Below are 121,896 nucleotides of genomic sequence, written 5' to 3'. Positions count from 1 at the left end.
AATTTTTTTTTTTTCTGACCTCACAAAACTTCGGCAGTTTCTGAGCTCTATTTTCTCTTTAAAGTGAGGCTTAGATTTTTGTTGTTTTTTTGGGGGGGGTTGTTTTGTTTTGAAAGATTTATTTTATATGAGTACACTGTAGCTGCCTCAGACACACCAGAAGAGGGCATTGGATCCCATTAAAGATGGTTGTGAGCCACCATGTGGTTGCTGGGAACTGAATTCAGGACCTCTGGAAGAGCAGTCAGTGCTCATAATCACTGAGCCATGTCTCCAGCCCCCTGGTTTTTGTTGTTATTGCTTTGTTTTACTGCTTTTAGGTATGTGGTTTGGGATTTTTATCATAGATGTTCTTTTTTTTTTAAGATTTATTTATTATTATATATAAGTACACTGTAGCTGTCTTCAGACACTCCAGAAGAGGGCGTCAGATCTCATTACAGATGGTTGTGAGCCACGATGTGGTTGCTGGGATTTGAACTCAGGACCTTCGGAAGAGCAGTCAGTGCTCTTACCCGCTGAGCCACCTCGCCAGCCCATCATAGATGTTCTTAAGTGAAAGTTTGATTAAAAGTCATCTTCAGCCAGGAGTAGTGGCGCGTGCCTTTAATCCTAGCACTCAGGAGGCAGAGGCAGGTAGATCTCTATGAGTTCGAGGCCAACCTGGTCTACAAGGCAGTACCAAGATGAGAAACTGTCTCTAAAACACAAAGCAAAACAAACCAAAGAGTTTCATCTTCATCCTAAAGAAGCCTACCTGGATCTTGTAATAAGGAGTGGGGGCGTGGAGAGACGGCTGGTAGTGAAGAGCACCGGCTGTGCTCCCAGAGGACTAGGGTTCCTTTGCTATCACTCACATCATGGCGGTCACAACTGTCAACTCCAGTGCTGGGGGATGCAGTGCCCCCTTCTGACCTCTGTGTGGGCACTGCATACACATGGTGTAAAATACTTTTTTTTTCTTTTCTTTTCTTTCTTTTTTTTTTTGGTTTTTCAAGACAGGGTTTCTCTGTGTAGCCCTGGCTGTTCTGGAACTCACTCTGTAGACCAGGCTGGCCTCGAACTCAGAAATCCACCTGTCTCTGCCTCTCAAATGCCGGGATTAAAGGTGTGTGCCACCATCGACCAGCGTGTAAATACTTCTATGTAGGTACCCATACATACAGAAAACAAACTTTAAAACAATAAAACAATCTTTTTTTTTAATTGTTTAATTCCACTCAGAGCAAATATATTTTAGTATGGTTTTGAGGTAACTATTAATGAAATCAAGGTTAGGGTAAATTTGTATATGTGGTTACTGCTTGCTTCTTGGGTCTGACAGTAGTTTTAGATTGTGCTCTTTTTCTGTAATACTTCGTAGCCAGCATTAGATAGTAAATGAGTTTGGTAAGATGTACTTTCGCCCGAGGTTGTGAAACTCATGGCATAATACGTTTCAATCAGCAGCACACATCTGTGAAGGACTTTGTCATCTGCTTGGAGCAGGTAAAACCAAAGTAGCTAAAGATCACACTGATATCACTAAGTATGTTGCATAACCAACCAGTTTCTACTTCTCTTTGGTCTTACAAGTCAGAAAGTCTGTTTGGGGGTAAAAATAAAAGCAACCCACAAGCTACTTGCCCAGAAAGGACATTTGAATTATTCGACTTAATGTAAACTCTCATAATGTAAACTGCCTTTAATTCTTTTGAACTCAGGGCTTCTTCCTACAAGGTTAGGGAAACTCTTTATGAGTGACCTACATATCTAACCCCTTTTAAAGAAACTGAGTCCTGGTAAATTGCCCAGGCTGGTCTTGAATTCAAGATCTTCCTGCCTCACTTTTCTGTATCCAGAACTATAGGAGTACGATACCATTACAATTACCATTTTAAATGTTATTTAGTCCGGGGCCTCAGTATTTTTTTTTTTTTCGGGACAGGGTTTCTCTGATTAGCCCTGATTGTCCTGGAACTCACTCTGTGGACCAGGCTGGCCTCGAACTCAAAAATTCGCCTGCCTCTGCCTCCTGAGAGCTGGGACTAAAGGCGTGCGCCACCACGCCCGGCTTGGAGCCTCAGTATTAACTAAATACTTGTTATTATAGAAGTTGCCTAGCTCAGTGTAAACTAAGGGCTTCCCTAGGACATTGGACTCCATTGTCAACACTGGGATAGGAGAGGGATGGATTCCCGATCCATGTGTGGTGGATGTACTTCGGAGTGACTATGCTACCAACAGGCTAACGTCAAAATTAATCTTAATCCTCCAGTTGAAAAGAAGAGCTTCCTCCTTAACGTCATCAGACATTTTAACCTTGACCCAGCATCTTCACTCCAGCCCTGGCTGACCTGACTAGGCCGCCTTCGAACTTAGAACACTTCTGCCTCGACCTCCTGATTGCCGCCATGTCCCGCCCATGACACTTTGACAAACACACGTAATTGAACACCTCTTTTTAAAATTCTCTTGCACTCTACAGCTGGCATAGCATCGGCTGGGCCACCAGCGGTAGCCGAGGACATCGGTCGTCTCAGGTAATCCTCAGAGAATCCCGGAAGAGGAGCCGGGTCTCTCCTGTCCCACCCAATCGATTCTAAAAATCCGCACCACCCCTGGGACTGTCAGCAAGGTGACGTTCTCCACGCCGGGTATTTTCGCAGTGGTGACACAGGCTACTTCCGGCGGGCGGCGGGAGTCCGTGACGTGGCAGGCGAGTCCGTGCACGGTCCTCCGGGCCCGGACACGGGACTGTCAGGTGCCCTCGGGGCAGCTCCCCGGGGACAGAGAGCACGGCCGCAGCCTCCAGCCGGAACCGGAAGTGCCACGTGTCCCCACTGTGCCTGCGCGGCCGGCGGCTCCGCCCAGGGCCTCCCTCCTCTCCGGGTTCGGCTGCTGCCTCCGAGCCCGGCGTTCCCAGCCCAGCCGGCCTGACTCCGGAGCCTCTCCGCGCCCTGGCCAGGTCGTGGCCGCCGGCGGGCAGAAGACACGGACACGCCATGCCTCTACTTTGACGTGCCACCCCGCGTGTTCCGCTTCTCCGGCCTCCAGGTCCCTGCCCTCGGTTTTCCTGTTGGAGCTCTTAGGCTGGGCGCTGCGGTCGACCCCGACGGCTCCGTCTTACCCTGAGATCCCCGGGCGCCATGGCCCAGCCCCGGATCCCCGCTGCCCGCGGTGCCGCAGCTAGCCTCCAGGCCCAGAACGGAGCCGCCTCAGCCTCGGGGTCTCCCTACACCAACGGTGAGTGCCGCACGGGGGCGGGGAGGGCGGCACAGCTCGGGCCAGGGACAAGTCCCAGCCAGGTCTACCGCGGGGAGTGGCGGATGACGGCCTGGACCCGGGAGCCGCGGTGGACATGCACCTGCAGATCCACGCTGGTGGGACAGTTTCATGTGTATTTATAGGTTCAGCCTGCAAACAGTAAGCACCTGCAGTATGCAACGTCTGAGATAAACAAGAGGTGAACAAGAATCGTAGACGAAATCAGTTCCCAGAACTGCCTTATGGAGGTCATAGTGTCTGGGTGTCATCACGCAATGCGCCACCTCAGTCCTGTGTCCTGGAGGGCAGGGTTCATCTCGGGTCCGCAGGCTCGAAGTGCAGGGGGGTGGCGGGTCAGTGCTTATTAATACTAATTTGCAGAGATGAATGAATGACTCCGTCTTTGACAGATCCCTTTAGGACTTGCTCATCTCTGCAGGGATCTTTCTTCAAGGATCTTCTTCCTACGACAGTCCTTGGGCCTCCTGTTTAGTTTTTCAGTTGTGGAAGAACCAAATAGATGGATGGCTAGGGCTTCGTTTCTAGGGCCCTCCTCTTCATTTAGAATGTAAGTTAGTCACAACTCTCTGAACCCTAGAGAGAGTACATCTGGCACTATAATTTATCATTTGGCGGGAGAATATCTTATAATTGGATATCTCTTCTAGGATTCCTGACGCCTTCCTACAGCGTGATTTGCTAAGCTTATTTTAATTGATATAATAAAGACTCATTTTCTGCCTACTTACAAATTAGCCTACAAATCTTTGCTTTATGGGAAGAAGACAGGGAGAATAATACTAAAGTACTTACTGTGCCCATTTAAAGTTGTAGAAAATAGCCAGTGACTAAAATTGCTGGTTACAATGTATTTAGAGAAGACTACTGTTTTCTTTACAAAGAATGTTCTTTGTAAGACTTAAAAATGTGGGTAGGCAGCTATGTGGGCAGGGCAAGAGAAGCTGAGAATCACTGACAGGTTTTCAACTTGAATTGTTTCTTGAGTTTATAGTAAGAGATTATGTAAACTACATTTTCTTCTGTGACATTGACATTTGCTGAGAAGATGCAATCATCCACTTTAAGGTGAAAACAACTGAAGATGTCGCCTGTGTGGGTTTTGCTTACGAATTGCACTTAAATCACAAAGTAAATGTGCCAGTAAGCTTACATGCAAGTAGAGCTGTGAGGACTTTGAAATGTTTTTGCAGGAATTGAATCAGTATGTTAGGCTCTGTTGGAGATATTCCATTGCTATTTATTTATTTATTTATTTATTGACACTGTCTCGCTCTTATCTCCAGTTGGCTTGAAACTTGTGGCAATTCTCCTGTCTCAGCTGCTCTAGTGCTTGCATTGCAGAGCTGGAATTTCCATAGCCCACTTACTTTGTTAATTTGGTCAAAGCCAAACATGCACCTGTTGCACATCTATGTTCTGACCTTGGGCATAAGAGTGCACTCCTGTCTGGGTTGCTTAGAGCTATTTGGGAATCCAGATATGGAATTGTGGTTCAGGATGGTAGCAGCTGTAAAAACTCCAATAAAAGGAGTAGAGATAAGACTGTAAGAATAAAGAGCTCGAGTTGACACTTTTGCTGTTCTTGGTTGTTAGGGTGATTTATTTTATTTTATTTTATTTTTACTTTTGAGGTTATCATATAACTGCATAATCTATGCCTTCCCCTTTCTCCTCGGTGTTTTATAATAACCTTCTTTAATTATTTTTGTTTTATTGAAGCAGGGTTTCTCTGTGTAGCAGCCTTGGCTGTCCCTGTAGACCAGGCTGGCCTGGAACTCAGATATTCACCTGCCTCTGCCTCCCAAGTGGTGAGATTAAAGGTGTGTGCCACTACTGCTTGGCTGTAATAACCATTTTAAAAGTTTTTTTGTGGTTTTGTTTTGAATTAAGGTCTTACTTTATAGCCCTGGCTGGCCTGAAACTTCCTATGAGATTCACCTGCCTCTGCTTTCCAAATGCTGGCATTAGAGACTTGTGCCATCAGAAGAAGCTCACCTCAATTTCTTCTAGTAGCTTTTCGTGTGTGTGTGTGTGTGTGTGTGTGTGTGTGTGTGTGTTGAGTGTGACAGGCTCTCACTATGAAGCCATTGGGGTTGGCCTGGAACTCACTGTGTAGGCCAAGCTGGCCTCAGATGCTCAGAGTTTCCTCCCTCTATCTGCTGAGAACTGGGATTGAAGGCGTACCCAGCCTATAGTGCCCATTTTTGAAGTGTGTTTTTAGTGGAAGTCTTGTCAGTCAGTGGCTGATTTCCTGTGTTAAGTGGTTGTTTGTTCATCTTTAATTCTGAGAATAGGGTTGTGGCTCTGAAGGTGAAATGGAGAACAGTTACATGCTGCAATCTATGCTTGCTAAACTCATGCAAGTCAGTAATTGCTGCTTACACATTCTGTTTGGGTTTTGTTCTGTTTGAGACAGGGTTTCTCTGTAGCCCTAGCTGTCCCCTGGAACTGGCTTTGTATACCAGGCTAGCCTTGAACTCAGAGCACGCCTGGTAGTTACATTTGAAAAAGTCTTAAGATGGTGGTTTAATGTACATGTATAAGTTAACATGTTATAGTAGTTATATCTTAAGATATCCTTTAGATTTAACCAAAACACAGCAAGAATGGCTATTTTTATTTTCTGTAAATTGCTTTTTTTTGCTGTAATTCTGACACTAAACCGTTTTGCTCTGTGATAGGTTATTATGTTGTATTATAATCTGTATTATTTAGAAATGTTTTTAATAGTGATTTGTTTATACATATTTCCATTGCAAAAATTGATAGTGAAGCCTCAAGACAACCATCTCATCCTGACTGCCATGGTCAGGATAAAGGAGATAAGGGCTCTATCACTGTGTACATCCTTTGCTGGCTGTTTGAACCAACTTGCCAAGACAGTTAGAGACTGAAGCTTTGTTACATGATTTCTTTGTAATATTTATGTAATAGTTACCTTTTACATATAGAACTAAAGCTGAGAGAGATAGTATCCTTTCCCTTCCCCCTGATAGACTCTTAATTTTATGAAATAATGTCTGACATCCCTCGGCCTGTAAGCCCTGTAACTTAGAGCCCCCCACAGTGTCTAGCACATTGAAGAGTCACTAATTTGGGGGTTGAAGAGATGAATCAGTGGTTAAGAGCACCTGCTGCTGTTGCAGAGGACCAGAGTTCAAATCTCAGCACCCACATAGTAGCTCCCAACCATTTCTATCTTCAGTTCCAGGGTAGGGAACCCATCACTCTCTTCTGGCCTCTGTGAGCACCAGGTAGGCCTGTAGTGCAATATGTATGCACACAAAAAATACCTATACTTTTTTTTAAATCGTAGTTTTGTTGAACAAAAGTTTTAGAATTAGGTGTTTTGCTGTTCATTTCAATGAATAGGTATTGATTTATTCATAGTAAGATTAGAGCGCATTTTCAACTTATAGTTCAATTTATTTATTTTAAATCTTGTGTGTGTGTGCACACTGTGTGTGCTGTGTATGTGTGTATGGTGGGGGTGCCTACATAAGCCAAAGGTGCTGGATCCTGTAGAACTCGAGTTGAGGTGGTTGTGAACCATCTGACATGGGCTCTGGGGATTCAAGTTGGGTCCCCTGAAAGAGCAATCAATACCTGCTCTTAACTTCTGAGCCATTTTTCTAGCCCACATTTTCAACTTAAAAAGTATTTGTGTATGTTCATACATTCATGTTTCTGTGTGTGTGATATACATATCTATACACACACACACACACATATATATATATGTATACACACATATATATACACGCATATATATGTATGTATGTGTGTATATACATATATATACATACATATATATATATGTGTATATATATACATACACATATATATATGTGTGTGTATATATATATATATATATATATATATACACATATATATATATGCCACAAATGTGAAGGTGCCCTCAGAAAGTAAAAGGGGGCATTAGATCCCCTGGAGCTGGAGTTACAGGCAGTTGGCAGTTGTGAGCCACTTGATACGGGTGCTTGCCACTGAATTTGGGTCATCTGGAAGAGCAGCAAGTTCTCTTAATGGCTTTCGTCATGAAACAGGCTGTGACTAAAGGAGATGTCTTGTCTCTTCCACTGGTTATTGTGGCTGAGCTCCATTGTTTTCAGAATGGGCAGTAACTCGGCTTCCAAAGTCATCTCTGTACCTCTATAAGCACTTATCACATTGCAGGCCAGAGATAACACTCAGAGTAAAGCACATCTTTAGCATGTACAAGACTTTAGGGGGCTGGCGAGATGGCTTAGTGGTTGAATCCCAGCAACCACATGGTGGCTCACAACCATCCGTAATGAGATCTGACGCCCTCTTCTGGAGTGTCTGAAGATAGCTACAGTGTACTTACATATAATAAATAAATAAATCTTTAAAAAAAAAAAAAGACTTTAGGTTCAGTGCCCTGCACTGCAGAAGCCACAAGAGTGTAACACTGTTGCCTGTAGTAACTATTGAACTGCTTCTTCTGTGTCTGCTGATAGAGGGAGGGCTCTGGAGAGACATAGTAACAGGACCTAGTGCTCACTGTTCTGTTGCAGTGCTCTCAGGCACTAGCCAGTGGCACTGGGAATATCATCCAATAACTTACCTACTCTTCTCCTGATCCCAGGACCCAGATCCTTGAACTAGTGTGAGAATCGGGGATCAGGGCCTTGTAATTGCTTCCTTTATAACTACAACAAATAGTTGCTGACAATTTTTAAGACTGCTTCTTGCTTTATTTCCCTGTTTTTTTTCTCTCTGATCTGAGTTTTAAGTAAGGGGTAACTATCTAGTTTTCTTCCTTTCTCTCTCTCTCTCTCTCTCTCTCTCTCTCTCTCTCTTTCTTGCTTTCTTTCTTTCTTTCTTCTTTCATTAGTATTCTGCTCCTATTCCAGCATGGACTTTCCTATTATCGTTATTCTCTGTCAGTCTCATAGTCCTCTCTTTCCTCTGTGTGTATGCATCTAACAGGCGCTTATGCTTGGGAGGCAAACACTCCACCACTGAGCCAGATCTTGAACTGTTCATCAATGTCCTGTAGATCCCGAGGTTGCTCCGACCCTAAGGTTGATTTGCTTTCCTCCTTTTGTTACTGTTTTGTTTTGTGGTGCCTCAGCACCTGAGCTCACCATGCTAGCTAGGCAAATCACCTCATTGCTGAGCTACAGCCTCAACCCACACCTCCACCCCTGCTCTGTGTGTGTGTGTGTGTGTGTGTGTGAGACTGTGTCTGTGTGTGCGCTCATCATCAGAGGCCAGAAGAGGGTGTCTAATTCCCTGGAGCTGGAGTTACATGGAGTTGTGTCACATGATGTGGGTGCTGGGAGCTGAACTCCAGTCATCTGAGAGAGCAGGGTTTCTCTGTATAGCCCTGGCTGTCCTGACTAAAGGAGATGTCTTGTCTCTTCCACTGGTTATTGTGGCTGAGCTCCATTGTTTTCAGAATGGGCAGTAACTCACCAGCCCTTTCTTGTTCTTTTCTTTTCTTTTTTTTTTAAAGATTTATTTATTTATTATATGTAAGTACATTGTAGCTGTCTTCAGACACTCCAGAAGAGGGAATCAGATCTCGTTACGGATGGTTGTGAGCCACCATGTGGTTGCTGGGATTTGAACTCTGGACCTTCGGAAGAGCAGTCGGGTGCTCTTACCCACTGAGCCATCTCACTAGCCCTGTTCTTTTCAAAAGAGGGTCTCATATGCCCTAGCTGGTCTTGAATTCATTATGTAGAAGAGGCTGGCCTTGAACTCCTTGATCCTCTGCCTCTAACCACCAAGAGCTGGGATGCACGTATTTTTACTTTATTAACCAGGTAGTAATCTGTGGCTCTACTGAGGACAGTATGGGGAACATGTGAAAACAGGCTTGTAACTCAAAACACCTTGATGGCAGAGGCAGGAGGATTTCACCAAGTCCAAGAAAGGCCAGCCTGTTCTAGATAAGAGTGGTATAGGCCAATCATAGCTATGCAGTAAAAATCTGTTCTAAAGCCAGGCGTGATGGTGCACTCCTTTAATCCCAGCACTCGGGAGGCAAAGGCAGATAGATTTCTGAGTTCGAGGCCAGCCTGGTCTACAGAGTGAGATGGCTCAGTGGATAAGAGCACCCGACTGCTCTTCTAAAGGTCCAGAGTTCAAATCCCAGCAACCACATGGTGGCTCACAACCATCCATAACGAGATCTGACTCCCTCTTCTGGAGTGTCTGAAGACAGCTACAGTGTACTTACATATAATAAGTAAATAAATAAATCTTTAAAAAAAAAAAAGAACATGAAAGAAAAACACCCAAATCCGGTGGGGCCAGAGAGAGGGCTCAGTAGTTAAACGTACTTTTGCTCTGATAAGAGAGGATCCAAGTTCTATTCCCAGCACTCATATCAAGCAGCTCACAACCACCTGTAACTCAAGAGGATCCAACACCTCTGTGGGCACCTGCATTCCATACACATACAGATAACATATACATAATTAAAAGTAATAAGAAATCTTTAAAAAACAAAAACTGGAAAAAAAAGTATTTTTGGTTTGATTTAGTTTTTGAGACAATGTCTCATTATGTAACTCTGGCTGTCTTAGAACTTACTATGTAGATCAGGCTAGCCTCCAGTTCAGAGATACACCTGCCTCTGCCCCCCTAGCACTGGATAAAAGGTGGGCATTACCATGTCTAGTATTTATTTAGGGTTTTTAATGCAGTCTTACTGGCAGAATGAGGAGATGGGCAATAAGGGGAAACAAATGACTTTAAGAAATAGCTGCCCCCCCCAGTTGCTTTAAGATAATGGAATGCAGAAACAATGAGCAAGGAATAATTGTCCAGTAATTGGTGTGAAGGGAATGTTGTGTGGATGGAATGTTACTGCAGGTGTTTCTAAGCACCTGTGAGGTCGGTGGGGCTGGAGGGGCACTGCTTCCTGGAGGACACTTACTGTTGGACTAGGAAGAGGTCAGGAATAAAGGAACAATCAGTGTCGCTTCTCTCTGCTTTCCCTCACACAACAGAGAACCCTCTTGTGACCACGCTGGGGTGTGAGCACATGCAGTTCTCCAATGGTCACAGCTACAACTCAGCCTATCCTATTCAGTTGTGACCCCATCCATCCAGAAATACACCAGATTCTTCAGGTCATGTAAGGATTCTGTCCCATAAGTTGCCGGTACCAAGTCAAGGTTTCTGACTTGTGCTTCTGATTGGCTATATCAGTGAATCCCATGACCCTCCTGCTTGGATGCAGAAATTTGGTAGATAGCTCACAGAACTTGAGGAAACATTTATAATGAACATTATAAAGTTTATATGAGCAGCCAGATTCATAAGAGTAAGCAAGTGTGGGGAAGGGCAACCCCTCTTAGACCACTCTCTTCAGCAACCTGGAAGGGCAACCCCTCTGTGTCTTCAGCAACCTTGAAGGTCATCATGTATACAGGATGGGATGGTTTGGTTTGGTTTGGTTTTCCGAGACAGGGTTTCTCTGTGTAGTCTTGGCTGTCCTGGAACTCACTTTGTAAACCAGGCTGGTCTCGAACTCAGAAATCCACCTGCCTCTGCCTCCCAAGTGCTGGGATTAAAGGCGTGCGCCACCACGCCCGGCCCAGGATGGGATAGTTTTATGTCAGTGACCAGGTGTGTAGTATGGGGGTCCCCACACCTTTTTTTGAGACAGGGTCTCTGCCACCCAGACTGGCCTCATACTCTGGTCATAAAGATCTTTCTGCCTCCATCTTTAGAATTCCGAGATTATGGGCATGAGCTACCACACCTGGCATTGGCCTGCAGACTTAAAGAAAACAATAATTCTTCCTTCCTTTCTTTTTCTTCTTTTTAATATTTATTTATTTGTTTGTTTATTATGGATGTGAGTCTACTGTTACTCTCTTCAGACACACCAGAAGAGGACATCAGATCCCATTACAGATGGTTGTGAGCCACCATGTGTTTGCTGGGATTTGAACTCAGGATCTCTGGAAGAGCAGTCAGTGCTCTTAACTGCTGAGCCATCTCTCCAGACCCTCTTTTCTCTTCTTCTCTTCTCTTCTCTTCTCTTCTCTTCTCTTCTCTTCTCTTCTCTTCTCTTCTCTTCTCTTCTCTTCTCTTCTCTTTCCTTCCTTCCTTCCTTCCTTCCTTCCTTCCTTCCTTCCTTCCTTCCTTCCATCCTTCCTTTGGTGTGTATAATGTGTTGGGTGACATGTACAGGTGCTATGGTGCACAGATGTGGGGGTCAGAGGATATCTTTGGTGAGTTGGCTCTCTTCTAAGCTTGCATGGCAAATGCTTTTACCCAATGAGCCATCTCAGTACCCAAATTTCAGAATATTACTACTTCCAAAGACAAGGCAAACCCTTTAGCAGTCACTATAGTACCCCAACCATGAATCAGCCTTTGGGTATGGGTTTTCTTATTCTGACATTGTATATAGGTTAATTATACAATGCATGTATAATTAGAGCCTCCTGTGTCTGGCTTTTCTCTGTGTGTGGGGGGGGGTGGGCAGAGGTAGTGGTGGTGGTGGTGTTGGGACGTGAGCTCCGTGCCTTATACATAGTAGACAGATGCTGTGCTCCAGTCCCAACATACAGTAATACTTTTAAGGCTTATAGCATTTATAACCTGTTAGCAGCACTTATTTTTATGACTAAATCATATCCCATTGTATAGATAGATATATCCTACTGGGTTGTCCTTCGTCTGTTAATGGGGTGATTGTCCCCATTTTGGAGCTATTAGTCACTGTTCTATTGCTGTAAAGAGACACCACAACCAAGGCAACTCTTTAAAAGGGAAGCATTTGATTGGGGGCTTGCTTAGTTTCAGAGGCTTAGTCATTTTCATGGTAAGACACATGGTGACACACATGGCACTGGAACAGTATCTGAGAGCTACATCCTGATCTTCAGGCCACAGGAAGAGAGAAAGCTGGGCTGGCATGGGTTTTTGAAATCTCAAAGTCCATCCCCAGGGACACCCTTCCTCCAACAAGACCACACCTACTCTAACAAGGCCACACCTCTTAATCCTTCTAAGATAGTGCCACTCCCTAATTACTAAGCATTCAGATATATGAACCTATGGGGACATTCTTATTCAAACTACCATATTCCACTCCCTGCCCCCATAAGTTTATAGCCATATTATAATGCAAAATGCATTAGTACAACTTCAGAAGTCCCTATGTGCTCTGCTTCAGGAGTTTTAAAAGTCCAGAGTTTAGCCAGGGTACATGTCTTTAATCCCAGCTCTGGGGAGACAGAGGCAGGTGAATCTCTGTGTTCTAGGACAACCAGGGCTTCACAGAGAAACCCTGTCTTGACCCCCCCCCCAAAGGCCAAAGTTCAAAGTCTCTTCTGAGATCCGTGGGATTCTCTATAAAATCAAAAGAAAAAAAGCAGATTACATACTTCCAACATACAGTGACACATTACCATTCCAAAAGGGAGGAAAGGAAGTGTTAGTGTAATTTTAAAGGTGATAGGTTTTTTTATTCCAAATAGCTTCCAAATAAATGAGACAAAGACTATAAGACTTATTTACTCAAGCCTTACAGCACAATAGCTGAACAGTATTAATGTATTTTAATCCTCTAAACTAATCTGGCTACTTCCCAGCCAGAGTCCCTGAGATTCTTGCATCTTAGCATTGGTCTAGCTCTCTCTGCTCCAGGTGTGTTCTCATAATGTCTCCTTGACCCTTTGTTCATGGAGAATCCTCCCTCCCCCACCCCCACACCCCTCCCCTGGCTGGGATCAGAAGTCCAGTCCTATTCTCTGCTCAGACTTTGGCTGATCGGCTTTTATTGACATGTCAGAGAATAAATGTTTATACAACATTGAGTCAAGAGATATTTAGAATAAGCATTAAAATGTCATGTCTGGATTGCAGCCAGATACAGGGGCATAGAAATCAGCATTTGTATAATACAAGCATAATCTCTACACAGTGTACAATAACATAGTGAGGAAATATGGGACAAAGCAAGACTAAAACCAGCAGGGAAAACTTGAAAATCTGCATCTCTATGTCTGATATCAAAATGCTCTTCAGATCTCTTACTCTATTCAGCTTTGTTCAGCACACTTCTCTCACTTGGGCTGGTTCCACATCGGATCTTCAGTTCTCCTTGGCAAGTATTAAACAAATCTAGCACCCCCATTTTCTTGGAGTCTGCAGTGAAATCCAGGTTTCATCTTCACAGTCTCATGCAGTGGTCTCTCTAGGCCTCCATGCACAGGGACACTCCTGATACACTCCAGGCCTCAGTGACTTTCTTTAGCCATGGAGGGAGATTCCACAACCCCTTTCTTGTATCCTTGACTCTAAAGCCAGAACCATGTGACCAAAGCTGCCCAAGTTTAGCTGCTTGATGGTGCTTGGCCCTCTCTTGAATTATATCTGCACCAGTTTTCATTTGTAGGTTATTTCCTCCACTGCTTAAGCTTTTCTTTAAATTCATAAAATCACCAATTGGAAGCGAGGTCACCACTCCCTTTATTCCATCCAGCCTCTGGCTTTTCTTTAAACTGTTCATCTCCTGGAGCATTGAACTCCGCTCCATGACACTTCATGGAGCTCCTTGTCTCCTCACACTGAATGAAGAGTTTGTATTTCTTTTTTTTTTTCCATTTTTTATTAGGTATTTTTTTAGGCTCATTTACATTTCCAATGCTATATCAAAAGTCCCCCATACCCACCCCCCCACTCCCCTACCCACCCACTCCCCCTTTTTGGCCCTGGCGTTCCCCTGTACTGGGGCATATAAAGTTTGCAAGTCCAATGGGCCTCTCTTTCCAGTGATGGCCGACTAGGCCATCTTTTGATACATAAGCAGCTTGAGTCAAGAGCTCCGGGGTACTGGTTAGTTCATAATGTTGTTCCACCTATAGGGTTGCAGATCCCTTTAGTTCCTTGGGTGCTTTCGAGTTTGTATTTCTTCTTGCCTTGCCTGCTCCTTTTCACTCTATAGATCAGGGAGATGTATAGAAAAAGGACAAAAAGCAGCCACATTCTTTGTCAGAATATCACAAGAATGGTCTCCGGGATTAAAAGCATCAGTCCTCTGAGTGCTATTTACTACTATTCTTCCTCTCTGAAATTTCTTGAACCAGACCCCCACAGTCCTTCATGCTCCTGTTAGGATGACCCATTAAGCCCTACTTAATGTATCCAACTGCTTTCTAATTTAAATCCCAAAGTCTTCCAGATTCCTCCAACAAACAGCATGGTAGTATTGCTGTCACAGCAATACCCCAATCTCTGATACCAACCTCTGTCTTAGTCATTGTTCTATTGTTCTGAAGAGACACCATGACCAAGGAAGCGTTTAATTAGGGACTCTGCTACAGTCTTAGATGCTTAGCCCATTATTATAATGTGAGGGAGCATGGCAGTACCACAGATATAAGTAATGCTGCTCTGTGTAAAGTGACGGCAGTTTAAGGGATGGCAAGACCGTATGATAACTTTGAAGGTGTAGACAGCAGGAATGGTGGCTGCATGAGTTAGTATTCCCACAAGCATGCTGACCTGTTACTGCACCTCTTTTACTGTTTTAGTTTCATTTCTCATTCTCCAGTGGCTATTATGTTGAATAAATGTCTGATTTTAGATTTATTTTTATTTATATGTATATACGTGTCTCTGTGAGTCTGTGTGTATGTGTATCTTTTTTTTTTTAAAGACAGGTTCCTCTATTGAATAGCCCTGGCTGACCCAGAACTTGCTTTGTAGACCAGACTGATCTCCATTACACAGAGATCCACCTGCCTCTGCCTCCCAAGTGCTGGGATTAAAGCAGTGGCTCTCAACCTTCCTAATACCTTCCTCAACCATAAAATTATTTTCATTGCTACTTCATGACTAATTTTGCTACTGTCATGAGTAGTTTTGTAAATATCTTTGTTTTCCTATAGACTTAGTCCATAAATGTGAAAGGGTCCTTGACTTTCAAAGGGGTCATGACCCCCTGCTTGAGATGCCAGATGAAAGTATTGTTATATTGTTTGCAAGGCTAATTTTTCTCCTGTCTCTTCTGAAGGTCCTGTCCACAATACACTGATGTCTCCACAAGTGTCATCGAGTCAAGGCTATGATTCGCAACCTCCAGGATCCTACCCTCGTCCAATGCCAGCAAAGACTTTGAATCCATTCTCTGCACAGTCGAACTACGGTGGTTCTCAGGGATCTGGGCAGACTCTTAATAGTCCACTTGTGACTTCCGGTCCAGTACTACCTTCACTTCATAGTGGTCCTGTTCCCCGAATGCCACTACCTACTTCTCAGAACCCAGCTGCTACACCAATGCCTTCTGGTAGCTTTCTTCCTGGAGCCAACCCACCCCCACCTTTGAATTGGCAATATAACTATCCATCCACAGGACCGCAGACTAACCATTTTCCTCATGTAGCTCCACCAACTCTACCTGGGAATCCAAATTTAACAGCGGATCATCAATATGTTTCTTCTGGAGACCCTGCACTTCAAACCAGCTTCAAAAAGCCAGGTACTCATGAAGGGATGTTTGAAAATGTTGAAATGGAAAGCTAGCTTCTTTACATTTGGACTCAATATTTACAGCCTTAAGCCTCATAGAAAACAATTTAAAAAAATCAATCAGTCTTTAAATAAGTTCCTTCTCACCCCTTAGGCGTAATAGGTTGCTTCCATTCCTGAGCCGTTACTGCTCTTGCTTTGTAGGCATTCTGTTTTTCTTCCTTTGTAAGGAGACAAGATCTTGTTAGTTGCCTATGATGAATCGCGACTCCTGGACTCAAGCAATCCTCTATCTCAGCCTCCCAAACATCTGGTTCTCCAAGCTGTTTTTCTTTCAGTCCCTAAGATTCCAGGAACTTATATTTTTGTGCAGTCACTTTCATAGGACTGAAAGATGACATGCTGGTGGCACATGCCTTCTTAAATCCCAGTACTTGGGGTATACACACATGCAAAAAGGGTTTGGTGGTGTCCTAGAAAATAACTAATAAAAGTTACTCCTAGTAATTAATGGAAATTAATTTCAAATGGTTGCCGTGGCCTGACATAGTCACAGTGAGAATAGAAAGGACTTGGGGTTTAGCAGTTGTTCTCAGATTAGTTTGTCACTTTTGTTCCTTTCTGTCTTTTCTTTGGGGAGACAGTTGTTCCGGAGTGTGGGTCATTCTTGCCCTTGAGTTTACTAAGCAGCTAAAGATGACATTGAACTCAGCAGCTGCCTTTACCTCCTCAGTGATTGCAGGCGTGCACTACCAAACCCAGGGAGATGGGAGGTGCCAAGTCACAGATATGTGTCCTGCAGTCGCTAGGACCGTCAGCCAGTCTGGAGAACTGCCCACCCTACTCCCATAAAAATTACTTTTAGCAGCTAACAAGCTACATGCTTGATGGAAAATATCTGATTATAGTTAAGGGAATATGAATAAAAGAAGATAACATTTGGAAATTGTTACTGGTTCATTTTCTCAGAGTATGTACTGAGAATAAACCTGAAAACTTGAGGTTGACAGGCGGCTCAGTGGGCAGACATGCTGATCCAAGCTTGATGAGCTGAGTGTAATTGCAAGAACAGTCAGCAGTAGAAAAGTTAACTCCAGAAAGTTGTCTCTGACCTCCATGCAGGTGCAACATGCGGCCCTGTGCCCCCTCACATTATACATACACATGCACACAATAATAAAGAACGTGTTCTGGGAGGGTGGCACATGGCGGTAACCCCAGCACAGGGGAAACAAGGCAAGAGGACTGAGGCTTGCCGGCGCTACACAGTGAGGAAGAGTGCATATTGCTTTTGTAAAGGACCTGAGTTAGTTCCCAGCACTCAGGTGGGGCTGCTCTGGAGGATCTGATGGCCTCTTTTGGACTCCACAAGCGTAACACCCAAGTGTCAAACATACATTTAAAAAAAGAAAAACCTAAAAAAAAACATCTCCACAAAAACTAAAAGGGACACATTAGCCAGGGCCCATGTGACACCAGTTTTCTACCAAACTATTACATACATTTTGTTATTTAATCATCACTGCAGAACAGAATTGGATATGATGAGACATGTCTATAAGCCCTCTTTTGGGAAGCTGAGGCAGGAAGATAATGAATTTCAGATTAGACTAGGCTCTGTAAGTGACAGGTTTTGTCTTAAAGAAATTTCATAGCAACTTCTTCCCAGCTGAGCAGTGTGAAGCTTGAGTAACTTGCTCAATGTACAAAAGCATTGTTTGGGAGAGCACACTCTGTGGAAGCTATTTCAGGGACTGGGGAGACGGCTCAGCTGTGAGAGTGCTTGCTGTGCAGTCCTGAGGACAGGGTGTAGATCTCAGTGCTCATGCAACAAGCCTAGCAATCTGGGATTTCTGCAACTACAGCTCTGCCGGACCCAGTGCCCTCTTCACGCATTGGGCCCTTGAACAAATGTGTACATACACAAACACAAGTAGTAATAAAAATAAATCTAGAAGAAAATGAAAAACAATTTCATCTACTTCCTCAGTTGCTCAGAAGGCTTAGGCAGGAAGATTACAAGTCTAGGATTTGGGGGGCAGGGCAAGCATCACCCTAGGAAACATCTCAAGAAAACAGTCAGCCACAGCACTCAGGAGGCAAAGGGAGGTGGATCTCTGTCAATTGAAGATTAGCTTGATCTATACAGTGAGTTCTAGGCCAGCCAAGACTACAAAGTGAGATCCTGTCTCAAAAATAAATATATAAATGTAAAGGACACATGATCAATAACCTAAAATTTCCTTGGCCTAACAGAAGCTCTAAGATAGAACACTTTGACTCCAGCATAGATGTGGTTATAAAAACATAAAAAAAAGTCCTTAAACTTTGAACATTCCCATGTAAAAGAAGGGGTTGGGAATGTAGGTAGGGTAGCATAAGCCTTAATCCCAGCACGTGTAGGCAGAAGCAGGAGAATCCTAGTTCAAGGCTAGCCTGCTAAGATTGTATCTCTAAAGAGAGAAAGAAAGAGAATGTGGGCAAGCTATGTAAAATAAAGTATGAATATGAAACTAAAATGTATGGTTCCCAAACAATCCCAGCTTTCATTTCTGTGTCCTCTACTTGTACATGAGAGCCTGAAACTAAAACTCTACTATCAAGCTGGGTGTGGCAGCTCATACTTGTAATACTGGTAATTTGGAGATAAGCCAGGAGATTGCCCTGAGTTTTAAGCCAACCTAGGGTACAGAATGAGGTCCTGTCTCAAACACGCACACACACGTGCGTGTGTGCACTGAAGAGATGGCTCAATGGATTGAGAAGCACTGTCTACCAATGCTAGTAACTTAAGTTCTATCTCCAGTAATATACACAGAAAATAACTGTCATTAATTTTTTTAAATGGCTAGAAGTGGTGTTGAACCCTTTTAATACCAGAGGCAGGCTAATCTCTGAGTTTGAAGCTAGCTTTGCCTATACAGTGACCTTCAGCCCAGCCTGAGTTACTCAGTTACTGAGACCCCATCTCTAAATACAAACACACAAATAAAAAGGAAGGGAAAGGGACTTGGGTTGTCAGGCCTGTTGTCAAGCGCCTTTACTGACTGAGCCATCTCACTGGCCCACGTTTCCAGAGGACAAAGCAAACTGGACTAGAGTGATTGCTCGGCGGTCAGGGGCGCTTACTGCTTCTCCATCCAGAGAACTGAGTTTGCTTTCCAGCACCCTTGGCAGATGGTTCACACCACTGGGAGCTCTAGCTCTAAAGATCTAGTGCCCTCTTTTGAATTCTGTAGACACACACACACACTTGTCTCACACACATGAATCTAAGTTAAAAACATAAAAATAAATGTAAAAGAAACCATACACAGGAAAGCCTGTATTTAAGTTACACCTGTTTCCAGTCCTCACATTCTATGTTCTGGTTTTTTCTGCCTTTCTTCGCCCACACTTGAGTTAGCTTTAGGGAGCTGAAAAGGCCAAGTGCAGAACTCTTGACACTTGGTTTATAAACAGGTGCTGATAAGCTTTACTTGCTGGCATATGCCAGGCTCCGGGACCAGGCCCCAGCAGCGAAGAAGCAGGCCTTCCTCAGCCTCTGTTATGACCTGGGCTGGTGGTGCACACTTTTGACTTCATTTAATTAATTATTCTCTATATATGATGAGTACACTGTAGCTGTCTTCAGGCACACCAGAAGAGGGCATCGGATCCCATTACGGATGGCTGTGAGCCACCATGTGGTTGCAGGGATTTGAACTCAGGACCTCTGGAAGAGCAGTCAGTGCTCTTAACCACTAAGCCAACTCTCCAGCCAGTGGTGCACACTTTTAATTCTAGTACTTCTGAGGCAGAGGCAGGTGCATCTCTTGAGAATTCTAGCACAGCCAGCCTGTTTAAAATTTTTTTCTAAAATCTCTTTTATGAAATATAACATATTCTTAATTCAGAAATGTTCTAAAAGATTTGAAAAGCAACTCTAAGCTAACTTGTGGGTTGTTTGGGTTTTTTGTTGTTGTTGTTTGTTTTGTTTTGGTTTGGTTTTGGTCTTTTGGTTTTTCGAGATAGGGTTTCTCTGTGTAGCCCTGGCTGTCCTGGAACTCACTCTGTAGACCAGGCTGGACTTGAACTCAGAAATTCACCTGTCTCTGCCTCTCAAGTCCTGGGATTAAAGGTGCAAACCACTACTACCTGCACTACCACAGCTTTAAGTACAAGTTGGTTTTTGTTCTGACTTATGTTTTGTTAAACATTAAGTCATTGAAACTTTGTGGTTAGACATATTTTGGTGTCAAACATTCTTTTTATTGCTGAGTTGGGAGTGCACCTTGCCCTGTGCTCCTTTGAATTGTGGGATTGCCATAGATGTGTGCGTGTTTTCTTGCTAAGGGAGGTGCAGGCAGCAGTCTTATCTTTACTTGCCCAGTGCTATACTGAGTAATCCTGGCTAAGACCAACAGTGTTCATTAATAACAAAGCGTTCCCATTGGCTGTGGAGAATTTAACAGTATTAAGATGACTTTTTCAAATTTTTCATATTTGACTACATTTGTTCCTTTGGTTTTATAAAATATAGGTGTACTATAAGTAAAATGAATTAAATGTGTCAGTAATAAGTATAAAAACAATGAGGTTTTTGTTTTGTTTTGGGTTTGCTTTTGGTTTTGAAGTCTTGGAACCAGATGTGGGGATGATCCATGCCTAACAACCCCAGCACGGGAGGCTCTGCAGATGCTCATTAGCCAGAGCATTGGTTGCCTTTACAGAGGCCCTAGGCTGGCTCATGAGACACATCAGGTAGCTCACAACCATCATTCCAGCACCAAGAGATTTGATGCCCTTTCTAGTCTCTGGGCACTGCATGTATGTGCTTCACAAACATACATGCAGGCAAAACACCCATACATATAAAATAAAATAAATCTTTAAAAAAAAGACAAGCCAGTCATTAGGAGGCTGAGGTAGAAGGATCCTGAGTTCAAAATTAATAGTTAGACTTTGTCTCAAGAGACTGGAGAAAGAAGGCTGAGAGTAGAGCTGAGCTGGCAGTGTTGGCCCATCTAAAGCTCTGGGTCTGTACCTCCAGTTCCCCAGAACCGTAAACCAGGCGTGACAGCTTGCACTCAGGAGGTAGTGGCAAGAGGATCAGCCTTCAGGGTCATTGTCAGCCAGTTACATGAGTATATCTGTGCTGTAAGAGGCCCTGTTTCAGACAGACAGACAGGCAGGCAGGCAGACAGACTAAAGAACTGGAGTGATGACTCCATGGCTAAGAGTGTGCTGCTTTTACAAAGGACCTGAGTTCAAGTCCCAGCACCCACGTAGTTCTCAAAACTGCTATAGCTCTAGCTTCAGGGGATCCAATGTCTCCTGGTCTCTACCATTGCCACATACGTATGGTGAACATACATGCACTCATAGGCACACACACATTCACATAAATAAGTAAATCTTAAAAGTTAGATTGTGGGGCTGGTGAGATGGCTCAGTGGGTAAGAGCACCCGACTGCTTTTCCGAAGGTCCGAAGTTCAAATCCCAGCAACCACATGGTGGCTCACAACCACCCGTAATGAGATCTGACTCCCTCTTCTGGAGTGTCTGAAGACAGCTACAGTGTACTTACATATAATAAATAAATAAATCTAAAAAAAAAAAAAAAAAAAAAGTTAGATTGTTCACCCCTGGCAATGGGCAAAGAGACACCTTGTTTGTGGTGTTGATCTTATATCAGTCAGGGGCAGAGCAGATGGCAGTCCTTTGTTCATCCTAGCTTGATGCCTGGCTTGGTGGCCAAAGCTGTTTCATGCCTAGGGCACATTAAAAAAATTTTTTTTAGATTGTTGTGCATGAGTGTTTTGCCTGCATCTATGTAAGTGCACTATATGCATGCCTTGTGCCATGCCAAAAGTCAGAAGAAAGCATTGCATTCCTGAAACGGAAGTTATAGACGGTTGTAAAACCTAGCATGTGTTCTGGAAACCAAACACCATCATCTGCAAGATTCTATTTGTTCAGTGTGTGAGTGAGCAAGTTCCATGGTGCACAAGAGAAGGTCAGAGGAACCAATAGATGTCGGGCAGAGTGAGTGTGGATTTATTAGAGGGAAGTGAGGGGGGACTCCCACCAAGAGAGGAATGCCCTCATCTCTCTCTCTCTCTCTCTCTCTCTCTCTCTCTCTCTCTCTCTCTCTCTCCCTCCCTCCCTCCCTCCCTCCCTCCCTCCCTCCCTCCCTCCCCTTGAGGCAGGGTTTCTCTGTGTAGCCCTGGCTGTTCTGGAATTCACTCTGTAGACCAGGCTGGCCTCGAACTGAGAAATCCACTTGCTTCTGCCTCCCAAGTGCTGGGATTAAAGGTGTGTGCCACCCCTGCCCGGCCTATAATCTCATTTTAACAGGTCCTACCAGGCAAAACAAAACAAATAAAATAAAACTTGGAGAATTAGTCTAATACTTTATTTTTAGAAAGTAAATAAAATGAATAAAATGTGTGAGACATGGTCGCACACACTGGTAATCCCAGTGTGTGGAGACTGAGGCAAAAGGATTCCATCATGTTTGAGGCCATTTTGTACTATATCGTGAGATCCTGTATTTTTTTTTTAATGCAAATTTAAATTGACAAATTTTATTCATTTTAATTTATTCTTATTATTTCTTATGGCCTCTTAAATTTTTTATGATCAGTTAATGAAAAAGATAATCAGAATATTCTGTTACCCTAGAAGTGATTTGGTGCTAATATGTGTATGTACGTTCTATGGGAATGAGGTCTTAGTATGTAGCCCAGGCAGGCTTCTAGCTTGCTGACTGGTCCTCTTGTCTCAGCGCCCTGGATGCTGAGATTATGGGTGGCTGGTTTATTTTTATTGCTTTAAGAACTGACAAATATGAAGAAAGACTTAGAAAATGTAGACTCTGCACATAGAGTCACAAAGTCAAGAAGTTAATATATTTCTATTAGTTTATTGATGGCTATTTTTATTAAAATGTTGATTTAGAGTCTACTTGGTTTTAGTAAAGATTGTTTGGAACCTTTGTCTTCAGTTCTTACGTGACGAGAAAAACCCATGTTTCCATAGGTTCTGCACTTCCCTTACAGAACCCACCTCTGCCCCCCACTTTTCAGCCAGGAGCTCCTCCTGGGCCCCCTCCAGCTGGAGGCCCACCTCCCAGCCGGGGCCCCGCGCCCCAGAAAACACCTCCTCGGGCTGCACCCCCACCTTCATTTAACTCAGCTGTCAATCAGGAAGGTAAGTGAATGAAAGGCAAAGCCGCGGCTCAGAGTCTCAGCTTAGGGCAGAAAGTGAGAGCGCGGTCTGCATCCATACCTCAGAATTATGTTACTAGAATACCTTAGTGTAAGAATAGAATAGTTTAGGATCCTTCTTCAGTCTGTAGGGGAAAAAAGATTCCTTCCAAGGCCCATGTTTCTTTTCCACAAAGACAGAGCTCCGTCTGAGTGAACTGAGAGATTGGTGTGTTTGGTGGCACACACCCACCTGTAACCCCAGTGACTAAGAGGCTGAGGTAGAGGCTAGCACGGGGTGCATGATGGCATCCCATCTCAGAAAGCAAACATCCAAAGGCTTGCATTTATATGTAAGTACACTGTAGCTGTCTTCAGACACCCCAGAAGAGGGCACCAGATCTCATTACAGATGGTTGTGAGCCACCATGTGGTTGCTGGGATTTGAACTCAGGATCTTCAGAAGAGCAGTCAGTGCTCTTAACCACTGATCCATCTTTCCAGCCTTTGCACTTTAGTTTTTATTTATTTTATTTGTTTTTGTTTGTTGTTTTACAATGCTGAGCAGCAAACCCAGGATCTTGTGTATGTTAGGCCTTTAAACACACACACACACACCCCTACCTTCTATCTTTCCCTGTGTTTGTACATGTGTACTCGCATGTATGCCTGCACCTCATGCATGTCTGGGGCCCAGTAGGCCAGAAGCCCTTCGAGTTCTTTACAGCTGAAGTTATAGGCAGATTTGAGCTGCTAAGTGGGTGCTGGGAATTGAGCCCAGGGCTTGAATTGAGGCACTTGGATACTTTTCTGTAATAGTTTCCTGTTTTACATTCCTAATAGCAGTGTGGAAGAGTTCTGCTTTCCCACATCTTTGTCAGCATTCGCTTGTTGAGAGTTTGCTGTTTGCATGCATCCTTCTCTTTTGAGATGGGTTCTCATGTAGCCCTTGCGAGCTTCACTGTGTAGCCGAGGATGACCTTAAACTCTTGATCTTCCTGTCTCCACCTCTCAAGTGCTAGGACTTTAGCTCTGTTCACTAGACTTTTATTACAGTCGTGTGTGTGTGTGTGTGTGTGTGTGTGTGTGTGTGTATGTGTGTGTGTGAAGTACAACTTGAAGGAGCTGGTTCCTTCCGTCCAATAGTGAACTCAGTTCATCGGTCAGGCTTGAACTGAACCCTCAGACCCTGGAAAGATTTACTTTCATTACTTCTCATATGTGTCTATGTGTGGGTATGTGCACATGTGTACAGTGCCCTTGGACACAAGAAAAGAGTACCAGATTCTCCCCTGGAGTTGGAGTCACAGGCATTTGTGACAAGGTTCTAGGGACCCAATTTAAGTCCTCGAGAAGTGCTCTTAACCACTGAGTGGTCTCTCTAACTAGAGTTTTTGTTGTTTTTGTATTGGTTTTGTTTTTGAGATAGGGTTTTACAATGTACCCTTGGCTGTCCTGGAACTCACTATGTAAACCAGGCTGGCCTCGAACTCACAGAGGTCAGCCTGCTTCTGCCTTTCCAGTGCTAGGATTAAAGGCGTGTGCCACAGTACCTTGTGACATTTGACGTTTTTGATAGGCTGCGATTTAAATTTTTTTCAAAGGTTATCTAAATTTTTAGATAGTAGTTCATTTCTTGAAGAAACTATAGCATTCATTCTTATTTCAGTCTTGTTGATGAATTTCCTTTTAGGTATTACGTCAAATGCCAATAATGGATCTACGGCGGCTCATAATACTTATGATGAGATTGAAGGAGGTGGCTTCTTGGGTGAGATGCTATGAGCGTTTCTCTCCTCTCATTATAGAAGCAATGCGTGTTCATCGTAGGGCACTAGGAGAAGGAAGTTTATGCTATGCGCATGTGAGCACTGTCGATAGGAGAAGGAAGGTTATGCTATGCGCATGTGAGCACTGTCGATAGGAGAAGGAAGGTTATGCTATGCGCATGTGAGCACTGTCGATAGGAGAAGGAAGGTTATGCTATGCGCATGTGAGCACTGTCGATAGGAGAAGGAAGGTTATGCTATGCGCATGTGAGTGCTGTCGATAGTCTTCCTTCCAGACAGCCAGGCTTTATGTGCTGCACTTTAATCTGTTCTACAGATTTCAGTTCATGGACCTAAGTCCTAAGTGTAAGTTAGGGTGTATTCAGAAGTTTTTTAAATGAAAATTTAGTCTAAATATAAATTTATTATATACTATAGAGGTAAAGTAATCATGCTAAACTTGTCTGTATGTTTTTGTCTGTAGTCCACATGAACTAGATTGAGGTCTGCTTTTAACTAACGATTGTTTCTTTTTAAGTTGGTAAATGGAACTATAATTCAAAAGTTGAAGTTTTAATTCTCATAGTTTAATGGATCTTTACCGTGATTTTAAGTGTCTGGAATATAAACTAGAACTTAAAGCTTCCCTTGTTTCTAGCAACACCACAGCTTGTTAATCAGAACCCCAAAACAAGCCGAAGTGTGGGCTCTGCATACCCCTCCCTGCCACCAGGCTACCAGAACAGCGCACCACCTGTGGCTGGGATGCCACCACCCTCCCTCAGTTACCCAAGTGGCCCCCAGGCCTTTACTCAGGTAAACTATTTTTTTTTTAATATATTCTTTACCTTTTCGCTCAAGATATAAGCACGGAGAAAGTTTTCAAAGGTATTTTGATTATTTTATAACCATTTAGGATAATAATGAATATTTCATAATGCTTCTGTGCCTGCGTATTTCTCTAGACCCTAGCCCAGCCCTACATACAGACAGAAGTTACTCACTTTGAACCTGTCTGTAGACTCCCTTAGGTGCTAATCATTTAACTGCAAGCATGAGTGGATTAAGTCTGCATCCAGAGGGACTAAGAGTTGTCAATCTTCTTCAAGAAAGGAACATGCTTCCTTCCACACCACTGCAGCCTCCAGTCCCAAATCTGCTTGAAGACATCCAGAAACTCAACTGTAACCCAGAGTAAGACTTCAAATGCTGTTTTTATAAACATGGCAGTGTCCATGTTCTTAGATTGTCTGGTGTGCTTTTTAGGTGTTGTGGATAAGCGGCCCAGGTAGACTGTATGACATAAGACTCTGTTATTGCTTACCTGGAACTTGCATCTCTAAATTAAGAAATGGAGTTGGCTGTCCCTTACAGAGTGCAGCCCTGCCACTTCCTCATCTGCCCATTTTCTGAGTTGCCCTGTGTTCTTAACGCCCTTCCCTAACACTTTGCATTTCCTTACTGTTCTCTGAAGCTTTCTCCCAGCCATGAGACTCCCTGTTCACCCTGTGTCACCTCTAAGCCAGCCAATAGCATGGCAGCTTGTATATGAGTTGCAGCTTGCCTTGCCTGACCTGGTGTTCTCTGTTGACTGGAACTTAAAGAGAAAAGGGGGAGGGAGGAAGAGAGTGGGTTTATGTCCCTTGAATTGCTTGTTGCTTTTATTAGCTCTAATAAGACTTATATTTATGATCATCAGTGTAGTTATATTCCAGAAAACAGGGATTAGGTTTGTTTGTTTTGAGAGAGGGTTCTGTGTGTAGCCTTGCTGTCCTGAAACTCTGTAGACTCGGCTGGCCTCGAACTCACAGAGATCTGACTGCCTCTGCCCCCCAAGTGCAGGGATTAAAGACATGTACCACCAACACCCTGTCTGGCTTCAGACTTTATTTGCCTTGACTTAGTCTCCCAGATTTGAAGACATTATACACTGTATTCCATAAATAATTTAAATGTATGTTGTAAAGACTTAAAAACTGTACAACTTGTAATTTTGAAATAATATTTTTAAAAGCTTTAGTAAGACTGCTCTTCAACAAACTTTGACTTGGTGTGGTGGTCTAAGTGCCTCTGTAGTCCTAGCTGTTTGGTAGAGTTGTAGGAGAACCACTTGACCCAGAAGTTCAAGACCAGTCTAGGTAGCATAGCAAAACCTATCTAAAAAAAAATAAATATGTTAAGTAATTAATTGATTGTAAAAGGTATTTGTTTGAGGATTGAGTCATCACCTGCTAATATCAAGGTAAGATTAATTATTAGTCCAGGCTATTGTACCAGGATGAACCTATTCTTTTTGTTTCTTTGTTTTTTGAGGTTTCTCTGTGTAACGTCCCTGGAACTCAAAGAGATCTGCCTGCCTCTGGCCTCTGCCCTCTGCCCTCTGGCCTCTGGCCTCTGCCCTCTGCCCTCTGGCCTCTGGGTGCTGGGATTAAAGGTGTGAGGCACTGCTGCCCAGCCTATGGTTAGTTTCTTGAGACCTAGTCTCACTGTGGTAGATGCTGGATTCATAGTTATGTGTGGTCACGCATGGCAATTTAAATATTTTAATAAAACATTTAAAAAAGGTCTATATTCATTTGTAATCTGATCTAATCCCAAGAGTATTGAGATAGGCACGGTTTATCTTTTTTCTGAAGCCGTGAGCGCAGCGGCAGCTGACATACGCTGTTCTGTCTTACAGGTTGTTCCGATGCACGCTGACGAGTGTCCCTCAGACTCAGGCCTTACTGAATAAAGCCAAGCTTCCTCTGGGGCTGCTGCTCCACCCCTTCAAGGACCTAGTGGTATGCTTCTTTGTGTGTGTGTTTTTGTTTTTTGAGACAGGGTTTCTCTGTAACAGCCCTGACTGTCTTGAAGCCTTCTTTGTAGGCCAGGCTGGCCTGGAACTCACTGACATCCAGCTGCCTCTGCCTCCCGTGTCCTGGGATTAATGAGACGAAAGGTGTGTGCCACCACAGCCAGCCCAGTGGTATGCTTCTTTAGAGTAGATGTGAAAATTATCTAAGTGGTGAAGTATTTTTGCAACAATGTAAGAATGAATATAAAGTCTGATATATGACAGGGTTCTTTTCCTTTTTTAATTTCTAATTTAATCAACATTTTTATTACAAGTTAAAACAAGGAAAGTGAAATATTACTGAGAAATCCAAGGGATGCTATGTACGTAGGCAGAACTGAAAAGATGGATGCAGGTACACACTTGCGATTCCAACACTTGGGACTGACCGACATGGGTGGATTTTGAGTATTTATCTAAGTTGTAAATTACCATTAAAATAGTTTCTCCTAGCTTCCTGACTCTGCTGCTCCTGGAGTAAAGTCAGCTGCTCTAAGAAGTTGCTGCCCACACATTTATAAATAAAATAAAATAAAGTAAAATAAAATAATTGTTCCATAATCTAAACAAATGAAGATCACTTATGTCCTAAATCTCCAGAACCTAAACATGTGATCACATGCCCTTGAGTATTAGTGTGGTCAGACTTTATTGTTTGATTGGTTGGTTTCAGTTGTGATATTGGGGATTATAATGAGGGTCTCATGCATGCTAGACCGGTGCTGCACACCTGAGTTAGACTACCGAACTCCTTTATTGACTTCCATTTATTTGCTTGAAGATGCTGTTTTGCCATGTAATAGCCCTGGCTGGCCTGCTGCTTGTTATATAGCTCAGACTGGCCTTGAACTGTTAAGAATCCTCCTGCCTCAGCCTTCAAAGTGCTAGAATTACAGGTATGGGCAACAGTTCTCAGCTTCCCTTATTGAAGTATTTTAATATGAAGAGTGAAATTTTTATTTTTTCTTTTCATTTTCTTTTAAAGATTTATTTATTGTTAGGTATGTGAGTACATTGTCACTGTCTTTAGACACTCCAGAAGAGGACTTCGAATCCCAATATAAATGGTTGTGACCTACCCTGTAGGTGCTGGGAATTGAACTCAGGACCTCCAGAAGAGCAGTCAGTGTTCTTAACCGCTGAGCCATCTCTCCAACTCTATTTTTTATTTTTCTATTGTTTCCTTTTGTATGCTGTAGCTATATGAGTTCAAATGCATGCAGATGGAGGTAAGAACAGCTTTTGAGAGTCAGTTCCCACCTTCCAACCTTACTGAGACAGGGTCACTCTTGGTTCTGCTATGCTCTGAACTCTGGGCTAGCTGGCCTAAGAATTTCCTGGTGATTCTCCTGTGTTTCCCTCTTACAGCGCCCCTACCCCCCCCCCCCCCCCGCCCATAGGATTGGTGAGGTAATAGATGCTGCCACACCATCCTGTTTTTGACATGGGCTTTGGGAATCAAACACAGGCTGTCAGGCTTTTACTGCAAAGTGCTTTGATCTACTGAGACAGATCCCTGACCCAGAACTGTTAATATAGATGATAACCCTTGAAGACTTTTTAAAAATGGTTTTTCAGACAGGATTTCTCAGTGTAGACCTGGCTATCCTAAAATTCACATTGCCTACCAGGCACAGAAAGTTCTGCCTCCTCCCAAGTACTGGGATTAAAGGTGTGGGCCACCACCACCCAGCTAGTTAAGTAGACCTCTTAAAGTTTAATTCTGTAAGAGTTTCATTTTTCATTGTTTTAGAATGTACTTTCTTTCCTTGGAACTGAGACAGGAGGATTATGTGAGTTAAGGAGTTGGGAACTAGACTGGGCAACATGATGAGACCTGTATAATAAAAAGAGAGTGCTGTCCCTGAAAATGCCTTGTACCATGTACCCCCTTGATTCTGCAGTGAGAATGTTTAATGAAAAGAGGAGTAGTTTTCTAATAGATACATTTTCTTGTGGATACTACCCACTTGTGGTGTTGGGAAATTAGTTCTTGCTCTGTAGCCCAGGCTGGCCTCAGACTTATTGCTGCCCTCCTGCATCTTGCTCTAGCATAGAGACCCTATGTGTGAGCCTCAGTGCCCACACTTTTTGTACTAGGATTTACTCCGAAGGTAAAGGAAGAGATGGATTAACTCCTTAGCTCCATTTTTTTGGTTTGTTTTTTCCAGCAGTTGCCCGTGGTCACCTCCAGCACAATTGTGAGATGCCGTTCATGCAGGACTTACATTAACCCTTTCGTCAACTTCCTTGATCAAAGAAGGTGGAAATGTAACTTATGTTATCGAGTCAATGATGGTACGATTCTTTAAAATGTTTAACATTTGAAGCAAAAAACCATATTTTTGTTTGGGTGGTACACACTTTTAATCCCAGCACTGAGGGTTGGGGAGCAGGGGGAGTGGGGAAGGGATAGAGGATTTTTGGAGGGAAAACTAGGAAGGATGATAACATTTGAAATGTAAATAAAGAAAATACCTAATAAAAAGCCATCTAGGGGGGCTGGAGAGATGGCTCAGCGGTTAAGAGCACTGACTGCTCTTCCGAAGGTCCGGAGTTCAAATCCCAGCAACCACATGGTGGCTCACAACCATCTGTAATGAGATCTGGCACCCTCTTCTGGAGTGTCTGAAGACAGCTACAGTGTACTTAAAGCATACAATAAATAAATAAATAAATCTTAAAAAAAAAAGCCATCTAGGTGCCTATATATATATATGTGTGTGTGTGTATGTATGTATGTATGTATGTATGTATGTATGTACTCATAAGGTAGAGGCATGTAGATCTCTGAGAGGCTGGCCTGGTCTACATAGAGAGACCCTGTCTTGAAAAAGCCTGTAATCCTAGTAGCCACTAACAAGTCTGATAGTAATGATGAAAGCCTATTTAAAAAAAAAAAAAAAAGCCCTTTTATTTATTTGGTATACAGATAACCAGGTATTTAGGTCAGATAGATAACACTAACTTTTTTTTTACACCTTTATACTTAGAAATACATATATACTTTGGGGGCAGGAATTGATAATTATATTTTCGAGATGATCTTTTACATTTATTATATTGAACATATAAATGGGATAGTTCACAGTATGGTTTAAGATTTTTGTTTTGAGGCCGGGTATGGTGGTGCACGCCTTTAATCCCAGCACTCGGGAGGCAGAGGCAGGCGGATTTCTGAGTTCGAGGCCAGCCTGGTCTACAGAGTGAGTTCCAGGACAGTCAGGGCTATACAGAGAAACCCTGTTTTGAAAAAACAAAAACAAAAAAAACAAACAAACAAAAAAAGATTTTTGTTTTGTTTTATTTTGAGCTAGTCTCAAGTGCACTTAAGGATGCCCTGAACTTCTGGGACCTCTTTCTTCTACCTACTGAGTGCTGGTGTTCTAGGTGTATGCTGCTGGTCCTAGTTTATGAGATGCTGGAGGTTGAGCCCAGGACTTCCTCCGTGTTAGGACAGCACTCTGCCAGCTGAACTATCTCCAGCCAGAAATTTTTTTTTTTTTTTTTTTTTTTGTTTTTCGAGACAGGGTTTCTCTGTATAGCCCTGGTTGTCCTGGAACTCACTTTGTAGACCAGGCTGGCCTCGAACTCAGAGATCCACCTGCCTCTGCCTCCCGAGTGCTGGGATTAAAGGCGTGCGCCACCACGCCCGACCAGAAATACTTTTATTTTGAAATTATTTTGTGTGATTTTTTTTTCCTCCTAGGATAAAAGAAAATAGGTATAGAGTAATGGCTGCTTTTTGTCACTCACTGCTGTTGAACAGACTAGGACGGTACTCGATTAGTTGAATACAGTGTGATCAGTAACTGAAGAGGTGCTCTCTCTCAGTAACTACTTTATAATTTATATTTTAAGATATCATATAACCAACAGCTCTCTGTTTGAATTCTTAGCACTTGGGAGGCAGAGACAGAAGGTCTTCCTGAGTATTTTACAGAGAATTCAAAGCCAACCTGGGCTGCCTCCATAAGACCTTGACTCAAAAAGGCAGAGAGAAGGGAAATTTTTAAATGTCTTTCTGGAAAAAATCAGGAAAAAAAAGTCGTGTTAAGTTCCCCTTTAAAATCTGAAGTGTATGTGCTGCAATGCACAAGTGGAGTTGTGATAAAGGTTGTAGCCTCCTGCATATCCTGTGGAGCTACTGAATGAACTATAGTTTCAGCCTTTGAGTACATAACCATTTTAGGTTGGTTGTGGTGGTTGTGGTTTGCTATTTTCTTTATCGTGTGTGTGCGCGCGTGTGTGTGTGTGTGTGTGTGTGTGTGTTGTGAGGTAGGGCATGTATGCCACAATATGCACATGGAGGTAAGAGGACAACTTGGTAGGAATCAGTTCTCTCCATCCAGTGTGGGTGCCAGGGATCAAACACAGGTTAAGCATGACAGGAAGTACACTTACCTGTTGAGCCATTTGCTGGACCTTTGTTTGATCTTTGAGACAAAGACTACCACTGTACTCCAGGTTGGCCTGGTATTTGTTGCTCTCTAGCTTAGTCTGGCATCTAACTTGGTGGTGATCCCCTGGCCCAGTCTTTGACGTGGTGCAATTACAGGCATGCACCACCTCATGGATTTGTTTGTTTGGAATTTTTTGACTCCCCCAGCCTAAGGATTTTAATCTTTAAACAATTACTGGGAAACTAGGTTCAATGACAGCTAATCCCTAATATACTCTGAGCATAGTGAATTACAGGTTCAATTCACTGAGGCACTTGGTGTTGTACAAAAGCAATTGGTGCTAATAAAGCTTGTTGCTGATCCCTCATGGCTTTACCTTGAAACAGTTGCACCTTGACTGTCTGGGAGCAGCCTTCTGGGTCAAAGGTCAACTTCTGTACAGTTGGGAGATTTCTGAAAAACAACTGGCATTTGTTGAGTTTTTAATCATCTTTTCAAGCTTATTTGGAAATGAGCCGTAAGGATTTAGCCAGGACACTGGGTGCTGGGAACGTCACAGTGATTGCAGTTGTCTGCAAAGCCTCTTGCTGCCGTATATTATAGGAGGAGTTTAAATAGAACCCTTTTAAAAATTCAATTTGTTCCTTTATTTTTAACCAGGTTTAAATTAATTACAACACCTAAATTAATAAAAATCAAAATGTAAGTTATTGAATTAATCCTTTTTTTAATCATTTTTTGTTTTGCACCAGTTCCTGAAGAATTCATGTACAACCCTTTAACCAGAGTTTATGGAGAACCTCACAAAAGACCTGAAGTCCAGAATGCTACTATTGAGTTTATGGCTCCTTCAGAATACATGGTAAGCTCCCTTTTTTTTTCTTTCTAGAGCAGGGTGTGTTGGTTGTTTTGTTTGTTTGTTTGTTTTTGATGTACTATGTAGCTGTGGTTTTTCTGGTAGTTGCTGGTTAGCTAAGGCTAGCTTCAAAGTTCCTATAAATCTGTTTTAGACTTCCAAGTAATATGATTACTATTGCAAGCCATACCCCAAGCCATCACACTGCGATTTAAAATTATATAATATCTTTTAACAAAGTTCTCTTTCTTAGCTGAGAAAGTATTTGTTCACAAAGTAGAAGTGCTTGCTATGCAAGCCTGATGACCTGAGCCCCTTCCCAGAACCCACACAAAGCTGCATTGGGAGCACCTGGTCCTGGTACCGGCACACGCACACAGCATACACATATGTCATGCACACACACACGTGCAGTTAGGTTACAGTGTTCAGAGCGTAAAGTTGCATGGGAAGGTCTACTTCAGTGTCTCATCTATAGCAAGAAACTTGCAGCATGATATTGGGATCATATTTATATCTCAGTTAAATCAGACTTCTGTGTTTTATAAATAATGCTATGTAATCTCAGCATTCAGGAGGTAGAGGCAGGAGGATTAGTTCAAGCCTGAATTACACTGTAGTTAGGCCAGTGTGGACTGTATAAAATCGTCTTCAAAAACAAACAAAAAATGGGCTGAAGATATGTTAGGGGTTAAGAGCTTTGGGGCTGGAAGGATGACTCAGGAGTTCAAGAGCACTGGCTGCTCTTCCAGAGGATGCAGGTTCAATTCCAGCGTCCACAAGGCAGCTCACAACTCCCTGTAACTCTATTTCCTGGGGGTCTGACACCCTTATACATTCACACATGCAGGCAAAACACTAATATACATAAAATAAAAATAAAGAAGTCATTAACAAAGAGGGTAGGGTTAAGAGCTCTGACTGCTCTTGCAGAAGACCTAAGTTCAGTTCCCAGCACTCATGTGGCAGCTCACAATGTCCTATAACTGTGGTTTCAGGGGATCTGAGGCCCTATTCTGGCTTCTTTGTGCACTACATACAAGCAGTGCATGTATGTACATGCAGACACTCACAAATATACATAAAGTTAAAAAAAAAAAAAGCCCAGGTCTCTTGAGTTAGATACTCTTTTACTGAGCCTTAATTGCATTTAAGCAAAAAGGAATATGAAAATGATGCTAACACGTAACACCAGCTTGACTTGTCTAATGAGCATATTTCTTTCTTCTTCTGTGTGTGTGTGTGTGTGCGCGAGCGCGCGCGCACGTGTGTGTGCATGTAAGCCAAAGATCAGCCCCTGTATCATGTCTTCTTCTGTGTGTGTGTGTGTGTGTGTGCGCATGTAAACCCCTGTATCATTTCAGCCCCTGTATCATGCCTCGGGTGCTATCCATCATATTAGTAGCTTTTTGTTTGAATAAGGTCTCACTATGTAGTTCTGACCTGTCCTGGAACACTTGAGACCAGACTGGCCTTGAACTCATAGAGATCTACTTGCCTCTGCCTCCTGAAAGAAGCTAGGATTTAATGCATGTATCACTAAGCCACCCACCTTGGTTTTTTTGAGACAGGATCTCTCATTGACCTGGGAGTCACTGATTAGGCTAGGCTCACTGCTTAGAGAGCCCAAGGGTTCCTCCTTTCTCTGCTTCCTTAGCCCTGGCTACAAACTCATGCCCAACCCAGACTTTTCACATGGGTTCTGGAGATTAAATTTGGATCCTCACACTTCTCTGGCAGCACTTCAAGTGAGATATATATATGTGTGTGTATGTGTATGTATAGGTATAGGTATAGATAGTTGTTTTGTTTTGTTTTAACCTGTATGTGAGATTTAGTCTCTTTTACTATGTAATTTATAAGGGGTCAATCTTTTTAATTGAGTCACTGAAGTTATTAGTAATAGTTCTCTGTCAAATTAAAGTTAAAGAACCCAAGCATCTGCTGGGTGTGGTGTTACACAACTACACAACTTTAATCCCAGCACTCGGGAGGCAGAGGCAGGTGGATTTCTGAGTTCGAGGCCAGCCTGGTCTACAAATTGAGTTCCAGGACAGCCAGGGCTACACAGAGAAACCCTGACTCGAAAAACCAAAAAAAAAGAGAAACGCATTAAAGTAGAGGAGGAGGAGAAGAAGCGAAAAAGAAGAAATATGCTTAGTAGACAAACCATACATAAATGTATATGTTATCAAATAATTATGAAGTAAACCAGTTGTGTTAGTACTATCTGGATCAAGGCTGTAACATCAGTTGCTACAGAGCTAGCTCGGGGGTTAAAAGCACTGGTCGACTTCCAGAGGATCTAGATTTGATTCTCAGCACCCACATGAGAGCTGACGACCATCTTGTAACTCCAGTTCTAGGGACTCCAGCATCCCCTTCTGCCTTCCAGGTTGTGTGCACATGGTACACAACAAAACACCCTGCACATTAGAGCATTGCCAACACTGCCAGCAGCCCGTGATAGCATGTGTTCTTTCCTGCCTAGAGAAGTCTCTTCTGAGCTATGCCAGACACTTGTCTTTCAGTTTGAAACGGATAGTATCTTCAGATGAGCAGTTTGTGTTTCCAGAGGTATGTAGGTGTGTTCTAAAGGCTGCTTTCATAGGTTAGCTTAGGTCTTACTGAGCCCCTGTGTAAGTGGGAAGTGCATCTGTGTTCAGGGAAGTGCTTCCATCTGCTGCCTCCACTTTATAATCTGTATGTAGTAATTTTGTTGTATGTGACCCCATCATGTAAATACAAATTTAATACTGTTGGATATATTTAATTGAACTCTTTTTCCTTCTAGTTACGACCACCACAACCTCCAGTGTACCTCTTTGTATTTGATGTATCTCACAACGCAATAGAAACTGGATACTTGAATTCAGTTTGCCAGAGTTTGTTAGACAATCTGGATCTGTAAGTGTCTTAACTCAGCTTAATTTGAAACAACTAGTGTCTTCAAATGAACACTTAGGTTTTTGGGAGTTTGTTTGTTGAGACAGGGTTTCTCTGTGTGGCCCTGGGTAACTGAGAACTCTACTCTGTATAGTAGGCTGGCCTCAAACTCAGAGATCTACCCACCTCTATCTTCCAAGTGCTGGGCTTAAAGGTGTAGGAAACCCAGTGGTTTTGTTAAAGGTCCTTACATAATTATGTTCTGAAGGATCACGTAAATGGGTTAGCATAGGCCTTCCCTGACCCTGTGTAAATGTGAAGAGGACCCTGTGTAAATGTGTGAGGAGCCTTGGTGCTGTCACCTTCAGCAGGCTGCTGGGCTGCTCCGTGGAATCCTCCTTCCCACCCCTTTCCACTTGACTCCTTTCTTCTTTTTTGTTTTTTGTTTTTTTGTTTCTTGCTTTTTTGAAACAGTGTTTAAGCTGGGTGTGGTGGCGCAAGCCTTTAATCCCAGCATCTGGGATTTTAAAAAGTTCAAGTAGTATTCATGTATTCCATTTGTTGTCATAGTTGTGTCTCTTAAGAGAGCTATGTTTTAAATGTTATATGCACAGGATATATATAATGTATAAAAATTAGTGTGACCTTTCAGTATAAGAAAGGATAGACTGGATTTCCCCATAAACCGAGTATCTTCCTCACATTGGCCAAGGGCATTCTTGCTCCTCTGTGTGTGTATATCTCACAATCTAAGCTATATATGGGAACCAAGGATGAAATAGGCTGGAAGCTTGTTCCTTTCCACTAAGAAATCTTGTTCTGTATGTTGGGTCCTTTAAAAGATTCTTTTGATCCTCTTTGTTCTTAAAGGCATTAAATAATAGAACAGGTTTGTGTAATTGTTTTAAATAGAGGTAGTAGCTAAATTTACATTGTATTTAATTTTCTTTCTTTCTTTCTTTTTTAATGAGTGTTTTGCCTGCATGTGTGTATGTGCACCACATGTGTGCCTGGTGGCAGAGAAGGTCAGAAGAGAGCATTCAGTCCTCTAGAGCTGGGATTACAGACAGTTGTAAGCTATCATGTGGGTTCTGGGAATCGAACTGGGTCCTATGCAAGAGCAGCCAGTGTTCTTAACCACTGAGCTATCTCGCCAGCCCTACAATGCAGTTTAAAATGCTATATCACAATTTTTTTTTGAAGCATCCTTTTTCCTGTGATGTTGGAGACTGAGCCCAGAGCCTTATACCTGTCTGCCAGGTTCTCTACCACTGAGCTAAATTCCCAGCCTCAAGCATTCTTTATAAAATAACTTGAATTTGGGCCCATTTTTGTACATATTTTCAAGGTTTTTAAAAAAACTCACATATACTAAAGAAAATTTCCACCTTTATTATAGAAGTAGCTGATTTTAAACAGCTGCAGTTTTGCTACTTTTTATTGGTTATTTGCTTTCACTTGAAGAGAGTGTTTTCATAGCAGGTAACCCTTGGCTGCTGTAAGCACCTGTGTATGCTGGGCCACTCTCGATACTATTACAGTGGTGCTTACGTGTGACACCGAGAGAGAGAGAGAGAGAGAGAGAGAGAGAGAGAGAGAGAGTGTGTGTGTGTGTGTGTGTGTGTGTGTGTGTGAACAATGATTAAAACTTTTTTGTGAATTTGTTTCTAGGCTTCCTGGCAACACTAGGACAAAAATCGGTTTCATAACATTTGATAGCACTATCCATTTCTACAGTCTTCAGGAAGGTCTCTCCCAGCCTCAGATGCTAATAGTTTCAGATATTGACGGTATGTGTTATACTCAAACTCACTCAACTTCCTGGAGAATTGTCCCTTTCAGAAATGTTTCCTGAGGTCTTTGATGTGTCAGGAATGTGTGACATGACTCTAGTATAATAAAGAGAAATCATTTGTTTTGTTTTGTTTTTTTCAGAGCTAAACCCGCTGAATAGCCCAGGCTGGCCTTAAACTTGTGTGTACCACAGGGCCAGGCTGAGAAGTCCTGAGTAGAAAGTTATTAGACTGTTGGGGTTATGAGAGTCTTTAAGTCTAGTCTCATTTTATCAGGGACCAGAAGGCTGACGGAGGAGAAATGATTGCTGAGCAAGGAAATAAAGTCAGCTTGATGTTAGAGCTTGGGGGAGATGTGGCTGTGTCTTCCCCTTGGAAGTACCTGAGGGCTGTGGGTGTCACTGTGTGGGAGAGCTCCTGCCTGTGCCACATAGATAGCAAAGGACATTTATCACTGACGTGCGATGAAAGGTAGACGATGAAGCTCAAAAGCAGACCCTGGGAAACAGTCAGTGATGTATTGGGTCAAGGCTATTCAGCGAGGGAAAGCTGACGTGAAAAAGCCTGAGCTTGGGCTGTTTGAAGAACATGAAGTAAAGCAAATATGGTAGCACATGCTTGCAATCCCGTGCGGGAAGGAGACAGGCGACTCAGCACAGCCTAAGGCCGACCTCATCTCCACTGCGAGTGCCAGGGCAGCCAGCGGTAAATAGTGAGCTCCTGCCACAAAAAACAAAAAGCAAAAAAAGAAAGTAAATTTAAGAGTTAAAAATATGCTAGGCAATGGTGACACGCACCTTTAACTCCACCACCGGGGAGACAGAGGCAGGAGGATCTCTGATGACTTCCTACAAGTAACACGCCAAACACAGGCAGTTAGAGGGAAAAGCAAAACCACGCCATTGGTTTTCATCAATACTGAAAGCTCTTGCACTAAGTAAAGCAGACCTCCTGACCGGAACCCGACACCGGAACCCACAGAAGCAGATGGAGAACACGGTCTCCTACAAGCTGGGTTCTGAACTCCAGATGCATGCTTGCCTCTCCCCTGTTGCACACAGACAAACATATAAATAACCTATCTGACAGGCTGGAGAGGCTCAGTAATGAATGCTTGTCAGACATTCATGGATCCCCAACACACATAAAACCATGCATGGTAGCTGTGGTGGCCAGTGATAGTACCTGTAAATCCTAGCACGTACTCAGAAGCTGATACAGCAGGATCACTGAGTTCAAGGCCAGCCCCGCTTGCAAGTTCCAGGCCAGCGGGGCCTACATAGTAAAGCCCTGTTTTTTATTTTTTATTTAGTTTCTTTGTTTGTTTGGTTCTTTGAGTTTTGTTTTTAAAGGCAGAAGGATCAAAGTTGAGGTTCATCCTCAGCACAGCAACAGTTCAGCCTGGAATATGTGAGACCCTGTCTCACCAACACAAGTAAACCTTTAGTGGGTATGGTAGCATATACCTGTAATATATGCCTTTGGGAGCTAGTGTAGAAAGTTGAAGTACATAGTAAAGCCCTGTCTTAAAGGGCTAGGTGGCTAGGGTCTCATTAAGTAATAGAATGCACCCTTCATATATGCAGGGCCCTGGGCTTAGTCCCTAAAACTGCAAAAGAAAAACAAAATACCAGTTTATCAGGGAATAGTCTATGTAGAGAGGAAAACAGCCCATAGTGTGGGGAAAATGCTTGTAATTATGTATCTGATAATGAAGTTTTTAAAAGGTGTATTCATTTTATTTATATGACTACACTGTAGCTCTCTTCAGACACACCAGAAGAGGGCATTGGATCCCATTACAGATGGTTGTGGTTGCTGGGAATTGAATTCAGGACCTCTGAAAGTGCTCTTAACTTCTGACCCATCTCTCTAGCCTCTGATAATAAGTTGTTTTTATTTATTTATTTATTTATTTAATCCATGAATGTGTCTCTGTGTCTGCTAATGTCAGACCAAAAGTGCCGGGTCACTGGATCCCCTAAAACTGGAGTTACAGTAGGCAGTTGTAAGCTCTTGACATGGGTGCTAGGATTTGAATTAGCACCTTCTGGAAGAACAAATGTTCTTAACCTACTGGGATGTAACTCCAACACTAATAATAAATTTAATATGGAGAATAAATTCAAAATATATTTTTCTTAGGAATTAAATCCCTTTTCTCTGATGAAATCAAACTAGGAAGAGGCATTATAAGGAATTTACATGTTCATCCTCTCACTTATCAAAAAGTAAGGAATTTTATGAAGGTCCTAAAAATTAATAAAACATTTTTGTTTTCAGACAAGATCTCATGCACACTAGGTTGGCCTTGAGCAGGAGTTATTCTTTTCCTTTTAACAGTGTTTTGTAAGCTGGACATTGTAGTATATACTTGTGTTCTCAGCAGTCGGGAGACAGAAGCAGAACAATGATCCAGGCCAGTTTGGGCTACCTAGTAAGACCCTGTCTCAGAACCAAATGAGGGGCTAAGGAGCTAGCTCTGTCAGTAAAGTGCTTGCCTTGCAAGCCTAGGGACCTGTTCCCACCTCCAGAATCCACATAAATTCACATAAAAAACATCAGAAGTGGTGGTATACTTGGAATCACAGGTTTGAAAGGCAGAGTCAGGCATTCTAGCCTAATTGGTCAGTTCCAAGCCAATGAAAGATCTTGTTTCAAAGAAAGTGAATGGTATTTCTGAAGATGCTACTCTAAACTATCTTTTACCCCCACCCCCAGCCCCATGCACTGGCATACACAGCATGTGGGCATTAAAAAATTAAACAAACAAACAACAATAAAAAACACTACCTAACAAGAAAATGAAAGCGTGGCTATTCTAAGAGGCTCCCCTGAAGTGATGGCGTGCCTTCTAGTTCCCCTGCTTCTGCAGGACCATAGGGGCACTGCTGTGCAGTTTCCTTTTGGAAGAAGCCTTGCCTGCGTGACAAAAATATTAGTAAATTATTACTTCAGATAAAAACAAAGCATCACTGTATGATCTGATAAGTGCCTTCAGAGTTATGCCAGAAAGTAGAATTGGATGCCCTGGAACTGGAATTACAGATAACTGTGAGCCACGTGGGTGCTGGCAACTGAAGCTGGGTCCTCTAGGAGAACAGCTAGTGATCTTAACTGTTGACCCAGCTCTCCAATTCCACAGCTGTCTTTGTCATACTCAGAATGTATCTTTGGCCAGGCATAATAACCACACAGCTTTAATCTTAGCACTTGGGAGGCAGAAGCAGGTGGATCTCTGTGAGTTTTAGGGTAGACTGGTCTACTTTAAGAGTTTCAGAGTCCCAGCACTTGGGAGGCAGAGGCAGGTGGACTTCTGAGTTCGAGGCCAGCCTGGTCTACAAAGTGAGCTCCAGGACAGCCAGGGCTACACAGAGAAACCCTGTCTCGAAAAAAACAACAACAAAAAAAGAGTTTAAGAGCTACACAGTAAAATCCTGTCTTAAAAAAAAAATCAAGAGAGGGGCTGGCGAGATGGCTCAGCGGGTAAGAGCACTGACTGCTCTTCCGAAGATCCTGAGATTAAATCCCAGCAACCACATGGTGACTCATAACCACCCATAATATGATCTGACGCCCCCTTCGGGTGCATCTGAAGACAGCTACAGTGTACTTATGTATAATAATAAATAAATCTTTGGGCCTGAACAAGCAGGGACTGAGCAAGTGGAGTTGACCAAAGCAAGCAAAGGTCCTAAAAATTGAATTCCCAACAACTACATGAATGCTCACAACCATCTATCTGTGCAGTGTACTCATATACATAAAATAAAATAAATCTTAAAAAAAAAACCAAGGGGCTGGAGAGATGGCTCAGCAGTTAAGAGCACCGACTGCATTTCCGAAGGTCCTGAGTTCAATTCCCAGCAACCACATGGTGGCTCACAACCATCTGTAATGAGATTTGATGCCCTCTTCTGGTGTGTGTCTGAAGACAGCTACAGTGTACTTAGACATAATAATAAATAAATCTTTAAAAAAAAATCAAGAGGAAAGATAAATAATAAAATGAATGCTTCTTTACTCTTTCAGATGTTTTTATCCCTATGCCAGAGAACTTACTAGTAAACTTAAATGAAAGTAAAGAGGTAAGGCGCGCTTTCCTGCCTGCCATGTTTAACTGTAACACTGAATGCATATTTCTGAACTAAACTTTAAGTTTTGCTTTTCTTTGATGTTTTTAGGCTATGTAGCACTTTATATCTACTCTTAGTTTACGTTCATTAGCTGGACAGTTCTTGAGGTCAGCCTTGTACTGGTTGTTTTTACTCTAAGGCAGCAGGTTATCTGTGGTGGAGCTAAAGTCGAGTCTCTTCCCAAGGGAAGAGCCCCTGGAGGAGGCCTGGCCTGCAGGCCAGGCCGTGTGGGGAGAGGGGGGGTTGCTGAAAGAACGCTGCTGGTCACTGCGGAAGCACATAGCCAGGCTGCTCTCAGTGCTTTTGCTTTTCTGATTCACAGAGTGTCATTGGGTCAGTTCAGAAGAAACTCTTATTACCTGCCTGGAAATTGCCATGACATAATACAGTGAGAGGTGAACAGAATGTGTCTGAAGGGGGGATGTTGTCTACCCTGTACCTGCATATATGCCGTAGGGTAACATTTAACTAGCAAGTCTGTGCTCTCCACTGTTGTCAGTGGAGACTGTGCTGTAGCACAACGTATTTTTCCCCATTAATTCTCTTATCTGTACAACCTAACTTATATAGGCAGTTGGTTTTGACTTTGTTTTTCTTTTGTAGTAATACTACTAGTTGGCATCGTTACTGGATATCTTAGATTTTGCAACAGGAAAAAGTTAAACTCACTTTGGAACTTAAAAGAATAAAGTTTGTAAAGGTGATAGAGAAAGCCATGCTTCATGGCATTAAAATAGATAATTTTCTAAATTGTGATGGTTCTTTTGCATACATTCTGGACTTACAGTCTTGCTAGACTATTGCATGTGCAAGAACTGTAAGGCCCCAGTGTTGATGTCTTGCTTGCCAATTTATAATGTTTATTTAAAATGGCTTTCTTGTCATTGACCAACTTCATTGTTTATTGTACTGTCCATAGATTCTCAGACCATCATCATGATTCAATGTCCTGTCTATTATATTAAATAATGATATATTATGAAAAAATTTTCATTGTAACATTCTTGAGTCTTCTTGCTTATTTCACAAGCTTGTTCAAGATTTACTGAAAACGCTGCCACAAATGTTTACGAAGACGCTGGAGACCCAGAGTGCCTTGGGTCCTGCACTTCAGGCTGCATTCAAGCTGATATCACCAACTGGTGGTCGAATGTCTGTCTTCCAAACACAACTCCCAACGCTTGGTGTAGGAGCTCTGAAACCACGAGAGGAACCCAACCAAAGGTCATCTGCTAAGGTTAGACCACCAGGAGCATGGCCTGGGCTGGCTGGAGCTGTCCCTTTAACCAGAGAACTTGTTTCCATTTGATTTGTTTTTTCAGCTGTGAGGAGGAGGAGTAATGAGTAAAGGGTTTCACTTGTATTTCCACATAACTGTCCTATTATTTTTTATACCTGCCTGGCACATCTGTGCTTTATCATCTTTAGTGCTTTAGGCTGTTAGAAATCCAACCTGGCTTTGATGAGAGAGTCTGGAAGACTAAGAGAATTTACTAAGGAGCAAAGTGGAACCAAAATGACCATTTCTAATGGGCGTGGTGGTGCACACCTTTAATCCTGATACTCGGGAGGCAGAGGCAATTGGATTTCTATGAGTTTGAGGCCAGCCTGGTCTACAGAGTGAATTATTCTAGGACAGCCAGGTATACACAGAAAAAAACCTGTTTCAAAACACCAAATAAAAATAAAAAAGAAAGAAAATGGTCATAATTTGATAGACTAACAGCCTAGTAGCCAGGGGTTGCCTCTGCGCTCCTTTTGTGTAAGAGGGTTAGGAGTTTGCATTTCCTAAAAGAGAAGAGAAGAGTAGGTCCACCATATAACATAGTTTCCATGCCATTGTGCCATGCCAGACAGCTTAAGTTCTAATGCCTATAAGCTAGGGAGGGTGCACGTGAGTAACGGATGCCTTAGCGCCTGTTCCTCTGTAGATGAAGAGACAACCACACGCCACGCAGGCATCATTAGCGTGTCCTCATCAGGTGGAGAATGTATTAGGCTAAAGTGTAAATAATAGTTACCTTTGTCTTTTCATGTAATTATTATGACAAAATTAATAATAGTTATTATAAGTAATAGAGGTTTTTCTTTTTTCATTTATTTCTTCTTAATAGTAAACAGAATAGGGGCTGGTGAGATGGCTCAGTGGGTAAGAGCACCCGACTGCTCTTCCGAAGGTCCAGAGTTCAAATCCCAGCAACCACATGGTGGCTCACAACCATCCGTAACAAGATCTGACTCCCTCTTCTGGTGTGTCTGAAGACAGCTACAGTGTACTTACATATAATAATAATAAATAAATCTTTAAAAAAAAAATAGTAAACAGAATAAACATAAGCCCTCAGTACTTTAGCACTGTAGTATTACCCTAACCATGTATTTATTTTTTGATGAATTTAAAAATTTCTCCTTATATTCTGCAATTAATAGGAAATACATCTGACACCATCCACTGACTTCTATAAGAAATTAGCCTTGGACTGTTCTGGGCAGCAAGCAGCTGTTGACTTATTCCTTCTCAGTGGACAGTATTCTGATTTGGCTTCCCTAGGTATGTTCTTGTCCCTTCCTCCCTCCCTCCCTCCCTCCCTCCCTCCCTCCCTCCCTCCCTCCCTCCCTCCCTTCCTGTTGTTGTTGTTGTTGTTGTTGTTGTTGTTTTGAAATAAAGTCTCAAAGCCCATGCTAACCTTGAACTTCCTCTGGGTCCCGAGGTGGCCCTCATGTCCTGATTCTCCTGCTCCCTTTCCTCATGTACCGCAATTACAGACTTGTGCTGTCACACCCAGCAGTGACTTCTATTGAATGTTTTGTTTGTCTGTTTGGATTTTTGTTGAATGAATATCAGAATGATTTGTAACAGTGTTCTAAGTAGAGAAGCAGGTGGAGATAAGCCTTATTCTATGGGAGCCTTAGTCTTATTCATTGCTGTGGCTGTTGTTTCAGCTTTCTTTCTTGTTTTAAGTTAATTTTTTACATTCATTTATTTATGTTTGTATACATGTGGGCAGGTGTGAAGGCCAGGAGACAACCTACAGGACTTGGGTCTCCTTCTACCACCTAGGTCCGGGAATCAGACTCAGGCTGTCTGGCTTGGTGGAAGGCACCTTTACCCACTGGCCCAGTTTTCTATTTATGAAATGGAGTCTTAGTGTTACCCAGATCTTGGCCTCAGCAATTATTCCCGCCCTCCACCATAATACACCTTCAAGTAACGGAAACCATATGCATGTGCCACCGTGTTTGGCTACCTGCTGACCAGTCATTTTATCAGACACTTTAGTCTATTCAAGCCTGTCCTTTTTTTAATCTATTAAAACTCTTGTACTTTTTTTTCCTTAGTGGTTTTTCGAGATTGTTTCCCTATGTAGCCCTGGCTGTCCTGGAGCTTACTCCGTGCCCAGCTTTTTTTTTTTTTTTTTTTTTTTTAATGAGACACTGTTTCTTTACATAGCTCTGGCTATCCCAGAACGTACTGTGTAGACCAGGCCAGCCCCCAAATCATAGAGATCTTCTTACTCTTGCTCCCAAGTGCTGGGAGCAAAATCATACAGCACTACACATGACATTGTACTCTTAATTAGTGTAAAGGAAGTAAAGAAGTTGCTTACTATAGCACTATTCTAAAGGAGTAGAATAGTCTTTTTGGTGGTACTTGGAGACGTTAGAGAGGAATGTATACAGTTACTTTGATGGGAAGTATTAGTAGTTACTATTTTAGAGGAGTGTATTGAGAGGCTGAGGGGTGTGTGTGTATATATATACAATATTACCCAAATTATGTTGCCCACATTATGGCTCCTAGCCGCCTATAACTCCAGCTCCCGGGAACTTGATGCTTCTGGCCTCTGTAGGTACCTGTACTCATGTGTACAGACCCAACATACACATGCATCTAATATAAATAATAAAATTGAAAGTAAATGTATACTGTAGTCCCACGCACGAGTGAATAAAGGGGTGTCTAAAAGGAGTGTGTTCTCTTCCAGGCTGCATCTCTCGGTACTCAGCGGGTAGTGTGTATTACTATCCCTCGTACCATCACCAGCACAACCCAGTGCAAGTACAGAAACTACAGAAGGAACTACACAGGTACCTCACTCGGAAGATTGGATTTGAGGCAGTCATGAGGATCCGGTGCACCAAAGGTGGGAACAGTTTTTTTCCCTCATAGAGGGTACATGATAAAAATATTTATCTTACAGGATTTACCCTGCAGAGATACATTGAGTTTTAGAATGTGAAATTATGGGCTGGAGAGATGACTCAGAGGTTAAGAGCACAGACTGCTCTTCCAGAGGTCCTGAGTTCAATTCCCAGCAATCACATGGTGGCTCAAACCATCTATAATGGGATCTGATGCCCTCTTCTGGTGTATCTGAAGACAGCTATAGTATACTCATATAAATGAAATAAATAAATATATTTAAAAAAAAGAATATGAAATTATACACTATGCAATTAAAGGGGGAAAACTATTTAAATAGGAAATATTAGGGCTAGAGAGTGGCTCTGCAGTCCAGAGCACAGACTACTCTTGCAGATGATCTAAGTTATGTTCCCAGCATCCACACTGGCTCACAACCACCCTGTAACTCCAGCTCCAAGGCGTCGATGCCCCTGCCCTCTCTGTAGGTCCTGCACTCATGCGCAGAAACCCACACACAGGCACGCACTTGTACAGAATTTAAAATAATAACAATCTTTAAAAATAGGGAATATTATGAATGTATTTAAAACTACTGAACTGTGTACATTAAAATGGTACATTTTATGCTATGTTGGTTATTTCAGCTTTTTAAAGGGGGGGCCAAATCTCCAAAGAAAATGCCTGGGTGTGCCATACATGTGCACATGCGTGTGTTCATGCGTATGTGTGTGTACTAAATATGAAATCAAAATGCTGGTCTCAGAGAGACAGCTCAGCCAGCAAAGGACTAGCTGCTATGCTTGATAACCTAAGTTCAATCCCTGGAACCCACATGACAGAGGAGAGAACCAACTCCGGTACATTGTCCTCTGACCTCCACATGTGTGTGCATTGTGTACACAGGTGTCCCTCTCCCCTCAAATTAAGTGAATATATGTAACAATGATAAACTTTTAAAGATAAAATAAAATGCTGGTATATACTGCCAGTGTCCTCCAAAAAGATTTCTGAAAATGTTTCTCACTATTACTTAAGAGATGCCCACTTGCCCCTCAGCATCACTGAGTGCTCTGTCTTCTCTAAGCTGTTTATTCTCTGATAAAGGAGTAGGATGAAATAGCCATAAGTAAGCACATAACAATCATGGTGGTAATTTTCTATTCTAGGTCTTTCCATTCATACTTTCCATGGGAACTTCTTCGTCCGTTCTACAGACTTACTGTCTCTTCCCAATGTCAACCCAGATGCTGGGTATGCGGTCCAGATGTCAGTAGAAGAGAGTCTCACTGACACTCAGCTGGTTTCCTTCCAGTCAGCACTCTTATATACATCAAGCAAAGGTAATGGTTTGTTTGCATTTATTATCACAAAAAACATGACACCTACCCTCTTGAGTTTTTGATACAAAATTTCTATGTTCTGCTCTGGCTGGCCTGGAACTAACTGTATAGACCGGGCTAGCCTCAGACCCATAGAAATTCACCTGCCTGTACCTCCCAAGTCCTGAGATTAAAGGCGTGCGCCACTACACCCAGCTGAGACCTAGCCTCTCAACAGATGTGTAGCCCTGGTACTGAAACCCCACCTACCTCTCTCCTGCCCACCTATGGGCTATGGGCATCCTTACTCACCAGCTGGGGCTAACTTGGAGGGGTAAGGTGACATAGCATCACTTGGGTCTACATGAGAATTTCCTCAGCCCTGGGTACAACCAGGACTAGTATTTAGCATTACAATACATAGCAACATACCTTACCTCAAAAATTCTCCTTTTTTGCCTAAATAAAAAGGTTCTCTTATAATAACAATAAACAACATACAGTAGGAATAATTATGAAAAGTATTAAGTAAGAGTTAAATTCAAAATTCCAGTTTTGTTTGTATTCAGCAACGCAGGAGAAAGTATTTTATTATCTATCCTATTCTGGTGAGTTCAGAGTTCTGGATTTAAATCAATTTTTATCCTAATTTGTATTGTTAAAAAAAATCGTCTTAGACTTAAAACACTTCTGTTTTGTTTTGTTTTGTTTTTGTTTTGTTTTTCGAGACAGTATTTCTCTGTGTAGCCTTGACTGTCCTGGAACTCACTTCATAGACCAGGCTGGCCTCGAACTCAGAAATCTGCCTGCCTCTGCCTCCCAAGTGCTGCGATTAAAGACGTGCACCACCACGCCCAGCTAAAACACTTCTTTAAATGTTAAATGACTTAAATTTAATTGTGAGACTAATTGTCTAGTCTTCAACCTCATTAGAGACCTGAGAAGGAATAAGTATTACCTGAGCATACAGGAAACACAGGACTGCAGTTTCCAAAACTATACACATGACAGAGGCTGGCTGCTGAGCTGACTGCCAGGACAATGCTCTTAATTGAATCTTTAGCTTTGAAAATGCTAATGATGAATGCAAAAAGGTTCCAAGACCATTAAGAGCAAGATCCGTACCTCTTTATGAATGGACATAGAAGCAAATACTAACAATCCAGTCGTGGTGAGAAACAGTTACAGGAGATAAAGGAAAACAAGATACCAGGAGCTGGAGCTATCAAAGATCTAGTCATTCCCTAACTGTCTGCAGCCAAACCCAAAGGCTTTCATATTGGTTTTTTAATCCATAGATTGCTGTTATGATTACCAAAGAAAAGGTAGTAAGATACTAATTAAAAAAAAATTCTCCCTATAGGTGGAACAACATTATGAACTAACCAGTACCCCGGAGCTCTTGACTCTAGCTGCATATGTATCAAAAGATGGCCTAGTTGGCCATCACTGGAAAGAGAGGCCCATTGGACTTGCAAACTTTATATGCCCCAGTACAGGGGAACGCCAGGGCCAAAAAGTGGGAGTGGGTGGGTAGGGGAGTGGGGGACTTTTGGGATAGCATTGGAAATGTAAATGAGGAAAATACCTAATTAAAAAAATTCTATTAAAAAATATAACCCAGGCACGGTGGCACAACCTTCAGACCCACTACTTGGGAGGCAGGCAGATCCCTATGAGTTTGAACCATTCTAGTCTATGTAATGAGTTCCAGGAAAGCTAGAGCTACCTAGTGAGACCCTACCTCAAAACAAAAACAAAAACCAATCAAATAAGTATATATAAAATTGAGGGCTGGAGAGATAGCTCAGCAGCTTAAAGTACTTGCTGCTCTTGTGAAGACCCTAGTTTGGTTCAGTTCCCAATACCCACATGGCAACTCTCAACCACCCATAACTCCCATTTCCAAGAGATCCATTGCCCTCTTCCTATCTCTGAGGACACCAGTCACATACATGATGTTCATATATACATGCAGGTAAAATATTCATACACAAAAAATAAATAAGTCTAAAAATATTATATATATACACATACATACATACATATATATATATATGGTGTTGGAGAGGTACTCAGCACTTAAAGGAATTTGATTCTTCATCCAGAGGCCCCAGGTTTATTTCCTAGCTCCCACCAGGCAGTTCACAATCATCTCTAACTCTAGTTCCAAGGTATCCCATTTCTCTGGCACCAAGCACAAACATAGTACATAGACATACGTGCAGGCAAAATATTCAAAATAAAAATAAATAAATCTTTTTTTCTAGGGTGGTAAAGGGTTTTGAAACAGGGTTTCTCTGTGTAATAGTCCTGACTGGCCTGGACTCTTTGTATCTTTGTAGACTAGGGTCACCTCGGGATCTGCCTACCTCTGCCTCCTAAGTTTGGGATTAAAGGCATGCATTGCCATGCCTGGCCTAAAATCTTTTTTAAAGGCAGATTAGTTAGGCCTAGACTTAGTTGTGTGCTTCTCTGATCTTAGCACTCAGGTAGCTGAGGAAGTAGGATTATGAGTTGAAGGCCTGCCTGGGCTCTATCTTGATCCTGTTCAGGAGGAGAGAGGAAAAACTAGCACATTATCAGGTGTCAACTACAATTTCTCCTGTCTATTAAAAATAACCTAAACAGGGGCTGGTGAGATGGCTCAGCGGGTAAGAGCACCGACTGCACTTCCGAAAGTCATGAGTTCAAATCCCAGCAACCTTATGGTGGCTCACAACCATCTGTAACAAGATCTGACTCCCTTTTCTGGAATGTCTGAAGATAGCTATAGTGTACTTATAGATAATAAATAAATCTTTTAAAAAAAATAACCTGAACAAGAAGAGTTTCACAGTTAAAATATAAAACCTGAACATTTTTTCTGATACTCTTGGGTATTTGCTTTCTCTATGACCTTCTTGGTTCTGAGTTAAAAAAGAAACGGTTTTCAGGGCTGGCAGGGTGTTCAGCAGGTGAAGGTGCCTGTCACCAAGCCTGAGCCTGGAGTGCACATGGTGACAGAGCCAACTCTGTAGACATTATCCTCTCATCTTTGTGCATGAATAGTAATAAATAAGCAAAGTGATTGTCTGATAAATATTTTTTAAAGGAAAAGAAAAAAAAGAAGTGACTTTAACATAGCCTCTTTTTAAAAATAGCTATTACGTTTCCCCCCAAAGGTGAAAGAAGAATCCGTGTGCATACTTTGTGTTTGCCGGTAGTTTCTACCCTGAATGAAGTCTTTCTTGGAGCTGATGTGCAAGCAATTTCAGGGTTATTAGCCAATATGGGTAAGCATTGTTATTGCTTTAGATATTTTCCATACCATACCACCTAACACATACATATATTTTTGTTCTACATGAAGTTGGTACCTTAGAGGTTTTGACGTAAGAGTGCTTTGGTCTGCTCCAACAGAAAGGTCCGCTGAGCTCATGTGCCTGTGTTTGCTTGAGCTTCATGGAGGCATGGTCGCGTATTAGAGGGATTTCACCCTTTCTAACTGTATAAGTTTACAGGGCTGTACAGCCATCATCACAGTCTAATCTTAGAACATTTTTATCACCCCAAAGGATGTCGTGTCCAATCAGTGCTCCCTCCTACCCTCACTGACTAGGCCACCATTAAGTGATTTCCTATGTTTATTTGGCTACATTGGACTTAAATAACCATCTTTTTAAAAATATCAAATATTTTCTTCTGAAAGTTCTTTTTAAAGATTATAAATATAAAAGAATAGAAATGTATTTTTAAATTATTTCTATTTTATGTTTATGGGTGTTTTGCCTATATGTGTATCTGTGCATATTTGTGTGCCTGGTGCCCGAGGAGGCCAGAAGAGGACATGGAACCCCTAGAACTACAGTTAAGGATGGTTGTAAGCTGCCGTGTCCATGTTGGGAACTAAACCCAAGTCCTTTGCAACAGCAGCAGTGCTCCTAACTGCGATGCCACGTCTCAGCCCGTCACGTAACCAACTCTCATAGACTGTGCAGTGCGAGCACCTGCTGGAGCTGTTGCTAATGCTTTTTCAGCTCTGACAGGAGTAACAACATGTGAAAGATGGCTTCCTAAATAGCTGCACCCTTAACAACTGACCCTCTGCAGCCAAGGTGTGCCGATATACAAATCAAACAGATATTGATAATGAATCATAAAGAAACTTTATGACTGTATATTTATAGTTTTTCATTTAGTAAATACAAAAGCAAATTGCATATTAATGAGATCACTGTGCTTACTTTATTTTTACATAAAAACTCGTGCCTGAACTGCTTAATATTTTCATCATTTCTTGGAGTTGATCTATTATATCTTTATTATCATCAATGCTGAAAAAACTGCCTCATATAAATACATACCACAAAATAGCCAAAATATGGTTCGGGCCGTTATTCTGTCCTGATCTCAAGGTCAGCTTCGTTAACAGCTTTTAGGAACAGATGTGTTCATTCATAACCTTGCTTAAGTCTGCTCTGAAAACACTTCACTGAGCCTCTGGATGTCTGGGCACCTTGTGGGCAGAGGCAGGCAGGTCTCTGTGAATTTAATGCCAGCCTGATCCTGGACAGCTAGAGCTGTTACTCAGAGAAACCCTATCTCAAAAAAAAATTTTTTTTAATTGGGCCAGGAAGATAGCTTGACAAGTAAAGGTGTTATTTGCCAACATGCTGACTACCTGAGTTCAACCCCTGAATTTACATAATGGAAAGAGAACCAATTCCCGCAAGCTATCCTCATGCGTGTGTGTGTGTGTGTGTGTGTGTGTGTGTGTGTGTGTGTATGTGTGTGTATGTGTGTGTATGTGTGTGCGCGCGCCCGCGCGCGTGCATGCGTGAATGAATGATCTCTTCTGTTCTTTCTAGATGAATCACCAAGCCTGTATCCTGTCTCTCTTTTTGTCCTGCCCTCACCTCACTAGCTGTTGACAGGTCGGTGACTGCCAGCCTGAGTGATGCCCGGGATGCTCTGGTGAACGCTGTCATCGACTCTCTCTCAGCTTACCGCTCTTCAGTCCTGAGTGGTCAGCAGCCAGGCCTCATGGTTCCTTTCTCCTTGAGGCTTTTCCCACTTTTTGTGTTGGCTCTCCTAAAACAGGTAAGAAAACTCAGGCTGACACACTAAGAATGTTGAAAAGCTTTTTATTGAACTCTTAAATATTGTATAAGTAGCTTTAGACCATGTTCTGAGACTGGGAACCCTGTCTCTCACAGGAGCATTGGAAGGATTTATAGCCAAAGACATTTATGAATAACTAATTTAATGTAAGTGCCTCACTCACCAACAGTTCAGTGATGTGACCACAAATTTAAATGCTAACCAAAGAAAGACCTGAAAGTTGTAGTGTTGCTCTGAGAAGCCACGCACCTGCTGCATGTTCTCGTTCACACTGGAAGCTTAAAAGTGAACACACAGACTCAGAGCCGAGTGACGGCGGCCGTTAGACACCGGGAGTGTGAGGGATGGAGAGGCACTGCTCAGGGCACAGTGGGACCACTTAGACAAGATGAATCCTACATGTACAGTGTGTGTGGGGAGTGGTGTGTATGGGGTCACAAATGCCTCTTTCTGCTGAGTCATCTTTCCAGCCCAGTTCTAACTTCTTTACTTAAGTCACAGAAATTACCTAAGTATTTAAATTTTAACATTTAACAATCCAAGATCTTCTCTTGAACGCCTTTTTTAGCCAGGTGGTGGTGGCGCACGCCTTTAATCCCAGCACTCAGGAGGCAGAGGCAGGCGGATTTCTGAGTTCAAGGCCAGCCTGGTCTACAAAGTGAGTTCCAGGAGAGCCAGGGCTACACAGAGAAACCCTGTCTCGAAGGAAAAAAAAAAAAAAAAAGGCCTTTTTTAATGGTCTGCCTTCCTTGATATCTTTCCCTCCCGCCCCCCCCACACACACACTCTCAAAGTTAGACATACAGCACTGTCATCCCTTCCCATCATGCAGCACTGCGACACCTTCGTTCCTCTTGCCTCCTACATTTTTTCTATGTCAGTTATCACTGACCACAGTTTGCTGATTTATTATTTTTCCTTTTTTTGTTGTTGAGACAAGGTCTTACCGTGTAACCCTCATTGTAGAACTCACTTTGTAGACCAGGCTGATCTTGAACTCACAGAGATCCACCTACCTCTAAATCTTGAGTGTATTTTTATATTCACCTTTATTTCTCCTTTTTCAGGAAGTAAACCATGAATACAAAAGTTTTTGTCTTTTTTTTTTTTTTTTTTTGGTTTTGGTTTTTTGAGACAGAGTTTCTATGTGTAGCCCTGGCTGTCCTGGGACTCACTTTGTAGACCAGTCTGGCCTCGAACTCAGAAATCCGCCTGCCTCTGCCTCCCGAGTGCTGGGAAGGTTTTGTCTTTTTTTATTCATTATTTAATCACAGCACCTAGTATGTAATAACAGTAAGTGAAAAAGATGTAAGTGCATTATTTCACCTATAAGATATAGTGATTGCCGGGCGTGGTAGCCGCACGCCTTTAATCCCAGCACTAAGGAGGCAGAGGCAGGTGGATTTCTGAGTTCGAGGCCAGCCTAGTCTACAGAGTGAGTTCCAGGACAGCCAGGGATACACAGAGAAACCCTGTCTTGGAAAAAAAGTGCAGTGATTATTTTTTTTATACTTTGTTTTAAATTTACTTTACTTTCTGTGTCTGTGTGTTTTGCTTGCAAGTGTGCCTAGTGCTTGTGGAGGCCAGAAAACATCAGATCTTCTGGGACTGGAGTTACAGATGGTTGTAAGCCACTATGTGGGTGTTGGGAACTGAATTTGGGTCTTCTGCAAGACCAACCAGTGCTCTGGATCACTGAGCTATCTCTCCAGGCCCTATTTATTTAATACTAACAGGTGAAATAATTCACTAAAATTTTTCTCGTGGTATGCCAAAAAGCCTCTGTGCGATGAGCTAGACCACCAGCTTTCGACACATGCTGAGTGCTTACAGTGTGCTGCATGTTGTAGGGGGATGGGAGAGACATCATTGAACAAAATTGCCCAGACTCTTTCCAGGGCAGCCTTGTTCTAGGGGAGCCTCACAAGTTAGTGACCTGGGCATAAAAGCTGGTCTGGGTTCTTTGGCAAAGTCACCATAGAGGAGCACCTGGCATAGAGCCATCAGTGAGTGACATGTGACAGACTGAGGCTCTGCTGTTATTAAACACTCTTGCTTCCTGCAGATGCCTCAGTTTACCTGAACCTGCCTGGAGAAGGCGTTCTAGTCACATTCAGTCTGTGAATATTCATTGTTCTCTGCCTCTTGTATTCCTCTCCACCAACTGAGACACTAGCCCTCACCTCACAGCTCCGCCAGCCTGAGTGCAGCTACTACAGCACTAAAACTGTCCCAGCCTCAGCTCTGCTCTGCCACTGTCCTCATGTGTGGTACCACCCTGCTTCAGAGGCCGTGGGATCTGCTGTATTGAGTTTTAATGTCTCTCGTTGTGGAAGAAACAATTACCATCCAGCAGACGTGGCACACTTGCTGGGGTCTTCTTGCTATGCCATGTGTACCTTTATCTTGTCGCCAGGGTACCATCCTTCCCAGGCTTCTCAGCTCCATCACAGTCACTGCAGTTAGGCCTAGCCTAGCAGTGAGGAAACAGACACCAGGAGATCGGGTGACTTAGCAATGGTCAGGTATTGACTAGTTGAGACTTCCAGATGAGGCTACAGGGTAATGACTTCTTCAAAGATAAAATAATTTATGATAAATTTGCTAATTCTGTCTAATGATAATCTTTTAGCAATTGACATTTACAAAACTCTTTTTCTAATGTTGGGAGGCGGGGTGTTGTTTTATTGCAGAAATCTTTCCAGACTGGGACAAGTATACGTCTAGATGAACGAATTTTTGCCATGTGTCAAGTGAAAAGCCAGCCATTGGTTCACCTCATGCTCACAACACATCCCAGTTTGTACAGAGTTGACAACCTCTCAGATGAGGTAAGACCAACTCCCTGTTCTGTGGCTTCTTCCGAAAAACGTGAAGCCTGATTATATTCTGTACAGAAATGAGTTTGTTACCTAAATCCTTGTTTGTTTTTTCCTAGGTAAATGTACAGAAACTTTGATAGTTAGGGACATTCCTGAAAATATTAACTTTAAGTTTTCTAAGACATACTCTCTTTTTTTCTAATTTGAGATTTAAAGATACAGATATAGTATACAAGGTGTCTCAGAGTGTCTATTGCTGTGAGAAAACACCATGACCAAAGTCAACTTGGAAGAAAGGGCTTCTTTTAGCATAGAGTTCATCATCAAAGAAGTTAGGGCAGGAACGCAGGGCAGCAGCTGATGGAAAAGCCATGGAGGGTGCTGTGTACAGGTTTCTCTATGGCTTACTCAGTCAGGCTTCTTACACAGCCAAGACCACCAGACCATAGGGGGCGCTGTTGCGGGAAATATTTAAAAAGAACCACCAAGCTCCTGCACTTCATCCGCCCACTCTCCAGCAGGACCAGAGCTCCTGTGTTCCCTTCTCTTGGCTGCCATGCCAGCCACACGCAACGCACCGCAACGACCATCCACCCAGCAGTCAGCACCTCAACACCCAGCAACCCAGTAGAAACAAAACTCTAGAAGCTTATAATTAACAAGTCAGATTTAGAGGGCTGGAGAGATGGCTCAGCAGTTAAGAGCACTGACTGCGCTTCCAAAGCTCCCCAGTTCAAGTCCCAGCAACCACATGATGACTCACAATCATCTGTGATGAAATCTGATGCCCTCTTCTGGGGTGTCTGAAGACAGCTACAGCCAGCGTACTTTACATAATAAAGAAAGAAATCTGGGCCAGAGCAAGCAAGACTGGAGAGAGAAGAAAAAGTGTCTGAAGACAGCTACAGTGTACTTACATATATCTGACCTTTTTTAAAAGATTTATTTATTATTTATATCAATAAATTCTCAATTCACAAGATGCCTACACAATAATTTCAGGGCCAAATGATAATGATACAAGCTGCCCACCTAGATCAGACAAGTTATCCCAATTATTCTATCCCTATATGATGTTTATAACTACCTGTGGCTACTTAAAACCAATCCCACCCCCGTGGGATCAGGATCTTCCTGTTCATCTGCTCTCTGTCCCTGCAACTCTTTGTTCTGCCTCCCTTTTCCCTGTCCAATCACAAGCTTCCTGCTGCACTAATATTCTAATGTAATTGGACAGGAAAAATTCTACCCCCGGGCACTGCCCACAACGGGCTCTTCTCACATTACTCACTAATTGAGGGAAATGCCAATCTGGTGGGAGCATTTTCTCAGTTAAAGTTTTCTCTTCTCAGGTGACTCTAGCTTGTGCCAAGTGGACATAAGATAGCCAGCACAGAAGGCTCTTACCAGTTGTTCCTAATGTTTAACTTTATAGTTTCCTGGGCTATACCTAAATGGCTTATTCCTATAGTTCAAACAACTTTGGCTAAAACAAGAGGATCACTTGAGCTCATGAGTTTGAAATCAGTCCCTGCCTCAGAAACAAAATTCAAAAACTCTAAGAAGAGGAAGAGGAAGAAGAAAAGGAGGAAGAAGAGGAGGAAGAAGAGGAGGAAGAAGAGGAGGAGGAAAGAAAAAAGGAGAGAGACTTGATTAATCTATTATTAGTTGTATTTCACTAATGTCACTTATCTGTTCACTATATATTATATTTTTCAATTTAATTTTTAAAAACCAAAGTCAAGGGGCTGGTGAGATGGCTCAGTGGGTAAGAGTACCCGACTGCTCTTCCAAAGGTCCAGAGTTCAAATCCCAGCAACCACATGGTGGCTCACAACCATCCGTAACGAGATCTGACGCCCTCTTCTGGTGTGTCTGAAGACAGCTACAGTGTACTCACATATAATAAATAAATAAATCTAAAAAAAAGAAAAACCAAAGTCAAGCTTGATGGCACCGATAATCCTAGCACTTGCAAGGTGGGTCAGGAGTTCCAGGCCTGCCTGGCTAACAGGAAACCCTCTCTTTAAAGAATGTAACAGCCCAGTTGGTAGAATGCTTGCTTAGCATGCATGAAGCCTGGGTCCACTCTTCACCCTGGCATTAACCTTGCATGGTGGTTCATACCTACATTGTCAACTCTTGGAATATGGAGGCAGGAGGATCAGAAAAGAAATTCAGAGTTATCTTTAGCTACACAGGGAGCTGGCAACCAGCCTGTACCTAAAGATCTGGTCTCAAAAAACTAAAGATGGGAATGGGCTGGAGAGATGATCTGTGGGTAAAGTGCTTCGCTGCACAAGCATGAGGACCTGAGTTAGTTCCCAGAATATGACACTATGGATCTGTAACCCCAGCACTGGGGAAGCCCAGGGACCTGCTGGCCAGCCAGGTAACTGAGTCAACAAGCTCCAGGTTCATTGAGAGCTTGTCTCAAAGAATAAGGTGGCAAGTGACAGAAAACACCTGCCATTAACTTCTAGCTATACAACTAAGAAATAAATATGATCAGAATTTAATTTTAATTATTAGAGTCATGTGGCTTTGTTTAATATACATAATATTCCATGTTTATTATGCATAACTGACTTGCCTATTTAAGATCCAAACTCTTATAAGTCAATTCATTTCATTGTGTTAGCTACTTAACCCTGGCTCTCGAGAGCTGAGCGTGGTACCCCAGGCCAGTAATTTCAGCAATTAGAGGAGGAGGCGGAACAATCTGGAGTTCAAGATCAGCTTCAGCTACGTAAAAAGTTTGAGGCCAGCCTGAGCTATGGCAGACTCTTTTTCCAAAAAAGTACTGAGGTTAGGAATAAAATGTTTATTGTGGAAGCATGAGGACCAGAGTTCAGAACCCACATGAAAAACAAGGCAGGCATGGCAGCCACCTGTCATTTTATCACTCGAAATTTTCAGAGGCAGCAGATCCCTGGGATAATCTGCCTAATTAGACTCTACGTGTACATGTTAACCTGTATCTAACCTGTATCTAAAAAACTTCATTCTTTGCCTCCTTCAGGGAGCTCTCAACATCAATGACAGAACCATACCTCAGCCCCCCATTCTTCAGCTCTCGGTGGAGAAGTTGAGCAGAGATGGAGCGTTCCTCATGGATGCAGGCTCAGTGAGTGGATTAACTCAGCCTTATGAGCTCAGTGTGCTGCTGAGCCTCCTTAATGGTTGGCTTCAGCTGCTTTTCTTTATACATTAGCGCTGACCATTCTCCCTGCTGTCTCCCATTTCATAGTGTTTAGTAGTTCTCTGTACAGTCTCACTAAGCATGCTCATGCTTTGACGTTTTAAAGCATAACCAATGATAAAAGTATCAGACTCACTATTAGGCTGTCTCTCAAATCAGTGTATTTCTGTTTGCAGTTACTGATGCTTTGGGTTGGAAGAAATTGTTCACAGAATTTTCTCAGCCAAGTTCTGGGAGTTCAAAACTATGCATCAATTCCACAGACAATGGTAAGCTTTTATGTTAGTGGTCATAAACGATTTAAAGGACATTTCAAATATAATACAAACATGAACCCTATTTTCAGATCAGGAATTAATACTCCAAATTTCTCCCAAAGTAAGTATCTTTATAGATAATATCTCTACCAACTGCAAGTGCTCATTTTATGGTTTGGTTTGGGTGTGTTTACAGGCAGGTTCTTGCTATGGTGCTCAGGTTTGTCTATGTCTCAAGAACGCAGAGGGTTCCTTATGCCTCAGAGTCTCTATTAGATAGGACTACAGCCACACACCACTATGCCGGGCTCATCTTGTCTTGTTTGTTGTGGTTTTGGGTTTTGTTTTTGTATTTTTTTTTGTTTTGTATTTTTACATTGGTGAACATGTAGCTCTGGCTGGCCTAGAACTCACTATGTAGACCAGGTTGGCCTCAAACTGACAGAGATCTACTTGTCTCTGCCTCTTGAGCCACTATACCTGGCTCATTTTGTCTTCAAATGATATTTTTGGTTAGCCTTGGGGTTAATTTTGTTTTATTTTATGTGTATGAATGTTTTGCTTGCATGTAGATATGTGTATCACATGCATGCCTGGTTCCTGTGAAGTTTAGAACAGGGTGTGTGGATCCACAGAACTGGACTTATAGATGGTCATGAGTACCATGTGGGTGATAGGGGAACCCAGGTCCTCTGTAAGAGGTGTACATGCTCCTAACTCTGAGCTGGCCGTCTACAGCCTCTTCGCAGTTTTGTGTGCATTTCATCTGGTCTGGGTGGTTTTGAAATAGTATCACCAGACTGTCTCTGACCTGCCAGCTCCTGAGTAACGGCACAGAGACGTAGTGTTTATTAAGCTTAGGCCTTAGCTGGCTACCTCCCAGCTAGCTCATCTAACTTAAATTATCCCGACTATTCTACTTCACCTCTGCCACGTGGCCCCTTGCCTCTCAGTCAGTCAGTCAGTTAGTCCTGGCACTTGCTCCTTCCCCCTCTGTGTCACAATGACGAATCTCTCACCTCTGAATTTTTTCAAAGTTTGGTAGGAACCACAGTTCCTACCTCTACCAGGAAGCCCTGCCTTTCCTCTCCTGTCTAGCTATTGCCATGAGCTCTTTATGAAACCCATTAGAAGGTGGTGGAGGTGTATGTGAAGGTGGTTAATCCATAAAAATAATGATGCCACCAGGTGTAGTGGCTCACGCCCTTAATCCTAGCACTTGGGAGGCAGAGGCAGGCGGATTTCTGAGTTCGAGGCCAGCCTGGTCTACAGAGTGAGTTCCAGGACAGCCAGGCTACACAGAGAAACCCTGTCTCAAAAAACAAAAAAGAAAAGAAAAACAACCTTTAAACAGTGCACAAAAGGGTTCCCCAAGATAGGTCTTATTCTGTAATCCATGTTGACCCCCAAATTATGGCAGTTTCCTCACCCCAGCCTTTCAGTTGCTAAGATTATATATAGATTTACAGTACTGTACCTAGCTGAGCATGACACTGGTTTTTTTTGGAGTGTGGGGGGGAAGAGGATAGAATCTTTTTAACCAGGATTTTACTATATCCCTGGCTTACCTGGAACCCCTGGTGTAGACCAGGCTGATCTCAATCTTACAGCATTTCTTTTACCTCAGCCTCCAAAGTGCTGAGCTCACAGACATGAATCAGTGTCTTAAGAGTTTTATTGCAACTCTTTTAAAGGAAAACATGAGTTGGGTTTGGCTTACACTTTCAGAGGTTTAGTCCTTTATCATGGCAGGGAGAATGGTGGCACACAGGCAAACATGGTGCTGGAGAAGGAGCTGAGAGTTCTACATCTTGATCTGTAGGCAGCAAGGAATATCTTCTGAAGGTAGCAAAGAGGAGGCTGTTTTTCCATGATGGGCAGAACTTAACCTGGGAGACCTCAAACCTCCTCCCCCTGCCCTGCTCCCAACACACACAGTGACACCCTTTCTTCCACAAAGCTATACCTCCTAATAGTACCATCCCCATGGGCCAGACACTCAAACACATGCGTGTATGGGGGCCAAACCTATTCAGACCACCACAGCCACCTTTCTAAAGTGTTTAAAATGGTAATTCTCAGCTATACATGGTAGCACTCAGGAGGCAGAATCAGGAGGATCTCTGTGTGTTCCGGTCCAGCCACAATTAGTTGCTGTGACCTTCTCTGAGTCTGATCCCCAAAACCCAGGTAAGCTGAGTGGGAGAAGCAGCTCCAGAGTTTTTCTCTGACCTCTGTCCACTCTGACATGTGTCCAAAATGTTCATGTGCATAGACATACATACTATAATAAAAATTTGAATGTATTTTGTGTTTATATGTATATAGTTGTTTTGCCTGCATGGGTGTCTGTGTGGCTTGTGTGTGCCTGATGCCCAAAGGGGTGAGAAAAGGTTATCAGTCCTTTGAAACTGGAGTTACAGACAGCTGTTTACTACCATGTACGTGCTAGAAACCAAACCCTTGTTTTCTGGAAGAACAGTGTGTGCTCTTAACTACTGAGCCACAAACCATTTCTTCAGCCCAGTGATAAAATTTTTAAGAGTTAAAATATTGTTGGGCTGGAGAGATGGCTTAGCAGTTAAGAGCACTGACTGCTCTTCCAGAGATCCTGAGTTCAATTCCCAGCAACCACATGGTGGCTCACAACCATCTGTAATGAGATCTGATGCCCTCTTCTGGTATGTTTGAGAACAGCTAGAGTGTATGTGTGTGTATGTATGTATTTGTGTGTGTGTGTGTGTGTGTGTGTGTGTGTGTGTGTGTGTGTGAATAATATTGTCTTTGAAGGGGAAAGCATTGAATTTAGTTAATGACCAAAAAATAAAATTAAAAACTTGTATTGCTGGGCATGACATTAGTATCTGTGTTTGAGTGTCTTTGTCTGTTTCTTTGTCTTTCTCCCAACCCCCTCTTTTAGCAAGGATTATTGAAGCCAAAGCCTTGCACACTCTAGGCAAGCATCATTTGAGTGCTGTGTCTGCATGTATATCTGTGTGCCAGAAGAGGACATCAGATCCCATTACAGATGGTTGTGAACCATCATGTGGTTGCTGGGAATTGAACTCAGGATCTCTGGAAGAGAGCCAGTGCTCTTAACTGATGAGCCATTGTTAAAATTGCCTTATTTTTTCAGTACCTACTGCTAGCTAGTATGTGTCCAGCTTTGGAAAACATATTTATCACTTTATATACCAATCGGGTTCTATGCTGCACTTTTGGCAATAATTAAAGGACTTCATTTTTTTTTTAATTTATTTATTTATTATATGTAAGTACACTGTAGCTGTCTTCAGACACTCCAGAAGAGGGCATCAGATCTTGTTACAGATGGTTGTGAGCCACCATGTGGTTGCTGGGATTTGAACTACGGACCTTTGGAAGAGCAGTCGGGTGCTCTTACCCACTGAGCCATCTCACCAGCCCCTTAAGTATTTATTTTAAAATTTTTATTATATCTATTTCTTCATTGAAGTTTGGGGTGTACATATCAAGGGTCAAGTGAGGTCAGAGGACAACTTTTGGGGATTGATTCTTTCTACTAAGTGGGTCCCAGAGATCAAACTCAAGTCACCAGGCTTTGTACCAAGTGCCTTTACCCACTGAGTCATCTCCAGTCCTCAGGACTCATATATGTAGAAAGACTTCAATGTCAAAGTTATATAGAGGATATAAGCTTTCAGTCCTTGAGCAAAAATACTAGACTAGATGAATAGGCATTTAAGTAGTGAAATCAGAAAGTGTTGTATCTGTAATAACCACCTTGATGAGTTGGCTGATTCTAAATTTCGTTATGAAGTGAAGAGTTGGAAGGTTTTCCTAGGTCAATACAGTGCTGACTAGATCAAGACTGTGCTGACCAGGCCCAAGAGCCTGCCACCCGTTTTGTATTTATGATCTTACTGGAACTTAAGTGTAGCAATGGCAGTGCTGAGTATTTGCAACAGAAACAGAATTACTTTCAAGCCTAATATAAACTCTGGTCCAACAAAATCAACTGATTTTGAGTCATAAATCTAAAGGGTGCAGACTGCAAGGTAGATAATAGAGCTAATTGGAGTTTTATTTAACAGACAGATCTTCCAGAACTTGATACACCAGAATCTGCCAGAATAGCAGCGTTCATCTCATGGCTCAGAGAACAGAGGCCATTTTTCCCAGTACTCTATGTAATCAGGTAAGTCAATGTTCGTTGTTTTGTAGGGTTTGGTTTTTGTTTTTTTGTTTTTCAAGATAAGATTTTTCTGTATAATAGCCCTGGCTGTCCTGGAACTCATTTTATAGAACATGCTGACCTCCAATTTACTGAGATCTCCTTGCCTCTGCCTTCCAAGTGCTAGAATTAAAGGGTAAGTCAGACTTTTAATGTGTCAATGTCTGGTCTTACAAGAACTCACTTTGAATAACAGTATGTATATGACCAAATTTATAAGTAACCTTTTAAAAGAACATAGAAAGGGCTGGCAAAGTAGATTAGTTGGTATAATTTTCTTTTTGAGGCAAGGTTTTTCTGTCTTGGAACTAGCTCTATAGACTAGGCTGGCCTTGAACTCATAGAGATCTGCCTGCTTCTGCCTCCCAAGAGCTGCGATTAAAGGTGTATTGCCCAACAATTGGTAGTGTCTGTGTTGCACATCTTAGGTTCAATCCTCAGCATAATATAAAACAGTGCATGATGACACATGCTTGTGATCCCAGCACTCCAAAGGTGGAGACAGGAGGATCAGTTTAAGTTCATCCTCAGAATTCTGAGTTCAAAGCCACCCTGAGCTACATGAGACACTGTCTCAAAAAAAATAAAAAGAATATGGAAAGATAAAATATACTTCTTTTCAACTGTCATAAACTATACATGATAACCAATTATTAGAATTGATAAAATTTTGATAAGCTTACTCATAAAAATGTCAGTAGTTTCTCCCCTAAATAACAAACATTTACATCAGAGAAACCTCCAGGCATAATTTCTTTGGTTTTTACAGTCATTGTGTGTGTGTGTGTGTGTTCTGCGAGTGTGTGTTTTGCCTACATGTATGTATGTAAACTTGTATGTATGTATACTTGGTGCCCTTGGGAGTCAGAAGAGGGTGCTGAATCCCCTAGGGGCTGGACTTAGAGACAGTTGTGAGCCACTGTTTAGGTGTTGGAAACCAAATGAGTCTAATGGTCTAGGTCCTCTATAAGAGTGGCCAGTCCATGCATCAAAAGATGGCCTAGTCGGCCATCACTGGAAAGAGAGGCCCATTGGACACGCAAACTTTATATGCCCCAGTACAGGGGAACGCCAGGGCCATAAAAGGGGAGTGGGTGGGTAGGGGAGAGGGGGTGGGTGGCTATGGGGGACTTTTGGTATAGCATTGCAAATGTAAATGAGCAAAATACCTAATAAAAAATGGAAAAAAAAAAAAAAAAAGAGTGGCCAGTCCTTTAAACCACTGAGCCATCTTTACAGCCCCTAGACATAGCTGGTTATATGATCAGAATTACCCTAAGTATCACAGTAAATCAGTAGCCTATGAAAAGAATCTGAGGTTTATTCTACTGCATCTAACACACATGATCATTGCTGCCTTTTATCTCTAAGGGAGGAGAGTCTTATGAAAGCAGCCTTCCTTCAGAGCTTGGTAGAAGACAGAACAGAGTCTGCACTGTCATATTATGAATTCCTCCTGCACATACAGCAGCAAGTGAACAAGTGAGGAGTCGCTGGCGGAGTTCCTGAGGATGCAGTACCTTTCTTTCCTCCTTAAGATTGTGAACAAATGTGATGATGATTAAGATGTTTCACTGTGATTTCAACTAACTATAGCAAAGAAAGGACCACAGCCGAGAGTCAGATGTGCAACTCCAAAATACTGTATTTTTCAAATCAAATAGATGTCTACACAATTGGAAACCTTTTTTTTTCCCTTTGCTGCCAACTATGTTTGAGTTGTTATGGATTGAGATGAGACAATATTGCAGAGGCAAAGAACATTTTATAAAATAAAGACTTCTGTGTTCTGCATTTCTATTTCTCATTTTTTTATTTTTATGAGTTTTTGGCTGCTACATTTAAAAACGTCACAAGACTAAGTGTTTTAGGGACGTTTCAAGTCTATCAATAATGATCTTTTTTAAATTGGAAAATCCAAAAGTCAGTAGACTGTAGAAAAGCTGGAATCCATCCCTTTACATATCTGTTTTTGCCCCGCCCGCCCCCCCCCCCACTTCATTTTGTAGGGAAGGAAAAGGATCATGTTAACTGAAATTGGAGTACACTAGCTCTGGTCCTGCTTGGGAAGAATATAAAGTAAATTGTCAAGCTTTAACATCTGTCAGTATTTTCTCTACTTGAACAAAGTCACTTTAATTTGAGGTGAAAACTAATTAGGTGGTTTTCTGCTGTTTTATTCTGCCGTGAATAAAATTTGAGCTGTCTTCATAAATATATCAGGACTGGCAATGATAATAGGAGCTGGTTCTGTTGGTTCGCTGAGTGGGTTTTTGTTTGGTCCATTTCTGCTGTGGTTGATAGAGTTAAAGTATTACAAGCAGTTAAAGGTTCCCTAGATGCAATCTTAGAATGCATCAGCGTATCTCTAGGAAGTTTAAGGATTAAATTGGAAGCCGTTCATGTATTCTGGGATATTAAAACCTTTTAAGGTATGAATGCTGCTGTTTGAGTTGGTGGATACTAAGATTGTACAAATCCATCATTTTAAAATTATAAAAGAAACTTGATTTGTTATCATGCTCTAAAGACTGCTTGTTTTGATTCAGTTAGAGAACTATTACAGTCAAACTATCAGATGGCTTTTGTTTACAAATAGGTAAATTATCCATGTGTATTTAAAGTGCTATGATGTGTCTTTAAGAGTTTGCCTCAGTTTTCACAGGTTCATCATCTTGTATGAACTTCTTTAGTAATATTTGTGTGTAATACTCAGAGATTTTTTTTTTTTTTTGGTTTTTGTTTTCATAGATTAGAAATGTGTTTACAATCTCCGTCTCATGTGATCACCAATATAATAGTAACTTCCAGGTTTACACCCACACGGGCTGACTGTAACTCCTGGGAAGGGAAGCAGCAGGCCCCTGGAGTGTACAGACAGCTATGCTTGCCAGCTGCTTCCGGACAACTGTGCTTTGTGAGAGTAACAGTGTTAGAGTTCCTTTTCTTTTTTAATTCCAAGCCACACATGATGGTGGCACAGGATCCTAACCCCAGTGCTTGGAAGGCTACGGCTACAGCAGGTCGATTGCTAGCCTGGGCTACATAGCAAGTGCCAGACCAGCTAGACTTTGTCTCAAAAAGACAATTGAAAATTTTTGTTTCAGTGTACATATAGTACATTCAATTGAGGTTTTTTTTTTTTTTAAACTGCTTCATTTATTGAGAAGCAGTTTTCAAACTATAACCAATTAAGTGTATATTATTTCCCCTCTTTTTAAGAAACAGCCATTATATACAATGTTCCTTTAAATGAACTAAAGTTTTCTTTTTAATGGGATTTTAAATGTTAGTATTTTTAGGTTCTTTCTTCATAGTAAGGAATCTTCCAGAGGGAAATGTACTCCTAGGGAAACCTTCCTCGTGCCTTCCCTGAGTGAGTCTGACCCTTATTAGCACCTGCTTGGTTAGTATATTTTACAAATTTACTTTTAAATTTTATTTTAGATATTATATTATGTGCAATCCAGAGTAATTTTATAACAGTTATAAAAACATAACTATTAGGGTTCACAACTTTGTTCTCCAGACAAGAGAATGAACCGTTGTGGAATATTGATATGATTATTTTTTTGCTATATTGAATGTTTTTCAGTTTTGACTTTTTTTTTTTTTGCAGTAAGACACTACCCGTCCTACCATCCTGTATTACTTTCTGATGTAAAGCAACTAATATTTACACTATGCCATATTTTTTTTATTGTAGTTGTAAATTATGAAAGATCCTTGAATTTTCTACAGATCTACAACTACTAAAGTAACAGACAAGGGCAATCTTGATATATAAATCTGAGCATGCAGTTCTACCATAAAAAGTACTCTATTTTTCTAATTTCTAGAATTTTTAAAATAATGTTCCTGTAAGTCTGACATACTAATATTCACTTACGCAGTAACACTTATTTTAGCTTGCATATATTTTAATTTAATGTAATATACTGAGTCTAATAGACTGTTTTGCAATAATTAGAATAAAAGATTTACTTCTTCTAATCAGAGATGCATAACAGCTATTATCTAGGGGACCACCAAATGTGATTTCACAGTTTTAACTATTATAAACACAATTGTTACATAGAAATTTTAATTTTGTAAAGTAGTGTATATGATATTGTAACATTAAGTCCTTGTTCTCAAATCAAAAGTATATGTTGACCTCCAGTGTATTGTGCTCAGTCTTGCTCCCCTGAAATGTTGAGACAAGATTGGTCTTCCTTTTTACAGATTGTAATTTTCACTGTTTTATTCCTGTTTTTTTAAAAAAAAGTCATTTGTAACCCATGCAAACAATGTTTGATCTGTGCTAACTTATAAATTTGGCTATTCAATAAAGTTAATCAAAAGAGCTTATGAAAATGTTAGTTATTGAAGATAGTCTAGATTGGTGGCCTTCCTGCCTCTACACGGGTTTGTTTTGGGGATAGCTCTCCTATAGCCTCATCTAGCTGCACACTGACTATGTAGCCAAGGACAGAACTGTGACCTGATCCTCCTGCCTTTACCTCCTAAGTACTAGAATTACAAGAGTGTCCCACTGCACCTTGACTTATACGGTACTGGAAAAGTACATAAGGGGCCTTCACTTGAGCTAGGCAAACACTCTACCCTGTGAAACCATAGCTTCAGCCTTACACTGAATGCTTGATGCTCCACAAGGGTAGCTAGGTTTGGATTCCAGATTGGACAGGATGGCTTTCTGAACGTTGGTGCCTTAAAAGATGACTAACCTATAGGCCCAACTATTGTTTGCCGATTGTCTCCTAGCCTTTGGTGGTTTTTATCCTTAATACTCTACAGTGTTATTTCTCTGGGCTTGTTGTTTACCTTGCTTTTTCTTCAGGTGATACTCTAATTAGAAGATCCTTGTTCTCTAATTCTGGAAGTTCCTAGCCATCTTCTTTCCGAGTAGTTTTTCTGTTTTGGGGAATTTCTTGTTTTGAGAGCTATGGCTGAGGCAAGCAAGCACAGGAATAGATAAGCAACCTGACCTCCACTTGGATTGGGCAGTGCACACCACTTGTCCGGCCTGACAGCATATTCTTTTCTAAACGCTGCTACTGCTTTGCTCTGAAGCTATCTTACTACTTTTGAAAATTGTGTGAGACCTTATTTTTCGATTATTTGGACAAGATGCCGAGAACCTGGAGGTACCCAATCCCAACCATTAGTAACAAGATAGCTCTCTGCAACAATGACTGGTTTACAATTCACTTATGTAGTCCAGGTAGACCTCAAACTCATGCCTCTGCCACCAGAGTGCTGGGATTCCAAGCCTCTGCCACAAAACCCAACAGGTATTTGCTTCTCTTATCAAACCCTTTTACCCTCAGAGTTTCTATTACAACCCTTTTCTCTTCTCTTCTCTTCTCTTCTCTTCTCTTCTCTTCTCTTCTCTTGTTGTTGTTTTAAGACAGGGTCTTGGGCTGGAGAGATGGCTTAGCAGTTAAGAAGAATACTGACTGTTCTTGCAGAGGTCCTGAGTTCAATTCCCAGCAATGGTGGCTCACAACCATCTGTAATGGGATCTGATGCCCTCTTTTGATGTGTCTGAAGACAGCAAAGGTGTACTCACATACATGTGAGTACACCTTTTTTAAAAAAAAGTTTAAAAACAAAAAAAGAAGAAAAACAGGGTCTTACTATGTAGCCTTGGCTAGCCTGGAACTCACTTTGTAGACCAGGCTAGCTTTGAACTCACAGAGACTCACCCGCCTCTCCCTTCTGAGTGCTGGGATTTAAGGTATGAGCCACCATACTTAGCACTGTTTTCTTTCATTCTTGTCTTTGCCTAAACTGGACTTTATTCTTGATTTTATACTTGTATGGCCATATATTTTCTATTTCCAAGATTGATTTTAATAGCCTTATGTTTTTTTTTTTTTTTTTTAAAGATTTATTTATTTATTATATGTAAGTACACTGTAGCTGTCTTCAGACACTCCAGAAGAGGGCGCCAGATCTCATTACGGATGGTTGTGAGCCACCATGTGGTTGCTGGGATTTGAACTCCAGACCTTCGGAAGAGCAGTCGGGTGCTCTTACCCACTGAGCCATCTCACCAGCCCCTAGCCTTATGTTTTTAATTCACGTTTTATATTGCTCAAGATTTTTGTTGATGTTGTTTTGTTTTTTCAAGATGGTTTCTCTCTGTAGCCCTGGCTATTCTGGAACTTACTCTGTAGGTCAGGTGGCCTTGAACTCAAAATCCAACTGTGTCTGCCTCGAGTGCTGGGATTAAAGGCATGTACCACCACCACCCAGCTCAATGTGTTTTTAATGCATATAATCCACTTATTTCTGAGCATCTCAAACACACTTATTTTTAGAACGTTCTGTAAGATCCTCAAGCTAGGCATAAGTTTAAAGCCAGTCAAGGCTACTCAGGAGACTGTCTCAAAAAGCAAAGCAAAGAGTGATAAGGTTGACACACGACTTTAACTTCTGGCCTCTACACATGTATACAAAGCCAAAAAGTGTTCTAACACATAAATATGCACACACTGACTTAGTTTCCTTAATTGGAAGTCAGGAAAGCAGTCAGCCTCAGTAATGGAAATTTGTGAGCTGCTACACAAAACAAACATGTTCATATTTCTACGGCTCAAATGATAACTGGAGACTTCTTGTAGCAGACACTTTTATTCCCTTCCTCCCTAACTCCCATTCCTATCAAGATGACCAGAGGTTTAGGACAATGACTTTTTTGTGCCTTCAATTTTGAAGGGAGATGAAATGGATGGATAAACATGCTGCTTATGTAGAAGTGGGCAGGTACCTGACCAAAGCAAAGGAGATGTAAGAAATCAGTTTTGTTATTTATCTATCAAAGGTAGGTAGGTAGTCTGCCATTGGCCAATATTCCAAAAATTTTCTTCACTACCGCCAATAAAAGAAAGCTGCTTCACTCAAACAAACAAACAAACAAACAAACATCTTCTCCACCTAGTAAAGTTTTGTTTATAAACCTCATGCATCCTTTCTCCCTCCTGAATTCCCTGCTGCCTGGAATACAGACCTTTAACTCCATTCCTCTAAGCTTATTCTTTCAGAACTAGCCAAGCATGAAGGTCGGACCCCAGCCACTGGGGAAAAGACACCATGATTTTGATCCTGAAACACCTTTTTTACAAATAGAACGTGCCTTGTAGAGCTACTTCGCTTTGTTTATGTTTCTAGCAAACACAAAACGAAAACAGAAATGCCAAACTTTATCTTTAGTCACTCTGTGGCCCCAGAGAGAAGTCAATGATTTTTAGCCAAAGTAGCTTCGAAATGTCTGTTTAAGGGAAGAAGGAATTCAGGACGCCAACGCTAGATAAGTCTCACTATAATAAACACATAAGGAAAACCTGTGAACAATGCAGACATACACTTGAAAGAGCAGAGTCCTTGATGATTAACAGCACCTAACACCAGTGATTTGCGCCCTAAACCACCCTCCCATTACGCATTTCCGCCCACGCATACGGCCAGCACCGTCTGGACACAAGCGCCCGGTGCTGCAACCTCCATTTTGCTTTCTGGCATTCTTGTAGTTAAAAGCTCCGCCTCACTTGGCAGTCTGGTCCACATCTCCCGCCAGGCTTCCGGTCTCTACACCTCCAGGCGAACGTCAGTGACAACATAAGCAAGTACGCGTGCGGTGAAGGCAAGGATTGCTCTAAGAGCCAGAGGAGGCCCGCGGGGACCCCGACGTCCCATGAGGCCTTGACCCAAGATGGCGGACAAAACCCTTAGCGCAGCCTTGCTCAGAGACGCATGTGCGCATGCCCGGTCGACTGAGCTGCCCTGATCCAAGATGGCGGCCGGACCGGGGCTGGGGACGGGCTTAGCGCGTTACTGAGCATGCTCAGTCTTCCGTCACTTGCGTCAGGTCGGCAGCCGGCGCAGGCCGCTCAGTCCTTCCCGGAGAGGCGGGAACATGTACGCATGCGCAGTGAGCAGTCTCGGCTAGTCGGTGGGCGGAGCTACCCCGCGGGGTGGACGTTGAGTGTGTGTGATGGCCGGCTGACCTGCTTTCCTCTTTGAGCTTGTCTGCCCCTGAACTAGAGGGAAGTCGGCTTAGGTGAGGTATTTATAGTTGTCAAAATCCCGCACTCGCCTGTGATCCCAGCGCTCAGGAGCCCGGAGGGATTGCCTCAAGTGCTGTAGGACAGCAAGACCCTGCCCAAAGCAAAAAGTCGGGAGCTAGAGACTGGGAAAGTGGGGGCCGTCCAGGGAGGCTGGGCACATACAGTTCAGTCACTTTCGTGGGTGCGTACTTTGAGTTTTCCTTGGGATTTGTGGCTCAGGGGCAGAGCCCTTGCCTAGCACCTGGAGGTTTGGGATTTGGTCCCCAGCACCAGAAATAAACAGTTAAAGAGGGGCAGTGTAAGATAATCGCAGCACTGGAAAGGGGGAGCTAGGGTAAGGAATTCAAGCCATTTTCTGATACTTGTAGGCCAGTCTGGGCTTCATAAGACCTTTTATTTTATTTTTTAAAAAAGGTTAATAACAAAATAAAATAGCAAAATGTACGGGTTTATTTAATGGACTCTGTCATCGTGTTGTAAATGAATCTGTGGGTAAATAGATGTATCGCCATCTTTAATAGCCCCAAAGCAAGGATGACAGTCCATCCTAGTATCTTTAGTTATCCTTTGGCAGGTTCATCCATGTGTTTTAATGTGGTTTTCAGCCCTTGTCACCCTCTCATCCCACACCCACTGAACCCCCTTTCCCTTCTATTTTCATATCTATACATTTTTTAAAATTATTATTATTGTGGATGTATGTGACACATCATGGGAGTGCCTGCTTGCTATATGGTACATGTGTAAGAGAGGACAACTTTGTGAAGTTGATCATCTCCTCCTCCTCCTCCTGTCTTCTTTCTTCTTGTGACAGAGTCTCTTTCTGTAGCCCTGACTGTCCTGGAACTTGCTTTGCAGAACAAGCTAGCTTTGAACTCACAGATCCTCTAGCCTCTGCCTACTGAGTTCTGGACTGAGCATGCGTGTGTACCCACTGAGTTTAACTTGGGTATTTATGGGTAGGGGTTTATTTATGGAGCATACACAATTTAATGGTGGATACACCAATGAGGAAAAACGAGTCCCCTGAACCAGCAGCCATTATTTACTTGTTTTCAAGAATAGGTGAGATTCTTTAATTCTTCGGAAATTTTTAGTGGAAACTTAGGTCCTCTGAAAGAGCAACCAATGATCTTAACCACCAAGACCTCCACTGAAAGCCTTGATTAAATTCCTAAAGCTATAGTTTTTATTTTATGACGTGTCTCTTAAACGATAGTCCCTTATCCTGGGTTTTTTGGTTTTTGGTTTTTGTTTTTTTTTTTTTTTTTTTTATCACTCTGGAACTAGCTGCTGGTCTATAGAAACCCATTTGTTTCTCTATTGATCTTGTTTCCTGTTGCCTTGCTAAGTCTGCCCTTACATGGTTCCATAGGACATTTTATGTATAAGATTATATCATCTTCAAATAGTTTGGACTTCATAGTCCAAATGCTTTTTATTTCTTTGTTTTGGTTTAGCTTTTGAAACAGTTTTTCTGTGTATCCCTGGCTGTCCTGGAACTAGATCTGTAGACCAGACTGGCCTTGAACGCACAGGAACTTGCCTGCCTCTGCCTCCCTGGTGCTGGGGCTGTCCCCACCCCCCAATGTAGTGATTTTTTTTTTTTAATTCTTCCCATTAACTTTGTTTCCCTGCCTGCTATCTCCAGTAAAGTACTCAATAGAAGTGGTAGAAGGGAGGTATACTTTCTGCATTCCTAAACTTTAGCCAAAGGATGGAGTTGTGATCTTTCCTTGTTTCTGGTTTTAAGAAAAAAGCTTTTAGTTTGTAGGATGTTGTTGTTTTGTTTTTAAAGACAGCATCTCAGACTTTAGCCCAGGCTGGCTGAAACTCACTATGTAGCCCAGGTGGTGGCCGCAAATCCCTGAGAGTCTTCCTGCCCCAGTCTCTCCCAGTGCTGGGATCGGGTGTAAGCTACCACTGCCCTGGTAGTCTTTGACAGTAACTGTAAAAAGTATTTTGGATTTGTTGATGGTGATGTCCTTTTTTTTTTTTTTTTTTCAGTTTAAGAAATTCCCTCTCAAACCCTGTGTGTGTGTGTGTGTGGAGGGGGGATTCCCTCTTTTTGTATTATTTTTTTTCAATCAATGGAAAGATGGTAGGTTTTTGCCAGGTTCATTTTCTGAACCTATCGAAATTATCCAGATGCTAAGCAGCTTTCCCTTTATTTCATAAATAGGACCAAAAAAAAAACCCAAAGATGTGGGAAATATGAATGCAAATTTAGTGTATGGTAGCTCTATCATTTTAAATCAGTGGGGAGGGGTAAAATGTTAATAAATATAGCTAGGTGTGGTGGCTAATGCCTGTAATACCAGCAGTTATGAGACTAAGGTAGAAAGGATTGGGTTTCAAGGCTAACCTGGGCTACAGAGTGAGACCCTGTCTCAAAAATAAGAATTTCATGAACTGACTTGGGGTTCATTTGCTGGTGTCTGACTCTAGGAGCCACATATAGACAGAAGACAATGTCTGGGAGCTTCTACTTCGTAATTGTTGGCCACCATGATAATCCGGTTTTTGAAATGGAATTTTTGCCAGCTGGGAAAGCAGAATCTAAAGATGAACACCGTCATCTGAACCAGTTCATAGCTCATGCTGCTCTGGACCTCGTCGACGAAAACATGTGGCTCTCCAACAACATGTACTTAAAAACTGTGGACAAATTCAATGAGTGGTTCGTCTCGGCGTTCGTCACGGCTGGGCACATGCGGCTCATCATGCTGCATGACGTGAGGCACGAGGATGGCATCAAGAACTTCTTCACTGACGTCTACGACTTATACATCAAATTTGCCATGAATCCCTTTTATGAACCCAATTCTCCTATTCGATCGAGTGCATTCGAAAGAAAAGTTCAGTTTCTTGGGAAGAAACATCTTTTAAACTAAATGCAGAAAAACTTCAGAATCACAGTGGGGTGTGCTCAGCAGTGGATGTATTGTAAATTACTTGATAAAGTAGCCTAGCAAACTCTTTATGTCTCAGCTTACCTGTATATCATGAAATTTCTCTTCTATTTAAAAATCTCATCTTTTCATGTTATCACTACTAGTAGTTACCTGTGAACAATTATCACTAATTTAATATTTTATTTCAAAATCAATAAGCCTATAACTTTTTGATTAAGAGAATTAAAAAATCTTAGATTCCTTTTATGTGTATGAATGCTTTTCCTGCATACATGTTCTTACCATCTTCATGACTAAGGGATCAGAGAGGGCATGGGATCCCCAGGAATTGGGCCTACTGATGGTTAGGAAGTCCCCGTGTGGGTGTTGCCAATCAAACCTGCAAGAACAACTGTCAAACCAGTAAAGCCCCCTCTCCAGCCCCTTCCTGAGATGAAGTTATAATGTAAAGGTTCAGAAACTAATGCTGGGGTGGCTCTGTGGTTAAGAGCATGTTCTGTTCTTCCAGAGCACCCACATCAGGCAGGTTACAACCATCTGCTCTGCACTAGGTGCGTTGCGATGCAGACACACACCAGTATACATAGTTAAAGGTAAGCCCAGCACTCAGGCACACAATGAGTTCCAGGACATTCAGAGGTATGTAGAAAGACCCTGTCCTGCCTCCCCCCTCCACCCCGACGCCCCCATCCCCAGAAAGCAAGCTAGGTTTGAGAGTACATGACTTTAATCCCAACACTTCAGATGCAGAGGCAGGTGGATTTCTGTTCATTCAAGACCAGCGTGGCTACATAGTTCCAGACCAGTCAGGGCTATATAATGAGATCCTGTCTCAAAAAACCATAAGGGCTGGAGAGATTGCTCAGTGGTTAAGAGCACTGACTGCTCTTCCAGAGGTCCTGAATTCAATTCCCAGCAACCACATGGTGGCTCACAACCATCTAATGAATCTGGTACCCTCTTCTGCTGTGTCTGAAGAGAACGACAGTGTACTCATATACATAAACAAATCTTTTTTAAAAGATTAAAAGAAAACACCAGAATACAGACAGACAGACAGACAGACAGGTAGATAGGTAGATAGATAGAGCTGAAGAGATGGCTCAGTGGTTAGGAGCACTTGTTGCTTTATAAGAGGACCTGGTTTTGAGTCCCAACACCTGCATGATGGTTCATAACCATCTATAACTTCAGTTCCAGATCCGAGATCCTTTTCTGGACTCCTGGGCCACCAGACATATACATACATGCCAACAGATGCTCATGCATGTAAACATTGAGCATAATTTACTGGGCTTCGGCACATACCTTTAACAGCACTTATTTGGAAGGCAGAGGTAGGTAGATCTCTACAAGGTGAGTCCAGCCTGGTCTACAGAGCAAGCACTGGGACTCCCAAGGCTACACAAAAAAACCCTGTCTTGAGAAAATTTTAAAGGAAAAGAAATTTTTTGAAAAAGACTGGAGCCAGCATGATGGCACATGCCTTTAATCCCAGCACTCCGGAGGCAGAGCCAGGCAGATCTGTGAGGTCAAAGCCAGCCTGGTCTACAGAGTTCCACAATAGCCAGAGCAACAAAGAGAAACTGTCTGCAAAAAACAAAGTCTTGTACTTTGGTACAAGACTCAGCTCAGTGGTCGAATACTTGCCTACTATTCGTGCATGAGACCCCAGCTTCTGTCCCCTAATACTGCAAAAAAAGTTTTTTTCTAATGAAAAGCATCCTTTTTTACAGTATATACTGTTTTGGTGGTATAGTGTATTCTTTCTTGTGACAAGTGAAAACTATTGAACATTTTTTTGTTTTGTTTTGTTTTTCGAGACAGGGTTTCTCTGTATAGCCCTGGCTGTCCTGGAACTCACTTTGTAGACCAGGCTGGCCTCGAACTCAGAAATCCGCCTGCCTCTGCTTCTCTCCCAGAGGACCCACATTTTTCCTAGCACCTACAAGGAGGCTGGGATTAAAGGCGTGTGTCACCATGCCCGGCTTCTTGCTTTGTGTGTTTTGTTTTTTTTAAAGATTTATTTATTTATTTATTATATGTAAGTATACTGTAGCTGTCTTCAGACCCTCCAGAAGAGGGAGTCAGATCTCATTACGGATGGTTGTGAGCCACCATGTGGTTGCTGGGATTTGAACTTCGGACCTTCGGAAGAGCAGTCAGGTGCTCTTACCCACTGAGCCATCTCACCAGCCCTCTTGCTTTGTTTTTAAGAGAGTTTCTTATAGAATAGTTTTTTCATGATAGGTATCCAGCTTCTCACCCACTATTGAACATGTTTAAGAGGAAACCAGAGAAAGGATAAATACTTGACAATATGATTTGACAAACTAGGTCTAGAGCAGGCAGGGCAGTGCCTGGTAGTTCCAGCTTCTTGAGAGACAGGGTAGCAGAGATGTTTGAATTTAAGACTAGCCTGAAAAAAAAAAAAAAAAAAAAAAAAAAGACTAGCCTGGGCAACACAGTGAGACCTCAGCATCATTCAAAACATTTTAACTTCATTTCCTTTTCCATTATGGTCATTACTTTTTATGCATGTGGTGTTTTGTCTGCATGTATATCTATGTACCATGTGTATGCCTGGTCCCCACTGAGGCCAAAAGAGCATCAGATCCATGGGACTGGATCAAACAATTGTGAGCCTCCTTGTAGGTGCTAGGAAAAATGTGGGTCCTCTGGGAGAGAAGCTAGTGCTCTTAATTCTTAGCCATCTTCTAGCCCATGGATCCGTTCATGAATAACAGAGTATAAAATAAATTGCATAAAAATATCATCACACCTGGGTGGTGGTGATGCACGCCTTTGATTCCAGCACTCAGGAGGCAGAGACAGGTAGATCTCTGAGTTGACGGTCAGCCTAGTCTACAGAGAGTTCCAGGATAGCCAGGGCTACACAGAGAAACAGAGCTATGACAACCAAATGTTAACACATGTATATCCCCTTCCCAGAAACAAAGCTAAGATTTGGTGATGGAGAGCCTTCAAGCAAGAAAGAGACTGAGTAGATTCCATAGCCACTCTGCCTCCCTAGTCAAAAGGCCTGGACCACTCGGTCTGCATAAGTACACCACAAAAATTTATCAAGAAATAAAACACAAAGCACTCAGGAGGCAGAGGCAGGCAGATTTCTGAGTTCGAGGCCAGCCTGGTCTACAAAGTGAGTTCCAGGACAGCCAGGGCTATACAGAGAAACCCTGTCTCAAAAAACAAAAAAAAAAAAACAAAACAAAAAAACAAAAAGAAAGAAAGAAAGAAAGAAAGAAAGAAAGAAAGAAAGAAAGAAAGAAAGAAAGAAAGAAAGAAAGAAAACACAAAAAGCAGGCAGACCTGAGCACCCACTGTGGCCCTTCCTGACCCACGAGTCACCTGACCAGTCACTGAACTGACCTCTGCTCTTCAGGCACACTGTGGGGATCATATACCTGCCTTGCTAGATGACCACAGCAGTTACATGAGGTGTCCAGTTAACCTAACCGTCAGGGTGCCAGGTCCCCACACAGGCGCTCGCGGTCAGGTCGAGGCAGCTCCTTCCCATCTCTGACTGCATGCTCATCACATCCGAGACCTGTCTTGTTGTTACTTGCATGCAATGCAGTCAGGACTCTCGCTGGCTGAGACTCCTGTGGAACATGAAAGGGCAGGATTCTAGTGCTAACGATGTCTGCCTGGGCTCTGTGAACACAAATATTGCCTTCTAGAGAACTATGCATTATGGGACTCAAGGATACAACACAAAATACAGTCAAAAGCAAGAGGCAGAGGATGTGGACATCCCAGCTTTGCTGCTACAGAAACTGTACTTTGCAATCAACTTGCTGCTAAGTGTTTTCCTGCAGGGGGCGCTGTCCACTCATTGACCCACAACTGACTTGCTGGGAGCTGGGAAGTCTTCACAGCCAAATGCTGACAAGTTCTTTGCTGTGTCTACTTATTAAATTGTTGGCTTGGCCATAAGCAGTCTCAGACGGATTAAGCAAACAACACTGTTCTTTAAAATTATGAAAGTGCATGTCTCCTGCTGCACACCTATAATCACTCGAGAAATTTACCACCGCAGCACGTCTACCGCAAGGCTGAGAAGCTAAGCTGCTCTGGCTGTCCAGGTTCCCGCCAGCTTCAGAAAAGGTCCTGCTGGGTCCTGGGTCTTTCCTCTGCGGTAGAGAGCTTGCCTCAAAGGCGTAAAGGCCTGGGTTAGATTTCCCAGCACCAAAACGAAAGCAAAAGAAGTAATGGATTCGAATTTCTATTAACAACCTCCCCTTATCAGTGGGGACTGTGTTCTAACTCCTGCCCGCTGCCCCCTAGGAGATTCCTTTATTGTTTTCTCACTAATTTTGTGGGAGTATGTGTGTGTGCGTGCATGTTCATGTATGTGCAGAAGCTGGAGTGCTCCTTGGGCATCACCCACCTTTTGTTTTTGTTTTGTTTTTGTTTGTTTGTTTTGTTTTTCAAGACAGGGTTTCTCTGTGTAGCCCTGGCTGTCCTGGAACTCACTCTGTAGACCAGGCTGGCCTTGAACTCAGAAATCTGCCTGCCTCTGCCTCCCTCTGGGATTAAAGGCGTGCGCCACCACGCCCGGCATCACCCACCTTTTTTTAAATTATGCTGTGTTATACTGCCTACGAGTAAACACTTGGTAGAGTTGGCTCTCTTCTTCCACTATGTGAGTTCCTGGGATTAAACTCAGGTAGTCAGACTAGCAGCAGCCACTTTTACTCAACAAACCATCATGCTTTTGTCTTATAAAGGGTTCTTGTTTTATAACCCTGTTTCAACATCTCGGATTGGGGGGTTTCAGTCATGAACATACTTGGCTCCCCCAGCAGGTTCCTGAAACCACGGATAGTGCTTAATAGTACTAAGCGCCACATAGACTTGTTTCTCTCCTGTTCAGCTAGGATACTTCTAAGTTATAAACTAGACACACTAGTTAGGTTAACAGCAGGGCTAGGGAGTGCAGTGCAGTTGGTAGAGAGCCTGCCTAGCATTCATCCAAGTCGATCCAACAGACTAGGTGTGGTGGCACTAGTCTGTGTGTAATCCTAGCACTTGGGAAACAGAAGGATGGAGGGTCAAAATGGCCATCCTCAGCTACACAGAGAATGTAAGGACAGCCTGGTATACAGGAGACCCTATCTCAAAGTGGGGAGTATAAAGAAAGAAGAGAATGGGAGTGGAGTGTGGGGTGCTAATGGTAACTGATTAAAATAATAATAAGCAAAGATAACAATATGGCTTCTGTGCAGCTTTGAAGAAGAATCTCCAAAACAAGGTTGCTATGAGTTCTAACGGAAAGGTCTCTCGTTCCTGGCTGGAGTGGAGACTCAAGGCCTGGGCTCTACCCTGGCCCTGGGGTCAGAAGTGTAACAGACCTTCCCTATAGGAAAGAAGTGGATCAGATGGCCTCTAGGAATCCATGCTCCTGTGATTCTTGGAGTTAAGCCTGTGCAAGGGAGAGAGGAGCAGACACAGAGCCTGGAGGCAGGTGGCCCCTGGAGGCAGCTGCAGTGAAAGAACTGTCAAGACGCGGAAAGGAAGCGAGAGGGAGGCCCTGAACTCACCTCAGGCGGTTTTACATTTTTCTGTATTTCTGTGTTGATTTCTCTATTGAATTGGGCCTCTTGCAGGTTAGACAAGCACTTAGCCACCCAGAATGTTTTGTTTGTTTTCTGGGTGATCTTGGAACTTAACATTCTCCTACCTCATCCGGTCCTGGGATGACAGATATGTGCCCCACACCTGCCTGATGTGGTGTTGATCTTTCTTTCCTTGTTTGCTTTCTTCCCTTTGATTTCCTTCACTATTATTTGCAAGAGTAGTTTAAAAGACATTTTTTGGAGGTTTTGATTTATCTGTCTGAGGGTTCTGCCTGAATGCATGTCTGTGGACCACCTGTGTGCAGTGCCCTCAGAGAAACCGAGGATTCCCAGAAGCTGGAGCTGCAGGTGGCTGTGAGCTGCCATGTGGATGCTTGAATTTGAATCTGGGTCTTCGTGTCACAGTGAGTGTGAGGAGGTCAGAAGAGAGCTTGCAGGAACCGGTGCTATCACATGGGTTCTGGGCTTGAAGGTATGTTGTCAGACCTGGAGGCAAACACTTTACCCCAGGGAGACATCTCAGCAGCCCAATTTTTTTTTTTTTTTTTTTTTTTTTTGGTTTTTCGAGACAGAGTTTCTCTGTATAGTCTTGGCATCTTGGCTGTCCTGGAACTCACTTTGTAGACCAGGATGGCCTCGAACTTGGAAATCTGCCTGCCTCTGCCTCCCAAGTGCTGGGATTAAAGGCGTGCACCACCACGCCCGGCTCAGCAGCCCAATTTTAACAGATTTTAACAGTACCCAGTACCACTGGGGAGATGGGTGCACCATTTCTGTCTCATTGCATCCCCAGACCTTCTCCTACCCGGCTTCCAGGAGATGAACATTTTTGTTTTCCCATAACTTCCCAACTTCATGTTCCTTGTCACAACAGACCCAATGCCACAGAGCCACACAACCACAGACCAAAGTCTATGAAACCATGAGCCCAAGAAAACCTTTCCTCCTCATACCTTGATTCTCTCAGGTATTCTGTCATAGCAACAGAAAACTGACTTAACTCATAGAGAGAACAGAAAGACAAGGAGACCAGACCCAGGGGACATTCAGAGGAGCCATGCAGTGCTCCCTGAACTAGGAGAGAATGAGAAAGGTACATAAGGAGAGAAAGTGATGGTGAGGCGCCATGGCCTGAGGTCTAGAATGTCTACCTGGGGACTCTGAGTCCAACCAGGTCAAAACATATCCCCTCCCAGACAAAGACAGGAGATGTCTGTGGGCTCAAGGTTAGTTTCATCTTCATAGTGAGTTCCAGAACAGCCAAAGCTAGAGAGAGAGAGACTCTGTCTCAAGAAACAAAACCAAACAAACGAAAAACCCAGTCTGCCCCATCGGTAGCTTTTTTTGTTTTGTTTTGTTTGTTTGTTTGTTTGTTTGTTTCGAGACAGGGTTTCTCTGTGTAGCCCTGGCTGTCCTGGAACTCACTTTATAGACCAGGCTGGCATCAAACTCAGAAATCCACCTGCCTCTGCCTCCCATAGGTAGCTTTAAAGTGGTCAGATTAGAGCTGTGTACTGGGTTAATGAGGGCTGGTGGCAAGTGAGAAAAGCTGCTCAGGATTGACCAACCTGGGAGCGGCCAGACACTTGGAAATGTGTTGCAGTAGTTCAAATGGACCAGAGACAAGAATGGGGCAAAAGGAGGAGACATGGGGCCTGGGTAAAGTTGTCAGGTATCTTGGTTACCTTTCTATTGCTGTGGTGAGACAACATGACCAAGGCATCTTAGGAAACAAAGCGTTAATTGGGCTTACGGTTCCAGAAGGTTAGAGTCTACAGTGGCAGAGCAAAGGCATGGTGACAGGTGGCTGAAGCAACAGCTGAGAGCTCACATCTCCATCCACTAGCAGGAGGCAGAGAAAGGCACAATGGGAATGGCATGAATCTTTTGAAATGTCTAAACTTGTCCCCAACTGCCTCCAACAGGGCCACACTTTCTAATCCTCCCCACACAGCAGAAAGAGTAGTTAATCACATGAGTTTATGGTGGTGGCGGGGGGAGGGGGACATTCTTGTTCAAATTACCACACCCTGCAAAATGCAGAACTGCCGTGTGTGTGTGTGTGTGTGTGTGTGTATGTGTGTGTGTGTGTGTGTGTGTGTGTGTGTGTGTTTATATTTGTGGTTTGCATAGGAAATATTCCCCCACAGTTTTGGGAGACTTGAGGAAGTAGGGCCAAGCTGGAAGAAGTGGAAGAGAGACAGCTTTACGTCTTTATGGCCCAACTCTACCTAATCTGCAATCTCACTACTTCCTAGCCTAGCTACCTGATAGGTACCACGGGTGTCACTGCCCTAAACACAGGCTTTCCCTGCAGTGGACTGTACTCTCTCAAACCATGAGCCCCAACACTTACTTTCTCTGAGCTGTTTCTGTTTAGATATCATGTCACAGCAATAAGAAACGTAATAATAGGCTGGGCGGTGGTGGCGCACGCCTTTAATCCCAGCAATAGGCAGAGGCAGGTGGATTTCTGAGTTTGAGGCCAGCCTGGTCTACAAAGTGAGTTCCAGGACAGCCAGGGCTATACAGAGAAACCCTGTCTCAAAAAACAAAAAAAAAAAAAAAAAAAAAACAAAAACAAAAACCAAAAACAAAAACCAAAAAACCAAAAAACCAACCTTCAACCAGGCTGATTTAAAAAATAATGGACTGCTGGGCAGTGATGGTGCACACCTTTAATCCCAACACTTGAAAGTCAGAGGCAGGCGGATCTCTGTGAGTTTGAGGTCAGCCTAGTCTACAGAACCAGTTCCAGGACAGCCAGGGCTACACAGAGAAACCATGTCTGTAGATAGATAGATAGATAGATAGATAGATAGATAGATAGATAGATAGATAGATAGATAAGAAAAAACGTGCCAGAATATGGAGATGGAGAGATTGCTGAGTGGTTCTAGGAGTGATTGCTGCTCATGTATGAGACCAAGGTTCAGATTCCAGTACTTACATATGAAGCTGGGGATAATCCCATACATGCCTAAAACCCCAGCACTTAGCAGGGAGAGAGGAGGATCCTTGGTTCTCACTGGCTGCCAGCCTAGCTAAAACCAGATGAGCTCCCCATTGCTGGAGAGACCCTAACTCAAAAGAGTAAGGCTGGAAGAGGTAGAGGATACTTGACACTCTTCTCTGGCCCTCACACATGCACAGGACGGCTTCCACACACACACCATACACAGCATACACATACACCATGCACACGTGAGTCTGAGCACACACATGCACATAGAGTAATGACTTGACAGAGGACATTTCAAGATAACATTCAGGCTGTAGTATGGTTACTTCTCCCTGTGTTTAGTGAAATTTATAGTGAGAAATCAGAGAGGAGAAGAAAGATGTGAAAATGTAATTTGATGAGGAAATGTTAAAGCACATGTTAAAGCTGTAGACAGAGGAGACAAGAGCTGTGGTTATTAAAGAAATTAGCACAATTAAGGAGAAGCCTCCAATTTGTATTGGGCCTATAGTTGAGAAGGTGCCTTGAGGGCAGGACCCCACCCACAGACAGCTCCAGAATATAACAGTGAAGAGTCATTTGAAAAGTGCTTTAACAAAGAGAGCCTCCAGGGCATTTTGCCAAGCACGGCCACTTTGAGAAATGTTTCCCTGAGTTGAGTTAGGAGAGTACTCTGAGGTCTAAGCAACCAGGCTACACCTGAGCTGACAGCAGAACACAGTGTTATCTATATGGTTATTGTTGTTCTGCAGAAATGCATAATGCAAAACAGTAAGGAAGTACACTGGTGGTGGTAGTGCCCGAATTTATTCGCTCAATACTGGGGAAGCAGAGGCAAGTGGATCTCTGTGAGTTTAAGTCTAGCCCAAATATACATATATATATACATCATATACATCTACATCTACATCTACATATACATATACATATGTGCATATATATATTTAAAGTTATATATGTGTGTTATATATGTATATGTGTGTGTGTGTGTGTGTGTGTGTGTGTGTGTGTGTGTTCCAGAGATGAATTAAGGGATCCTAAAGACTTATGAAGAGAATTCAGAAAGCTACTGAGACCAGGCAATCGGCATCAGGACCTGGTTTCTCTCCGTGGAGTTTCTGAGTGCACTGTACATAGAGTGAAGGTATGGCTTAAGCTGTCATGGAGACCCCAGGGAGCAGAAGATGCCAGCTACAGCTACAGAGGTGAACTGCAGGTATCACATGGAGATGGACCAAGAGAGAGTCCAAGTGTGCCACAGACAACAGGACTACGGACAGACGGGGCTTGGGCTACTTGAGTTCAGTTCCCAGCACCCACATCTGACAGCTCAGAACCACCTGTCACTCCTGGCTCCAGAGGATCTGGGTCCTCTTCCAGTCTCAGCAGGTACCTGCACTCATGTACCCACACACAGAAAAATAATTAAAAATAAAGTGAAAAGTTTAAAACAATAATAAAAAAGAAAAATGTACAAATGTACAGAGTGTTGCTGTCCTGTTTGGTTTTTTTTTTTTTTTTTGGTTTTTCGAAACAGGGTTTCTCTCTATAGCCCTGGCTGTCCTAGAACTTACTTTGTAGACCAGGCTGGCCTCGAACTCAGAAATCTGCCTGCCTCTGACTCCCGAGTGCTAGGATTAAAGGCGTGTGCCACCATGCCTGGCTTGTCCTATTCTTTTTATCTTTGAGACATGGTCTCATATAGCCCAGGCTGGCTCTTAACTCCTGATTCTTCTGCCTTCCCCTCCCAAGTGCCAAGATTATAGGTATATACTACTACACCCAGGTGGCATTTTGTTATTGTTTGTATATGTGTGTATGTATGTATGTATGTATGTATGTATGGATGGATGGATGGATTCCTTTGAGACTGGGCTTCTCTGTGTAACAGCCCTGGCTGTCCTGTGAATGAAAACAAGAAGTAAAAAAGGAAAGGCCATGACTGCCCCTAGGTATGGAAGAGGAGAAGGTTTACTGTAGATAAAAGGGAGAGCAGAACCAGAGACAGAGACATCTGGGGGAGGCCAGAGTGGATGTGACCCTGAGTCATGTGAAGAGAGAAGGGAGGGGAAGGGGGGGGGGACCAAGTCCAGCATCCAAGAGGGTGAAAGGTTAAAAAAAAAAAAAAAGAGATGGGGGCAGGTAACCAAAATGGCTGGATTATTCAGGAAGAGCCTCTAGGGGCAAGGCAGTCCAGTTCCTGGGCTGGAGAATTCAGGGCAGAGTGTGGGGTATGCCAGCCATACCTGTAACAGGGACTGAGGGATGCTGGGAGAACCTGGAGGCCAGGTCTGCTTTAATATGTGAAATATGCACCTTAGCCCCTTGTCTGTCCGGGGTCTGAAACCAAATAGTGTCCACCAGGACTGGAGTTACAGGTGGCTGTCAGCTGCCATTTGAGTGCTGGGAACTGAAGCCTCTGAAAGAGCAGTCAGTGCTGTCATCCAATGAGGTGTCTCTCCAACCCCTGTCCCAGGGGATCCCATGTCCTCTTCCGGCCTCTTTGAACACTGCACATGTGTGGTATCTGGACATTCATGTAGGCAGAACACCCATACACATAAAATAAAAAATAAAATTCAAAAATAAATCCTATGGTATTCATTTGTATTACTTGATGGCAAGGATTGTTGTTGTCTTGTTCTCATAGATTAGAAATGTGTTTACAATCTCCGTCTCACGCCATCACTAATGTAATAGTAACTTCCAGGTTTACACCCACACGGGCTGACTGTAACTCCTGGGAAGGGAAGCAGCAGCCCCTGGAGTGTACAGACAGCTACGCTTGCCAGCTGCTTCCGGACAACTGTGCTTTGTGAGAGTAACAGTGTTAGAGTTCCTTTTCTTTTTTAATTCCAAGCCACACATGATGGTGGCACAGGACCCTAACCCCAGTGCTTGGAAGGCTACGGCAGGTCGATTGCTAGCCTGGGCTACAAACCAAAAAACTCTACCAAAGAGAAGACTTGAGGGAAGGCAATGAGGGAAGGGACGAGGGAAGGTTGAGGAGGCTATAGCACGAGTGGTATGGAGGCAGAGGATTTGCTCGGTGTGCAGGAAGCTCTGGTTCAATTCCCAGCACTACAGGAATCTGGACATGGAGACACAACTTTACAATTTCAGGAAAGGCCTGGGAGCCAGAAGGAGAATCAGATGTTTCAAGTTATTCTCAGCAACATATCAAATTTGAGCAAATTTGAGGCCAGCCAGAGTGGCAGGGGTGGGGGGTACAGGAGGAATGAGGCGGGAGGAGGAACGGGGAGGGGGTGAGGAAGGGGGAGGAGGTAGTGAGAGAGATGGGTGGGGAAGGAGAGATTCCAAAGATATGATGCAGGTTCCTGAAGCTACAGGTGCCCTGGAGGCTTTTGCCAACTGGAAAGAAATAACGTGATGAAGAAGCCAAGCTCACTTCTGGTGGTTTTGCTTGGCTGGAGACAAAACTGGGATAAACTACCCCACAGCCCACACCCCCACCGCCTGGCCTGGAGCAGACCCAAAGCCTACAGTGCAGGAGTGTAAGGGAACTGAATAACAGCCGTCTCCTTCCCTGGTGCCAGTGGAGGCCTTGAGTCATCCAGGTGCCCTGGCGCGCAGCAGGCCCTGAGTATAAATTAAAATGATCAGTTAAGCCCTCAGGAGCCCGGAGGAAGCAACACAACATTTTCTTTAGAGTCAGGCCTAGTGGAGAAGACTTACCATGTGCGGAGGCAGCGGAGTGGAAAACTCAAGGCTTGCCTGAGTTATGGGCTACCGCATAAGTTCAAGGCCAGCCTGGGTAAGAGCCTGTCTCAAAAGGAAAAGTTCTAAAAGAGAACTAGACATGTGTGGTGGCTCAGAACTGTAATTCCAGTATCCAGGAGTCAGGAGCAGAAAAACGGCTGCAGGTCTGAAACTAGCCTGCCTCCATAGCAAGTTCCAGGGCAAACAGGGCTACATAGCAGTACCTTAGCTTAAAAACAAAGATGGCTCAGTGGTTAAAAGCACTGACTGCTCTTCTAGAGGTCCTGAGCTCAAATCCCAGCACCCATATGGTGGTTTACAACCATACATAATGGGATCTGATTCTCTCTTGGTGTGGGTGAAGACAGAACACACATATAAAACAAAACAAACAAACAAAAACGAACAAAAGAACCTACAAAACAAAAACTGGGAGCTGAGAGGACAGCTTAGCTGGAACAATGCTTTTTAATTAATTTAACTAATAAATAACTAATTTGTGTGTAAAACAAATAAAAACAGAAGTGGCAGCCGGGCATAGCCACTCTTCCCTGGGAGGGCCTCCCACTCTGGAAAGTTCCTTCTCAAGTTTGTTTCATAAATGTGCATTTGCGGGGGCTGGTGAGATGGCTCAGCAGGTAAGAGCACTCGACTGTTCTTCCAAAGGTCCTGAGTACAAATCCCAGCAACCACATGGTGGCTCACAACCACCCATAATGAGATCTGACTCCCTCTTCTGGTGCATCTGAAGATAGCTACAGTGTACTTACATATATAAATAAATCTTTTTTTTAAAAAATGTGCATTTGCTCTGCTAAAAGGGGAAAGGAAAAAGAATCCAGGCATGGCAGGGAGGGGCTAAGCTGATAAAAACAATTGGTGAGCTCCAGAGTTACTGAGAGACTCTGTCTCAAAAAAACAAGGTGAAGGCCAACTGAGGAAGCCACCAATGTTCACCTCTGGCTGCTTCATTGGCATATGCACCTGTCACACACACACATATTCACACATACACATATATACACACATACTCACACACATACATACACACATATACGTGTACACGCACATACTCAGACACATATACACATACACATTCACATACTCACACATACAAACACACATATACACGTGTACGCACATACTCACACACATGTACACATACACATGCACACATACTCACACATACACATGTACACATATACACACATATACACATACACATGCACACACACATACATACACATACACACATACACTTAATTTTTACAAAAGACATAGCAGAGAGATGGCTCAATGGTTTAGAGCACTTTTCCTCTTACAGAGGGCCCAGGTTTGGTCCCCAGCACCCATACTCTGGTTCACAGTGGTCTGTAACTCCAGTTCCAGGAGAGCTGACACCCTCTTCTGGCCTCTGAGGCACCAGGTATGCCCTGGTACCGAAACATGCAGATAAACCATACACATAAAATAAATCTAATTTTTTTAGAAGAGAGAGCTGAGGACACAACTTAGAGGCACAGCCTGCCTAGCATGCAGAAGGTCCTGGGTTCAGATACCAGTATAAAAGGGGGGGGGAATAATTATACCCCATTTCAAATTATATCTACAGATAATTTTGCACAACACTTACGGTGGTTTAAATAGGACTAGTCCTTATAAACTCATGGCCCATAGGGAGTGGCATTACTAGGATGCTTGGCCTGGTTGGAGTGGGTGTGGCCTTGTTGGAGGAAGCTTGCCAATGTGGAGGCGGGCTTTGAGGCTACATATGCTCAACTTACACTCAGTGAGGCAGACAGTCTCCTCTTGCCTGCCTGCTGATCAAAATGTAGAACTCTCAGCTCCTCCAGCACCATGTCTGCCTGGATGCTACCATGCTTCCAGCTATGATGATAATGGACTAAACCTCTGAAACCATAAGCCAGCCCCCATTAAATGTTGTCCTTTATAAGAGTCTCCATGGTCATGGTGTCTCTTTACAGCAATAAAACTCTAATTAAGACAACACATGATGCTGTCCAAGATGTCTGAATCTTTCTGCTTCCTTTTCCTTGAGTGATGGGGATACAGGCATGTATCGGTCACAACCAGTTCACAGGCTAAGGTGACAACTGATAAAGTACCCACAATGAAGTGTGAGAATCTGAGTTTGGTTACCTAGCACTTATATAAAAAAGCCAGTTGTGGGGCTGGAGGGATGCTGTTCAGCATTTAGCAGCACGTGCTGATCTTGCCAAGGTCCAGAGTTCATTTCCCAGCACCCAGACTGGATAACTTACAACCATTAACTCCAGCACCAGGGGATCCGACGTACTCTTCTGGACTCTTGGACACCAGCAGACACAAATGCATGTACTCTCACACAGACATGGGCATAGGTACATAATTAAATCCTTTTTAAAAATCAACTATGTGGTCAGGCGTGGTGGCACACGCCTTTAATCCCAGCACTCGGGAGGCAGAGGCAGGAGGATTTCTGAGTTCGAGGCCAGCCTGGTCTACAGAGTGAGTTCCAGGACAGCCAGGGCTACACAGAGAAACCCTGTCTCAAAAAACAAAACAAAACAAAACAAAACAAAACAAAACAAAACAAAACAAAAAGTCAACTATGTGGACACAACACAGGAACTCTGTTGAAACAAGTCTGGAGACAAATGCAAACACCACACACGGTAGCCCATGCTGTAGATTGGGGGCTTAGACAGAACTATCAACAAGAATTCAAGGCTGCCTGTCCTGTCTACTGATTTCTAGGCCAGTCTGGTCTGAGAGTGAGGCCTCATCTCACAAATCTAAAATAGCTGGGATGATACCCTCATTCCCAGCACTTGGGAGGCAGAGGTAGGGAAATCTCTGAGTTTGAGATCAACCTGAGTGAGTTCTAGGACAGCCTGGGCTAAATAGTGAGACTGTAAAAAAATAAATAAATAAAATAAATAACAAATAAACAGAAGTGAAAAAAACAATAGTAATAATAATAGTTGATAATTTCCCAGGAAGGATACAAGCCTCCAGATTTGAGAACTCAACTCTATTATCAGCAGAATTAACACAGAAATCCAGCATTGTGGAAACTATGTAGGAAACTAAAAGCGAGCCTGTGAGATGCACTGGTGCCCCAATGTTGGGAGCCGCCCCCACATTCGCCGTTACAAGATGGCGCTGACATCCTGTGTTCTAAGTGGTAAACAAATAATCTGCGCATGTGCCAAGGGTATCTTATGACTACTTGTGCTCTGCCTTCCCCGTGACGTCAACTCGGCCGATGGGCTGCAGCCAATCAAGGAGTGATACGTCCGAGGCGAAGGAGAATGCTCCTTAAGAGGGACGGGGTTTTCGTTTTCTCTCTCTCTTGCTTCTTGCTCTCTTTTCCTGAAGATGTAAGAATAAAGCTTTGCCGCAGAAGATTCTGGTCTGTGGTGTTCTTCCTGGCCGGTCGTGAGAACGCGTCTAATAACAATTGGTGCCGAATTCCGGGACGAGAAAATCCGGGACGAGAAAAAACTCCGGACTGGCGCAGGAGGGATACTTCATTCCAGAACCAGAACTGCGAATCAAGGTTATAAGGTTCCCGTAACACAGACTGTTGAGAAGGATTCAACTGCCGAATTCAGAACTCATCAGCTGGGGAACGACGGTGATAAAGGTTCCCGTAAAGCAGACTGTTAAGAAGGATTCAACTGTATGAATTCAGAACTTTTCAGCTGGGGAACGAGAGTACCAGTGAGTATGTTTGGCCTTGAATTTTTTCTGGTGTTAGGAGCCCTTTTGTTCTTTTTCACATGCTATCAAGTGATTAAGATAGGGCTGAAAATTCTAGAGGAAATTCAGGACAAGCTATCAGAAGTAAAGCGGGAAGAAAGAGTAGGAACAAAGAGAAAATATGGTTCACAAAATAAGTATACAGGCCTTTCCAAGGGTCTTGAACCCGAGGAAAAGTTAAGGTTAGGTAGGAATACCTGGAGAGAGATTAGAAGAAAAAGAGGAAAAAGGGAGAAGAAAAAAGATCGATTAGCGGAGGTCTCTAGGAGATACTCGTCACTAGATGAGCTCAGGAAGCCAGCTCTTAGTAGCTCTGAAGCAAGTGAAGAATCCTCCTCTGAGGAAACAGACTGGGAGGAAGAAGCAGCCCATTACCAGCCAGCTAATCGGTCAAGAAAAAAGCCAAAAGCGGCTGGCGAAGGCCAGTTTGCTAATTGGCCTCAGGGCAATCGGCTACCAGGTGCACTCCCGCCCTATGCGGAGTCCCCGCCCTGCGTAGTGCGTCAGCCCGTAGTGCGTCAGCAATGCGCAGAGAGGCAGTGCGCAGACTCATTCATTCCCCGAGAGGAACAAAGGAAAATAGAACAGGCATTTCCAGTCTTTGAAGGAGCCGAGGGTGGGCGTGTCCACGCTCCGGTAGAATATGTGCAGATTAAAGAAATTGCTGAGTCGGTTCGTAAATACGGAATCAATGCTAATTTTACCTTGGTACAGTTAGACAGGCTTGCCAGCATGGCACTAACTCCTGCCGACTGGCAAATGATTGCAAAAGCCGCTCTCCCTAGTATGGCCAAATATGTGGAATGGCGAGCTCTGTGGCAGGAGGCGGCACAGGCGCAGGACCGAGCAAACGCTGCTGCTTTAACTCCAGAGCAGAGAGATTGGACTTTTGACTTGTTAACGGGTCAGAGAGCTTATTCTGCTAAACCTGATAAGAGGTATCAATGGAAGGTCTTACCACAGGGAATGTCCAATAGTCCTACAATGTGCCAGCTTTATGTGCAAAAAGCTCTTTTGCCAATGAGGGAACAATTCCCCTCTTTAATTTTGCTCCTTTACATGGATGACATCCTCCTGTGCCATAAAGACCTTACCATGCTACAAAAGGCATATCCTTTTCTACTTAAAACTTTAAGTCAGTGGGGTTTACAGATAGCCACAGAAAAGGTCCAAATTTCTGATACAGGACAATTCTTGGGCTCTGCGGTGTCCCCAGATAAGATTGTGCCCCAAAAGGTAGAGATAAGAAGAGATCACCTCCATACCTTAAATGATTTTCAAAAGCTGTTGGGAGATATTAATTGGCTCAGACCTTTTTTAAAGATTCCTTCCGCTGAGTTAAGGCCTTTGTTTGGTATTTTAGAAGGAGATCCTCATATCTCCTCCCCTAGGACTCTTACTCTAGCTGCTAACCAGACCTTACAAAAGGTGGAAAAAGCCTTACAGAATGCACAATTACAACGTATTGAGGATTCGCAACCTTTCAGTTTGTGTGTCTTTAAGACAGCACAATTGCCAACTGCAGTTTTGTGGCAGAATGGGCCATTGTTGTGGATCCATCCAAACGTATCCCCAGCTAAAATAATAGATTGGTATCCTGATGCAATTGCACAGCTTGCCCTTAAAGGCCTAAAAGCAGCAATCACCCACTTTGGGCAAAGTCCATATCTTTTAATTGTACCTTATACCGCTGCACAGGTTCAAACCTTGGCAGCCGCATCTAATGATTGGGCAGTTTTAGTTACCTCCTTTTCAGGAAAAATAGATAACCATTATCCAAAACATCCAATCTTACAGTTTGCCCAAAATCAATCTGTTGTGTTTCCACAAATAACAGTAAGAAACCCACTTAAAAATGGGATTGTGGTATATACTGATGGATCAAAAACTGGCATAGGTGCCTATGTGGCTAATGGTAAAGTGGTATCCAAACAATATAATGAAAATTCACCTCAAGTGGTAGAATGTTTAGTGGTCTTAGAAGTTTTAAAAACCTTTTTAAAACCCCTTAATATTGTGTCAGATTCTTATTATGTGGTTAATGCAGTAAATCTTTTAGAAGTGGCTGGAGTGATTAAGCCTTCCAGTAGAGTTGCCAATATTTTTCAGCAGATACAATTAGTTTTGTTATCTAGAAGATCTCCTGTTTATATTACTCATGTTAGAGCCCATTCAGGCCTACCTGGCCCCATGGCTCTGGGAAATGATTTGGCAGATAAGGCCACTAAAGTGGTGGCTGCTGCCCTATCATCCCCGGTAGAGGCTGCAAGAAATTTTCATAACAATTTTCATGTGACGGCTGAAACATTACGCAGTCGTTTCTCCTTGACAAGAAAAGAAGCCCGTGACATTGTTACTCAATGTCAAAGCTGCTGTGAGTTCTTGCCAGTTCCTCATGTGGGAATTAACCCACGCGGTATTCGACCTCTACAGGCCTGGCAAATGGATGTTACACATGTTTCTTCCTTTGGAAAACTTCAATATCTCCATGTGTCCATTGACACATGTTCTGGCATCATGTTTGCTTCTCCGTTAACTGGAGAAAAAGCCTCACATGTGATTCAACATTGTCTTGAGGCATGGAGTGCTTGGGGGAAACCCAGACTCCTTAAGACTGATAATGGACCAGCTTATACGTCTCAAAAATTCCAACAGTTCTGCCGTCAGATGGACGTGACCCACCTGACTGGACTTCCATACAACCCTCAAGGACAGGGTATTGTTGAGCGTGCGCATCGCACCCTCAAAGCCTATCTTATAAAACAGAAGAGGGGAACTTTTGAGGAGACTGTACCCCGAGCACCAAGAGTGTCGGTGTCTTTGGCACTCTTTACACTCAATTTTTTAAATATTGATGCTCATGGCCATACTGCGGCTGAACGTCATTGTTCAGAGCCAGATAGGCCCAATGAGATGGTTAAATGGAAAAATGTCCTTGATAATAAATGGTATGGCCCGGATCCTATCTTGATAAGATCCAGGGGAGCTATCTGTGTTTCCCCACAGAATGAAGACAACCCATTTTGGGTACCAGAAAGACTCACCCGAAAAATCCAGACTGACCAAGGGAATACTAATGTCCCTCGTCTTGGTGATGTCCAGGGCGTCAATAATAAAGAGAGAGCAGCGTTGGGGGATAATGTCGACATTTCCACTCCCAATGACGGTGATGTATAATGCTCAAGTATTCTCCTGCTTTTTTACCACTAACTAGGAACTGGGTTTAGCCTTGATTCAGACAGCCTTGGCTCTGTCTGGACAGGTCCAGATGACTGACACCATTAACACTTTGTCAGCCTCAGTGACTACAGTCATAGATGAACAGGCCTCAGCTAATGTCAAGATACAGAGAGGTCTCATGCTGGTTAATCAACTCATAGATCTTGTCCAGATACAACTAGATGTATTATGACAAATAACTCAGCAGGGATGTGAACAAAAGTTTCCGGGATTGTGTGTTATTTCCATTCAGTATGTTAAATTTACTAGGGCAGCTAATTTGTCAAAAAGTCTTTTTCAGTATATGTTACAGAATTGGATGGCTGAATTTGAACAGACCCTTCGAGGCTTGCCATCATTCAGGTCAACTCCACGCGCTTGGACCTGTCCCTGACCAAAGGATTACCCAATTGGATCTCCTCAGCATTTTCTTTCTTTAAAAAATGGGTGGGATTAATATTATTTGGAGATACACTTTGCTGTGGATTAGTGTTGCTTCTTTGATTGGTCTGTAAGCTTAAGGCCTAAACTAGGAGAGACAAGGTGGTTATTGCCCAGGCGCTTGCAGGACTAGAACATGGAGCTTCCCCTGATATATCTATGCTTAGGCAATAGGTCGCTGGCCACTCAGCTCTTATATCTCACGAGGCTAGTCTCATTGCACGGGATAGAGTGAGTGTGCTTCAGCAGCCCGAGAGAGTTGCAAGGCTAAGCACTGCAATGGAAAGGCTCTGCGGCATATATGAGCCTATTCTAGGGAGACATGTCATCTTTCATGAAGGTTCAGTGTCCTAGTTCCCTTCCCCCAGGCAAAACGACACGGGAGCAGGTCAGGGTTGCTCTGGGTAAAAGCCTGTAAGCCTAAGAGCTAATCCTGTACATGGCTCCTTTACCTACACACTGGGGATTTGACCTCTATCTCCACTCTCATTAATATGGGTGGCCTATTTGCTCTTATTAAAAGAAAAAGGGGGAGATGTTGGGAGCCGCCCCCACATTCGCCGTTACAAGATGGCGCTGACATCCTGTGTTCTAAGTGGTAAACAAATAATCTGCGCATGTGCCAAGGGTATCTTATGACTACTTGTGCTCTGCCTTCCCCGTGACGTCAACTCGGCCGATGGGCTGCAGCCAATCAAGGAGTGATACGTCCGAGGCGAAGGAGAATGCTCCTTAAGAGGGACGGGGTTTTCGTTTTCTCTCTCTCTTGCTTCTTGCTCTCTTTTCCTGAAGATGTAAGAATAAAGCTTTGCCGCAGAAGATTCTGGTCTGTGGTGTTCTTCCTGGCCGGTCGTGAGAACGCGTCTAATAACACCCCAAGCCTGAATGCCTAGGTCTGACCCCTGGGATCCCACAATGTGGATGGAAGGCACCAACTGCTGCAGCTTGTCCTCTGGCCACACCCACTGTGGCAGTTGTGCAACCACACACATGTGCCATCACCTCCACACAGAATGAATGTCTGAAAGAAAAGCAAGACGAGGCGGCTAGAGAGATGGCTCAGCTGTTAAGAGCACTGACTGTCCTTCCAGACATCCTGAGTTCAAATCCCAGCAACCACATGGTGGCTCACAACCATCTATCCTGAGATCTGATACCCTCTTCTGACATGCAGGTATACGTGCAGATAGAGCATTCATTTACATAAAATGCATAAAGCAAGACAAAAATGCAGGCCAGGCAGGGCACTTGGGGGATGAAAGCAAGATGATCAAGAGTTCAAGACTAGGGGCTAGAGGGCTGGAGAGATGGCTCAGTGGGTAAGAGCACCTGACTGCTCTTCCGAAGGTCCGGAGTTCAAATCCCAGCAACCACGTGGTGGCTCATAACCATCCGTAACGAGAGCTGACGCCCTCTTCTGGGGTGTCTGAAGACAACGACAGTGTACATACATTAAATAAATAAATAAATAAATAAATCTTTGCCGGGAGTGGTGGCGCATGCCTTTAATCCCAGCACTCGGGAGGCAGAGGCCAGCCTGGTCTACAAAGTGAGTTCCAGGACAGCCAGGGCTATAAAGAGAAACCCTGTCTCGAAAAACCAAAAAAAAAAAAAAAAAAAAAAAAAAAAAAGACTAGGAGCTGGAGAGATGGCTCTGTGGTTAAAAGAACTGGCTGCTGCTCTTCCAGAGGACTTGGGTTTGATTCCCAGCATGCATATGGAAGCCCACAACTCTCTACAACTGTCTGGAACTCCATTTCCAGTGGATCTGACATCCTCACAATGACACGCAGGCAGACGGAGCACCAATGCACATAAAAATAAATAATTTTTTTTTTAAAAAAAGGTTCAAGACTAGCTAAGGCCATTTCTGTCTCAAAGAAACTGTAAAACAAGAGCCAGCTAGATGGCTGAATAGTTAAGGTCCTTGCCACCAAGCCTCAAGACCTGAGTTTGGTCTCCCTGGAACCCACAGAAATGTAGAAGGCAAGGACATTGCCAGGCAGAGGCAGGTGGATCTCTGTGAGTTCAAGGTCAGCTTGGTCTACAGAGTGAGTTCCAGGACAGCCAGGGCTACACAGAGAAACCCTGTCTCAAAAAACCAAAACCAAACCAACCAAACAAACAAACAAACAAAAAATCTGACTCTGTTCAAAGTCTCCTGACCAATGGTACTCATGAATACACACACACACACACACACACACACACACACACACACACTACACATACATCCACACACCACATCCACACACCCCCATATACATATGTACACACATATTTAGAAAAAAAAGAAATCACAAAACAAATCAAAGGCTTGAAGAAGAACCATGAAGCGTGGCGGTAGACAACAATTTGTTAATAATGCTGCAATGCTGGTATTTGCCTCTGCTTCCTTAGGTCCCAGTCCCTTCTAGAATCTACTCAGTGAGGCTGGGGCAGGCACTGTATTGCGAGCTGGCTTTTAGCTAGGTTTGTATACGGGAGCCACTGTAGGGAGAGTTGAAGGACGGAGAAAGGCTGTCTGTCCTTATCCCTACTTCAAGCAGCCTTTACTTCCCATCCTTGGCTTCTGCCAACATGGCAGCAACTGTAGCTTTCCCTATGAGGAAAGGTCCAAGTTGGGGTTCTCCTCCAACTCCTCCATCCCATCAATCCTACTTCCTGAACCCTTTCATCTTCCCAAGCCTAGGGGCGGTAGCCACTCACTGTAATTACTAATATCCGGGGAATCTCAGCTTCCTGCTTGGCTACAGCATCTGGGTAAACATCCCACCTTGGATCTCTTACCACACTGGCCTGAGAAAAACTAGTATGGTTAGTTTGTTCCTGTGGACCCTACACATGGCACAGGGCTCTTCCAAGGAGACACGGTGCCACGGACTGAATTACTGTTGACAGTTACTCGCTAGCAATGACCATGCATACAGCTTAGATCTGCAAAACCTAACCCCACCCTGCCCTAAGCAGGCTTTGGCTAATGATATATGAGGTTAAGTGATGTCTGCCGCCAGAAGCTTCCAGGACTGTCAAAGGATTTTGCCATTGTTCTCTCTCTCCACCAGGAGCCTGGTGTGTCGCCAGTTGTCCCACAAAGGAAGAAACAAACCTTTGTTGTTCAAGCCAAGGTGACGGAGGAGATGCTTAATGGGCCACATAAAACCTGACTGGGTCTGGAAAGAAATGGGGCTTTGTTCTTAAGAGGGCTTGCCATTCTCGCGGAGGACCAAGGTTCAGTTCCCAGCACCCAAACCGGGTAGCCTTAACTTTAGCACCAGAACACACACACACACACACACACACACACACACACACACACACACACACACACACACACACTTTTTTTGTTTTTCTTTTTTTTTTAGATTTATTTATTTATTATATGTAAGTACACTGTAGCTGTCTTCAGACACTCCAGAAGAGGGCGTCGGATCTTATTACAGATGGTTGTGAGCCACCATGTGGTTGCTGGGATTTGAACTCCAGACCTTCGGAAGAGCAGTCGGGTGCTCTTACCCACTGAGCCATCTCACCAGCCCCTTTTGTTTTTCGAGACAGGGTTTCTCTGTATAGCCCTGGCTGTCCTGGAACTCACTCTGTAGACCAGGCTGGCCTTGAACTCAGAAATCCGCCTACCTCTGCCTCCCGAGTGCTGGGACTAAAGGCGTGCACTACCATGCCCGGCTGCACACATTTTTAATAAAAGTAGCTGTTTGGTTTTTTTCCTTTTGCCCCGTTACGGCGTCAAAGGGTCAGTGCGTTCCAGAACAGTGAGCTCTAGAGGAGACTGGAACTAAAATGCTTGAGTCTGAGATGGGTGAGAAGTCTCAGCGCTCCCAGAGTCTGCTCTCAGTAAGTACAAGCAGCATGTGGTAATACCAATATAATGCCTACGACAGCTGGTCTCCGAATTCTAAGTGTTCCTTTCGCTTTGCTTCCCCAGTGCAGGGATCTCAGGCATGCGCTGCCACGTCCAGGTCTAAATTCATTTATTTTTTAAATTCGGGGCCAGTAAGATAGCTCAAGAGGTAAAGGCCGAGGCCCCTCAGGACCTCCATGTAAGGGGAGATTCACTCCCAGATGTCCCCTGATCTCCATAGGCATGTCACAGTAGGCAGACACACACAAATACACGTGATGACTTCTTACTTTTTAGTTGTTTGCTTATTTATTTATTTGTTTGATTGACATGGGGTCTCACTATGCAGCTCTAGCTGTCCAGGAACTCACTTTGGAGTCCAGACTGACTTCAAGCTCACAGAGCTCGCCTCTGCTTCCCCAGTGCTGATATTAAAGGCATGTGTCACCACTCCTGGCTGACAATTAAAAAAAAAAAATTAAAACATTTACATGTCAGCTAGTGCCGACCTTTGAATACAGTACTCAGAAGGCAGACCTCTGAATTTGAGGCCAATATGGTCTATATAGCAAGGCTTGCCAGGACTACCTAGTGAGACCCTTTCTCAGAGAAACAAACAAAAAACATCCGTAATAGTTGACTCATCCAGTGGGCATAGTGTGGTGTGTGATTACAGGAATACGTGTAATGGTCAGTTAACTGGCCCATATAGTAATCAGATATTTACTATGTCTTAGTAACATAAACTCTCTAGTGTTACTGTATGTGTCCTGTGTGAGTGTGACCCTGTGCGTGTAAGAAGTCCCACACTCCATCCCCAGCACGTTGGAAAATGGGCGTGGTGGTGTGCACCTGGAGTCTCAGCGGGGTAAGAATGTCAAATTCATTCTCTCATATGTAAGGAGCTTAAAGCCAGCCTGGGCTACATGTGACCTTGTCAGAAGGAGAAAGAAGAAAAACTGATTAATGTGGTGCCAGTCCCTGTGTTCGATGGTCCTTGCTGAAGCCGTGTTAGCAATATGCTTTCTGGTGGATGGAGAAAAGTCCAATCTTCCCGTCCTACAGTTCCCTCCCTCCTTTCTCTGACAAAACCAGAGCCCCTGGAGATGAAGGCCACCTCCATGATAAGGGCCAAGGAGGAATGTAAATGTAGGTCCCAGGAAGCCAAGGCTAGTGTCTCACCAACACTGGGCATCCGGGCAGGCTGAGTGCTTGCTGGGAAGCAGGCTGCCCCTGGGCCACGCCCCATCTCTAAAGAAGCCTCAAGGCAGGGCTTCTCATCCTTTCTGTGCGGTGACATTTTTCACCTTGAGACATTTTTACAAGATCCTAGGCACACAGATATCTACAGTAGATACTCAAAACAGACACCCACTGATATTTAAGACAATTCTTTGAGACACATACAGCCATTATTGTTTAGCTAGTTGTGTTTTGTTTTGTTTGTAAAGTTTCATTTATTTAATGTATATCTGCATGTACACCTGCATATCAGAAGGGGGCATCAGATTTCATTAGGAGATGGTTGTGAGCCACCATGTGGTTGCTGGGAATTGAACTCAGGACCTCTGGAAGGGCAGCTAGTGAGCTTAACTGCTGAGCCATCTCTCCAGCCCTTGTTTGTTTTTCAAGACAGGGTTTCTCTGTGTAGCTCTGGCTGTCCTAGAACTTGTTCTGTAGACTGCCTACTCCTGCCTCCATAGTATCTTGCCATTTATTATTTTTTTTATTTTATTTTATGTTTTCTGGTTTTTCGAGACAGGGTTTTTCTGTATAGCCCTGGCTGTCCTGGAACTCACTTTGTAGACAAGGCTGGTCTCGAACTCAGAAATCCGCTTGCCTCTGCCTCCCGAGTGCTAGGATTAAAGACGTGCGCCAATTAAAGGTGTGTGCCACCACCACCTTTATATATATATATATATATATATAGAGAGAGAGAGAGAGAGAGAGAGGGAGAGAGAGAGCGCTGGATTTGGTGGCACTCGACTTTAATTCCAACACTTGGAGGCAGAGGCAGGAGAAAGACATCTCTGAGTTCAAGGATTCCCTGGCTTCCGGTACAACCTGGACTACACAGAAAAAACCCTGTCTTGAAAAACAAAACAAAACAAAAAAACCCAAATATTAAAAAGATCATTTTTAATTATTGAGGCTATACACTTGTGAGTTCAGGTTCCTGGAGGCCTTGGAGTTATAAGCAGTCATGAACCACTTGATGCAAGGGCTGGATTTGAATTTGGGCCCTTGGCAAGAATGGTTTGTGCTCAAGGGAAAAAGGTGTGGTGTAATAAAGCAGGACACTCAATGGCCACCAGCCTCTGTACATGTGCGTGAGACATACACACACACACACACACACACACACACACCACATACACTCTTACATGCACACAAAGAGCTGGAGCCTGGAAGGCCATGGCCCACCACCAGGCTGCTTCCATTCCAGGTCTTGTCTGCCAGGCTTAGAGTAACTGGCATATGGTGTAAGTTGGTGGGACAGGTGGATATGCACCTTCAAGAAAGGGCCTGCTGCCCAGATAACTTGTCAGTGTACAGCTGTTAGCAGCTGCAGGATTCGTCTTGGCTTTCAGTCTCAAGCCATACTTCTCTAGTGGCTGAAGAAGGGGATGCAGTAGGGTTTCCCCTTAGTGGTGCTCCTCTGGCAGGTGACAAAGCTGGAACCTTGTATTAGGCAGTAGTCAGGTCTGCATCCTCCAACACTGCCAACTCAAGCAGGTGAGCTGGCCCAGGGACGCTGGTCCCTATGGGTTCCTTTTTTATCCCCATCAGCCTGACAGGCAAGTACCAGGGGGTGGTGGCGGCTATGCACAGGCTAAGCAGCACCTCTTGGGCCTGGCTTCTCTGACCTCTCTATACCACACAGTCCTGCCAAGGGCATCACAAAGGCCATGCCTTGAACACGTCCTAAGGAGTTGTGAGGTGGGCTCGGGGAAGAGGTAGCAGGGTAAAGTTGCTGTTCTCATAAGTCTTGAGAGGGCTGGGTGGATGTACAGCAGTGCCGGGCAGGCGAGGGTGTGTGCAGCTGTCTGGCTCTCCTGGGTGGGGCTGGGTGAAATGTTTGGGGATAGGCAGTGGCTGTCACATGGTCTAGCTGCAGGTTTGGGAAGGAAGCCAAGACACATCTGTGTGCCAGACACATCTAATCATTTACTGGGTTAGGGAAGCAGAACCGAATTGGGCTCTAGAGAAACTTCTGCCTTGGTACCAGATGTACAGGAGAGAAGGTGACGCTTGGAAGATTTTCAAAGGCTGTACTTGGCACTTGGTGGAGAATGGAGCCCAAAGGCATGGAGGGGAGTGGGCAGGGCCGGGCCATCAGACTGCAACACGGAGATGCAAAGGGAGCAAGAAGTGTATGGGTGGCCAGGTGACTGAGACCCCAGACACTGCAACCGAACATGTCAAGCCTGGCATTCCCCTCTCCCCACGGGAGCTGAGGCAGGGTTCCACATCTTTCCCATCTACCCCCAAAGGTTCCTCCCCTGATTTCCTGTGAGGGAAGAAGCAGGTGATCTTCCTGCTTGCGTCACCCATGGCCAAGGGTGGCAGGGCAAAGCAGAGAGAACGCCTGCTCTCAGATTTCCTTTCTCGTGCCTGTGAAATCACACAGGAAAACAAATACAGGGAGGGCTTCAGTGTAGCCCAGTAGTAGAAAGCTTTATGTCAGACACGACCTATGAAAGCTGTATGGTGGTGCACGACTTCAATCCCCAAGCTCAGGAGACAGGCAAGCAGATGTCTGTCAATTAAAGGCCAGTCAGGTCTACATAACAAATTCCAGATCAGCCAGGGCTACAGTGAGACCCGAGGAAGCAAGTATATTTAGTGTGGGTAAAGCCCTGGGCTCAATTTCCAGTAAGCCCCCAAATAAAAGCATAGTAACAGCAATAGAAAATGTCTTCCCTGCCGGGCAGTGGTGGCACACACCTTTAATCCCAGCACTTGGGAGGCAGAGGCAGGTGGATTTCTGAGTTCGAGGTCAGCCTGGTCTACAGAGTGAGTTCCAGGACAGCCAGGACTACACAGAGAAACCCTGCTGGAGGGGGGGGGGGTGTCTTCCCTAAGATGTTTATGGATGAAATGCTGTTATCTGGAATTTGTTTGGAAACAACCCAGGAGGGCTGAGGGTGTAGCTGGGGATATACTTTGGTACAGAGGTTTATCAGATATGAGGCCCTGTCTTCCTTTCTTAGGAAAAGGGGATAAACAACCACCTGTACCCCCAGCCACTTGGGGTGCTGACGTAGGATGGCTTGGGCCTAGGGCTGCTAGTTGAAGGTTATCATCTACAAAGAAAAACCATGACTTTCACGTAGCCCAGGCTGGCCTAAACTCATTTGTAGTCAGGAACGACACATAAGAATCCAAGGTCACTTTATTGAGCTGATATTTTCCCTTTCCTTTTAAAGTACTGAGGTAAATACACTTAATATACCAAGTGCCACCATCTTACCCCGCTGGAGTGTGCTCAGTAGGGTTGAGTGTGCCCGACACTGCCTTATAGGCCAGACCCCTACCCCAGGTCCTAAACCCTTGAGAGCCTGGGGCCCAGGCTTCCATAGCGATGGAGCAAAGTGCTGTGGCCACTTAGGCTGGCAGCTCCTCCTGGACTGGCTGGTCCAGTTCTCTCTGTGGCCTAGCTGGGCAGCCTGGACTTCCGGGGCCGGGTCTCACCCTTGAGTCCTGGATGGCTCCTGCAGGTCTGAGCTGCGGGCACCTGAGCATGTCCTGGCAGGTCTCAGCTTCCACCCACAGCCTGCCTGGGGCTACCCAGGTCACCAGGTCACCAAGGGAGGAAGGGCTGCAGGAGAGGAGCCAAGTGAAGGCGCCTCCCAGCTCTGTCGGCTCAGGCAGGGCAATCCAAATCTGCTTTCAGGCCAAGATGAGAGGGAGGACTGGACCCAGGAGAAAGACAGTCACCTATGGCCCACGAGGAAGCTGCGGTATCGAGCAGTATCCGTCAGCCAGCTCTTTGCAAAGACTGGGGTCCTTAGTGGCCTCCAACAGAGCCCAAGTCTTCTCTCTCAGGTTGGATGTTGGCTCAGCTCCAAGGGGACAGGAGAGAGCAGGAAGGAGGGAGGGTGAGAAGTGAAGGGTGGGGGCTGCAGGGCTGTCAAGTCTCTGTACATCACACCAGTTCCTGCACCTGAGTGAACTTAAGCCAGTGATTTATCCTGTTCTACAAAGCCAAGAATCCAGGGCTCAGAAAGGTCACCAGGCAATTACAAAACCAGGGTCCACAGCAAGAACCACCTCTCCTTGTTCTCCTCTTCCTTGTTAGAAAACAGCCACGAAGTTCCTTTGGGGGGCAGACAGTGCATTGGAGAGGAGCCCGGCCAACTGTCAGGCCCCAGAGGAGACTGGAGTGAAGGCAAGACATCTCTCTCTGCCCTCCTAAAAGATCTTTGTTGGTCTACTAATTAAGATATCCTTAGACAGATGAAGATGAGGAAAGCTGGGGCGGGAGAGGTGCACGGCGATTAAGCACCTGCTGCTCTTACAGAGAAACTGAGTTTGGTTCCCAGCACCCACATCAAGCCATTTAAAGCTGCCTGTAACTCTGGCTAACTTGGGTACTGCATGGACATGAGGCACATACACACAATCAGGCACACACGCCTACACAGCATTTCTCTTACAGGAAGAAACTGGAGGTGTAACTCAGTTAGTAGAGTGCTTGCTGCGCATGTACAAGGCTCTGGACTCAATCCCCGGTACCAGGGCTGGGCATGGTGGCAAACCTCTTTAATCCCAGCACTCGAGAGGTAGCTGCAGAAGGATCAGAAGTTTGAGGTCTTCTGTTAGCCACAAGCTATGTTTAAGTCCATCCTGAGGTGCATGGGACCTCCATCTCAAAAAAGAAGAAAAATTGCCAGGTGTGGTTGTGCAAGCCTTTAGTCCCAACACTAGGGAGGTGGAGGCAGGTGAATCTCTGAGTCTGAGGCCAAACAGGTCTACATAGTGATATCCAGGATATCCAGGGCTATGTAGAGACACCCTACCTCAAAAACAAACAAACAAACAAACAAACAAACAAACAAACAAACAAACAAACAGAGAAAACCTGTGGTTCATTGCAAAACCGTTGGTGCTATAGAAAAGAATATGGGCTCTGGGCTCCCGGGATGGAAGGATGGCTAAGCGACAAATTTTGGGAAGGTGAACGGAGGAGCTCCATAGAGATTAAACATTGTCTTGATCTTTACAGAAGCTAGACATGGTGGGGGCACATCTGATCTGTAATCTCAGCACTATAGAAGCAGAGGCAGGATTATGACTTCCAGATTAATCTAGGCTAGAGAGCAAGACCCGGTGTTAAAAACTAAAACGAGAGCTGCCCAGACTGTTCACTGGGTAAAGGCTCTCCTGCTTCCTGTCCCCAGGCCTCAATTCAAAGGAGCCAGCATAGTCAAGCGTACTGTGTTAGGATGGCGTTTCCAAAACTCCTTCAAGACCTTGGGAGAATCTGTACTGGGCACCTATGTGCTCAGGGCTTGTTATTTTCTGGGAGTGACAAGACAGGACAAGTGACCCAGTGATAAGGGTGCATGGTGAAAGAGCCACTGGCAGGGAAGAGGCTGAGAGTGGCAACACTGTGATCAATTTTATGTTGAGGGTGGGAAGATGGACTCTGAAGATGGTGGGTCACCCCCAAACCAGCCAGTTACAAGGAGGAGGCTGAGACAGCCCCCAAGATGTAGGTGGCCCGGAGGCAGTAGCTGTGTCTAAGCCTGAGGGGGTGGCAGGGCCAGTCTTGGGCCTGAGACTCTACAACACAGGCTTCAGATGGCTGGAGACAAATGTGTGCGCTATAAGTTTCCTCTCAGGCAGGTTGGAGAGGAGCCTAGGAAGGCTGTTGCAACTGTCAAGAGGAGAGGTGACGGGGCCAGGGGTGACAGCCAGAGAGCGGATGAATTCCTATTCAACATGGGTAGCCCTAGGACCCTTACTGACTTGGGCACTTGCAGGCAACAGATAACTGAAGGAAATCAAATTGTCCCAGGGTAGCCAATTCAGGAAATAGGTACACCCAGGGAATCTGGTTTCACTTCAGCCCTGGCCTGGTGCCCCAAGTGCCTCACTCCTTGGCATTGGAACCACATGGCTTGCATGTCAAATCCATAGTTCTGTCAAATGTGGGGACAAGATACTCACGTATGCGTGTCTGCATGATGAACTCAAGAGGCAGACAGTTCAGTGGGTACACCCCCTCCTTGAGGCCAGCTGCCTGCACGAATCTAGTCTCGTTCATGTTGTGAGGCGAGCCTGCGATGGGAGGGAAGCAGCCTGACCTCTTGATGGCCTCTGATCCCCAACTCTGTCCAGCCCACCTTCTCTCTAAGACCTCAGAAAGGCAGACCCTTTCAGGCCCTCTAGCTCTGAGGTGTACTTTGGGGGTGGTAGATCATGTGCCCCCCACTGGACGCCCCCCAACTTTTTTATCAGAGAAAGCTGAACCAAGGACATCCAAGAGTCCAGTGGCATGTCCCATGCCTTGTTGACACAGAGGAAGGCATAAGGGGGGTAGGGGAAGAGAAGGCACTGGATGGTGTCTCCACCTACTTCTCTACAGGGTCAGCTGGTCCTACCTGCCTTGCCATTTCCTATCAAGGTAACAAGAGTAACAATACACACACACACACACACACACACACACACACACACACACACACACACACACAAAGAGTAACAATACGCAAAGGCTCAAAAGCCAGGCAGTATTTGTCGGGCCAGCTCCTCCCTAGGGGCAGGACAGTTGTCTTAGCAGTCTGTGGAGTCCCCAGCCTGTGCAAAGGATGGGGACAAGTAGCCTGCCTCCTGATGTCCCCTTGCTTCCCTGAATGACATCTTTGTTGAGAGGTTAGCAGCAGGCTCTCTCCCTCCACTCTAGCCCCTCAGATCTGCATCCCAGCCAGGATCCTTACCTGAAATGCCAGTTCTGAGTGTTCTGTTCAGCCAGGAGCCTCTAACCCAGTCCTTCCTGCTGGGATGCCCGGGATACAGCCACCATCCCTCTCTTCTGATAGCCTGGTAAAGGGAAAGAACACTGGAGGGGGAGGGAAGAAGGAGGAAACCAGAACCTGGATAAGTCACTGCATTTGCAAACATAGAAGGGGATCCAGGAAGGGGAGGGAGGTGGCCTTGGGTGTCACTGAACCTGACTCACTTAGAGATGGGGCAGCTGAAATGGTTCGCTGGGCGAAGTCTTTGCTGTACAAGCCCGAGGACCTGAGCTTGATCCTCCGAAGCCATGTAAAGGTAGAGAGAGAGAAACAGACTCCACAAACCGTCCACTGTCCTCCACCTGCACGCAAATGCATACACGTCAACATACAACAACAAACACACACACATACACACACCAAGAATAACAACAGCAGTAATCATTGCTAAGTATTTACAGAGCTAGGGAATTTGTAATCCCAGTATTTAGAGTATGGAAAGCAGGAAGATCAGGAGTTCAAAGCCATCCTCTGCTACCAAATGAGTTCAAGGACAGCCTGCCCTACAAGAGACTGTTTCAAACAAACAAACAAACAAAAAAGAATTTAGGGGGCTGGAGAGATGGCTCAGTGGTTAGGAACACTGCTTACTCTTCCAGCACACACATGGTAGCTCACAACTATAACTCCAAGATCGGACACCTTCACCCAGGCATACGTGTAGGCAAAACATCAATACACACAGAATAAAAGGATTTAGAATTAGTTTTGACTTTTTTCTCCTCAAGAATGTTCTCACCTCTTTTGCCTGGGTGCCCATAACCCATCCTCCCCGCTTCTGTTGGCAAGCAAGACTTGTGTGCACAGCACAGTGCATAGTCCAGCCTTGTGCAACCTTCTCCTTAGCCAGACAGATAAACTCCTGATTTCCCTTCTCTCTCTCTCTCTCTCTCTCTCTCTCTCTCTCTCTCTCTCTCTCTCTCAGATAAACTCCTGATTTCCCTTCTCTCTCTCTCTCTCTCTCTCTCTCTCAATTTATATGAGTACACTGTAGCTGTCAGACATGCCAGAAGAGGGCATCAGATGTCCCATTACAGATGGTTGTGAGCCACCCTGTGGTTGCTGGGAATTGAACTCAGGACCTCTGGAAGAGCAGTCAGTGCTCTTTACGGCTGAGCCTCTCTCCAGTCTGATCTTCCTATTTTTCTAAACTCTAAATACTGGGATTACAAATGCCCTAACTCCACAAATACTTGGTAATTATTATTGTTGCTGTTATTCTTGTGTCTGTATTGCAGAGGCTCTGCAGGATGATCCATGAGGCAGTTCTGGGACAACACCTGTGTGCCACCTTTGGGGAACTCTCCAGGCCCTGGCCTCCCTTCAGAGCTCCTCTACATCTGAACATGTCCAGATTTCTCCAGCTCTGGGCCTCAGAACCATGAATACACCTCCCTGAGGAAACATTTGAATTCTGGGCTTCTGTCAGGCTACTTGCCCAGAGAGGCATTTCCTCAGGTCCCCAAGACCATACGTGTGCTCTTATGGTCAATGTTCATCTGTCTCAGGCAACCCCGCTCCCCCATATACCTGCAGTCCCTGCATGACTGAGATACCAAGTGCTGTGAATGAGGTTTCTTAAAGAGAAAAATCCATTGTTAACATTTGACTACGGTAGAAATAGAAAACAGAGGCGGCAAATCGGTACCTGCTGGGCCACAGTAATGTTTTGTTGTTTAAATGAAGTTGACTTGCCTGATACAAAATTATCCATTTTAACTTAAGGTACTGGGAATTGAACCCAGGGCCTCAAGCAGCCTCTGAGAGAATGCTCTCCTACTGAGTCACACCCCAGCCCTCTGTAAGACAATGTAAAAGGAAAGTGCTGTCACCACCACCTGATTCCAGGACAAAACCCGATAACTTGCAAGGATCATCCTCATTTCTCCCTCCCTGTGGCTTCTAGCACTAGCCTGCATTCTGTCCATAAAGGTTCACACATGGTCTCTGCTGGGTTTCTTTGACTTACCATCACTTGTTAGAGGTTTGAGTTGTAGCATGAAATGGCACTATGCCTTTTCTGTGGTAAGTAATATTCCACTGTATGGTTGGACCACACTGTTTATCCTTTCACTAATTGCTGGAGGGTTTGACCTGTGTCCTTCTTTTGACTGTTATACACAGGATTGCTATGATCATCTGAGTGCAAGCACTTGTTGGCATACCTGATTTCTTTAGTCATATACCCAGGAGTGGAAATGCTATCATGAATCTGTTTAACTTACTGGTTTGGTTTTTTTTTTTTATCTTAAAAACAACAACAACAAAATTACGTGTATGTGCCAGCGTGAGTAAATGTGCACCCAGTGCGAGTAATGCCCCCAGGGGCCGGGGGTGGGGGTGAGGGGGGGGGCGTTCCATACCCTGGAACTGGAGCTGCAAAGGATTGTGAGCAACCACGTGGTTGCTGGGAACCAAAACCGGGTCCTCTGCTAGAGCAGCAAGTACTCTTAACCACTGAACCATCTCTCCATACACAACCCTTACCACCCCACCCCACCCCACCCCACCCCACCCCACATCTATGTTTAACTTTTTAAGGAAGAAAAGGTGTTCCAACTTCTTACTCTTGAACGTGTCTGAGTGTCCAGCCTTCGGTTTCCGTCCCCGCTACTGGCTTACCCAACCCATATGACTCATTTACACTATCAGTCTGGCCCCTAAAGGCATCTGAACCTGCCGCCCCTAGAAGGCTGCACAGGTAAATCAACCTCCCTCCAAAATAAAAGTCCAGCGGCTAACTACTGTAGACGCCTACTACACCTCTTCGGCTCTTAGAGCGCGTCTTGGGTTTATTCTCAAACGAGGAAAGTGGCGCTTACCTGAGAAAGAGGCGGCAGAGACCTGACCAACCCATCCCAGCAAGCCAGTTTGGAAGCTGGTTCTGGAAGGAAACCGGGTGAGGCGGGCGAGGCCCGAGTTGGAGGAGGAGGAGAAGGAGGAGCAGCAAGCAGTGCGGCGCGCGCTCTAGAGCCTCGTCCGGGCTGGGGTCTGCAGAGCTGCTGCACGTGAGCGAGCGAACGAGCACGCATCGCGGTGGCCGCTGCACCATGCGCGGCTAGCGGTGGGGTCCCGGCCCCGCAGCACCCGCGAGCCCGGGCGGGGCTCAGGTCGCTCGGGGGCGGTGCCGGTTCCCGCCCCCCACATCCGGGGGCCGGGCTGGGCGCTGGGGCTCGCGCCGCGCGGGTGAGTCAGGCCGGGTTTTCCCTCCGTCTCTGGGGCCAGCGGACGAGTGTCGCCCAGTGCGTCCTTTGCCCGCCGATCCGGCTCCCGCGCGTTCCCGAAGAGCCTGGGAAGAGAAAGGTTCGAGACCGAGCTGGGGACTGCAGCGCGCCCTAGGATTCACGGAGCCAGCATGGTAAGTGGGTAGGGCGGGTCGCTGAGGTCGTTCTCGGACACCCGGCGGGGGTTGGCAGGATGCTGTGCGCGCCCCGGTGTCCTCTGCTCCCGCGCACGAGGCTGACCTGTAAATGCATTTTCCGTGGAGCATCGCCCCGATCCCCACGCCGCAGCTAGGAGGGGCAGGCGCCCTTGGCGCAGGAGTCTGACCTCGGCCTCCGCCCCCTGCACCAGCTCTAAGCAGGCCCCACAGACGGCGGGCGGGAGACGTGCACCCCACCCCGCCCCCTGGGTAGCTAGGAGGGCCTCCGGTAGTTCTGGGATCCCTTGCTTCCTCCACAGCCTTCCTGGGCGCAGTTCCACCGGGATGTCCAACCTGTCTTCTCTGCCGCCTTCCCGGGGACACCACTCACCTGCCCTCACCCTCAGGGTACCCTCTTCCTGCCTCAGCCCCCTACTGTGTCTGGTCCTCACCTGGGGACCTGCGAACAGGGGACGTCCCAAGGTCTGGGACTCTGTTCCAGTCCTGACTTTAGCCTTTGACAAAAGTAAGGACCAGGACTCTTAAGGTATCTCAGTATTAAGATGGGAGCTTGGGACATACCCAACCCAAAGATACAGATTGGGAATGGTTGTCCTTGGGCGGGAGCAGAGGCGGGAGGCCCTCCTGGACCTAGAGATGAGCCTCCTCCCAGGCTCTCACAAGCAGGGCTTCTCTGCCGACTGGCTGCGTGTGGGTGTGTATGTGCAAGACTGAATGAAAGCGACCAGCTAGTTCCCGACACCGCCTCTAGCAGTTTCCTGAGCTCAAGAGTCCCTAAACCTGCGCCACTTCCACTATTTCTTCTTCTTACCTCTTTCCCCAGGGCGGGCAGGAGGGATCTCTGGGAGGGGGGTTAAGTTCCATCCCTCTCAACCTTGCCCTTGGGAGAAACAAGCATGGGGGGCTGGGCAGGCTACGTAGACAGCAGAGTATACTAGTGGAAGGTGACCCCTAGCTGGGACAGCTGGGTGTAGTATAGAGGGCTTTACTGTGGGAATCCAGATTGGTCCTCAAAGCGGAGTCTTCTTTCAGCGTGTGATTCCTTCTTTCAAGCCTCAGTTTCCCTATGTGTAGATAGGGTCCTTTATGCCGTGCTCCACCGACTAGTGTGGAGACGATGTGACATTGTGAAATAGAAGAGCTCAGAAACACTGAAGCACTGGACATAGAGCAAAATGTGGATAATTCTGTCCAGGGGGTAGGGTATGCCAGCTGCCCCCATCGCCTCTCAGGCTGTCCCCATTTTTGGAGTTGGGACATTCCAGTGTCATTCCTCTGTGGCAGCTGCAGGCACACCCCTCAGAAAGGCTGATCCCCCCAGCAGGTGGTGTGACCCTCCCCTGGGGCACTCTGGTGGGACTAGTGGCAGTTCAGGTTGAACTGTAACTCCTGCCTCGGGGAGGATGAGGTGCCCTAACCTGAAGGAAATGCAGTGAAAGCTGCCTCCCATACTGCTGAACATGACCTTGGGCACCTCATTCCACCTCCTGGATGTGCTTTGAAGAGGCATCCAGGGTCTGGTGCTGGGGTGCCCCGCTGGGTACCTCTATTTGAGGCTTTCTGCACTGCTGGCTGATCCTGGGGCCAGAGGGAGACAGGAATGAAGGGGTACTGCTGTGGCTGGATGAGTAATGGTGTGTTCAGCTCCTTACAGAGCCCTGGGCATTAAGATAGACACCCTACTGTGGCAGCACAGCCCTAGCATTTGGTGGAACCCCCCCCCCACTCCCACTTTCTGTACTGCTCTGATCTCCCAGAGGTTATGAGGCTCTTGCTAGCTCTCTCCTACACACACACACACACACACACACACACACACATCACAGGCCAGAGAGCCTGCACAGCTGCCCTGGCCCAGGCAGGCAATCCCAAGGCTCCTAAGCAACGGAAAGGAAGGAATGTGTGTGTTGGGGGAGGGGCAGGGGTAGGTTGGGTTCTCTAGGAAAAGGGTTAGCCTCCAAACTAAGACCAGGGATGGCCTCAGCCCAGCAGGTCGAGCAGACAGTGCTACTGAGTGAGACCTGGTCTGGGTGGGTGACCTTGTATAAGCCATATTGTCCGTTGTTGGACAGGACTGTCCTCACTTTGGTCTCGTAACATACATTTGTCTACAGGACACTGTTTTCCGTATGAGGCCATTTGCATAGTTTGGCTCACGGCCACACTGGTTCATCCCTGAGACCTGAGACCCTTTTTGTGGGTACCACATAGTGTCAGTTGTTTCTCATGAGACTGCAAGCGAGTGACTGCACACAGGAAAGTGAGGGTCTGTGTGTTTGGGGTGCAATGGGTATATCTGACACTGTCCCCAGTGGGCATCCAGGACTTAACAGTTCACAAAGCCCTTTCTCCTCCGCGGCCTCTTTGTCAGTTATCCTGACAGAGATGACGGGGGTGGGGGGGGGGCCGAGGGGGGGGGGAGATGGCTGGAGACTAGATCTTGTTCCTTGAGGAGCAACTGAATATTTCACACGCGGTCATGTCTATCTAGCTCGTCAAGGTGAGGCAGTGTTGAATGGGGAGACAAGGTGACCAGGTCAAATTCTTTTGATTGTGGGTGACATCCTGAGTCCTCCTAGACACTTGGCAGTCCTGGTGGTGCTCGGATCCCGTGAGTCTTCATCATGACCAGTTCTGTGACCTTAGGTAGGTCATTCCATCTTTTTGAGCCTCCAAGGGCTTACCTTTTTTAGAGGGATACTGAGCTGGGGGGTGGCAGCACACGCCTTTAATCTCAGCACTCTGTCTCAAAACCCAAGATAAATAAATGAATTACATTTTAAAAGGAGAGCTATTGACGCCATATTCTCCTTGAGACTCCTGCAAAATGCCATGTTACTGAAAGAGCCCCAGCTCCAGTAGTCCCTATCTCTTGAGTTTACATAGCTTGTGATATCCCTAGAAGGGTCCGACTGTTCATATGGAGCTGGGCTGGGTGTTTAAACTAAGACTTGCACCCCACCTTGAGTGGTGTGTTTTTTAGGAGCAGAGCAGGCCATTACAGTTATTTATTGCCTAGGGTAGAGTTGGCTGTGGAGTGGGGGTGGGGACCAGGCTGCCCTCCCTCTCCCAGAGAGTCCTTTGTCTTTCACAAACACAAAACCTGGAAATGGTTGAGGATGGAGCCTCCTAACCACCATTGTTTGGGGTGGGAGTGGGTGTCCCGGAAGCTCATTGGGTGGGTGGCGGTGGGTACTCCCAGATGCAGCCTGCCTGCCAGACATCTGCCTGGCACTGGGAGCAGCTGTGTGTGGGTGGATGGGAAGCATATAAGGTGCCATTCACTGCTGGTTGTTTGCACCTACCGTGTGCTGGGCAGTGGGTGTGGCACACACACCCGCCTCCTGAGAGTTAGGCCCCAGAACATGTGGGAGACAGTTCAGAAGCCTGGTCCCGTGGTGTGGAGCTGAAGTGTGTAGTGAAGCTCAGCCTTGGTGTTCTGTGCTGACTGTGGCTTCAGGCCAGTCCTGGTCACATTATCTTACCCCGTGCTCTCCGGCATCTCTACATGATAAATGCTGACTATCGTAGCTTTTCTGCTCCTGAAGTAGGCACGGCTCACATGGGCTAGGCATGGCTAAGGTCACAAGCTGCTAGCTGCCAGCCCCGGTTCTGTGAGCCTGGCTGGTGGCACCTAACAACAGAACACAGCGACATTATAAAGTCTGTCTGCCTCTCTTCCCTCTGCCGCCGTCACTGCCTAGACCTGGACACCTGTTCCGGAAACAGAGGCCATTGTTCCTCCCCTTAGGCCCTTCCTGTGTGTATCACCATCCTTCCTCCCCTTGGGCCCTTCCTGTTTGTATCCCTCCCACTGTATCCCGCCTGCCCCCAACCTCACCCACTCCAGATGTTTCCCTGGGGGACCTCTGACCCTTTGAGGGAAGAGGGGTTTCCCACCTAGAGAAGCCAGAAGGACAGACCTGCGTTCTGGTTCTCAGTTCTTGTTCCTTCCCCACCCCCCAAATTTGATTTAGAGCCCATCAGAAGTAAGCAAGGTCATGGGTCAGACAAAACCTGAGCCACCCTCTGCCCTTTGCTGGCTCGTTTCTAGGAAGAAGGCCCTTGCCCTACAACTTGAGGGCCTCACCTTCCTGCCTTGCCTCTGCATTCCGCTTCAGACCCCTGTCTGGGAGCTGTGCCTTTAGGTGTTCCCGTGGAAGTCCCATTTCCTTTGCTTTAGACTCAGTCTGACAGTAGTCAGTGTACCCTTTCCATCGCTTGCCATCCTGTGACTCCCATTCTGTTCACACATATCTGCTTCTGACAGGCCTGGGCAGAGCGAGTTGCTTACAGATGGCAAGTGTCTGGTTTTAGTGCATCTGGGAACTCGGGTACTGAGTGCCCACCTGCCACTAATGGAGCCTTCTGATTCCCAGAATCAGCTGCCCGAGCCCTGTTGAACCTTCATGGCCACAACCTCAGGCCCTGCTGGCATTGCCATGGGCAGCGTAGGTAGCCTGTTGGAACGGCAAGACTTTTCCCCTGAAGAACTTCGGGCCGCACTGGCTGGCTCCCGGGGCTCCCGGCAGCCCGATGGGCTCCTCCGGAAAGGCTTGGGCCAACGAGAGTTCTTCAGCTACCTGCATCTCCCCAAGAAAGATGGCAAGACCACCAAGCGAGCCCCTCGGAACGAGCCAGACTATGCCACCCTCTACTACCGGGAGCATCCTCGGGCTGGTGACTTCAGCAAGACTTCCCTGCCTGAGCGGGGTCGCTTTGACAAGGTGCATCTGCGTTTCAGGGGATTGGGCCCAGCTCAGAGACTGTGATGCTGGGGTGGTTAGCTGGGAGGCCCTGACCGTGGGATGGGGCAGATTGAGGTGTGGGAAGTCTGAAGCCTGACCAATGCCTCCTTGTGATACTACCCTGTATTCTCAGAGGGGATTCCCTAGGGCCTTCGGGGGCACGAGGTAGAAAAAAGTGGCCAACTCAACCTTGCTCACACCTACGTTCTCTTCCTGACAGTGCCGAATCCGTCCTTCTGTGTTCAAGCCTCCTGTGGGCTCTGGGAAAGGCTTCTTGTCCATGCAAAGCCTGGCAGCCCACAAGGGCCAGAAGTTGTGGCGAAGCAACGGCAGCCTGCACACTCTGGCCTGTCACCCACCCCTGAGCCCTGGGCCTCGGGCCAGTCAGGCCCGTGCACAGTTGCTTCACGCTCTCAGCCTAGATGAAGGTGGCCCTGAGCCCAGCCTGTCGGACTCTTCCAGCGGGGGTAGTTTTGGCCGTAGTCCAGGTACTGGCCCCAGCCCCTTCAGCTCCTCCTTGGGCCACATTAATCACCTTGGAGGCTCCCTGGACCGTGCTCCAAGGAGCCCCAAGGAGTCTGGACCTCTGGCGGTCCTGAGCTGCCTGCCCGAACCACCTCCCCCCTATGAGTTCTCCTGCCCCACTACTGAAGAGGTCGCCGTGTTGCCTGAGGCCCGTGAAGAGCTCAAGAGGGACCTCGGTGACCAGGATGTTTCTAACTCCTTTACTCAGGTGAGGGGACCCCTGCCCTGGAGTGCTTTGTCCCTTGCATTGGTATAGGGACCAGATTCATCTCTGACATCTGGCATAACTTGAGGTAGGGACAAACCGTGAGCGAGGCCTAAGCATGGTATGATATTGGGGGCCGGTTGCGTGGTAGAGGCAGCAGAGAATGAGACCAGAGGCTATGGCCCTGATGGGGTCCTTTCTCTCATTGTGCTTAAGGAAAGAAAACATCAAACAAACCAGCAAAAACCGCCTGTAAACTGGCAGTATGACTCAGTGGTAGAGTACTTGCCTAGCATGTGTGAGGCCCTAAGTTTGAATCTCACCACTGAAAAGAAAGAGGCAGCTCCCCTTAGCCACCCTTCAACTACATGGAGGGATTCCATGGCCCCTTGGTCCTGCCTGGGAACTGTGTAGGAAGGAGGGAGACTGTTTCTGTGAGTTGCGTGTAGTAAGAACAGTGTGGAGAGCCTCTTTGGGTATGAAGCGTGTGTGGTCAGGACCCTGGGTTCTGTAGCCTAGGTGCATAAGACATTAATGGTGGCTGGCTATGGGCACAAATGAATGTTGTTATGGGGAAGGCCAAGTATGGAAATCTGAGCGAGGCTGTGCCCATTGCTAACCAGTTAGTTCCTCTTTCCTGCTGCAGGTGCTAGAGGAGCGCCAGCGGTTGTGGTTGTCTGAGCTGAAGCGTCTGTATGTGGAACGACTTCATGAGGTGGCCCAGAAAGCTGAGCGCAGCGAGCGCAACCTCCAACTGCAGCTGTTTATGGCTCAACAGGAGCAGCGGCGCCTGCGCAAGGAGCTGCGGGCTCAGCAGGGCCTGGCCCCAGAGCCTCGGACGTCTGGGTCCTCCATGGAGGCTGACCCCAATGCTCGGCCAGAGGAAGAAGCCCGATGGGAGGTAGGACACCATCTGAGGCATCCCATGCTGTCTCTTTGTCCTGATCCCATGCTCTATTCCATCAGACAGCCGGCCCCAGTGTCATACAGTGTTTGGCCCCTGCTCACGGTTTGTCCTTTACCCCAGGTGTGCCAGAAGACCGCGGAGATCAGTCTGTTGAAACAGCAGCTCCGGGAAGCCCAGGCGGAGCTGGCACAGAAGCTGGCAGAGATCTTCAGTTTGAAGACGCAACTTCGGGGCAGCCGGGCACAAGCCCAGGCTCAGGACGCTGAGCTAGCCAGGCTGCGGGAGGCAGTGCACAGCCTGCAGGAGCAGGCACCGCGGGAGGAAGCCCCAGGCAGCTGCGAGACAGATGACTGCAAGAGCAGAGGACTGCTGGGGGAGGCAGGAGGCAGTGAAGCCAGAGAAGGGGCCGAGCAGCTGAGGGCAGAGCTGCTGCAAGAGCGGCTTAGGGGCCAGGAGCAGGCTCTGCGCTTTGAGCAGGAGAGGCAGACTTGGCAGGAGGAAAAGGAGAGGGTGCTGCGCTACCAGCGAGAAATCCAAGGGAGCTACATGGACATGTACCGCCGCAACCAGGCACTTGAACACGAGCTGCGGCTGCTGCGGGAGCCTCCTACATCCTGGAGTCCCCGGCTGGAGTCCTCCAAGATCTGAGGCTCGCCAAGTGTGCTGACAGTGGGCATACTGTCAGAAGATACCCTGAGATGGCAGGCTCCTCCCTTGCACTGGTTGGAGGCAGAATCTGTAGAGGCCAGATCAGGGATGGGACGCCCGCCCCGTGGAGGGCTCCAGCGGGCAATGGGATGGATAGGGTACCTGCTCCCGAAGCTGTGGCAAAGTCTTGCTAGCAGCGAACCACACCCAGGGAGGGTCTAGCCCTGCTTCCAACAGTGGGTGTGGCCTGGTAAAGTAGGTTGGAGCCGTCCAAGCTTCAGCCCCACGATGCAGAAGAGCAGGAGAGGAGGAGGGTGGCATGTGACCTGGCCTGAGGTCTTCCTCCATGGAAGGAGCCAGGGTTGGGAAGATTGGCCACCTCCAGAATAAAAAGCACGTTTTTATGAGGAGGCCTAGTTGATAAGATTGTCCTTGGCCTGAGGCCAGAGGCTCCTGGATGGTCAGTGCTCCAGGCCTTGGACCTAGGCTGTAGTTCCTTCTATGTTCCCAACAATGGAAAGAATATACCCCATTGCAGTCTCTGGTCTTATGTGTTTGAAAATGGAGGAATGTTATTCCTTGCTCCCATACCCCCACAGGCCTTAGCTGCTGTGTGGGCTGCAAGCGCTTTCTTCGACACCATCGGATGTTTGAGAAGAAACAATGCCAGGGGAAACAAAAGGATTGGTCGACAGGCATTTGCAGAACATGAAGTATTTTTCTGGTGGGATGTCTGGATCCTGGGTGCCCAGGCAGCTGCTGGGTTTGGAGCCAGCTCAAGACAGCTTCCTCTGTAATATGTAAAAGCTCCCGTGGGCTCTGCCACCTCCAGCTGTGGTGTGCCCCTCCCTCCATGGCATGGGGGCCAGAGGCAGGTGCAGGAACTCTGGTCATTTCCAGGATTAGCGGTAGAGGCCTGTGGGGTATTTTATCTTGCATTAGTACTGCTTTGTGTTCTAGAGAGTTCTGGGGAAAGAGTCCCTCATTCTGTACCTGGTCTCCAAGCTGACCTTTTAAATCTCCGCTTCCAGCTAAAGCTGATCCCAGGTCCCTGAAACCCTCAGACACCCCTACCTTAGCAGTGGCGAGCATCCTATGGGCTTTGTTCCCCTTGGGCTAGGGACGGATGCAGCTGATACCTCCTTTGCCTACCACCTACCTTACCTGCTTTCTTCTTTCTTTCTTGTTTGTTTGTTTTGGTTTTTCGAGACAGAGTTTCTCTGTATAGCCCTGGCTGCCCTGAAACTCACTTTGTAGACCAGGCTGGCCTTAAACTCAGAAATCTGCCTGCCTCTGCCTCCCGAGTGCTGGGATTAAAGGTGAGCGCCACCATGCCCGGCTTCTTCTTTCTTTCTTTCTTTCCTCTTTTTTTTTTCCCTTTGAGTCAGGGTTTTGCTATGTAGGCCTATAGCCCAGACGGACCTGATTCTGCTGCTCACCTGTTGGAATTAAGAGACCTGTTCCACCTTAGCCTGCCGCCTTTCCTTTTCCTTGTGTTAGACAGGGTCTCCCAGTATAGCCCAGTCTAATCTTGGACTCAAAAATCCTGCCTCTGCCTCTTAAACGCTGGGCTTATAGGCCTTGTATCTCCACTTGGGCTCTCTTCCTCTAGAGAGAAACCACTTGCTACAGATGCGTGATAGGAGTAGCTACTTAGCTACCACAAACGTACATACTGTCTGCCTGGTATTATGTTGGGCACAGGTGGTCTTGGGGACACAAGACAATTTCAGTGTGTTTCCCTGCTCTGAGTGGGGGGAGGGAGGGTCTAATAGCCATTTTTCTTATTTTGATTTTTGAGATGGGGTCTCTCTACGTAGCTCTTGTCCTGGGATTTAGCTTGTAGACTGTGATCACCTTGAACTCACAGAGATCCACCTGCCCAACTGAACACAGCCACTCATTTGCCTCCTTTACCTTCCTTGGAACCATTCAAGAATCCTTTGTTCCGAAGTGTCACAGATCTCTTGATCTCGGTCCATGTCTGTGAGCCTCTGAGGTCCAGCAAGTAGGTGGCCCGGTTTAGATGCCCAGCTGTGGCCTGTGACACCTGATCTGACTGATGGGCCCCACCTTTCTTAGGGTGTGTGACTGGGTGTGTGAGTTGTTTCGTGTGTGGAAGTTGTGTTTACGATCTGTGAGTGGCAGGTGTGTGTAGATGTTCTTGGGGATGGTGGGTGTGTCCAAGGGGGGGGGTGTGTGTGTGTCACTTTGGCTCTAAAAGCCAGCTCCTGGGTGGAAGCCAGGCGCGCTTCCTGACCCTCTGCCTTCCATTTTTTCCTGACTGTTCCAGCCCTTTGTACTGGTCACACTAGGTAGATCCTTCATCCCAGATAGTCCTCTGGGAGTAGCTTGAGACACGTAGGCCCACACCTGAGTCCTGGTTCCCACCAGAAGTTGGGGGTTAGGTAAGCTAATCCCCACAGTCCATGATACCCACTTCCATTTCATAGGTCCCTGCAAACAGGAGTCCCTGGGCTACTAGGTCCCGAGGAGGTCTCCCCTAATAAGTCAGTTGTTAGCCTAAAGTCTGAGTTACTTCCTCAGCAGGGCCAGAAGCCAGTCAGGCCAGGTGCCCACGTGCCCACCTTTTGGAGTACCCACTCCACAGTGCAGTTCCCCACCCAGCAATTACGACCTGGGTTGGCCAGTAGAGCCAGCGGGGGTGGGTGGGCGGTACCAAAACTTGGCAGTGGTGCCAGAAACCAGGGCCAGGCCCAGATGTAGAGGGGGGGAGGGCAGCCCAGAACCAGATCTCTTGTTAGCTCATCCTTCCTTGGCAAACCAGTTCCCTGGTCCCCAAGCAGGCTGGGTGGCTCTGGGGCCAGTTGGTCATAGAAGTCACTGTCACAGCTACCGGAGGAGCCCGTCCCTGCTGCTTCTAGAAGACCCCTGACCCAGCCGTTTATGTGGAAATCTAGTGAGCATCTCACACTTCCCAGCTTTCTGCCTCAGATCCCTCCAGTTCACACGACATTTCTTCCTGTTAGCCTGTCACTTGATGCCAGCAGCCTTCTAGGACCTTCCAACTTCAGTGATCTTGGCAGCTGCTCTTGGCTCTCTGGTCAGACCACTGTGGGCTGTCCCAGCCCAAAACCAAAGTTGACAGGAGGAAGACACTAATTTCTGGAGCCTTTGGGAAAGGGAAGAAGAGGGGGTCCTGAGTAGGTCCTGAGCTTGACTGGGAAGATAGCTTGGGCTCCCTTAGTGGAGCCCCGATTCCACGGTCCCACATAGAGGTAGCCAGCACTTGCTTGTTGCTTCTTAGAGGTTTGAAACTGTAGAGCCCCTCCACTACTGTCTCCCCCAGGTGTTTCTAGTGCTCTAACTGTTGGCTTGCCTGACTCCACTGGGCTGTGAACATTGCCAACGCTGGGTTGTGACCTCCATTTTGCTTCCGAGTGCTCCGGCTCCAACCCCAGAAAGTAGGGGTGAGAAAGGTGGACCATGGAAGCAGGGTGACCAGACTCCTCCACAGTCTAGCTTTAAGGTGAGGGCCTGGGTCATGGTTTGATTCTGAGCCATTCATGGGCACTGGTTCTAGGTCAGATCAGTGACAAGTTCAAGGCTCTAGCACTTAGTCACTATTGAAACCACGGGTCAAATACAGTTCACAGGGAAGGAAGACTGTCTTCTGTTGGAGGAGGGAGACATGTCTACACTAGTGATCATACTAGTGAATGTTGTTCTAGATAGCAGACCCAGGGAGGGGATGCAGAGGACACAGGTCTGGAGAAATAGCTCAGCAGAAGAACCCTGACTACTCTTCCAGAGGCCCCAGTTCTATACCCAGCACTTACAAAGTGGCTCACAACTACCTGTAACTCCAAGCCTGGGGAATACGATGGCCCTCGTCGGGCCTTCACTGGCACAGACATATGTGCAGAGAAAGCACCTACACACATAAAATACATAGTTTTAAGCAGAGGATAGGTAATCCAGAAGATCTTAAATATGGTGCAGTGGGATCAACAGAGGCCTCCATGGTTGATACAACTCAGGAGAACAAGAAGAAAGGTAGTAAGAACCTGCCTAAGACGAGGAGATTGTGATCCTGAGGGGGGCGTTCCTCCAGGGAGGATGCAGGCCACACCATGATGCTTCAGCTGCCTTGTGTGTCACTGGGTGCTTTGCTCCTAATGGCTGAAGGCATATACCATTCTCCCCTGGCTCACATGTGCACTTTTGTTTGTTTTCAAGGCAGGGTTTCTCTGTATAGCCTTGGCTGTCCTGGAACTCACTCTGTAGACCAGGCTGCCCTCGAACTCAGAAATCCGCCTGCCTCTGCCTCCCAAGTGCTGGGATTAAAGGCGTGCACCACCACTGCCCGGCACATATTCATTCACTATGTTCACTTTTAACAGGATTTTATTTTTATATGTGTGTTTTGCCTGAATGTAAGTGCATCATTTATAGTCCCCAGGCTACTTTCTCAAAATGCTTTGTAGGTTTTTTTTTTTTAATGAGTATTTAATCATACACACACACATACACACACACATATATATATAACTTTACACATTGCAAAACAAGAAAAACAATAGAAAAATGGTGAAGTACAATTATGAAGAGATCCAGAAATAAATCATATTTTTGCAAAAATCGCACAGGATAAAGGGAAGGCCTATGGAAAGAACACAGTTTAAGCAGAACTGTTTGGCTTGATTTCTGAATATGGCGCAAAGTAAGCCACCATTTGCACTACCTTGTAAAATAAAATAAGCATCAACGTTTTTTCCTGTTTGTGTGTGTAGAGGTCAAAGGTCAACATTGAGTCTATTCTTAAATTGCTCTCCATCTTTTTTGAGAGCGGGGCTCTCACTGAATCTGTGGCTTACTGATTTAGCTATGCTCATCAGCTATCAAGACCCAGGAACCTACTGTATGCCTCCCCAGTGGTTTGCGTTACAGGAAGTTGTTTTGTTTTTTGCTTTTTTAATGGGCGGCAGAAATTGAACTCAGGTCCTCAAGCTTGCATGACATTTTAGCAACTGAAGTGTCTCCCTAGTTTCGTTTTATTCTTCTTTTTAAATTAAAAAAAAAAATCCTAGGAAACTGGTCCAAAAGAAAGGAGATACTAAAGAAACAGCTTTTGGTTATTCCACTTAAAGCAAGTTCCTCCAACAAAAACCAAAAGTCCAGTCTGAACGAGGGACGAGCAACAGAATCAAACGAATTGGAAAACTCGGGCACAGGAAAAGTGCAGAATAATTCAGAACACGAGGCCCGCCACGCCTCAACAAGGGTTCAAAAGCCTAAATGTAAGCCGCTCCAGGTTCTGGTAGAAGCCGGCTTTGTTCACACCCTGCTTGATGGTGAGGCAGGGTGGGAGAGGAAGTGGGAAAGCCTGGGGCTTTCTAGAAAGCTTGTGAGGTCCTGCCGGCTGGGGTTCGGGTTCTTCAGCTCTGGCTTTTCGCCCTAAGCAGAGCTCATTCAACTCCTCGCCCCCGCGACTTCCGCGTAGGGCTGGGACCACCCAAGCTCTGAGACACCGCCAGGCATCTCCAGGATGCTGGGGTCACGATGCCCCTGCGGGCTAACTTCCCTCTTTGCACCGCCCTCTTCCCTGCTGTGTTTCAGCAGGTTGTGAGCCACAGCTTCCTCTTTTATTAAGCAGAGAATGTTGGTCAGCTCCCAGCATCTCTGTGGCTCACTATGTTCCAGTAGCGATGAAGACAAAGTCCTGAGCCCAATGGAGCTTTTATTCTAAAAGTTGGGGAGGCGGAGATAGGGGCAAGAAAGCAAAATCAACACATAAACACATGATTTCAAGCCAAGGCTGTAAAGAAAACAAAGCTAGATTGTGCAAGGTGGAGGAGGCGGAAAGAGGAGCATGTAATGGCTGTAGGAAAACCTGCAGTAAAAAAGAAGCTGGGGGCTGGAGAGGTGGCTCAGCGGTTAAGAGCACCAACTGTTCTTCCAGAGGTCCTGAGTTCAATTTCCAGCAACCACATGGTGGCTCACAACCATCTGTAATGGGATCTGATGCCCTCTTCTGGTGTGTCTGAAGACATCAACAGTGTACTCATAAAAACAAAAAACAAACAAACAAACAAACAAACAAAAAACCCTGCCTAGCTGGCGTGGTGGCGCACGCCTTTAATCCCAGCACTTGGGAGGCAGAGGCAGGCAGATTTCTGAATTCGAGGCCAGCCTGGTCTACAGAGTGAGTTGCAGGACAGCCAGGGCTACACAGAGAAATCCTGTCTTGAAAA

The 121,896-nt window shown here is 44.9% G+C and overlaps 3 protein-coding genes, 2 long non-coding RNA genes and 1 other non-coding gene across 16 annotated transcripts; 5 read left to right on the top strand and 1 right to left on the bottom strand.

Annotated features, from left to right (window-relative positions):
- Positions 1–2,140: 2,140 nt before the first annotated feature.
- Positions 2,141–67,039, top strand: Sec24a (Sec24 related gene family, member A (S. cerevisiae)). 5 transcript variants are annotated; one of them, NM_001290785.1, is made up of 23 exons: positions 2,468–3,225; positions 15,302–15,766; positions 22,781–22,951; positions 24,641–24,718; positions 25,375–25,532; positions 25,738–25,910; positions 27,397–27,499; positions 29,727–29,850; positions 32,708–32,817; positions 35,606–35,718; positions 37,369–37,487; positions 41,523–41,578; positions 42,657–42,863; positions 44,057–44,177; positions 45,613–45,771; positions 46,940–47,113; positions 50,257–50,367; positions 51,999–52,174; positions 54,889–55,026; positions 58,040–58,144; positions 58,396–58,488; positions 62,550–62,653; positions 64,061–67,039. In NM_001290785.1, the coding sequence occupies exons 1-23, from the start codon at positions 3,129–3,131 to the stop codon at positions 64,173–64,175; spliced, it is 3,270 nt and encodes a 1,089-aa protein (NP_001277714.1). In that variant the 5' UTR covers positions 2,468–3,128; the 3' UTR covers positions 64,176–67,039. The 5 variants fall into 5 exon arrangements, 4 of the variants coding, with proteins under 4 accessions (XP_017170322.1, NP_001277714.1, NP_780464.2 ...); NM_175255.3 differs by having other exon boundaries at positions 29,724–29,850; XM_006534485.4 differs by lacking the exons at positions 2,468–3,225; positions 15,302–15,766 and adding an exon at positions 21,362–21,784 and having other exon boundaries at positions 29,724–29,850; positions 64,061–66,955.
- LOC115487891 lies at positions 21,380–21,523 on the top strand. The gene has a single exon (XR_003949920.1). It is a non-coding gene; the product is annotated as a small nucleolar RNA SNORA48 (small nucleolar RNA).
- Positions 67,040–70,197: 3,158 nt separating the features above from the next.
- 0610009B22Rik (RIKEN cDNA 0610009B22 gene) lies at positions 70,198–73,922 on the top strand. 4 transcript variants are annotated; one of them, XM_006533917.4, is made up of 2 exons: positions 70,198–70,320; positions 73,210–73,922. In XM_006533917.4, exon 2 carries the CDS (start codon positions 73,233–73,235, stop codon positions 73,653–73,655), a length of 423 nt encoding a protein of 140 aa, XP_006533980.1. In that variant the 5' UTR covers positions 70,198–70,320; positions 73,210–73,232; the 3' UTR covers positions 73,656–73,922. The 4 variants fall into 4 exon arrangements, with proteins under 4 accessions (XP_006533980.1, XP_006533981.1, NP_079595.1 ...); XM_006533918.3 differs by lacking the exon at positions 70,198–70,320 and adding an exon at positions 70,351–70,612; NM_025319.2 differs by lacking the exon at positions 70,198–70,320 and adding an exon at positions 70,668–70,754 and having other exon boundaries at positions 73,210–73,917.
- Positions 73,923–101,620: 27,698 nt separating this feature from the next.
- On the bottom strand, positions 101,621–108,348 carry D930048N14Rik (RIKEN cDNA D930048N14 gene). Its single transcript, NR_027958.1, has 4 exons — positions 108,089–108,348; positions 105,431–105,568; positions 105,189–105,310; positions 101,621–104,529 (listed from the first exon to the last, which is right to left on the bottom strand). It is a non-coding gene; the product is annotated as an RIKEN cDNA D930048N14 gene (long non-coding RNA).
- Gm30058 lies at positions 102,212–107,212 on the top strand. The gene is made up of 2 exons (XR_388627.1): positions 102,212–102,291; positions 106,505–107,212. It is a non-coding gene; the product is annotated as a predicted gene, 30058 (long non-coding RNA).
- Positions 108,229–116,221, top strand: N4bp3 (NEDD4 binding protein 3). 4 transcript variants are annotated; one of them, XM_006532766.4, is made up of 6 exons: positions 108,484–108,624; positions 111,140–111,294; positions 113,028–113,375; positions 113,617–114,129; positions 114,773–115,027; positions 115,154–116,221. In XM_006532766.4, the coding sequence occupies exons 3-6, from the start codon at positions 113,058–113,060 to the stop codon at positions 115,679–115,681; spliced, it is 1,614 nt and encodes a 537-aa protein (XP_006532829.1). In that variant the 5' UTR covers positions 108,484–108,624; positions 111,140–111,294; positions 113,028–113,057; the 3' UTR covers positions 115,682–116,221. The 4 variants fall into 4 exon arrangements, with proteins under 4 accessions (NP_666086.2, XP_006532829.1, XP_030101617.1 ...); XM_006532765.4 differs by lacking the exon at positions 108,484–108,624 and adding an exon at positions 109,459–110,678; NM_145974.3 differs by lacking the exon at positions 111,140–111,294 and having other exon boundaries at positions 108,229–108,624; positions 115,154–116,213.
- Positions 116,222–121,896: the final 5,675 nt, after the last annotated feature.

This window comes from Mus musculus, chromosome 11 (assembly GCF_000001635.26).
Source record: "Mus musculus strain C57BL/6J chromosome 11, GRCm38.p6 C57BL/6J".
NCBI lineage: Eukaryota > Metazoa > Chordata > Mammalia > Rodentia > Muridae > Mus > Mus musculus.
The sequence above is the reverse complement of the archived record's forward strand: the minus strand, read 5'-3'. Positions and strand labels throughout refer to the sequence as shown.

Coding starts and splice junctions, on each gene's coding strand:
- Sec24a (NM_175255.3), top strand. CDS start 3,129: ATGGCCCAGCCCCGGATCCCCGCTGCCCGCGGTGCCGCAGCTAGCCTC. Junction 22,952..24,640: donor CTCAGCTGTCAATCAGGAAG/GTAAGTGAATGA, acceptor ATTTCCTTTTAG/GTATTACGTCAAATGCCAAT. Junction 44,178..45,612: donor TTCTGATTTGGCTTCCCTAG/GTATGTTCTTGT, acceptor GTTCTCTTCCAG/GCTGCATCTCTCGGTACTCA.
- 0610009B22Rik (XM_006533917.4), top strand. CDS start 73,233: ATGTCTGGGAGCTTCTACTTCGTAATTGTTGGCCACCATGATAATCCG.
- N4bp3 (XM_006532766.4), top strand. CDS start 113,058: ATGGCCACAACCTCAGGCCCTGCTGGCATTGCCATGGGCAGCGTAGGT. Junction 114,130..114,772: donor TTTCTAACTCCTTTACTCAG/GTGAGGGGACCC, acceptor TTCCTGCTGCAG/GTGCTAGAGGAGCGCCAGCG. Junction 115,028..115,153: donor AGGAAGAAGCCCGATGGGAG/GTAGGACACCAT, acceptor CCTTTACCCCAG/GTGTGCCAGAAGACCGCGGA.